This window comes from Canis lupus, chromosome 21 (genome assembly GCF_003254725.2).
Source record: "Canis lupus dingo isolate Sandy chromosome 21, ASM325472v2, whole genome shotgun sequence".
Taxonomy (NCBI): Eukaryota; Metazoa; Chordata; class Mammalia; order Carnivora; family Canidae; genus Canis; species Canis lupus.
Genome location: NC_064263.1, coordinates 25,764,961 through 25,873,214, shown reverse-complemented (window position 1 = coordinate 25,873,214; position 108,254 = coordinate 25,764,961). Strand labels below are relative to the sequence as shown.

Here is a 108,254-nt window from a genome sequence, read left to right as displayed (position 1 = left end):
TGATTTTGAGAAACACTGAGTTAACCCAAGATAAACAGATTTCCTGCCGGCAGGACTTCCCAAAAATAATATGTATTGGTAAGAGTATAGCATGCCCTGTCCCCCAAAAGCATGTGACGATGGAATCCTTGTCCAGGGAGCATCCCGTGGAAGAAACAGATTTGGAGAAACGCTGGTTCAACGCATTCAAAAGCTGGACAAATGAAATTGTTCACAGAACTTAAACTTATCTCTGTCCTAGAGTTTAGTATTAAGATACAAATGCAGGGATCCCTGGGTGGCTCACTGGTTTGGCGCCTCCCTTTGGCCCAGGGCGCGATCCTGGAGTCCCGGGATCGGGTCCCGCGTCGGGCTCCTGGCATGGAGCCTGCTTCTCCCTCCTCCTGTGTCTCTGCATCTCTCTCTCTCTCTCTCTCTCTCTCTCTATGTCTATTATAAATAATAAATAAATAAATATTAAAAAAAAGATACAAATGCCACGATGGAGATGGGCTTAGACCCAGCTCTGCGCCTTTCCAGCCAGGTGCTGTTTTGCATTAGGATGCTTTTGGCCACAGGTGAGAGATATTAGAGGGTATTGTAGTCTACTACTGTCATAGCTAGAACTCCTGAGCTGAGCACTTCCAGAACTGAGGTGTCCTCGAGGACCCAGGTGTTTTCCATCTCTTCATCCTGCTGCTTATCTCCTCTCGTGGTCACAGGGTGGCTACAGCAGCTCCAAGCATAGTACAGAGAAACAAAGACTTCCAGCACAGAAGGGTGTATCCTCCCAGGTATGTCTTCACCATTTATTCTTAGCAAGGAAAAAGTTTTCCAGACGCCCCCCATCCCCATAGAAATCGTCTCCTTGGGTCTCAGTGGCCAGTATGGTGTCCAACCATCCTAATCTACCCAGGACTGACATATTTCCAGGGACTCAACACCACTAGTACTAAAACGGAGACATTCCTGGACTTTGAGGATCATAACTAGGTAGGAATGGATCACATGACTGCCTAAATCAATCATTGGATAGGGGAATGGAATTACCATGATTAGTTTAGACTAATCAGGATTTATGCCCTGAGGCAAGAGAGGGGGGCCAGCTTTCCTGAATATGGAATGATGAACACCCAAACAAATCCTGCTTTCTCACAATGAGGAAGATGGGAAACGCCGTTGGTTAGGCAATTAGCAAGGTTGCCTTATCTGTAAAATGAGACACAATGATAATTCTCTTCTCAAGAGGCTGTGGTAGAGATTAGATAAAATGACGTATGACAGGCTTACCAACACTAGCATCTTTATATTAAGCACTTATTGTGTGCAAAACACAGTGCTAAAGGCACTGGGTTGTATTGTCACTAGAGCCAGAGAACATTATAGGGGACAGGGGTGTAAATCTCATTTTATAGATGTTCCGGAGACACATAGAGATTAAGTGATTTGCCCAAGGTCATACAGCTCGGAAGCTGGAGAGCCAGGTCTCAAAACCAAGTCTGTGGCACACCATGATGCCCATCTTAATCTCACCAGCCTACTGCCTTGCGGAGCTGTGCATCAAATGTTAATTTTCTTCCTTTTCATCTCTAGCACTTGGCACAGGGCTCAGCATATAGCAAGAATTTATTCAATATATTTTTTTTAATGAGTGGGTGGTAACAGCTGATATTCTTGCAACCATAGAGTTTACAAAGAACTTTGCCTCAATTTAGGGTTTTCTCCTCCAAATCTGGTCCTCTTCCAGGGTGCCTTCTCCCAGCAAATGGCACCAACATCTATCAAGCTGTACAAACTAGAAAACTAAGAGTCATCATTGATCCTCTTTCTCCCTCCCAGACATCACCTCCCACCCATCGCCAAGGCTGTCTCTCCAATCCATGCATCTCTCCCTATCCTCTATACCTCGGCCTATGTTCCTGCCACGTGCTCACTTGAACAGTGGCACAAAGCTCCCTAACTGCCCAGGCACCCAGCTGCTCCCCCAGTCTTGCTGTAGCCAGAGTGCTTATCTCAATTTCTGACCAGGTCACCCACCTACTGCAAACCCTTGATATTCATTCCTTTTGGGGTAAAGCTCAAACTCCTTAACACAGCCTGGCTCCCTTGCCCCATCTTACACATTCCCTCTCATAGTCCATAGTCTCCCAACCTCTTGTGCTTCCTCTTGCCTTGACATCTTTGCATCTGCTGTTCTCTCTGCTCTTATTCACCTCAGGCCTTAGCCTGGATGCTTTCCTTCTGCTAAGACCCCCTGACCACCATGACCAGGTCAAATCCACTTATCGGAGGCTCTTATAGCATCTACTTTTCCTTAGTGGCCCAGTTGGCGCAACTGCCATTTTACATTTGCTTGTGAGTCTGTTACTGTGTGTGTGTTCTGTTTTTTTTTAAAATAAGCTCTATTCTGGGCTTGAACTCACAACTCCTGGTGAGGTCAAGAGTCACACACTCTAGCAACTGAGCCAGCCAGGTGCCCTTACCTGTGAGTCTATTTGATTAATGTCTATCCCTCAATTAGCCTATGCGTTTGGAGTCTGTTATTTTTTTTTTTTTAAGATTTTATTTATTTGGGGCACCTGGGTGGCTCGTGGTTGAGCATCTGCCTTTGGTTCAGGTCATGGTCCCAGGGTCCTGGGATGGAGTCCCATATCATGTTTCCCACAGAGAGCCTGCTTCTCCCTCTGCCTCTCTCTGTGTGTCTCTCATGGATAAGTAAAATCTTTTCAAATTTATTTATTTGTTTGTTTGTGTAGAGAGGAAGCAAGTGCAAACACAGGGAGGGGCAGAGGGAGAATCTCAAGTAGATTCCACGCTGAGCACAGAGCCCCACACCGGGTGCAATCTCATGACTCTGAAGAGTCGGACATTTAACTTACTGTGCCAGCCAGGAGCCCCTGGTGCCTGGTTTTGATTTCTGCAGCCTTTCCAATGCCCATCCAGCGACAGCACATAGTGTGTTTTCATAAATGTGTGTTTCACTATTAACTAGTTGATTAATCATATTATTTTACCCAGGTTACTCTGAGCTCCCTCTGGGCAGGGCCCCACCTCACTGCTTCTGTGTCACCACCATCCCTAGCAGCTAGCACAAGGACAGGCCTGGGGAGGTTTGTAATGAACACTCTGAGTGACAGTGACCGCATGGTTGACAGAGATGGGAGTGCTTGTCAGATACAACCTGTAAGGGAGAGAGGGAGGCAGGATAGGAAGGGGGAACCAGCCAAGGATAGATACTGTCTAAGAAAAGCCTAGTCTTGGTTTGATGAGAGAAGGGAGTATGGAGTGTAAATCAAAGATTGCACTGAGGAATTGTTCCATCTCAAGGCAAGGAAGCCAGGAGTTTGTGTACCTTCCAGATGGTCTTCAGTGATTGGGCTGTCCTGCCAATTGGACTCAAGACACAAAAGTTGAAATGTGGTCAGCTGTGTCCTTTTCTCCCTCTAATCCATCTGCACCCAGTGACCTGAAGGTACCCTTCCCCTGCCATACCCCCTGTGTTGTCTTGGGCTGCTGGAACAAAGCACCACAAACTGGATGGCTTCAAACAACAGAAATGTGTTGTCTCGTAGTTCTAGAGGCTAGAAGTCCTAAGTCAGTGCTGGCAAGACCATGCTCTCTCTGAAGGATCTGGAGGAGGAGCTTTCCTTGACTCTCCCCCAGCTTCTGGTGGTGGCCACAATCCTTGGAGTTGCTTGACTTGTGGTGGTACCATCCCATCTCTGGCTCCACCTTCAAATGACCTTCTTTCTCAGGGTCTCCATGTCCAAATTTCCTTCTTAGGATGACCTCAACTTAATCACATCTGCAAAGACCCTCTTTCCAGAGAAGGTCACAGTCACAGGTATCAGGGATTAGGACTTGAACATACATTGTGTGTGTGTGGCGGGGGGCACACATTCAATACACTAACCCAGAATGCCACAGTTAACCTCTTCTAAATTGTTTTGAAGCTGCCCTTTCTGTCTCTGAGGCCAAAGCCCCCTTCCCGGGAGCTGATGATCCCTCAACCTTTGCCAAAGACAAGGTTATGTTACTCATTCCCAGAAACGCACCCTGATGAAATCAGGCTTTGACAGGGGCCAAAGGCTTTGATGCCTTTTCTCGTTTAATCCTCATGATGGCCTTCAGAAGGCTTATTATCCCCACTTTATAGATGAGGAAGTTGAGACCCATGGAAGGTAAGTCTTTACACAAAGTCACACAGCAAGGAATGGCAGGACAGAGATTTGATCCAGGTCTGCCTGATGTGTATTCCACACCCTTAACCCCTGAGCTCTTTTTGCACAAATACTTCCCTTGGTAGGATATCTGCCAGCCCCCAAGAGGGTCCAAGTCAACCCATCTAGCAACTTAGAAGAATGTCATGAAAAAACTACTAAGAGAATAAGAGAGAACAAACAATTGGGGGCCTGTGTTTGGTCACTGGGAGGGCCCAGGAATAAGGAGTCACAGATCACATTAAGAGATGAAAACAGGGATCCCTGGATGGTTCAATGGTTTAGCACCTCCCTTCAGCCCAGGGCATGATCCTGGAGACCCGGGATCGAGTACCATGACGGGCTCCCTGCATGGAGCCTGCTTCTCCCTCTGCCTGTGTCTCTGCCTCTCTCTCTCTCTCTCTCTCTCTTTCTCTCTGTGTCTCTCATGAATAAATAAATAAAATCTTTTTTAAAAAGAGAGAGAGATGAAAACACGTGCTTAGGGAAAGTTTGGGGTGACATTTCTTTAGTGAGGACTTTTCCATTGGTGAAATTTTACAATTTATTTGATGATGATATAGTATAAATTCAATGATTTTTCTCCGTCCTACTCGTACATGCCTCACTCATGGTGAATATCACTTTGTATCCTAGAGCCTGCCAGTGTTCTAGAAGCCAGTTTGTTTTGAATCATGTTCAGCACTGGTCATGCAAGCATGACTCCACTGTGAACATGATTTCCTCCGATGGGAAGCCTGACCATTCGTCATGCACGCATGGTTTTACTGAGCAAACTATTTTCCTTAGTTGAATGAGATAACTCTTGCACGTCCACGATCACTACCGAGATACTCCTCTTGACATGCAGGCCAGCCCTAGATACCTCAATAGATGCAGTTGCTTGGATTGGATTTACAATGACTAATATTTCATTTAAGCAATCAGTACAGTTTTGCTGAGTGCCTACTCTGTCCTATGCTCTGGGTTGGGTACTAAGGATATAGAAATGAGCCAGACTTAGTCTCTCCCTTCAAGGAGCTCATGTTTTATTGGGGGAGACTGGTAATTACAACTAATGGGATCAGTTGAGATTCTTGTTGTATACACCATGATTTACGTAGAGTTAAGTAGAAGGAGAAGAGAATCGGGCTCCGGGCTACATAGCTGAAGGTCAGGGCCAGTCAAAATGCCCAACCCGTTTTCAAGTGGAAACATCACCACCTGGGCAGCCTGGGTGGCTCAGTGGTTTAGCACCGCCTTCAGCCCAGGGCATGATCCTGGAGACCCGGGATTGAGTCCCACATCAGGGTCCCTGCATGGGGCCTGCCTCTCCCTCTGCCTGTGTCTCTGCCTCTCTCTCTCTCTCTCTCTGTCTCTCATGAATAAATAAATAAATAAATAAATAAATAAATAAATAAATAAATAAATATTAAAAAAATAAATAAAGGAAACACCACCTGCCTTCTACCTGTTGCTTGGCTCCTATGTGAAGGGTTGTCATTTAGAAACCCCTCCATGGATGCCTCTATCACAGCTGCTTTTCAGGTGATTCTATTTACCTGCATGCAGTCATCAATCTCCATTATGTACTTCCACCTCCAGGTCTTAGCAAGGACACCTTTTTTTGTTTGCTTGTTTTTTCATTCTTACACATTTATTAGATACCCACTGCATATTACGGAGAACATAATAATCCTCAGGGCAGCTCTGGCTCTCATTCTGTGAGCTCACAGATGAAGAGGTGGGAGCAAACATGGTACCAACAAAGGGACAGAGACAATGGGAGCTGTGATGCCAAGTCACAGCTGGATGGCAGGGCGTACCCTGCAGGTGGAAAGCCAGGGGAGAGTGAGGAAGACCCTAGGGAGAGGAAGAGCAGGCCCGGGTACGGGTTTTTAGTCATTTGTGGGCCAAACAGCAGCTGGGGCATTTGGGGAAAATCCAGGTGGTCAAGGCCAAGTTCAGAGGGTGGGCTGGATTCCAGGTGGCCACCACCGGAGGCTTGGAGCAGAACAATATAGCCAATGGCCCCTGGCCACCATGTAGAGGATGTGCTGATAGAATGGGGGCCTTTGTGGGGGTTGGGCAGACAACATGGCCTTTCCCTTGTCTGGCTCTCTATGTCTTGCTTCCTGATGGTAGAGCCCACCAGTGCAGTGTTCCTCAGAACCCTTTAGACACCTTCTTGCTAGAACTCAGGTCCTATGTGAAATCTAAGCTGTAGTAGAATGTGGGAAATGTTTTCCAGCCTCTACCACAGGAAGGCAATCTAGAAGGGATCAGACAATCAGATGGTTATATTTAGGATTCAGGAAAGACATGTGGACCAGTGAGTTGGGCTATGTTTTTTGGGTTTTGTCTGGATGCAAAGATTGGTGAGGATAATGACCCAGACCAGGTACAAAGGTGCTTCCACTTTGATTCACCACGGAATTCACCACTGAAACAGCAAATGAGCTGCTAGAGATAGAGACACAGTATGACAGGTGCACTTGAAGCCTAATGGTCAAAGCAAAGAGTGAGAATTCCAGCAGGGGAGGGGAACCCTGGCTACCCACTGGCTACCCTTTATTTCACTGAGCTTAGGACCCAGCACTCAGAGATCTACTTGCTGTCACATAGAGAATTCCAAAATCCTATTCTGATACGGAGCAGTTCTAAACAATGAAATACTGAAGTGTCCTGCATTACCATGTAAGTGTTGATGAGAGGCAAACATAAACCAGAAAGACAGTCATTTTTCCTTCTCACCAGCCACTAGGCAGAGGGTAGAAAGCCTTGCTTCTAGGTAGGGATATTGGCTAGGGACAGATCCTTGGTTATAAATCAGGAGCTAAGGACAGAGACCACCACTGGTGACCTTTCTCTCCTGAGGGCAGTGGGAGTATGAACCCCAAGGATAAGAACCCAGTGGTCAATATAAAACAATTTTCCTCATATCTACATCACTATTTTTCTCTTATTATCACAGGATTTCAGCAAATTTTATAGACTACTCTTTCAGCATGCTTTGGGAATTATGGGAAATATACTTATCTATCTATAGTTGATGAAGACTGGATTGAGGGGAGGGAAAGTCACCATGGATTCAAGATGCATTATGCATCTCAAACAGGAGAAAGACAGAGAAAACCATACATAAGCACATTGTGATAAAACTGCTGAAAACCAAAAATGAAGAGAAAATCTTAACAGCAGCCAGAGAAAGAGCTGCATCACAGTACCGTCAAAGGAGTAATAACAAGACCCATGGCTGACTTCTCATCAGAGCCAATGGCACTCAAAAGAGAATCGAATGTGATCTCCAAAGTGCTCAGAGAAAAGACTTCCTAACCTAGAATTCAACAGCTGCAAAAACATCCTAAAAGAATGAAGGAGAAATAGACATTTCAAGTTAGTGCAAACCAGAAGCATTCAGCAGCAGCAGATCTGCACGAAAGGAGACACTAAAAGGCAGAAAGGAATGGCTCCAGATGGAAGCTTGAAGATAGACATCAACAGTAGAAATAGATGAATATATGTATATTCATACAGTGGCGTACTCAAAATCTGTACATACCCAAGAACGTCTCTGGGAACATTGTTCCTAATAGCCAAAATATTAACATCCAAATGGCTGTCAACATTCATAGATGGAGTACTATGCTTCAATAAAAGTTAGTAAAATGGACTCACACTTCCATCCAAGGTGGAATAATAAAGGCTAGATTTACCCACCTTCTTGAAATAACAACAACAAAATGGGCAAAATGTATGAAATAAAGGTTTTCAAGGATTTGGATACCAGACAAGGAATGAGATCCTAAGACAAAGAAAAATTGTGGTAACTCTTACAGTTGCCCAGCTTATAGCCTAGAGAGAGTTTCTGGGGCACAGTGCAGGGAGGGGGATCCCTGGTAAAGCCTAGAAACCTCCATGAGTTGAGAAGATGAGTTGTGAATCTAAAGAGACCCAGTGGCTAGAGTTCACAGGACAGAGTGCCAGAGATGAAAGGGGGGCAAAGAGAGAGAATTCTGGAGATTTTCAGAGGGTCTCCCTCAAGTGTTCAGCTGAGTCGTGATCAATGCATGACTGGAGTCCTGACTGTCACTTTCTATCAATCAACATGCCTCTTTTGAGCACCTACTGTGCACCAAACTCTGAGTAGGGATGTGGGAAATTGGAGCCAAGGCAGATCTTTTCCTGCCCTTGAGGGGCTCCCAGTCTAAAGGAGGAAAACCAGCACGTGCACCTGACTGGCACACACTGCCTGGAGAGTCTAAGCGGAGAGCCAGGTGGATGTTCAGAGGCAGATGTGGAGAGAAAAGAGCACTCACTGCTCTAACTGGCCTCTCCCTTCCCTGACCCCAGGCCTAGGCAGACGCAGGGGCACTGTGATACGGAGGAACAAACCTGTTCACCAGGGCCAGCTCTGCAGGGTGGGGCCCAATGAGGCCTGAGGTTGGTGACTCAAGGAAGCAAAGATTGCCCTTCCCGGGACAGGGCAGAGAGCCTAGGGCCAGGGAAGGGGAGCTGGTACTCGGCTCTGCCTCTGTATATTGTATGCTCTTAGAGGTCCCTGTTCTTTCTCAGCCTCCATTTCCTCATCTGACCCCAGGGATGCTCTCTAAGCAACTTTTGCTCTGAAGGAGGTTGTTGCCAGCTGAGCTTCTGGGCCTTAGTTTCCTTTGTCTCTAAAGGGGATGATAATTCCCACCCATCCTTGGGAGAGCCTCCTGATTAAGAGATTGTTCTTTTCCTCTAGCCACTGCCCAGAGGGGGTAAAGAAGCACCAGGGGTTTGTGCAGAGGTGAGGGGACAGGCAATGGTTGACTGTCCAAGGCAACATTGGGTGAGGCAAGTGCTTTCTTCCAAACCAGCTTCTCACTTTTCTCTCTCCCCAACTCATCCAGAATTGTTAGTTCCCAGAATTTCTCACTCCTTGCCCAGTTCTATGGTTTCTCCAGGGATGACTTAGGAATGGAGAGTGCCGCCATCTTCGCAGTCCAATGGCAACACCTCCCATTCTCACACCTGTCCTGCCAATCTTCAAACTTGACAGTGTACTCTGCTTCCGGTACAGACCCATCCTAGTGAGCCCTCAGAGACCGGTCTGGCCAGGGCATCTATATGCAGATTTCATTTCCATACAACTCCTTGGAAGGAGAGTGGCTTCCTTCCCAGCACACCCTCCTATATCCTGAAGGCCTCCAGAGGGGCCTTGTCATCCCAGTTGGCAGACAGGAAAACAGACCAGCGAGGAAGAATCCGAGTGTTCATCCTGCCAGGAGAGAAAAGAAAGTCCTGGAGGGATTGGGTGTGTGGTGACAATTCTTCCTTTGTGTTTCAGGAGAACCCAGCAGTGTGAATTTCTGTCAGATAGGAGGCCTTCCCTGACATTCTTGATCCTCCCCAAACCAGCCATGCTGCCTCCTCCTCCCTCCCTCATCAACCCACTCTCTCTTCTCTTCCCAGGCACTGTGCAGAGTCTAGCCTTGGATGCATGGCTGCTCTGCTGCCCTGGGGCCCAGCTCCTGCTCAGAGACCCCTTCACTTCCTGCTCAGGATCCTTCCAGGAGACTGCCGTGGAGGCTAGGAAATAGCACTCCCTGCTGTCCTCCAAGGCCCAGAGGCATGCCCCTACCCTGTTGGGCCACCTCATGGCATCTTTGGCTGGCTTGAGTTCCCTACGTCTGGGCCCCACCCACCCCATCTCAAAGAGACACCCCTGGGAGGCTGAGCAGTGAGGGAAGGCTGAGGACTTGGGCACAGCCCCCGACCCTCCCCACTGCCCAGCCTGCTTTCCTGGCCTGTCTGCAATGCCCTCACCTCTTGCCCCAGTCCTTCCATCCAAAGGTCAAGACCCCTGAGCCCAGCCTCCTCCAGAGGCCCCTGCACATTCCAGCTAGTTCCTGCTCTGACTCTGCCGCATCATCAGCATGGGGCAAGGCCTCATAGTGCTGTCTCCTAGTTATTGTATGCCCAGAGGGAGGGTTCCACCCACCCAGGGTTCCTCCCTGGGGGAGGCAGGGATCCCTCTGCAGAGGGAGGCCACTCAGCAGGCAGACACATTTCAGACAAGGGGTCTCACCCAGGTAAGACTGATGGACCTCAGTCCTGTTCAGAGAGCAGCTAAAGGGGCTGGAGGCCCCCAAGAAACATTTCACATTTTCCCTATGGAGTCTGTACAGTGTACCCCATGAAGACCGCATCAAGTCAGCCTGAAGACTGTGTCTGCTGATAGAATGAGTGTGAGTCTCTGGGTGTATGTGTGAACATGTCTGTTTGTGTGAGAGGAGCGTGTAGGGATGGGAGTGAAGTTAGCGACCACCCCCCTCCCCCCCAACACACACACACACCTTAGACCTCTGAGGAGGTGAGGCAAGCAAGGGTTGAGTGCCACCTGGTGGCTCTGAGCTCCACTACAGGCCACCAAACCCTTCACCTCGTTCCTCTTGCCCCTCTGCAACACAGAGGCAAAACCGATCCCAGAACCTTCTCCGGGGCTCCAGCCTCACTTGCTCACCACTCCTCCCCCCGACTCAGTCCTGCGGAGACGAAGACAGAGACTCTGTCCTCCTGAATCTCCTTTCTCCATCCTAGAGAAAGAGCCATTGGAGGGGGGTCATAGAGGCGGGGCTCACATCTCAAGCTGGACAGATTAGTTGACCTCTCTGAACCTCAAGCTGCTTGGCTACAGAAGGAGATAATGGTATCTGCTCCACAGAATCATTGTAAGGTTTCATATAAAACGAAACCATTGGGATCCCTGGGTGGCGCAGCGGTTTGGCGCCTGGCTTTGGCCCAGGGCGCGATCCCGGAGATCCGGGATCGAATCCCACGTCGGGCTCCCGGTGCATGGGGCCTGCTCTCTGCCTCTCTCTCTCTCTCTCTCTCTCTCTCTCTCTCTCTCTCTCTCTCTCTCTCTCTCTCAGGGCTGGGCAGCTACAGGAAGCTGAGATCTAGCGTTCTCAGATCCGCTGAGAGCCGGGGTGAGCGCGCACAGAGGCGCCTCCTCCCCCCGGTCTTCCCAGCTATACTCCCACCCCTTCCCCGCAGCCCCAGCTGCCCGCGCAGCTTCCCCGGAGCTCACCTCCGGCCAGAGGCTCCGCCCTACACCCAGGGCGGTTCTGGAGCCACAGGCACCCCCATTCAAGGCTGACTCCCCGTCCTCCCTCTGCCCTCACCTCCATCCAATTGGTCACCAAGTTCTGCCAATCAAACATGTTTAGAATTCCTGCCTCCCTGGCCAGCCCAGGGCTCAGAGCGCTAGCTCTAGAATGATCCCCGCCCTACATCACCCTGCAGTCCTTTCTCTGCTTCCCAGCAGGATCTAAAATGCCTATCCAAGTCACTCCTCTACCACCCCCAAAGTAAAGCCAAACTTCCCCACTTGGCATTGAAGGCCCTCCCTGGTCATTCCCTCTCTGTCCCGAGTATGAGCAGCACCTTCTACAGGGAGTGCCTGTCCCGTTTTGCCCACAGGAAAGAAATACCCGCTCATCTTCCAAACCTCACTGCGTTTCTTCTCAGCGTTATGATCCTGCCTGGAGCCCCATGGCCAAGAATCCCACAGGGCTGTCATGTCCTGTGACCGTATCTCTCTGGCCAGGCTGTTAGACCTTCCAGACAAGGGACAAGGAGTGTTAGCTCTGGGCCTCAGCACAGGGTCCTGCATGATCCAGGAAATATTTGTGAGTTGTTCACTCAATTGGGCGGCAAGGAGGGATGTGTCACAGCATCACAGCAATGGCCTCCAATGGAATTAAATGTCCTCAAGGGAGGGTGGAGGTGGGGACAGACAACAGATGGTGTGTGTGTGTGTGTGTGTGAGGGGGGAGTGAAGTTCCTGCAGCGTGCACACAGGCTGTGCTTCCCCTTTGCCCAAAAGCTGGTAGAAGAGGGACACATACACACATTCAAGGTTGAAGGGGGTCACTGGCAGAGTCCTGCTGCTGGTGTCAGCTGCCCATCATAAGAATAGCCAACCTGTCAGCCCAGGGCCTATCAGGAGCTGCCCTGCCCCTGCCTGGGGGCCCACTGGTCAGCCTGGGACCTATGCTGTAGGAGAATGGGGACAGACTGGGGGAGCCCAAAGCAGGAACTGGGCAGGGGTGGGGACTGGACCCCAAGTTCCTAAGGGAAGGCAAGATGCCCTGAAACCGTTTAGCCTGGAAGGGCAGGTACCGAACCATGAAAAACAGGGAGGCTCTGTGGTCCCAAAGGCTGGCCCCCGGGGCACCACCAGTGGTCACAGGATGGCCCTAATCATCTCCTCCCAGCCCTCCTTTCCTCCTTCTCCTAGGAAAGGTAATCCCAGTGTTCAGCCCTTAATACATCAAGCTTTACTGATCTGGAAGAGATGAACAGGGAGAGGACGTGGGGCGAGGGGTGAAAGCAAGAGAGTGGGCACAGTCTAGAGATTTCACCTGTCAGGGCCTATGGACAGAGAGGCTGGGATCTGCCTCTCTGTCTGTGCAGGGGCAAACATTCTCACAACCAGACAGGCAGGGATCTAGGTCCACAGACACAACTCAGGGTGCATCTGGTGTACAGTCAGACTCAGGGCTACTCCTTTGGCAGGACTTATGGGCACATGGATGGGGGAGGCCAGGAGGAGGTTCAGAGGCCTAGGCCCTGGCTGTACAGGCCCTCATAACCCAGAGGCCAGCAGAGGATTGAGGAGGAGCTCTAGGCTGCCTCCTCCAGGCAGCCTCCTTGATTGCTTCAGCCCCTCAATTCTTTCTTTCCAGTCCACAATCTCTGCCAGCCAACATGTCTTCTCACTGCTCTATGCCCAGGCCTCCTCATCTGCCATCCACCTCTAAGCCCCTATAGTCTGGCAGAGGACTGGTCCAGGAGTACCCTAACAGGTCTATGACCACCCTAGGAGAGGAGCTAGGCACAAGGGGTGGGGGCTCTGGTAGCCAAGGAGTTCTCAATAGCATTTGCTGACGCCAATTCTGTTTCCCCATCTCCGTGCACAGTGTCTGGAAATAGCCCCACGGGAGAGGATTGGTAGAAAGAAATAGATTTATTCTCATGTACAAAGCGGTCAGCCCACAGGACCATATACAACAGTTGCACAGAATCCTAGAAAAACGCATCTCTCTAAAGGCAACTCAGAATAGGTAAGGCAGGTGGCCCCCCTCCCCCCACCCCACAACACAGAACAACACAGAGAAGGGAGAAGCCAGCGGCCGGGCTGACCCAAGAGGCCCGGCCCTATGGGGGTCTCCCAAGCCCCAGGGCACGGGTAGATATGGCCTTGAAGAAGATAGGAGCCCTGCTGCTAGGGCTGAGGCAGCCCTCTCTGGCTGCAGAAATGGAGAAGGGGCTTGGGCTGAGGTGGGGGGGGGGGACACTCAGGGGGCCACTGTAGGACTTAGGGTTGGCTCTTTGCCCGAGGGTGGCAGGGACATTCCATGGCTTCTCCTGGGACTCCACAGAGCCATGGGGACTTTGATCTAAAAGGGGTCTTAGAAAATGGATTGTCTTACTCTCCTGTCTCACCCAAATAGGAAAGTCATTTGCCCAGGGTCACACAGCCAGGAGAAAGGATTATTGACTCAACTGGAGCCTGTCTTTAGCCTCGGGATCCTTCCTGCCCACCATTCCCGTCCTGCTTTCTTCCTGAGCCTCCTCTGCCCAGAGCACTGAGGGGGGCCTCTGGCAGCTTCCATGTGGGGCCCCTGCAGCTCTTCAGGTTCCAATGCCCCCATACATATAGTGGCAATCCTAAGGGTGCGCCTTCAGCCTCATGGCTAATGACTGTTTCTAAGATCCACTCTCTGCTCACTCAGGTGTCCCACATTCTCCTTACAGGAGGACCCTGGAAGAGGGAGAGGGCCAGATCTGGTAGGGACAGGAATGGGGACCAGGAGAAACCATCCAGGCTGCCTCAGAGGAGGAGTGGCTGGGGAGGACTTGCCAAGACGAGGTCAGAGGCGCAGATCAGGGCCCACTGCTCATCAGTCACCCCTGTGCTCTCAGCGGACAAATGACAAAGTCTTGGCGAGGCTAGAAGTCTTGCTTCCATTATACAGACAGGAAATCTGAGGCCCGGGAAGGTCGGTACTTGCCCAGGGTTGCACAGTAAGTCCTGGATTAGAACCTAGGACCTGTGGCTCTGGGCCCAGGGCACTGGGCCAGGCCAGTGGAGGGCTGTAAGAGAAGGCCTGGGCAGGGAAGGGTCCCGGGCAGGGCTCATTCAGCGTCAAGGCTGCAACAGCCATTAACGGGGGCTCTGGTGCCATCCAGCTCAGGCACCTCGTACTCCTCATCCAGGAAGTCCAGCGAGTTGTTGCTCGGGAGGCCGCGGATGGTGAACTTGTGAGACACCTTGGTCCAGTGCTCACGGTTAGAGGCCACACGTTCATACAGCTCTGCCGCCTTGGGGAACAGGTCCTGGAGCAGCCTGTGGGTGCAAGGGCACAGGGACAGGGTCAGAAGTCGGGCTGTGAGTAGCAAGGAAGATTAGGGCTACAACTATAGGTAGACAAGAGTGTGAGGCATAGGACTGGAGGCTCAAGGAGAGCATGAAATGAAGGCCCCACTTAGGGGCCAGTGGAAGACAGCTGGGCCCAGGGGCAGCGGGGTGGGTCAGCTGGAGCCAGGCAGGCCAGCAGTCCCACAGCAGGTCCCTGGAGCTCTCTTACTTGTAGATGGGCATTGCGATGTGCTCCATAAAGCTGATCTGCAGCTCAGGGATGTAGGCCTTCTCCCGGTCCATCATCTCCATCGGCCTGTTGCCCATGGCCTTCTCCTGCAGGCAGCAAGTTGTCAGGCCTGGGCCCCTTCTCCCTCCAACAGGCACAAGGATGAAACTAACCCAGCCCTTCCAAGCCCCAGACCAGGAACCCTCCCTGCAATCTGGGCACTCAAGATCACTCCCCACATACCAAGTCTCCCTGGGAGAAGAACTCTTTGTAGATCAGCTCCTGAAAGACCAACACTCTTATCATACTCTGTGCATGGGATCTGTCTCCCTGAGCTCCTCTACAGCTCATTCCCAAGATGGCAAACTGAGGCATTCTCAGCTCTGGCTCAGGCACAGTTTGGCAGGGGGATGGCCCCAGATGGGGAGGAGTGGTTGGGTTCTGGCCCACCTTCTGCCAGCCAGTGACTTGCTGTGTGACACCCAGTGAGTCCATGTCCTTCTCTGAATCTCCCCATCTGTTGCACTGAGGTGGCCTAGGTTTCTGTCTCCCCAAAATTTAGTGAGGCTGAACTCAGCACAGAGAGGGTGTTTAGGCTGCAGGAGCCACAGAGAACTGGGCTTGGTGTGCAGCCTCCTTTCTCAGGGAGGAGCAGCACTTACTGCAATCTTCCTCGTTGTCTTCCAGCCCTTGGTCTGGTCAGAGAGGTCACAGGAGGTCATAAGGAGGCAGAGGAGGAGGCTATGGTGCTGCTTGTTGGTACGGTCATAACCCACTGTTGGGGAGAGGGAGGGGTCAAGGCAAGGCCTCCAGGGCGACCCCACATGGTCCAGGAAATCCAGCACCCTGGATGGGAGCCAGAGGCTGATGCTGGATCTGCCTGGGTCTGGTAGCTCGATGCTAGAGGGGGTGGGCCTAAACCCCTGAAGATGCTCTCCAAGCACATCACCCTCTTGGTGATCCTTCCCCAACCATGAGGCCTGAGGTTAAAAGTAGGTACCTTCAGCCATCTTCTGGAGGTCTTTGAAGATGCGGAGGTGATGGGCCAGGTCGGTGGCCAAGATGATGTCCCGCATCAGGTCCAGCATACGCTGATAGTCCTGGGCCAGGGTTGGGGGAGGTGTCAAGGCCTCCTGCCAGACACCCCCACCCGCTCCCTCGGCTCCTTCTCCTGCCTCAGGCCAGCTCTGGACTCCCACTCCCTCACCCCCACCCGTGACCCCAGTCACCTTCCGGGAGAAGTGGTCAAAGATGTTGCAACCGTGGGTGTTGAGGATGGCGATGGCCTGAGCGAAGTGGTGCCTCTGCAGGGGGAGAGGAATGATGGGGGCCCAGTTGGGGTGGGGGGCTCTGCTCACTGCTGACCCCAAGAGAGGGAGCCAGCCTGCTACAGCCCCAGCCCCCAAGGTGAGCAGAACAGGAAGAAACAGGGAGTCAGGGGACCTAGTTTCCTTTCTGGGCTCTGTTTTGGCCCTCTGTGTGACCCTGGGCAAGCCCTTGCAGGCCCTGAGCTTCAGATCCCTCGGCTGTCACATGGAGGCATACAACGATGCAACCTCTGAGAGCCTCTCAAACTAGAATGATTCTGAAATGATCCCTTGGAGTCCTAGACACTAATTCATGCAGCAAACATTTGTTTGCTGACAAAGAAAGGCAGTGATGAGGTAAGGGCAAGGCCCCTGTCTCCAAATGCTGACAGGCTGTCACTCAGAGGAGGAGCAGGCTTAGCCCAGGGCACAGAGGGCGGAGGCAGGGCTGCCATGCGGCCTCCTGGGAGAGAGTGAGCCCCTTGTCTACTGGGGGCATGCAAGCGGGGGCAGACCCCAGAGGGGTGTTATGGGGGGGGGGGCGCAGCATGAGGCAAGGTGACCTTGCAAGTTTGGCTTCTACACTGTGCCAAACTCTGTGCCCAGAACAGGGAATCGAGAGATGTCTCAGATTCTGCCCCTGTCCCAAGAAGCTCACAATTAAAAAACCTAAGGTAAAATGGGGTGTCATGGTGGAGCCATCCGAGACCTGATGGGGTGAGGGTTGCTCAGGGCCTTCCCAGATATGCAAAGAGAGACCTGCTAAATATAAGTCTTCTTTGTGAAAACCTGGGCTCAGGCCAAACCTGCAGGCTGACTCATGCCCCCATCCACACCTGCACCCCTCCAAGCCCAGCCAGCAAAAAGAGCCAGACATGCCCTGTGGGGTGGGTGGCTACAGCCTTCAGGGCCTGTCTGGAGAGTAGGGCTTGGGAACAGGAGGAGCTGGATCACAGTCTAACTACATAAATCATCAGCCTTAAGAGGATGAGGGGTACTGGGATATTGGGTAGAATGGTGGTACCTCCATGACAGAGCCCTCGGAGCTGTAGAGCGCAGCCAGCACAGATTTCTGGAAAAGCCCGGGAAATCTCCATCACTCCTCACATCCACATGTAAGTGCCTGCTATATTAGGCCAGGCGGTGCCCTGTCCTCCCTGCCCCTCACCACCCTCTCATCTCAGAGCCCGTGCAAAGCCTTGGAGAGCCTCCTCCCACCTCTAAACCAGCTCCTGGTCTCACTAGCTCCCACCTCTCCTCAGGCTGGAGGGGTGAGACCCCCAGATGCCCCGAGGAGGGCGCCCACTGTGAGGGGGGCAGAGTCTCACCGAGGCCACCTGGAAGGAGTTGTTTGTGCCTCTGTGGTCCAGGTCATGACACATGCAGGAAATAAACAAGGCAAAGATCTCGATGTCCCTGGTTGGGAGGCAGGGGGGAGAAGGAGATCAGCCCCTTCCTGCACGTCCAGAGGAAGAATGGCGCCTGAGAAGTCCAGGAGCCACCCAGAGCGAGCTCGGGACACCGGGTCCCCTTCCCAGAAAGCAGCCCTGGTTTGGAGTTTGACAGGCTCACTGTTCCAGTGGTATGTGACTGTGAGGAGGTCCCACCTGGAAAGCAGGGCTATGCAACCTTCCTTGTGGGACTATTAAGAGGATCCCAGGAGGTGGTGATGTCAAGTGCCTAGCACACCAGGGGTGCCTCCCTATCCCAAGGAAGCAGACTCCAGCAGCTGCCAGCCTGGGGGAGGGTGGTCAGTCCCCCGACTCACTCGAGGTAGTTGGTGAGCTCCAGATTCTTATAGAGCAGGTAGCAGAAGTGGGAGACGGAAAAGGCGTGCATCCAGTTGTGGTAGGGGGGATCCCGGTAGCCCTTCTTCACCATCAAACAGAACCTGGGGGGGAGGAGAGAGGGCAGCAGAGGGGCCTCAGGCTCTCTTCTTCCAGGAATCACTTCAGGCTCTGCCTTGCCCCACTCCTTTCCCTTACTCGTGGTTCCGGGGGTCTGGGGACTGCCTCTCACCCATGGATCTTCCCCTCTCCCACAGACTGGGCCACTCCTAGTCATCCACAGAGACCCCTTCCCAGAGCGCTGGGGCAATGGAGGTGAGCGTGGAGGACAGAAGGAGGCAAAGCCTGAAGCCGCCTGCATGTGGAGGGGAAGACTGGGGCACACACCGGGCCAGAGTCGGGCAATCGATTTTGTAGTTATTGATGAAATTCATGTCCTGCAGCATGCTCAGGATGGCCTGGAGAGAGCAGAAGGGAAGGGTCAGAGGAACTGCCAATTTCAAAATGGGTCCCCTGACTTGGCCTTTCTTGAAGCCTCTAAAATTTTGGAATCTTAGAACTTGAGATCTAAAACTAGAGAACCATAAAAAACCAAAACCGAAACCTAGAGAACCATAAAATGATAAGGCCAAGCATTCTCAGAGCCATGAACTTTCAGAAACGGGATCTAAGAACTCTTGGAACGAAGCTCACATAATCTTTGAAAACCAGGGGGGAGGTGCCAACCCTGAGGCCACACGCCCTTGTCAATCACCCAGTCCAGCCCCTGAGTCCTGGACAGGCCCTGGGGCCCATGCTGGCAGACCACATGCCAACTCCATTACTGGGGAGGCTCTCTAGCCTTTGGTGATGACTGTCTCACCAGGAAGTTCCTAGCCACATCTAACTTAAGTCTGGCTGCACACCCTCTGCCTCTGCAGTCAAGTCGGGAGGGCCAGCTCACCATGGAAGTGTCATCCTCGGGCAGAGAGCGAGGGGTATAGGTGAAACTGGCAAAGTTGGAGTCAATGGCAGCCACAGGCTGGATTCCATCATGGAGGAGTTTGGTATATTCATCATCAGAGACCTAGAGGGGACCAACCACTGTGTTAAAAGATGGCCTCCACCCCCCACCCAGCATCCTCACCCTCAAAGTCCCACAGCAGGAGGGGCGATTCACTCCGGCATGCATCCCCCTCAGGACATCCACTCCGTGGAGAATCACTGGGCAGGAGGTCACTGTTGTGCAGCCCACCACCTACTGTGCCCTCTTGCCTGTAAGAACCCTCATCTGTAACAGCCTATCCTTAGCAAAGACAGAGAACACCCCTTCATGATACCCCCTGAACAATGCCAGCCTTTCACAGACACTAACTGGAGGTTTCCTTCTTTCAGGTAGAACGTCCCAGAATCTAACCTTAATCCTTCCGACTACAGCTTTGATCATAGCTATCCGCAAAGTCTGTGACCCTTTGATTTGGACACAGGTGAGAAGGAAATGACCACCACACACTCTGAACTAAAGCCCGAGGCAGTTCTTCTGAAACAGAGTCTGGGATTGAGATGGAATAGCAGCAGGTCGCCAAGGACTGCAGGAGCACTGTACCTAGGGAAGCTGTGGAAAGTCACTGAGTGAGCTTCCTAGCCTTCAGTAATTCTCAAGATGGGAGTTATCCCTGGACATGGGGATCACCTGGCTGCACCAGGTACTTCCTTGGGGTGGGTCCTGCTGCCAGCCTTGGGGCTGAACCAGAAACTGCTTGGAAGAGGCTGCCCTAAAGGAGAGCAGGAGAACAGGAGGCCAGGCATTGCTCTGGGTCTATCTTCTTATCTCCAAGAGAAGGCAATCAGAAAACCCAGGCTGGTCCTGGACCTCTGAGGAACCGGAAGGCAGGGAAGAAACAGGTGGGCTGCAGGGGACCCTGGGATCTTGAGGAGGGCAGCAGCTCCGTGCAGGCCTCACCTTCATGTGGTACATCATCATCTCGTTGGCCAGGTGGCTGCGATACTGGGCCTCATTCACTTTCTTGTAGAGGAGGGACTAGAGGAGAAAGGGAATGATAGGGCTCAAGTGAGATGGCTATGAAATCTCAGAATGGCCAAGACTGGGACAAGGGGTCAGATAGAAACCCCCCTTCCCATCCCATGCTAGCCCTAGTCTTTGCCTTCAAGCTCCAGCCCAGAGTAGCAAGCTCCCTCCCACTTTCACCCAGACCTCCCTCCCCTTGCTCTGCCTCCCCAGGTTCTGTTGGCATTTGACATGGCACTTTGCATCCCCTCCTGAGCCTGCCCCAGTCTTCAATCATGGCAGGGAAGGAGAAGCAAGGAGGTGGGAGAGCCTCAGGAACCTAGTGATTGCATTCCCGAGTCAGAGCTGCAACTCTGGACAATGAGACCCAACATTTTTCAAAAAGAAGCTGACTAGGGGCTTGGCTTGAGGTTGCGGTTGAGGTTGCTTTGGGAACGGGGTGGGCAATAATGGTGTTTTCCATGATCCTAGGAGGCTAACCGGACAGGATAGTAAATGGTATCCCCAATTTTTGGATGGGAGACAGGCCAGAGATGACCAGCAGGTGCTGTAGCCTGTGTAGAGACCCAGGAACCGAGCTCTGAGTCATGGACCCGTCGGAACAGTCAACGTGGAGAGGAGAACAAAGGGTCCTGTGCCGCCTGGCCCCTGTCCCCACTCACATGGGCTATGCTGATGCCACAGTAGATAGAGAAGGCGGTCGCCAGGTCCTCGTCGAACTTGCTGAACCATGGTCCGTTAATCTTGTTCACCAGCTCGGCCACACCAATGACCTCTGGGGACCGGAGAGGGGCTAGAACCGGCCGGGGGGTGTCGGGCGGGGTCTGCCCTCCGGGCCAGGGTGAGCCAGGCCTTCCCAGGTGGGGAAGGGTCGCGGATCCTGCTCAGGCCCCGCCCCGCCCCGGCCCCTCCGCGTTCGCCCCACTTCCCGGAGCCGCCCGAGCTCGCACCCTGGCTCTCGTTCTTGATGGGGAAGCAGAGGATGTTGCGCGTGCGGAAGCCGGTGCTGTCGTCCACGCCGCGGTAGAAGAGCGGATGCGCGTACGCGTCCGGGATGTTCAGGATCTGGCCGGTAGTTGCCACGTGGCCCGCAATGCCCTGGTCAGCGGGGATGCGGATCTCGTAGCTCTGCCAGGGAGGGGATGCGGCGGAGGAGTCGGCGACCGGCCTCGGAGCCGAGCCGAGCCGACCAGCGACTGTCCCGCCCGCTCCCGCTCCGGGGGCGCCCAGCACTGGGCCCGGCCGCACTCCTGCGCGCCCGTGCTCACCTCGTCATCCACCACACCCCCGTCGAACACCTTGGCCACCAGCTCGTTCTGATCCAGCAGGAACACGGAGCAGCTGTGGGAGACGGCCTTGGTCCACAGGGCCCTGACACCCCTCTCCGACCACCCCCACTTCTCACGACCCCAGATTTCTGAAGCCTGGAAGGAGTGCTCCATTATACGACCCTCCTGAGAGCTGGCTGGCTCCAGACATTAATTCATCCCAACGCCTTGTTTTCCCTTGTAGTGCCTACTGTGTGCCAGGCACCGTGTTAGGAGCTGGGGACCTATGGCCAGGAAAGCCAGCCCCGCCTCTGCTGTCATTGGACCTTACCAGGGAGGGACACAGGCATGAAATAAAGGATCACACATGATATGACAGGGCCCCACAAGAAGGCAGTGGAGAGGGAAAAAGAGGGAAAAAGGAACAAGGGGACGGGGAGGAGGGCTGGGGCCTGTCTCGCCCCACCCAGAGGTAGATTCGCTTACATCTCAGCGTTGCTGAGGTTTCTGGCCTCTGTAATGATCTCCTGGAGCAGGACAGAGACATCATCTGTGGGGGGGAGAAGCGTGGAGGGCTGTGGTGAGACCCGACTAGAGTGCCCAGCCAAGCCCTCTGACCTCTCCTCCCCAGAACGCTGGTCCTGTGCCCACCCCAGCCCACCCCGCAGCCAGGCAGCCAGGCCTGGAGGAGGGCAGTTCACTCACCCAGGTGAGTGAAGAGGTTCTTTGCCACTTGGAGAAGAGCCTGGAATGGAGACAATGAAGATCACAGGGATTCGCATTGCAGAGGTGTCACCCCCTCCAGCCCCCTGCCTCCAATGGCTCCGGGGGGCTTCTCATCCCTCCTCTAGGGCTCTCTGGTCAGGCTGGGGACCGCCAGAGTCTAATTATGTCATTTGGCTACCAAGTGAAGGAGCGGGAAGTACAGCCCCGCTGGGCAGTAATCTGAGTCTCTCCTTCACCCCCCCACACCCCCACACCCCCCACACCTCCCCCGCCAACTGCCCAGATGTTGCTGTAGTTCCCAAGCTGAACACTAGAGGACGATCCCACACAGTGCCTGCCGCCGCGGCGCTGGCCTGAGGAACCACCCACCTCCCTCTTTAAGAAGCCTCCAGGGCACCAGCGAGGGCTAGGTAACCTTGGTGCCATCAGTCCAGAAAAACAGGGGCTCTTCCCTATGGATGACGCTCTGAGGCTGAGAGCTGGGCAACTCTGTCCCCTCCAAGAGAGGCTCCTAGTAGGTCACTCACCTGGCACTCACACTTGAGCTTTTGCTCTTTCTGGAAGGCCAGGGTGCTGGTGAGCACCGTGCTCGTGTAGTGGAAGCAGTGCTGGATCACTCGCTCATCCTGTTCCGTGAACCTGGGGCAGAGGGCAGGGGTCACTGGAGAGGGAGCAGACAGCAGACTTCTCTTGCTGTTTCTCTTTGCTTCCATTTCTCCAGGAAGCCCACTCAGAGACGCAGCAGCTAACCATCACTCACTCCCCTCTACTGGGGCTGCTTGCTGCACAGGCAGCGTGGACCAGCTCCCCCCTCAGACAGGGGGGCTCCCTAAGGGGAAGGTTCTAATCCTCCTCAGACCAAAATTTCCTCCTTAAACTATTGCTCCTTGAAGCCAGGGCTACATCCCCTTCCACTGACTTCAGATTTATCCCAACTGAGGCTAAGTCTCCTCCCTCAGATTAGAGACTTGCCCGGGGCCAGAGCTGGGTAGTCTCCTGCTCTTCCCCAGGGGCCACCAGCCTCAAGGAGCGGCAGTGGCACTACCCCGTCTTGTCCAGCTCCTGTCACGGTCCTATCTTCACAACTCTGCAGGCCCTGATTTGGTGCCTCCATAAATCCTACTGTGGTTGTGAGGAGGAGCCCATCTTACTCACAGAGCTAGCTCTCATCTGTCAAGACAGCCCCCCCAATCCTGCTGAGGTCATGCAATCTGGCCACCAAATGACTTGTCACCAGGGAGTTTTGTGGGGGCGGGATGGACCAAGCTGCGGCAGGATCTGCACTGGGGACATGGGTTAGCCTCTCCGAGCAGGGGTCTTGGGAGTGAGGGGGAGGAGCCTGCCTCAGAGATATTGACCTTCTCTCTGCCCCCAGATTTCCCTGCCCAGGCTTCTCCCCATTTTCTGGCTGGTCTCAGTGCTCTTCTGCTAGGACATCCCCCACTCCTACTGCTGCCCGATGCTTTGGGCCTAGATCCCTACACCCACCACCCTGTGTCCACCTCCCTCACCTTCCCTAGCATTTGAGGCCCCTTAGTCTGGTCCCACTCACCTCTGTCCCCTCATCTATGGGTGTCTCTCGTACTCGGCCATACTGAGATCCTCATCACTCTAAGAAAACTTCAGGCTCTCTCACACCTTCACATTTCCCCCCACACCGTTCGCTCTGCCTAGAATACCTTTCCCACCCTCCTCCCTCTCGGCCCTGAAAATAAACTTCGTATCTTGCAGGCAGGGACCATGACTGTATCACCCAGTGCAGAGCTGGTGCCAGGGAGATATATGGGAGGTGCTTGCTAAATGTTTTAACTGTACTCTACTTCTTCCCTGGCCACCAAACCCCATCTCACTCCCAGCTCAAGGGACTCTGGAGTCCCAGTTCTCTGGGCTCCAGGTAGCTTGTCTGCATTCACTGCTCTGAGCTGAACCCCACCTTGGCTCACGTACTCATTCCGCACTCACTCCTGAAATATATGGGACCCAGAGATGGCTACAAAGCTGCCACCAAGCCCTGTCTCATTTCCCTTCTGATGCCACCTCTCCTCTGGGTGTGGGGCCATCTCAGAGCCCAGTCCCCCAGCCAGCAGCCAAAAGTCACAGCCCCTGTGAAACTCCTCCCCAGGAGCCTCCTGCACTCCCCTCCCCAAGGGTCTCTCCAAGACCACCTGACCAGTGCAGGGCTGGACACAGTAGGTGCCCAACATGTGCTTACTGAATGGTATAAATGCTCCTCCCACCACTAGGATTCCAAGCACAGATGACACTAATCCCACATCCAACCTGCCTCAGCGGGTTTTGCTTCACCTTGTCTTCATTTCCCCAGGCCTATCCACCTGCCTACAGAGCTCTGTGTGCTGGCAAGTCCTGCTACTCAGGCCTATGACTCCCAGATCTCTGTCCCACCCCCGTAATACTGTCCCTGGGCTTCTGACACCTCTGGAGTCCCAACATCCCCAGTCTTCACTTTCTGCAGGACCTCCAGGGCCTGAAGCCCAGTTCCCTTGCTTGAGCCCCAGGGGTCAAGCATTTTGTCAATATCTCTCTGCATTCCAGAGTCAGGATTCCCCCCTCACCTGCCTGCTCTTCCCTACCTGTACAATTCAGGCACACACGGCTAGGCCAGCTGGACCAAGTGTGGCATCAGGGGTGAGCTGCACCCACGACAGACACGGTTCACCAATCACAGCACTGCTTCTCACTAAACTCATTTCCATTATCAACCCACTGTTTCAGGCAGCTACTACCATGTAATGAGTTGGAATAGGACATGAAATCTATTTATAATACCACTTTGAGACCCCAGATCTGACCTTGGTTCTTGAGAAATGCTTCCTAAGCCCTCTTTACCCAACTCTGTCCAGCCCCACCCCTCTGTGCCCGATGATTCTCAGAGCTGCCCTGTCAGTGTCTCTAAAGTCCTTCAGCTTAGCCAGCACCCGCCCCCCCCTCCCAGCCTCTTCTCTTTAGCCTCTCCACAGTGTCAATGATGCTCTGTGGGTCCCAGAGAGTTCCCCATCCCAGAGCTCACCACCCCTCCATCAGGCAGTTTCCAGCAGAAGTGCCAAACAGGATGATGGCAAGTGGGGGAAAGGCCAGTATTCTAAGAGTAGATAATCCAAACTGGAGGAAGTGAGCAAAGAGAAGGGGAACTCATTTGGACCTCAACATGATTTTTAAATAAGCCAAAATCAGTGATGGAGACTCACCAATTACCTGTGCCTCAGCCAGCAGTAGCTACAAGGGTCTAGCGCCTTCATAATCCTGTAGTCTCTTGCACCAACAAATCATTTGGTCCACCACTGCCAGGACGGGATCCCCTGCCTGGTGCCCTTCCCTCACTGTTACCCTAGTCAATCCCTGCCCAGCCTCTCAGCTCCATCTCCTGATCCACTTCGCCCTAACAAGACTCACAAGTCTCCTCCGAGCTTGTTGAAGGCGCAGGCTAAGGCCACCACCTGGTCTGTAGCCCGGCTGATGACAGGGACGCAGAGCATGGCCTGCAGCTCACAGCCCAACATGTTCTGCAGCTGTTGCACATCCTCCTGCAAAAGGGGAGGTGTGTCGGGGCACCGAAGGAGGGAGGGAGTACGCTTCCTTCCTTCCCCCGGCACTCAACTACATTCTGCAGCAGACAGTTCTAAGGGGCTCCTGTGGGATGCGAAGTACTACACATGGGGGTGGCTTGGGAGAAAGTCCCTGCATCTTGTCTCTCCGATCTCCAGGTTGCCATCTTCCAGACACCCTGTCCCTTTGCCTCCTCCCCCAGTCCAGCCAGGCCATGGCTTACAGAGGTGAGATCTTTCAGCTGGATAGACTTCTTATCTTCCACCACATGGCCCAGGCGTCCTGTGGTCAACTGGGGAGTGAGGAGAGGTTGAGTCAGGGCCTAGCTCCCTCCAAGGAGCTAGGTCAGGCGACCTCGGACTCAACCCTCCCCTCCCAAGTCTGGAAGTTTCAACAACTTCTTCAGTAAGTCCAAATGGTGGATAGAGTCAGCAGAAGGGGGCAGGGGTAGAAGGTGGGGTGGAGGGAAGGATTCTTGATCAGAATCCCCTTTCCATGATATTAGGCTCTTCCCTAATTAGAAGAGAGAAAAGCAAACTCCAAGGATTCTCATTGATTTCAACAGATTCTAAGAGAGTCAAATCCAGAAATACTCCAACAGAATAAACTGGTCGCAAAGAAGCCTTTCTATAGATTGTTTAGAGATCTCTCCTAATGGATTCTATTTATGAGAGGCTGTGATCTCTCATAACATTTCTAAATAGATTCCAAGATCCAGATAATTCCATCAAATTCCAAGAGATTCTAGCAGAGATCTCAGTCTCTCTGGGCAGATCCCTGGAGTGTGGAGCTGGCCCTAACTGCTCCCACAGACTCCAACACTGAGGATGGAGGCAGAACTCACCGGAAAGCTGGTTTCTTCCTCCAGCACTTTGTCTCCGATGACCTGAGGGACAGAGTGGCCGGACGGTTAAAGGACGGGCAAGAATGTTCCCCTCGGAGAACCGGGTCTCTCCAGCTCCCCGTTCTGCCCACAGTGGACCTGGGCCCTCACCTTACAGGAAAGCTGGAGATTGTCCTCGGACACCAGCAGGAGGCAGCATCGAGAGGCCTGGGTCTCCTGCTGCAGCTGAGAGAGGCGGGGACGGAGAGGGGGCTCACCGGGGGCCTGGAGCCGCCCCCACTCCCCACCCTCTCGCCTCTCCCCGGCTCCTCAGGTAGAAGAGAGGGCGGGCCGCCGGAATCTGAACTGAGAGGGGGGTTCACGGGGACCTGGGTCCCTGGAGGGACACGGCGGGGAGAAGCACTGGTACTCACGTATTGGAGGACTTTGAGCTGCAGGGAAGAGGCGTCCAGGTCGTAGAGTTCCCCTGGGGTGGCGAGACGCGGGTTAGGCTCCCACCTGCCGGCCCAGCCGGGGGACCCCGGTCCCCAACCCCGGGCACACGTCCCCGCAGAGGCCCCTCCCCTCCAGGTTAGACCCTGTCCCCCCTCTTCATCCCCGCCCCCCGCAGCACCGGGTCCTCACCGCACAGCTGCAGGATCTTCCGGTCCCGGTCGGTGTAGGCCACCCCGCCCGCCGGGGGGTTCGGGACCGCTCCCGGGGCAGCGCCGGGCCCGCGCTGCTGCAGGGCCTGCACCCTTCGCAGGGCCACCAGGCTCTGGGGCAAGCCGAGCAGGCAGCCAGTCACTCGCCGCGCCCCGCGGGTACCGCGCCCGCCGCCCTCGGGCCCCTCGCCTCCACGCAAACCCTTCCCTGGTCCTGCGGAGCCCCGCGCCCCCACCCGCCCGGTCCCGAACGATTCAGCCCTCAGCGCTCCACCCACCTGTGGGCTCCCACTGCCCCAGCAGCGTCCTTGGGCCCATGAACACTCTCACCCCCACCCCCAGGCTCTTACAAAACTGGGCAGGACCAGATTTCTCCGTGTCTCTAGCACTCACGGGAGTTACAAGTCCTTGTTAAAGTCACAAAATCATAAAATCTCAGGAAAGACCCTCCATTAGGTAGGTACCTAGTACCTCCATTAGGTACCTAGTCCTTCCTAAGTACTGACGGGATATTTGACTTGCCTTATCTCACCGGACCATAAGCTATGGGTCAGTGCTATCCTTATCCCCATTTTCAGATGTGAAACCAAGGCTCAGAGAGGGTAAGTGACTTGCTCAAGGTCACATAGCCCAAAGATGGTGCACTGGAACCCAGGTCTGTCCAGCTCCCTGGCCAGATCATCTTCCCACCAGCTGTGACAAGGGTCTTCAGCAGCCCCAGTTGCACCCCGGCCCTACCCCCACTCACATGCTTCTCAACTGCCTGCAGGCTCCACTCTTCACTGTCATTCAGCTGGCCACAGTGCACCTAAAGGAATATGAGAGGAGGACTGGCTGTGACCTCCCCTAGCCTCCTGTCCCTGCCACAGTGCCCTCCCCACGCCCAGCACCACCTGTCCCCACCAACACATACACACTCCAGTCTGCGGGCCTCAGTGATAAGCCTATCCTTCTGACCAAGCAGATGGCTCCAGGAAAACCCCTTTGTCCAGGAAGCCTTCTAGGGCTAATCCAAAGAAATAGAAGTTTTCTGATCTGTGCCTTTTCAGACACTGTCCCATTAATAGCACAATCCAGGTGTCTAATGAGGGAAGGGTGGTGACCTTGGGCCCCTTTCCCTCTCCTAGCCCATGGAGCCCTTTAGGCCCTGATTATGGAATTGGTGGTATCAGCCTCAGCCTCCAGCTCCATCCTTTCGGAGTTGGGGTTTGAGCTGCCCCTGAGTCTGCAGTAAGAGAAGAGGTTCAACATTTACAATGCATCTGCTGTGCCTAAAGGACTTGGGAGGAAGGATAAGCGAATGAATGAACTGGAGTGATAAAGTGCTTGCCCTACATGTATGTGATTCTCACCAGCCCAGGAGGCAAGCTTCCACTCTGCACATGAACCAAGGCCCAGAGAGGTTGAATTGCCTTGCCCCTGGTCACACAGCAGAAAGTGGCAGAGTCTGGGACAGGATCAACCATCCCCTCCCCTTTTCTGCCCATACCTTCCCCAAGCCAGATCCCCTCCCATCCCTCCCACTCCCCAACCTCCATCACCCTATCCCACTCCAACTTCCCTGTGTCAATCATGAGGAACACCCTTAGCGCATCTTATATATGTTGTAAAAGCTCTTCTCCCAACCCTGCTTGGGCACTTGGTAAGAAAAATGAGGGAGGGAGGGAAGAAGAGAGAGCCCTGCCAGGCTCCCCACCTGCGTCACCAGCTTCCTGTGCCTACTCAGGGCTTCTCACCACCTGCAGGGCTCCCCACAGTGCCTGCACTGGGGTCCCTCCTTCATCCTCCCTCCCCACTTAGCAGCCCCCGCCCGCCTCTGCTCTAGGTCCCCTGCCTGAAGCAGATGGAGAGGAGGAGCCCAGCGGGTTCTCAGAAAGCGCACAGTCTGGCTGGGGCGGAATGGAGTGGGGGATGCAATTGGTGGGGTGCAGAACCTCATACCTGAGGACGTGGGAGAGGGCAGACTGGTGGGAACCTAAGGGTTGTGGGGGATCAGAGGGGGAGGGCATCTGCGAGGCTTCAAGAACTGGTGCTGAAGTATGGGGACGACACAGGGAGCCTGAAGAACTGGTGCTGAAGTATGGGGACGACACAGGGAGCCTGAAGAGACGGTATGGCAGACAGGAGACTGTCCTGGCAGTGCGGCTAGTAGGTGGCATGGGGATATGAGAACCAGGGCAGGGGTAGGACCCATGGTGCCACAGAGGGAAGAACCTTGAGAGCAAGGCTAAGGAACTGGACTTTGGCTTAATTGTACTGGGGATCCATGACAGACTTTAGCATCTATAGACCAAAGATGGTGTCGAAGGTTAAGCTCTGGAAGAAGTGCCACCACCGAAGACCCCCACAGGAAAGGATGTTGAAAGGCGGGGGGCATGGTTCATTTGTGTATGGCTTTCATAAACATGTTGGTATTTTACTGTTAGTGGGTGGAGGAGGTTATCCTTCTTGTTCCTTCCACCTGAACCCATCTCTCAGGAAAAGGGAAGATTCGGACCCCTCTGGGTCTGTGGGGACAATCAGTTGCTGGGTTGGCAATATAGTTTGGTGCCAATACAGAGCTGGGAGACTGAATGAGAGCTTCAGAAGGTTGGAGACAAAGAAATCCTTCTCCACCCACTGGACCCACCCCACCCCAGCACATGCTCCTGGGCTGCCTCAGCCCATCCCCACCCAGCATGTACACATTCTCCTGAAAAACCTCAGCACCCGCCCATACACTCACTTTCCCATGGAGATGCTCAGGCGTGTGTGCACACGCACATACAGAGTATAGTCCCAGACTCAAAGATATCCACACACCCACACAGCATATACACCATCCATATGTGCACATTCGTACCTGTACACAGGATACCTGAGTTCACATACCCATGAACCATGCACACACTTCTCCCCCCCCCCCATATGCAAACATACAGTCCCCAGCACTCACACATGGCTTTTTACTCACCAACAGGAACACCACTGCCACCTACTCTTGCTAATCAGGGAGTGTGTCTGGGGCCCAGTGGAAACACTCAGTAGTGGGCACTGGGGCTATAGAGAGAGTTGAAAGTCCAGCACAGCCCCACACCCCTCACCCTCACCAAGCCCAACATGGCTAATTGCAAGAACACCTCATCCTCATGTAAGGAGCTGGTGAGGCGGCACAGCCGGAGGGAAGAATGGGCACAAATCATGCATCAAATGCCAGAGACCAAGGGCCGCCCACTCCTGGGACTTATTATCCCAGAACTGAAGAATAGAGCTAAAGATTCTTTCCACACAAAGAATCTGCAATCAAGGCACCTGGAGCTGCAAGCCTCAGAGGCCCAGCGCTCCGCCAGGCAGCCCTGCACCTGGCTGGCATATTCCTCCACTGCCCGCATCTGTATCAGGCCCCACTATTCCTTTCAGGCTCCCCGTTTCTTTGCCAGCATTTGCTAACATTCGCAATCCTAGCCTTATTTTGCACTCTTGCTTGATGCCTGTCTCCCAACCCCTCCAGACTGTATGGACTGTGAAAGCGGGGCTCAGTCACTGCTGTTTGCAGCACCTAGCATACAATGCCTGGCCATGCTCAAGAATGGATACCAAGAGCAGAGACTCAGAGAAGGGAATGGGGTTGTTGAGGATGTAGCTGTGAGTCAGCCCTCCCAAAATATCTGCCCTGTGGCAGCCCCTTTACCCTTTGTACCCTCTGCCTCAGGATCTGGTTGCAGCTAGGAGGTAGGGGGCCACCTGTGCTGCCTCTGAAAGGATGTGAGATCCCGCAGGACAGGATCTCTCAGATGCATATGCCTGCATCCGGGAAAGGGTGTCCTGGGGAAGTGCATTTCTACCAGGCTTGGAGGAGAGGCAGACTGTGAATAATTTAAGTACCTTTCGAGAATTCTTTTTTAAAAAAGGAGCTATTCACTGCTCAGGGTCTTTGAGGAGGTGGGCAGATAGTCGTCAGGAACCTCTCCTGGCAACCAGAGCCCCAGATAGCATCTTGCTCAACAGCATGTATCCCATACCTCAGACTCACTGGGATCACTCTTCTTCCAACCACCCTTCTCCCCACCCTGCCTTGGCTCATGCTGTTTACTCCACCTAGAATATCCTTTCCCCTCTTCTCTGCCAGTGGACCTCCTACCTATGCTCCAAAGCCCGACTCAAGTGCTACCTCCACTAGAGGCACCCCTTATTGCTCCAGCCTCTGCCACCAGAGCAGCTGCTAGCAGCATTTATTTCATTTAGCCACTGGTAGTCTGAGGCTGTGCCTGCCTTCCCCCAGATGGAGCTTCTAGAAGGCACTAATGGGTCTCACTTCTCTGGATGCCCAGAGCAGGGTTTTGCTAGGATGCACTAAGTTTAAGTAATGTGACCCACCTCCCCCTCCACAGCACACAAAACCTATACACCCAGGCCTTTCTCCCCCCCAGGAGAAGGCAGAAACCTGGGCTCCCCCCCCAATCTGAGCCCAGGTGAGCAGCAGTCATGGCAGCCATCCTCCTGCCCGCAAGATGAACAAACTCCAAACGTCCCTTTTGCTGCAGTTGCTTGCCTTCTGGCCCAGCCCTCACTGTCCCTCCCAGACTCTGCTCCCTCAGCAGAGGTGGGCGCCCGAGGTACCACCGCCCACCGCCCACCTCCGCCCACTGCCCCGGCCCTGGTCCTCTTCCAAGCCACCAGCTCTGGCCCAGATTGGGACCAAAAGAGGGAGGGAAGCCTCGCTGAGAGCTCGGTGCCAACAGCAGATCCGTCCCCTGCGGGAACAGAAGCTGGGGGTGGGGAGCAGCTTGCGGGAGAAACCAAGGGTGCGGGCGGCTCCCTCCGCGGGCAGATGGGGCGCCGGAGACCCAGCCAAGCACCCCTCCCCGCGGCCGCCCCCCACTCCCACTGCCCTCCCCCGCCAGCAGCTCCGGAAAGGTCAGGCGCCTCGGAAACCTTTAATTCTGGCTTAATGAGCTCGGGAGGAGTCCCACGGGCGCACGAGGACCCACTCTTCATCTGTCCCGCCCCCCGGGCTGCTCCCACCGAGGTGGTGGCGGCCTCGGTGAAGCCTACTCCCAATAATGGCCATTTGGGGCGCCCACCCTCGGTCCCGGGGACGGGACAGTGATTGTGAACGCTCACGCCCCCGCCCCGCCAGGCTCAGCCGAGCCCTGCCCCCGGAGCAGAAAGCCCGAGAGCTGCGCCAGGGGGCAGCAGAGGGCACGGGGGAGCCCCGGCCTGGGGGCCTGGGTTCCGGCCTGACGCCCCCCCTCCCAGGCAGCGCATCTCCCCTTCCCCCATCACCCCCTCCAGGAAGCCCTCTCCGCCCGCCTCTGGCGTGGGGCTGCAAGCTCTCTCAGGCAGCCCCTCCCGTAGCCCCCGCTCCTGCCCCCGGAATCCGACCGGCCGTCCCACGCTCTGTCAGCACCCCCCCCCCCGCCCCCCCACCGCAATCCACCCTTCCTCGGTGTCTCTCCGGCCTTCTGTGGACACAGCCCCCCGCCTCTAACCCGGAGGGGAGGATGCCAAAGAGGGAGCAAGGGTTGCACTTCTAGCTCACAGGGGGCTGAGAGGTGCAAATGGGGCTTGTGCATGTCTCGGAATGTGGCTAACCCGGCCAACGACTTTGTCCTGACCACTCAAGGTAGGCCGGAGCGCTGGGGTGTGGGGAAGCCCAAACTCCTCCCAGGCCCCCATTTCCCCAACTCCCGCCCAGCTTGCTGCTCTACACACACACACACACACACACACACACACACACACACACCAGACAGGCTCCATCCACTGCACTTGCTCTGTCTCCCCCAGCCCACCCCACACCCCACACTGTTCTTACCAGGATGACGGCCGCCACAGCCCCAGCCTCCTTGTCCACCAGCGGCATGACCAGCACTGAGGGGAAGAGGGCAATGAGGTGGTCCTGCGGGGCCAGTGAGGCTCAGAGATACAGAGCCAAGCCCCAGGGAGGGAGACAAAGACACAGACAAAGAGGCTGGGACAGAGACACAGAGAGACCCAGAGACCCAGAGAGACAGGGGGTCCTGAGGCAGCAACAGAACAACCACAGCAATGTCCCCTGCATGGAAGGAAGCCCCCTCACTTCACAATTCTCCTGTGACCACCACCCCCAGCGACCCTGAGAGGGCAGGAGGCAGGAAAGGCTGAGCACCCCTATTTTACAGATTGGGAAAGTGAGGTCCAGAAAGGGGAAGTGACTTGCCCAAGATCACACAGCAAGTCAGGTCTCCTGACTCCCAGTCTTGTGCACTTTCCACATCGAGACAGAGGACAGAGACCTAGAGAGGCTGAGACACGAGGCAGAGAGACATGGCGGACAGGGGGTGTGGAGAGGAAGAGAAAGAAAAACAGAGACAGTGACAGAGAGAGCATGACAACAACGCAGCCCATCTAGCAATAGACACAAGCACACGATCACTGTGGCCACTGGCCACTGAGCCCTCGTATGTGCCAGGCCCTTAACATGCATTATCTCATTTGCTCCTCCTCAAAACACCCCCTCAAGGTAGGTTCTCTCATCCCCATTTTACAGATCAGGAAACGGAGGCTCAGAGAGGTTAGTAGCACAAGAGGGAGAGAATTAGAGGATTTGCTGGAGACACAGGCAAGAGAAAGATGGAGACAGAGATGAAGACAGGGATAGAAGACAGACGTGATCTCGGGAGCAGGAGCACAGTCCCTCCCTGCCCCTGCCCACTTCCCAGTCCTTACCTTGGCTGTCAGGAGCCAGTGGAGCCACCAGCCTGGCCAAGGGCTTCCCTGGCAGATTTGAGGGGCCCAGTCCATTGCAGCCCAGCCGCTTCCGGGAGACCACAGCCTCTCTGAAAAGAGGATGCCATCCCATCTCTCAGTCCCTGGATTACATAGGAGCAGACCCCAGCCTGGGGACGCACAGCAGGCTGGACCCTGCACATCTGCAAGGATCTAGACAATTTAACCTGCTGTAGGGTGGACACAAATAAAAGAGATGGGAACCCTGACCTGACCATGTAGCATCTGGCTCCTGGTACCTCTTGCTGGTGGGTGTGGGCCTAGTGCAGGTCCCCCAGAGCAAATAAAGCAAGGACTCAGAGCTAGGCTGCCTACATTAAATCCTGCTGTGGCTACTACTTGACCTTGGGCAAGTGACCTACCTCTCTAAGCCTCCCAGGGAGACAGAGTGTGGAGGAGAGTAGAATACTAACCATCTCCATCCTCAGAAAGCCATTCTATACACCTGAAACTAGTGTAACGCTGCATATCAACTATACTTCAATTAAAAGAAAAGAGAAAAAGAAAACATTCTAGAGCAACCTGCAGTGCTAAGCACAGGAGGACTCCAGAGATAGCTGTCCTAACTTGAGTTTATCCTTCACTCCCTATGTGCCATGCACAGTCCAAGCAACTCCTATAGATTAACTCAGAATTCCTGACAATCCTATGAATTCAATATTATCATCATTTTCCATTTGCAGGTGGAGAAACTAAGGCACTGAGAGGTTAAGAACCTATCCAAGGTCCCATGGCTAATAAGTGGTGGAGTCAGGATTTGAACCCAGGCAGTCGGCACCAGAGTCCATACTCTTTTTTTTTTTTTTAATGACAGAGAGAGAGAGAGAGAGAGAGAGAGAAGCAGAGGGAGAACCAGGCTCCAAGCAGGGAGCCTGACGTGGGACTGGATCCCGGGTCTCCAGGATCACACCCCAGGCTGAAGGTGGCGCTAAACCGCTGGCCAGGGCTGCCCAGAGTCCATACTCTTAACTAGTGTGCTAGAATCTTTCTAAAGACCTGAGGGGGCATGAGCTTCCAACAGGATTAGTGTGAATGGGGGTAGGTGTGAAGAAGGGGGCAGGGAGGAGAGATGGTGTAGGAAGAATGACTTTCTATCTGCCCTCACCACACATACCACCCTTCCCCTGGCCTCTAGCTCTTCCTGCTTAATTAAGTGCCTGATTTTTCACCAACTGTCACTCCCTGATGATTAATTGTCCTGGGTTCCTCATCCCTCATGCTGCCTCTACTTAATTGTGTTTGTAGGAACTGCCTGGCCTGAAAAGAAGAGAAGCCTGGGGGGCATATGGGGTCACTCAGGGGAGCCAAGCAAAGGCCAGTTGAGAAAAAAGAGAGGGGGCAGCCTACAAGTCTCCTGATCAGGTCACAGCTTCTAGAGAAATTGAGGACAAAGAGGTTGAGCATTTTGGTAGAGATCGTGCAGTATTCTGAACTGGATCCACTCCCTCCCGGTCTCTTGGTCTAGAATCTACAAGAACCGGTGGTACCTCCTACCCTCTAGCCCTGGCACTCTGGACCATTAGGCTCCTAGAGTGCTAGGCTCTGGTTCTGCGCTGTCCAACTATGCCAATCATCCCAGGAAGGAATAGGAATCTAGGGTGGCAGGAGGGCAGTGCAGCCATGCTTCCTGATGACTAAACTGCTAAAGACTGGGGCTTTCTGGGGGCAGGTGCCTTCCTTGGTGACCCCCAGGCAAACCCTCTCTTGCTGAACCCATGCAGCCACTTGGCTTCCTGCAGTCTGGTTTTTGGGTGACCACAAGGTGGCGCTGGTCCCTATGCTGCTGGTCAGTGAACCTGTCACTTCATCCCACTGACCCCTGACTCCCCCATTCCTACCATCCCAACCCCCTGCCCTGACCAGAGTTACCTTGGCCTCATCCCCTTTCTCCTGGGGAACCCGATAAAGGAGTCTGCCCTCAGCCTTTTTTCTTTTCTGCACAAAACTTCTTCCTCTGTGCTCACAGCCCCATGACTCCCCAACCCCCCACTCTCATAAACTCCAGACCCCAGATAGGACCCCAGATACCCCAAGGCCTCCTGGAAGCCTGCCCTAGATGTCCGTGACGTTGACAAAGGCACCTAGTCCCAACCTGAACTTGTTCTCTCCCCCACAGAAAGTGGCACAACCACCCATCAGGTCCCTTGTAGCTTGTCCACAAACTGTCCTTAGCTACCTCCTCTTCCTCACCTCCCCCATTCAATGGGTGAATCACCTCCCATGCATCTCTCATAACTGTCCTGCATGGAATTAGTGTCAGAGAAAGCTTCCTGGAGGAGGCGATGCTGAGTTGGGTCCTAAAGAACATGCAGAGGTTATCGAGGCTGAGGAGAAGGGATGTGCAAGCAGGGGGAACTACCTGTGTAGAGGCTCAGAGGAGAGAAAGACCGTGTGGCTGCTGGATTGCCCTACTTGCAAGGAGGTTAGTGTGGCCGGATGGCAGAGAGCAAGGCTGCAGAGGGCCTGGGGAGCCGGGCGTGATCCTGAGGGCACTGGGAGCCCCAGAACAGACTTGCATAGGGGGAGGTAAGGGGCAGGTTTGCTCTCAGGTTAATCTGTTTAGCTGCTGGGTAAAACTCTCATTAGACAGGGAGGATCTGAGAGGCTGGAAACGTCCTGGCAGTGAGAGCCTGTGGTCTCAGGGGTCCCAGGACAGCAGCAGACGAAAGGCTGGGCTGGGGCAGGTCAGCCTTGACTCTGCCCAGATCATTCATGGAGCCCCGGTGCCTCCAAGGGGACTAAACCCTCTGGAGTCCCCTCACCTTGGCACCTTGCTCTGCAACCTGCCCTACCTGGCCAGGCCACATCCCACAGTCCCAGGCTGGTCTATGCTGGGCCATGCTCATCCCAGCCCATGCCCATGGGAGCCCTTTCCTCGGCTGCACCCTTTCCAGAACTGTAGCCCCTCTGGGGGTTTTAAAGACAGCCACAGACTGGAAGGGCAAGGGAAGGGAAGTGCCCAGGCTGAATCTCCCCAACTGAGATGGGGGTGGGGGCTGTGTCTATACTCCCACCCCAATGGTTCCTGACTCAACTTAGGACCTTGTGCCCTGCCACATCTTCCCTCCTGACTCCTCTATCCTCCTGTCCCAGATGCCAGGCCGATGGTGGAGGGTGAGGGGACTCCACGCCCAGGGGCCAGCTGTCCAGGCTGAAAGCTAATGACTCAGCCCCAGTGCCTGGGTGGTCATGGCTGCCCCAGTGACGATAAAGACAGATGGGCACAGAGTGGGGAGAGGAACGGGCGTGGACTTTATGACAGTTCCGTCCCTTTAACAATTATTTGTTTAGTGGCAAGAGTAGAGAAAAAGGCTTTCTGTAGGTAGGGTCAATGGCCTGGAAAGAGCTGAGTGCCCAGGCCCCCTTCCAATCCTCTGAGCCCCTTCTCTGGTGAGGCCCCATCCCTCTTACAGAGCACCCCACCCCTCACCTCCAGGGGCCTCAACCTCGCTCTGACTTTTCATCTCTCTTAGAGACAAATTATGATCTGGGCCAAGACCTGGACCCTCCTGTCCCCTGTCCTCTCCCAGAACGTGAGACTCCAGGGATGGGAAGAGACTATTCCCTGTGTCCCCTGAGACAAATCAGAGGGACCCACAGATTCTGCAGTGAAAGAGGACCTGGTCAGCTCTGAGGAAGACATTTCTCAAGGTGGGGCACCAGGACCCCCAAATGGTAGCAAAGGGAGACAAGCAGCTGGGCTGCTGTGGGTGATGGTGTCCCTTTGGCAGCTGAAAGGCCCCAGACTTCGCGCTACACCCAGCAGCGGATAGTGAGAGGCTTCAAGATGGCAGGAGACACACTAAGAGGAGGCAGGCGGGCGGGCTGGGGACCGAAATAGGCTGAGGGATTGAGGAGGCACCAAGATGAGGGAGCTGACTTCCAGGAAGGTCCTACCACAGACAGCCTTCCACTTTCCAGGAGGCTCTCCCCTCTGGGCCCTGGAATTCAGAGCTGGCCCTACCCTCACCCAGGGCAGTGTCCCATCTTACTGACTCTCAGGAACGGATGGAGGCCCAGAGTGGACCCTTGGCCTGGTGGTCACAGCCACTCCTTCCTGGATCCCAGGCCCCCCAACTCCCAGCCCATTGTTCTTGTGGAAAGACCCAACCCAGAGGGAGGCCACTGCGGCCCAGACACCTTTTCTGGAAACTGGATCCTTCTCAGTGCTGGGGGAGCTATACGGCAGGCTTCCTAGAGCACTTCCAGCTGGGCCTGGGTCGTGTGAGATAAGGGAAATGTGGCTGGATGAGTGAGATGGAGTCACACAGGGAAGGACTCTGCTCAAGAGAAGAGGTGTGACCAGCATGAGGGGGTAGGGAACCCAAAACACAGTGTGGAAATGAACCTGGGCCCCTGTGAGCCACGGAGGGGATGGGGTGGTGGCAGGAGGGGCCTCCCCATCCCCCTTGGACTATCTCCCCTGCCACTGTCACACCACACCGAGCACATCCTCTGCCCCTTCTTCCTGGGCCTTATCTGTCTTTATGACCCACCTCTATTCACACCTGCCGCTGTTTCCCAGCCCTGACGGCCCTCCAGGGTTTCCTGGAGCGGTGCCCCCTCCACTGGGCACAGCCAGAGGCTGGAGCTGCACCTCAGCCTGAGGCAGCTGCCCAGTCTCCTGCTGGGCCCCAAACCACAGGGGTCACCATTGGAAAGACCCAGCACCCAGCACCCTCACTTTATAGAAAAAGATGGGAGCCATAAGAGAAGGAGTTTTCTCAAGGTCACCCCAATGAGGACATTGGGACCTGGGGTGGAGGGTGACCAGCAACCACTGAGCTCCGACTTGTGCCAGGTCCTGGGCATCCGTCATCTCATTACATCAAAAGACAGGGCCTACTGATATCTCTGTTCTAGAGAGAAGAAAACAGATTTGGAAGCGGATACAGGGAGGCAGGGATGGGCTAGACTCCAGGCCTATCTGACTCCCATTCCAGTGCTCTTCCCTATTCCACATACCTAGCTAGGTCTTAGCCCTGGCCTTGGAGGTAGACTCAGCACCAGACACGGGCAGAGGGGGCAGTGATGGAGCGCAGATTTCAGAAGAGAGGACTGGCCTAAACCTTCACCCTTAATCCTTGCTGGCTGAATAAATTGTTTTTTTTTTTTTTTTTTTTTTTTTTTTTTTTTTTTTTTAATTTTTATTTATTTATGATAGTCACAGAGAGAGAAAGAGAGGCAGAGACACAGGCAGAGGGAGAAGCAGGCTCCATGCACCGGGAGCCCGACGTGGGATTCGATCCCGGGTCTCCAGGATCGCGCCCTGGGCCAAAGGCAGGCGCCAAACCGCTGCGCCACCCAGGGATCCCTGGCTGAATAAATTGTGATCTCTGTGTCCCCTGGGATGTGCGTGCATCCCCTTTTGCCCCTTGTCGGGCTCTTCTACAACTCCTGGGGTTTCTGAGCCCTGTCTCCCAGCAGACACCTCTTCATCTCCACTGAACTCTGGGCTAGTTGCACTGGAACACTCACTTTTAATTGCCTTTTTAATTTTTATTTTTTTAAATAAATTTTATTTATTTATTCATGAGAGACACAGAGAGAGAGAGGCAGAGACACAGGCAAAGGGAGAAACAGGTTCCATGCAGGGAGCCCGACATGGGACTTGATCCCAGGTCTCCAGGATCATGCTGAAGGTGGCGCTAAACCGCTGAGCCACCAGGGCTGCCCCCCCTCCCCTTTTTTTTTAACCCAGTATCTTTTCCAAAAGCTTTACTAGGTCTGGAGTCGGGGAGGGGGCATTGGGGAATACTGAGAGTGCAGAAGATCTGAGACCTCTCCAAGATGCCTGGACCACAGACCCCCCCGCCCACCCCATCTCACAGCAGAAAGCCTCAGGGGAGCATTTGCGGGTTCAGAAGGAACAGAGCAAACCCTGCAGGGTGCTCCCCTCCTGCCTTCTGAGCTTATGGCCCTGCATCCCTCTCCCAGGCACGCCTCCCCAGTCCACTTGAAGGAAACTTCCTGGATGGAGCAAGCTCCTAGGAAGCAAAGTTCTTAGCAGTAGGGGTGCTGGCTCTGAGGAGAAAAGTGGATATGATAGCATTATAGCATTCTTTTTCCTCAAGATTCCAAAGACCTGTCAGCCCTATCCTGCCATCTCACAGATGGGGCAGTAGAAGCCAGAGAGGGGCATGGCTAGCTTGGTTCACACAGTTCTTGAGGGAAGGAGTCATCAGGAGATGCTGAATGGGACAGTATCACCTACCACCCATCCCATAGGGGGACCAAATGGGAAGGCTCTGGGTTGTTGGAGAGGCACCACCCCCTCCCATGAGGAAGGGCTAGAGAGAGATCAGCATCTAGGAATCCAGAACTCCAAGTGCCAGAAGGGGCCTCAAGACCCCTGGCATCCCCAGCACCAGGACCTCGGGCATCCCCAAACAGCAATTTTTTCCCATGGCCTCTAGGAAAAGAGAGTGCCTTACTGGCCTCAGCTACTACCTCAAAAAGCCATTATCTCTGAACCATCTGGCCTGTTGGAAAAGCCCTCCCCCGGGGAGTGGAGTGCTGCCTTCTAGTAACCCCCACTGATGTCCACTCTGCCCTCAGCTCCTGACCTAGTGCTCCCCAGGCCCATGATGGCCCTGCAGTGCTTCGAAGGCAGTGACCATGTCCTCTGTGACCTGACCTCCTCTAGACCAGCACTCCTGCCTGCCAACACTTTCTCATCTGACAAGTTCCACTTCCCCTGACTGTCCCCTAAATGGCCAGGAACCAGGAGACTGTGTCCCAGGCCTCGCTCTGTCTCACACCAGGTATGAGGCCTTGGACATGTCTCAGGATGGAAGATAAGGAGGCTGACTTCAATAGGCTAGGAGGCATCAGGGGACCACAGAGCAGCGAGCCTACCCTACCGAGCCTACCGTCAGGGATTCCGACATTCTATCCTGCCAAAAACAAAACCAGACACTTAGCATTTCTAATGGATGTGGTTTTAAGTGCTTGTGTTAAACATTTAATCCTCGCAGCAACCCTATGAGATGAGTACTGTCATTATCACCACTTACAAACAGGATACCTGGGGCCCAGAGAGGAGGAGCACCTTGCCCTAGATTATACAGGTAGTAAAAGGGAACTGGGACTTGAACCCAGGCAGTGGGGCTCAGAACCCACAGCAGGACACTGTCTCTGATCCCCCTGTGCTCAGACACAGGGTTGACACCACGTGCTCTTGCAGGTCTAACATTCTATGATTCTGTGAGAACCTCCCAGGTGGTTCTCATAGCCTGCTGGGGTTCTAATGATAAACTGTAGCCCCGACCTTCTGAGACTGGGCTCTGAGGAGACTGTGGCACTTTAGAAGAGCTCTCTAGGTTTCTAGAAGAACACCTACCAGTTGGCACTTCCCCTGTGCTGCCCACTGCCCCAACACAACATGAGAAAAGACATTGCTTCTTCCCTCTATGGGGAGTCAGTGACCCAGCCGGCAGGGAAGTAGAGGCCAACTGGATGGGGAGAGTCAGACTGGATGGCTTTGGAAAGTCCCCTCCACCCCCCACTCTCCACCCCCGACCCAGGCCTGAGATACTTGATTGTATGAGAGACAATGGGATACAGAATGGCTCACCGGACTTTCCCTTCCTGGGGCAGCTCGTGGGGGGGGTCCTCACACACCAGCCGGGACTCCCCATCCAGTAGGTAGGTGTAGACGGTCTCCTAGGACAGAAGGCACTGGTGAGATCCTGCGGAGAGCCCTCCCAGCTGCCCTGTCCCAGCCCAGAGAGGGATCTGGGTGATAAGGTCACAGACCCTGTGGCCGTGGGCTCAAGTAACTGTTTTTACTCCCCAGGGAATTCTAACAGGCAGCCAGCATGGAAACACTCCTTTATGAACTCACACTTTACCCCTCCTCTTGGAGGGGCTCTGGGCAGGCAGTGACCCATGACCCTGCTGGCTTTCCTTGTCTATCACCCCAAGTCCAAAGTGTCAGGGAGAGAATCTAAAAGGCTGAAAGTGTAGACAAATCCCATCCACCACCCTGCCCCAAGGTATTTCCCTGCTGTGCCTCCAGCCTCAGCAAACTATAACAGTGGTCCATCCAAGGCTGTATGGCAGGAGGGGGCTCAGAATGCCCTGGAGGCTTCCCTCCTACCTCAGAGACACAAATAATTCTACAAGAAACTGCACACTGTGACTCAAGCCAGAAGGACTTCCTGGAGGAAGTGACCTTAAAGCTGTAATGCAGTGAAAATTAGACACATTTGGGGAATGAGGGGAGGCATAGAAGAACGGCTTCTGGGCTGGGCTGAGTAGCAGATAAGTGTAAAGAGCACAGAGTATTTATGGAACTGACAGTGGAGGCAGGGGACACAGGAAGTGGCCCTGGGGTCAGCAGGGCCCATAAACATAGCTGAGGGGAGGCTGCTGTGAGTGCTGAGAGGTAGGAGCAGGTGCATATTCTGGAATGATCACTCCCTAAAGTGAGATCAAAGCTCTATTCAAAGTTGTCAAGTCTTCTGCTTGTCAATGTGCCTTCCTCAAGGGCCCAGAGCCGTCTTGACATCTTGGCCTTGGTTCTGGGCACACGCTAGCAGAAGTGGTTGCCCTCGCCGACCCGTGGGTAAAAAACCACATTCCCTCCAAGCAGGACTGGCTACCCCAAGGGATCCATAGACAACTCCCATCACCCCATCAGCACAGCCTCAGCGAGCGCCCCACTGCCTTGCATGCTGGGTGCAGAGGGAAACACTGAGGCCAGTGCTGCCCAGCAGAGACCGTGCCCCAGTTCAGGGCACCCACATGCCCAGCTAAGTATCCTGAGGGGCACTGTTTTCTTGGAGGCTGGTGTGTGCGGGCTCTCCTCTCTCCTGATGCTATCAGGGAGAGCTTCTGGAAGAGATGACACTGGAGCTGGGTGTCGAAGACCCACTGCAGTAAGTTTGGCAGTTAAGTGTGGAATCCAGTCGAAGCAATTACTCTTTGGCCACTGTGAGAGCCCACAATCCTGCCAGCCACTCTTGTTATCTTTGGCTGTCCCTACCCTCCAAGTCCCAGGAGTTGTTCCAGTCCCACTTCCAGAGAACTGGAGCCAACTCACTGGTGGTGTGGGCTGGGAGGATAGGGCCTGAGAGGAGTGAGAGGGGCAGGCATAGGCCAGGCCTGGAGGTCTCCTCATCTCTGTCCTACCTCCTTCTGGTCCTCCAGTCTTTGCAGCAGCCTGAGAGGGGCTGGAGGCATCTAGCCCAAAGATGTTAGGAGGACCCCCCCACACTCCCCAGCACCCAGAGTCACAGGGAGAGAGAGCCTGGCCTTGGCAGAGAGAGAGAGAGAGAGAGAGAGAGAGAGAAGTGGCTACACAGGGGGTGGGGAAGCAGGGAGGACAGATCCTCATCACTTCCGGATGTCCCTCTGCCTCCCACCCCCTCACTCTCAGCCCTGTGGGTTAAAATTAGCTGAGTTTATTGGAGAGAAGGAGGGAACCATCGCAGACACATCAGCACCATCTGCATTCAGGGCTGCCTGCCACAATGGGTGCTGATGAGGGAGCCAGGTGCTGGCTCTCCTCAGAGAGGGGGACTATGGAGACCCCTCCCCCACTGCCCCACCCTCCCGTCTTCCCGGGGCAGAGCAGCCGCCTCCATCTCCTCCCTTCTCTGGGGGCAGAGCAGATCCCCCGTCTTCCCTCCTTTCTCTAGGAGGCAGACTGGAACCCTCTCAGTTCCCCTCCAACTCCCTGTGAGCAGAGCAGACACCTCCAGCTCCCCCCACCCCCATTCCCTGGGGGCAGAGCAGAACCTCCCATCCCCCTTCCTTCTCTGGGGGGCAGAGCAGAACCTCCCATCCCCCTCCCTTCTCTGGGGGGCAGAGCAGAACCTCCCATCCCCCTCCCTTCTCTGGGGGGCAGAGCAGATCTCCCATCTCCCCCAACCCCCTGTGGTCAGTAGAGACCTCTCATCTACCCACCCCTCACAAAGGGCAAATCACACTTCCATGTCTCTACCCCTCTTGAGGAGGTGTGGGGGAAGTGGGTGGGGGGAGGGACCCCTTCAGGAGAAGGGGTGTGCCGAGGCCCTCCACCCAATTAAACCACAGCTCCCCAAAGACAGGGCTCCCTTAGCTCGTACAGGTCTCTTGGATGAGCTAAGGGAGACCTGTCCCACTGTTCCTGGACCCTAATTGCCTGGATCACAGCTGTCTTCCAAGCCCCCAGCTCTGGGGGTACAATTAATCTGGTTCAGGGTATCTGTACTGGCAGAGCCACCAGGTACCCTGCCTATGAAGACCTAACTAGTCACCTCCTCCTGACCCCTCCCAGGGCAGCCTCAATGGCCACAGAGGGCCCAGGGCAGCCTTGTAGCTGCTGACCTGCTAACCATCCCCCCACCCCTTCCTTTCCAGATGTTTCTCCATCCCAGGCCAGATGTTGCCTCAGTCCTCGCCTTCTCTGGGAGGATTTATTTTTGGGCGCCAACACACCACCCACTTCCTACCAATTTCACACTCAATAATGCTCACTCATTAGCCCTCCTCCTGGGCTCTGAACTTCTAGAAGGTTTGAGAAGGCAGAGCTGAGGAGAGAGAATGGGGCTTAGGTGCCAAGCCCCATTTGTCCCTGTCATGCTGTGTGACCTTGGGTGAGGCACCCTCCCTCTCTGGGCCTCTGGAGGTTCATTTATCAAGCAGATTCAGATACAGTGGGCTTGCAGGGGTGGGGATGGGGCATGAGGGGTGTCACATTTTGGCAGAGGCTGCCCTTGACTGCTATCTAGAGTAGGGAAGAGAAGATTCCAGGCTATGGTGACCCACGTCAGGCATCTCCGCCTCCGGGAAGTCTTCTCTGCTCCTTCAGCTGGTTCAGATTTCCCCCACCAGGCTGACTGCTGGGACAGGGCAGCTTCGGGTCTCAGGGCCAGTTTGCTCATCTTACTGCCTAAGGGGTGAGCAGTGGCCAACAGAGCCAGGCTGAGGAATGGCCTGGGCAGGTCAAAAGAGGCACAGTCCCCTCACCAAGGCACTCTGGGCCCAGACAACCAAGGAGGCCAGGCTACCATGGGCCCAAACAGCTACCCTCCACCTGCCCCCAATCTCCAATCATCCACGATGTTGGGATAGGTGAGAGAGAAGCCTAAAGGTTTCTAGAGGTCATCTTGTCCAGCCTCCCATCTCCAGGCAGGATACTTCAACTTCACAGAGACTCATTCAATAAAGCTGTGCCTCACTCCAAGCACTGCTGGACTTGACATCAAGAAAGTTCTTCTGCATGTCTACCCTCAACCTCTTCTGCTACATATCCCAAAGCCCACCTGACTCCACTATGTTCTAACTATTATCCTAGGGGAATCCTTTCCATTATCTGAGACATGATCTTTCCAATTAAGCTCTAAGTCCCCTTCTGTCTTTGACAGTTCAGAATTCCTATTTAAGTTCATTCTTTGGGACTCAGCTCCCGCCCTTCTCCTCCAGGACACCCTCTCGGAACACTCACCCAAACCCTTCACTTCCCTAGGAGAGTCCTCTGGGCAGAGACCCTGCCTCCTCCTTCCTTCTCGACTATATGGAAGATACAGCAAGGAGCTGGGCAAAGATTTGGGGGGTGAGGGGATTGCGGGGCCAGGCACTTACCACTTTGGGGAGCACGGCTGAGAGGGCCTCCTTGACAGCCCGCCGGAAGCCTGCAATGTGGATGACAGCACCCAGGCTCAACAAAGCATCCTGGAAGGAAGAGAGGAAAGAGCAGTGAGGGCTTTCTTCAGGCAGACCAGGGCAGCCCCATCTGCCCATGCAGCTAGGAGCACAGACTCTCCCTGTAAACCAGAGCCCAGGGCTCTCAGACACTTGGATCCCAAGGTCTTAAAATCTCGGAACCCAAGAAGTCTTAAGGCCCTAGTATCTCTAAGTCCACTCATCTTACAGATGGACCAAAGGGGGCTCAGAGAAGGACCAGAGACTCTGCAAAGTGCTCACAGTAGGTCAAGAGGTCAAGTGTAGTCTCGCCCCCATCCGCAAGGACAACTCTGGCATAGTAGGGAGAGCACCTCCTTCCATATTAAAACAAAGCAAAATAAGCAAACCCCAAAAAAACAAATTTGAATACTGGGTTGGGAGTAGCGAGAGCCCAAGGGGTACATGAGCTCACAAGGTGGGAGAGACACAGTTGGGCCAGCCTCTGGCAAGATAAAGGAGGAAGGAGAAGTCAGCCTTGACTGCCTCAGAGCTTTCGCATCCCAGGAACAGGCCTTGTCCTTGGACAGCCGGAACAGAGACAAAAAAGGTCCATGTTTCTCACTCTTTTAACTTGGCTGAGCCACAGGGATCAAAAAGAAAGGTAATGGAACAGGGGACCCAGGGCCAAGGCAGGCTCATGACTCATACTGTCCACTCAGCCATGCCCTCCCCGCTAGCCCTTGAAGTTCTCTTCTGTGGATGGCTGGGTCTGTGTTCAAAAAGCAAAATGATTAACCACAGGAGGAAGGAGATATGGTTTGGCCCCCATTTATGTGAAAATGTTATAAGGTTGAGGGTCTTAGTGAACCACAAGCTCAGCATGAGCCCATAGTGTATGTGTGGCTGGAAATAAATTAAAATGCTGAAGCTGCAGGCCATATTAATAAAGATCTGTTAGCCCAAATAGGGAAGATGGCAGTTCCCCCCACTTCTGTAGGCTGATTAGATCATCCCCAGTGCATTGTGTCCCAAGTAAGGACAAGATGAGACTCAGTCACAGGTGATCCATGTAAGGAAGGATCTAGAAACAAGCACTGCGTGTGACTGAGACTGGAGAACCTGGGGGTGCCTAGCTTACAGCAGAGCAGACCCATGGGCTTCCATCTTTAACTCCAATCTCTCAGGCTCTCCTGAGCAGCAGGACAGGACTCTGTGGCCCCAGGGACAGCCTGGAGACCCAGAGCTTTTAAGGAGGCTCGCCTTGGCCCAGTGGGACACAGGCAGAAGCCACCAGAAGAGAGGGAGGAGGTGAGCTGCTTATCCCTAAGGGTGGGCAAGAATAGACTCAGTGGCCGTTTTTCAGAGAGGCCACAGAGAGGCTTCTGGGGCTGGGCTCCAGGAGAAGCCTGGGGCCCAGGCGTCAGCTCCAGCTTTCAGCCATGTGTCTTCGTGGCTGCGGTCTTCCCCCTCATCCCCTCAGCCACGGAGTCCTGTTTCCAGGAGTGGGCGGCAGCCACGGACTTTCTCCCCAAATGCTCACTTGGCATTGGTCTCCCCACACCCAGCCTCCCTCTGATCCTTCCCACTGCTCAAGGATGAAGATGCGTTTTTGCCATGGAGACAGGTCTCTGCCCTCGGACATCAGAAGCTGCTGATTCCAAACATTATAACCTCCCCAATTGGATCAGTTATCCTTTAACCCTAAGGCACGCCTCATCACAGGTCACACACCCTCAGCATGCCACCTATGCTGGGCCACACGGCCACAGAGTCACCTCTCCACAGAAGCACCCAGCATGCCTTCAGACACCCTCTAGGCATGCGCACAGGTTCTCACAGGTGCAGCCATGTCCTTCTGGACTCACAGGGCCAGGGCTCAGCAATCTGTTCTATACCGGAATTGGTGGGTGCCTGTCTGGCCTTTATTCAGATCAGTCAGCTTTCTGTGACTTTTCAGACTAAGGGCAGGACGAAGGTGGTGACAGGGGGACAGCTGCACAGAGGGTATACATGTAGGCTACCGTGCCCTTTGGAGGTCAATTCTGTACTAAAAGAGGGGAGAAAGAGCTCATGTCCCAAATAATCCCCAAATTAAGTCCGCCAACCTGTACTCCTACGGCTGAGGCTTCCAGGTCAGGGCCTCAGAGGGTGGTGCTAGTTTAGGCCTGTTCCGCCTGGAGGTAGGTCGGGGTGGGGTGTCGGGGGGCAGGCGGTAGACAGGCTGAGCCCCGGGGTTCTTGGCCTCTGGTGGAGTGTGATGCGTGTATGCTGTGGAAGTTGGAGAAGAGAGGCCCAGGTGACGGGCTGAGCTCTGCTACGGGGAGAGGCTTGGGACAGCTAAGTCTCCTCGCTTGACAGATGAGGAGACCGAGACTCAAAGAAAAGCAATGTCCCATTTATGGTCAGCCAGCGAGTCGGGCAGAGCCAGTTGGCAGCCCAGATCTCTGCATCTCCAGCCCCAGTCTGGCTCCAGCTCTGCATCGGGCCCCCAGCTGCCCCCGCAAAGGGGGCTTAGAGAGGATGGTCTGTCTTTTGTTCCAATTGGTGGGCCCCTCTGTTCCTCTACCTGCCCTTTACCTGGATTGGGGGATGTCCTGACCTGTCCTTTACCGGAATTGGTGGGTGCCTCTCTGGCCTTTGTTCAGATTGGTCAGCTTTCTGTGACTTTTCAGACTAAGGGCAGGATGAAGGTGGGGACAGGGGGACAGGAGACGAAAGGGGCAGTGGCTGAAAGGGGCTTCCCTGGCCTTGGCCAGAGTGAGCTGCAAGCAGGTATGGCCAGTGAAGCTCGAGGCTCTCTGCCTGGCATCGTTCTGTCTATCCCCCACCTGGCCCGGCCCTGCCCTGCCTGCCCCAAGAATGGGGGTGCAGGGTGCAGGAACTGCAGCTGGGAGGACCACTCTCACACCTGGCTCTCCAAGGGGCCTCCAAGCCTTGCTCAAATGCCACCTCCTCCCTGAATCTTCCCCAGATCTCCAAGCAACTTCACCTCTGCTGCATCAACTCAACGCAGGAAATGGCTCCAATCCCAAAGCCCATGGTGTGGGGGCTCAGTGAGCAGAGGGGCTGCCTCTGGGAAGGGAGGAGAGAATCGGCGGGAGTGGCTAATGCGCATCCTCTGTCCAACGTACACACATACGTGCAGACAAAAACACAACCGTACATACTACGTGCACACACAGATACATACTTAGGCATGAGTGTACACACACACACACATACACACAGCCCAGGCTCAGAGTGGGGTGAAGGAGGTCACATTTCCTGCCCTCTCAGGGTTGGTTTTTTTTTTTTTTTTTTGGAACAAACATCAGTGTAAACATCAGCCTAACAACCAGGCAATTTTCCAGACCCCATGGGAGAATGTGTGGTGTGTAGAAAAGAGCAGCAGCGATTTCCGGGCCTGTCCCAGACTGACTATAGAAGCTCGGTGACCCCAGCAGGCCCCTGCCCTCCTGTGGGTCTCAGTTTCCTCATTCATAAAAATGGGTCCTTCCAGCTCTGCAACAGATAGTTCTACAGTTTTGTGGTTTAACTCACTGAAGCTGGCTGGCTGCTGGCTGGAGACTTCCTGCTTTCGCTGGCTCCCTACCTGCAGCTCTGTGGTTGGGGAGAGGGCCAGTCGGCACCAGGCACCAGGCACCAGGCACCAGGGACCAGCACGGTAGCAGCTGTGCTCTCCCGGCACAAGCCTTTCACTCCAGGTACCAAGAAAGGTACCCCCTGCTAGGAGTCAGGGCTCCTCTAGAGCCAGTGCTGTGGCTGGATCAGCATGTCTGCACTTGTTTGGGGAGGGGCAGGGTCTAGACTACATTACTTCTAACTCCTTCTCAATACCTAGGACTATATGAAGCCGGAGACATCGGCCTTAGTTCTCCTGGTGCTACCTGTGCAGGGATGGATGCCCATCTTGAGGGTCAGGGTCACTGTCACAGCAGCTCTCCTGTCTTGTCTTCATGAGTCTCTATGGCTTTTCCCAGCTCTTAAACCATCCTATTGCTCTCCCCACTCCCTGGAACCTAGAACCCACCTCTCTCTTTCGGGAAAGAAGCCTCATGGTGGCCCCCTTGGTGGCCTAGAAGAAGATAATAACATCAGATCCATTGGTCAAGTCCCCCCAAGATTCAAGCTGCATTACTGGGACTGGCCATACAGAGTTATCCAACTTTGCTCGTGCTAGCTCTCCTGTGGGCTAGGGCAGCGGGGTGGGGGTGGAGGTGTCTCTCTGTGGGACTTGGTGTCCCTTCTCTAAAGCATGAGCATCCTTCAAGATCTCTAGGGTCTTGGAGCCCCTTTCTGCCTCTATTCCTCTTCCCTCCCTTCCTTCCAGGCTGTGTCTCTGTCAGCCCCGTCTCTCCCAATCTCTCCTAGTGGATCTCTCTTCTCGCCATGCCTCCCTTAGTTGACCCCCATCTCTGTCACAGACAGGCAGGCTACTCTCCTGTCACGGCTCCATAAGTCTCAACATCTTTACCCACCCCACATCCCCTCTCCTCTCAGATGGCTTCTCTCCCATCTTTCTCCTGCACATTCCAGCCCCCACCCACTCCTATCTCTCCTGTCCACACCTCCCCCAAGCCTCCAGGCAGTCCCCCTTGAGAACTTGAGGAGAAAGCATCTGACCCAAGATGGGTACTCACAGAATGGGGGAGCCCAAGAGGACAGCCATGATGGGAGAAATTGGGGGTGCCAGGGCAGATGCCATTTACACTCCTCTGCTTCCTGCCCTCTGTTTTGGTAATCAATACACACAATCTCTTATCTTTTTGAAGAATGGGGGCCCTTCTAGGGCCAATGAGAACTTATACCTCTCTATGCCCAGCACTATCAAGCTGAGCTGCTGGGTCAGGGTGACCAACAAAACTCCCTTAAAGGAAGTCTCCTAGGGGCTCAGAGCATGGAAGCCCCTTTGTCTGGGCCTCAGACCCTGGCCTGAGCTCCAACACCCCAACCTTCCTCTGTGGCTCCTCACAGCCCTTGTGCATGGCCGGCCCTGCAGAGTCAAGAGATGGCGAGGAAGCACAAGAGGCAATCCCTCCCCCCTCTCCCACTCCCACCCATGCCTGCCAGCTGCTCCAGGAGCCGCCTCTAACAGACACTTATGCCTTAGATACTCAGAGAAGAGCTGCCAGTGAGAGCTAGATCTTGCACTCCCAGATCTCTCCTCAACAAGGATAAGCTTGAGCAGCAGCAGCAAGAGAGAGGAGAGGAAAGAGGCTGAGTGATCCTTAGGGGGAAACAGGACAGAGACCCAGGCCACAGCTGGACTAACACTAATGTCAGAGCCTAACTTGAGTGGGCCGTCAGGCTTGGGGGAAGGGACCGTATGGTTCTCAAGCACCTACCGTGTATTACAGCTGGCCACCAGTGGCTCTTAAACATCTATGCCCACCAGCATCTCTTGGAGGTTTGCTTAACATAAAATTTGCTGGTTTCGCCCCCAGAATTTTTAAAAATATATTTTATTTAATTATTCATGAAAGACACAAGAGAGAAAGAGGCAGAGACACAGGCAGAGGGAGAAGCAGCTTCTGTGCAGGGAGCTCATGTGGGACTTGATCCCAGGACCCCAGGATCAGGCCCTGAGCGGAGGGCAGACGCCCAACCTCTGAGCCACCCAGGTGTCCCAGAGTTTCTGATATGGTACATCTGGGATGAAGCCAAGAGTTGCCATTTCCAACACATTCAGAGCTGCTGTTGCTGTGGCTGGCCGGGGGACCCCGCTCTGAGACCCAGGGGCATGCGCTCTCTCCAATCCTCCTGCCAGCCCTGGGAGGATGGTTTTGTCCTACTGCTGAGGAGGCGACATACACTATCACATTAGTTTCAGGTGTACAAGACTGCGATTCCGCAATTATACACTTTACAAAATGCCCATCATGATAAGCATAGTCGCCATCTGTCACCTTACTACCTCCGTGCCATATTAGGGGAGGTGCCTGCTTTGATCTTTCCGTTTTCGGGGGTGGGGTGGGGGGTGGGGAGCAAGGGGCGGGGCGTCGCCCAGGTGAGACCCGCCCATCCCCTGAGCGCAGCGGGAGGTGGTTCAGCCGCTTCTGCCGCGGGAGGGGGGCCCCTCCCTGGACGTCCCCAAGGAGGGGAGAAGCGGGGCTGCTGGAAGGAGAGCGCGAACCGGGACAGAGGGGTGACACAGACAAGGGCCACCTGGAGCTCAGGAGCCCGGCCCCAAGGGAAAGGCCTGCCCTCCCTCCGTCCTCCTCCGCAACGCCCCTCTTCCTCGACCTCCCTCCTCTCGCCGTCAAGTCCCCTCCGCCTCCCCCAGGCGCCCCCCTCCTCGCGCCCTCCGCAGACTCCGGCTTCAGTTGTTATTCCAACAGGGCCGCGTCTCCAGCCTCGGAGCCACACTGGAGACACGTGCACTGTAGAATACACCTGAGCCCAGTCCTGGCGCCCGCCGGCACGCAGGGGGCGCCGCCTCCCGGGTGAGCTCGGCCCCCCACCCTTGGCTCTGGCCCCTCCAGCGGGCGCCACCGGATCCCCCTGCGCCCCCCACCCCTTCTGGGCCAGACTCAGCTTCTACTCCAACACACCCTCCGATTGCCCCCAGGCTCCCCTGGATCCCCCGGGGGCTAGGTCTGGGGAGGGATGAAGGATGGGAGGAAGGAAGGAGTTGGGGTGGGAAGGTAGGCTCCTGTGAACAATCAGCTGTCGGGGGCCTGACTCTCTGGAACCTCTCAGTCCTGAGCGCAGGGTCTGGAGTCAGGAAAGGAGGGGATAAGGGACCGGCCAGAGCCGGCAGAGTAGGGAGCCAAGAGCTGAGTGTGTGCGGAGAGGAAGATGGCCCTGGGAGGCAGACATCAGACCAAGCCTGTCCCGGCTTCCCCACCTTCAACCACCTCGTCCACATGGCAGGGTCAGTAGTGACCTCCATCCTCATGGCCCACATTCTCCTCGATGCCTCAGCCTTCTTCCCCAGCACATCACCAGTGTCCCCCTCATCACAGCTGTCCCAGTCCTTCTGATCACCTGGTGCCTCTCCAGCCTCAACTCCTGTCACAGCGAGATAGTCACAAGGAAGCAGATGTAAACTCACTGTGAGTCAGTCAGGTCATAAGAGAGAAAGAAGAGGTGAGCTTCCTGCCCAAGGATGGGGGCAATGGGGAAACGGCTTGGTTAGTCTACAGCTCTGGGTTCCTTGTCCCTGAATGTCTTCAAACCTTCCTCAGCTGCACCCCTCACACGGTCTTCATGGTTGGGAAGCTGGACGAAGCAAATCCAGGGGTCTCTGACAGGCAGACACAGTGGCCTGAGCAGAAGAGGATGGAGAAGAATGACCCGCTGGACCGGTGTCAGAAAAACTTCTGTCTCTCAGGAAATAGTGACCAAAGGAACAGCTGGATGCATGAATGAACAAACAAACCGATGAAGGAATGAATGAGTGACTAACCTTCCTTTTCTGGGTCTCCCTCCAGGAACTTTTCCTTGTTGCTCCCATCCCAGGCAAATCTGACCCTCCTCCCTGGCACTCACAGACCTGTGCTTCCCCCACCAGGGCATGGCATGCGCCGATGCATTGCCACTACTTCCCATCTGCTTCTCCTATCGGACTGGGAGCTCTGAGAGGCCAGAGGTTGTGTCCTGTTCCTCCCCAGGCCCCAGCTTCATCCAACCCATCACAGGTGTCAGGAGGTATCAGCCGAGCTGAAAAATGATCACTTGGACTCCTGAGTGCCCAGAGCTGTTGGGCTGTGAGGGATACATTCCATCACTGAGTAGATGTGTGGACCCCATGACCTCTGGAGGCCACAGACCAGGAAGACAGCTGAGAGCTCTCAAAGTTTCCCAGGCCTGGCACAGTGACTTTCTTAGAGAAGGAGCCTGGGGAATGAGGGTGCCTTGTGTTGAGAGCTTTTGGAAGCCTTTCCAAGGCAACTCCATTGGCCAGAGCGTCCTTCAATGCTTCAGGATCATCTCCCAGGGCAGATGGGGCTCGGGACAGCATGTCAGGACAGAGGGACTCTTCCCTGAGAGGAGAACTGTCACTATCACTTTCTTCCATGACTCATGTCACCTCTTCTAGGCAGCCTTCCAGGGTGGGTTGCCTGTCCTCCTCCCAGGCCTCCTGAGAACTCCTGCAGGACCAGTGTCTAGAGGGTCCTAGGCCTCGCAGAGCCTAAACCCCAGCTTGATGGGAATAGCTTAGGGGAAGGAGAGGTAGGAAAGGACTTGCCCAGGGCCTCATTGGGACTCAAGAGGCCCATGCTCCAGTTCAGGGCACTTCAGGACACACTAGGCTCCCTCCCTTCTGAGCACTGTTTGCCTTTGGAGCCCCTCCAATTCCCTGCTTCAGCCGGGAGATGGCTGAGCCCCTCTCGGGTGTGAGATGGGGCTAGGCCAGGGGCAGGGCTTCTCATCTCTCTGTGCCAGAATGGGAGGTGAATGCGGGATGGCACCCGCCTGGCATAGGGTTAGTGTGGACCTGCAGAGGACAGGAAAGAAGGGCTGACCTGGGAGGTGCCGGTGGGGGTGGAGGGAGGGTGAGCTTGGTAGAGCATCTCCTCTGGGACAAGTCAGAGAACAGGGCACAGAGCAGCCGCCACAGCCATCGAGGCCTGCCTTGGGGCTCTCCCTGACTCTGTCCTGAGCTCTTTCCCTGCCTCTTAGCCTCCCCAGCCTCTCTGTGTCCGTCCCTCTTACTGTCTGCCTGTTCTCTGGTATGTGTTTCTCCCACAGTCTCACTGCTGGTCCCATGACTGTATTTGGCTCAGTCTTCAGGGCCTGGCCCTTCCCAGCTGTTCCCCAGATCCCAAGGCAGGCGGGTGGGGCGGGGGGGTGCAGGGAGGGGGGCAAATAGGGGTATGAGAAAGAGACTGGGACACAGACAAGTTCAGAGGCAGAAGGATGGATGCAAGAGCTCTGGGGACAGTGCTGGCCAGGGTTGCAAAGCCTCCCCAACCACTGAGGGGGGCACCCTGAAGGCAAAGTCAGAGCTGGAGGGAACACTCTCCCCCTGCACGGGTTCTTGGCCCCCCTCTTCTTCTCCCTGCCCCTGCAGGAATGTATGAGCACTTTCATTGTCCCTAAAAATAGTCCATCTTTATTGGGGGTTGGAGTGAGGAATCTTCTGGGCCGGGTTCATCTCAGGCATGCCCCTGCCTCTGGGCTCCCATCTCATCTGTGGGGCCTCTCTGAGTTGCCCCAACCCTTACCTGCAGTACTTTGTTAAAACGGAAACCTGGCTGTATCCCTCCCTTGCATAAGTGACTGCCCTCGCTTCTGGGCCTGTAGGCTCTGAGCTCCCAGGCCTGTTGGGAGCTCTGTGTCAAGTGCTCAGCATCTCACGTTGGGGCCACTGTCCATTCCTGCTGGCTCCCATGCTCCAGCTCCTACCCAGCTCTCCAACCTTACTCCCTCCACTCTCCAGGGGGGGTTCCTTTATTCCTCTATCTCCTCTACCTCCAGGCCTCTCCTCACCCTCCTGCCCTTCTCGGCCCAGCCCTGGTCTGCTCTGCTGGCCTGCCCTGCTCTGCTATTCCTCTACCTGGTCCTATCCTCCAGCGCTTATGACTCTCATCCCCACCGCCTTGCCCCGCTCCCACCAGCAGCTCAGCAAGGGCTGGGCTGCAGGGACCCCCGGCAGATGCAGGCTCTGGGGCCCCATGCCTTGCCCTGAAGCCTGGCCCCTACTGGCCCCTTCCATCTCCTGTCCCCCGCATCTGTTTTTCTTCTGTACCCTAAGCCTGGAATGTCTCTCTCTCTATTTCTGTCTCCACGGTGAGGCCCATCCAGTCTCATCTCCTCCCTGCCTCCAGTTCTTGGATGGGGAAACAGCCCTAGAGAGGGGAGGTGATGGGCCTACAGGCTCATGGAAAGCTGGCCACAGGCCCCAGTCACTCTGTAAGATCTTGCAAGGCACCAGGCAGCTAGGCTCCAGAGGCAGGAGCAGGCACTTTACACAACCCTACCACCTTACCCGCCCCGCCCGGGGCAGGCAGTCTGGCATCCAAAGTTATTTGCCTTTGGAGGGCCCAGGAAGCCAGAGAACAAACATCCGGAGTCTCTGGAACTTCTACTCTCTCTCACATCCCAAGGATCCGGGAACCACCAAATGGGTACACTGGCATGTGCGCATGTGCGCACACATACGCACATACACATACACACACAATCCTGGGCTGGGTAAACATGTGACCCCAAGGAGATCTCTTGGGACTGTTGTGTCTATGAATCTGTGCAAGTCCTTTAGAGACTCAAAACCTGGGTAAAGGGATCCCTGGGTGGCACAGCGGTTTAGCGCCTGCCTTTGGCCCAGGGCGCAATCCTGGAGACCCGGGATCGAATCCCACGTCAGGCTCCCGGTGCATGGGGCCTGCTTCTCCCTCTGCCTGTGTCTCTGCCTCTCTCTCTCTCTCTATGTGACTATCAAAAATAGATTAAAAAATTTAAAAAAAAAAACCTGGGTAAAAAGATGATGAGCCCCCACTCCCAGCTTTATATTAATTTTGTCTTGGAAATGAAAATTAAAATCGCTTTTGTGTGACTTTTTGATTGCAGAATTCTGGATACACTGGACAAAACTGATACAGTCATCAAAACTGATCTTTTCTCTCCCACTAATGGGCAGCTCCCACTTAGCTGGTGACCCAAGCATGTATGTGGCCTGCCCATCTGTCATCCATAATGTGTGTCTCTGCAGGCTGTCACGTAGCCACAGCAGACTATGCCCCATGGGCCATCAGAAGAATGTCTATGTGAAAACACATGGGTCTGTGATTCTGTGAGTGTGTGTGAGTGTGAATCTGTGAGCATCCCTGTGTCCACATCTGGCCTGAGCGCTCTGCATGTGCAGGGGACCTGTGTCCCTGTGTGTGTGCTGTGAGTCTTCCTGTGTGCAATGAGCGTGTGGCTGGTTTTGTCTCTGAATGAGTGAATGAGTGGATGGCTGAGTGAATGAGTGTCTGTACACATGGAGGGGTCTGATTTTCTGCCTCCTGTGTGCCCTCCTCCCCGCTTCCACCACACTGTGCCAGACCAGGGCTCACATGCCTACCCTGCCACATGTCACCTGTGTGGCAGTGGACAAATCTTTTAACGTTCCTGGGCTCAGTTTCCCCATCTGTAAAACAGTGCCTTCTCCATGAGCTGCTGAGAGGACTACCCTGGTACCATAAAGCTCCTGCCTAAGCTCCTGCCTAAGCTGGCTCCCAGCTGGGGGTGAGGCCACTTCTGTGCGAGTTAGAGAGAGGCCACCCCAACTCTCCAGCTAGATGCAGCCCCAAGGGGCCTGGGTTGGTGGAGGAGGGCAGGCTGGGTTTCGGTACCACTCTACCTCTGTTGGAGCATCTGTGCTAGGCACAAGGTGTGCACCAAAAAAGAGCAGCTCCCTTTCCTTGGCCGCTACTCCAGGTGTGTGGCCTGGGACTAAAGGGGCTCTGACTCTGGAACCAGGGTGGCCTTTTACCAGATAAGGCTCTGAGAACACCCCTCCCCTTCCCCTGGGGCCCTATGCATTTGACTCCCCCTCCAAGCCCTCCTTCTCCAAAGCCCAAAAGGCCTTACAGAAGCTGGGAAGCCGGGAGGGGAACTGATTAGACCTGGCACATGCTGACCAGATACACAGACAAACCCCCATCCACGGCCCAAACCCCCTTTATCAGAGAGGGAGACTGGGACATGGAGAGGGTCAGGGACCCTCCCAGGGACACAGTGAACCCAGTCAGCTTTGGACTCTGGATGACTGAATGGAGTCCAAGGGAGTAGTTGGGGGTCCTGAGAGACAGGTACAACTACACCTGTGCCTCTAGCTGTCAGAGTGGACCTCCTACCCATCCCCAGCCTCCCCACCTGGGTCAGATCCCCTACTAGTGTGATTCACCACATTATGAATTTTTTTTTCTGGAGCAAATTGCATCTAATTGAATGAGGCTGAAGCCTGGATCGGAGGCCGATGGTGGGTGAGGACAGCAGGAGCTGGGGAGAGGGCGGTGTGGGTACAGGCTAAGCAGGGTACAGAAGCAGCAAGAGAAGGGGAGAGGAAGGCTGTGGGCACAGGAGGACAGGATGTCATTCCTTCAGCAAGCCATTCTGTACCCCTGCAGGTGCTCCAGCTAAACTAGGGGCCTGGATGCAGGGACATGAGGAGTGGTGCTCCCCTAGAGACCACTGAGCAATAACCTAGTACCAAGTACTGTGTTCACTTAAAAGCACTGTTGCGTGTAATCCTCCCAACAGCTGCATTTTATACTTGAGGGGATTAGGGCTCAAGACATAAAATGACTCGCTAAATGTCAGCTTCAGACAAGACTGTCAGACACCATAGCCCTTGTTCTTACCTGGTACCCGCTTATTCTGCTGAAGTGTCATCATCCTGCCTCCAGGAAGCCTTCCTGGGGAGTTCAGAAAAAGGGGGAAGCCTCACACCAACTCACACTTGGCCCAGACACTGTTTCTGTCCAGGTCGGGCATTTCTCCTTATCTATACTCTGATGTCTGTCCTCTCCCTGATGGCCAGCAGCTGAGGTTGGGGCTGATCCCACATGGATCCCACACACCCTCATTGCCAAGGGCACAACCATGACCCCTCCCACTCCCATGCAGTGTCCTGTTCTGTGTCATACTCATCACCCCTAGATGACACACAGAGACAGGATCACTGTCATTTTCACATGGCATGTCCCACATACTCAGTGACTCACAGCCATTTCACGGTTTCCACAGTGGCACACATCACTGAGTATCACAGGGCCACACACAGTGGTACTATCACTATACTTTTACTCAGGATGGCTCATCCTCAGTGTCATATAGCTATCATGTTCCTAATGCTCCACAAAGTCCCCCTCATGTAGTGTCATGCACACACGTCCAAGCTGGTTCTGCATTGTACTGTCACATTTCACATTTCAGCATCACCCGGGACCTTCTGACATTAAAAAACTCCACCTGACATAAAAAAATGACATCACGTCTGAGATTTGCTTTAAAATACTTCAGCAAAGCAACCTTCACCAAATCAACAGGATGAGAGAAAATATTTGCAAATCGTTCAGCTGATTAGGGGTTAGTATCCAGAATATATAAAGAAGTCCTACAAACTCAACCACAAAATAAACAACTTGGTTTAAAAATGGGCAAAGAACTTGAATGGAAATTTCCCTAAAGAGGATATACAAATGGTCAATAAGCAATGGAAAGATGCTCAATACCACTAATCATTAGGAAAATGCAAATCAAAACCACAGTAAGATACATTTTCCCCCATTAGGATGGCCATGAAAGAAAGAAGGAAAAGAAGGAAGGAAGAAAGGAAGGAAGGAAGGAAGGAAGGGAGGGAGGGAGGGAGGGAGGAAGGAAGGAAGGAAGGAAGGAAGGAAGGAAGGAAGGAAGGAAGGAAGGAAGGAAGGAAGAGAGGTGGTGGGTGAAGGGAAGGATAGGAAAGAAGTATTGGTGAGGAGGTGGAGAAATTGTCACCCTGGTACACTGTTGGTGGGAACATAAAACGGCTCAGCTGCTGTGGAAAACAGTATGGTGGTTCCTCAAAAATTAAAAATAGGGCACCTGAGTGGCTCAATCAGCTAAGCTTCTGACTCTTCTGTTCAGATCATGATCTCAGGGTCATGAGATTGAGGCCCGCATCAGCTCTGTGCTCAGCACAGAGTCTGCTTGGGATTCTCTTTCTCTCTCTCTGTCCCTTCCACTCAATGTTCACATGCTCGCACTCTCTCTCTCTCAAAATAAATAAATCTTTTTTTAAAAAATTAAATTTAATTTAAATTACCATATGATCCAACAATTCCACTTTTGGATATACATATAAGAGAACTGAGAGCAGAATCTTGAAGAAATGCTTGTCCACCTATGTTTATGGTAGCATAATTCACAAGAGTCAAAAGGTGGAAGCAACTCAAGTGTCTATGAATGGATGAATGGATAAACAAAATGTGCTCTATACAAACAATAGAATAGTATTTAGCCTCAAAAAGGAAGGAAATTCTGGGACGCCTGGTTGGCTCAGCGCTTGAGCATTGATTGCCTTGGGCTTGGGTATGATTCTAGGGTCTGGGCATCTAGGATAGAGTCCCACATCTGGTTCCCTGCGAGGAGCCTGCTTCTCCCTCTGCCTATGTCTCTGCTTCTCTCTGTGTGTCTCTCAGAAAAAAAAAAAGAATCTTAGTTAAAAAAAAAAGAGGAAGGACATTCTGACATATGCTATAGCATGGATGGACCTGGAGGACATTAAGCTGAGTGAAATAAGATAGTCACAAAAAGACAAATACTGTATGATTCCATACATATGACAGAAAGCAGACTGGTGGTTGCCAGGGGCTGGGGGCATAGGGAGTTGTTGAAAGGGTATACATTTCAGTTTTGCAAAATGAGAAAGTTCTGGAGAATGGTTGCTCATTGATGTGAACATACTTAATACAACTGAACTATACACTTAGAAATGTTTAAGATGGTAAATTTGGGGTTATGTATATTTTACCACAATTAAAATCTAAAAAAATAAAATACTTCAGGAAAAAAAAAAGAAAAAAAAAAAAAGGTGGGGTAGGGTAGGGTGGGATAGATAAACTAAACGTGCCCAAATCTGGATAACTGTGAAATTTGGGTGATGGGTATATGGCAAGTTTATTGTATTATTCTCTCTACTATTATGTGTATTTCAAATACTCCATAATTTAAAAATTTTACTCTCCCTTGACTTCACACCTCTTCCAGTGACCACATCCCTTCTCCACATCCCTTGGAGCCAAAGAGCTCCGAAGGGTTGACGATGCTCAGGCTGGCTGGTTCAGGCCCCACCCTGTCACTGATGTGGTTCCTGTCAGGGTCATGCCGGGCCCAGTCGAGCACCGTCTCCCCTGTCCACTTACCTGACAGCGCAGCCACCCCCCACCAACCCTCTCTCCTCCCATGGCTCACAGTCTCAGTATCCCCCACCTTCCTGGCCACGCCTCCTGTCTCCTGGCTGCTCCTCCTCACCTCCCAGGCCTCTAGATGATGGAGTCTGTGGACGTGGGGCTGGGACTCGGTCCTCAGTCCTCACCTCTACTCTCACTGCGCTCTCTCCCTAGGTCATCCCAGCCACCCGGGCCACCTCCCAAAGATATCCTCAGCCTGGCCTCTGCTGCCCACTGGGCACCTTCACCTGGATGTATGTCTGACTTGGATCCAAAACAGATCTCTTAACTTCTGCCTCCTTGTCCTCTCTCAACCCCTTAACCTTGGCCTCCCCTCAGTCTTCATCCATCTCAGTAACGTCTCTACCATCCATCACTTGGTCCCTCAAGCCAGAAACCCGAAAGCCATCCTCTGCTTCTCCTTCTGGCTCATCATCTCATTCACCAGCAAGTTCTGTCATTTCAACCTCCCACATATCTCCAAAGTTCATCCATCTTTCTGCAACTCTTCTGTAATCCCCTTAGCCCAGGCGCCACCGTCTCCTACCTGGGTGGCTGCCATGGCTTCCAACCTGTCTGCCCACCTCCTCTCTGCCCCTCCAACTCATCCCCCACAAAGACTTTGCAACCAAAGCAATCTCAAAATCATGCGATTGGACTGTGTTGCTTCCCTGCCTGAACCCCGTGGGGTCTTCCTGTGACAGCATCATACACAGTGTCATGTGGTTACATTTCACATCATCACAGCCATTGCACACAGCATCACACATTCAGCATCGGGCTTAGAGTCACAGCATCACGCACAGGTTTTCATACACTTGGTGTCACTCCATGTCATACCCTTGGCTATACACTCAGCCTCACTATATCACATAGGCTTGGGGCACACACTTGGTTTCACAATTCAGTGTCAGACGCTTGAGCCACAAGGACCACACCTGTTATTGCACGATGTCATCCATCTGTGTTTACATATTTGATCCTCATGGTGTCACACCCTCGATGTCACATACTTGGTATCATTCAGCATCACACAACCAATATCACACAGTATCACCATGGCACATCCACTGTCTCACGGTCTTTGACAAGTGGCATCACACACTTGGTATCACTCAGTGTCACACACTCAGTGTCATGCTCTGACTCACTCACTCCCTACACAGTAGCCCATGACCGAGGTCACATACTTGATAACACACATTATAAGCTCAGTGTCACATATTCAGTAGAATACTCACTGCCCCACAATCTGTGTCGCAGTGTCACCCGGGTCCTATAAGCTGCCGCCCACCCCCACCTCACCGGGCACAATCACTAGAGCTGCTGCCCCATGTCAAGGCTATTTCCTGTTGTTGTGCTCAGAGTCCTTAGCCACTGCTTGTTCCTTCAAGGATTTCCTGTTGTCAGGGCCCCAGTCAGGCCTGGCCCAGCCTGGATACACAGCCCAAAGCCCAAGAGCTGGCCAGCAGGAACCCTAGGCCCTCTGTGCCCCCTCTCCCACTCAATCAACCCGGACTCCCCATGTGCCTGGGTTTGCACTGGTTCCACTGAAAGGTAACCTCTGGGCCCTATTCCGCTCCCAGGGGGCCCAGGAAGGGGACTCTGGGGCAGTCTGAAAGAGGCTGTCTACACCATCCCAACAGCTTGAGATTAAGATCTTAACTGGTCTATGGGGCTCAGTCTGAAGCTGCTGGAAGCCAGAAGAGCAGGACAGAAGGTAGAAGGGGTGGACAAAGGGTTAGAGGAGTAGAGAATCAGGGAAGCCTTCCCAGAGGAAGCCGGCGTAGAGCTGGCAAATAGAGATCGAGGAAGAAAAGGCATCCCAGGTGGGAGCACCAGACAGGAGTAAATGCTTAGAGGTAGGAATCAGGAGGAGATGGAGACAAGAATGTGCGAGAGGGGCCCGGGTGGTGCGGGATTTGGAGAAAACCAGGTCTCTCTCCTCTCCCGTCCCCTCCCCCCATTCCAGCATTCCAGTTCTGGCTCCCAGAGAAGCCTGGGGCACTCCCTTCCTGGCCCTGACATCAGGTCGCAGACGGCCCCCCCACGGCGGCTGCCAAGCCCCCTCACCTCCTGCCCCAGGCCAGCCTGCAGGAAGGCCACAGGGAGGCCAGCACACGCTCCCCACACGGCCTGAGATAAATATTTCCCGGGAAACGGAACTTGTTCTCTCAGTGTTTACAGCCAAGGACCAGGCAGGGTGGTGGGGGAGGGGCCCGCCTGAGCCACCTTGTCCTGGGGCTCCCGGCATCTGCCCCAACACTGCCTCAGCCCCCCCTCCCCGTGCGCCGCTGAGCCAGTCTCTGCCTCTCTCTGAGCCTCCTCAGACCTTGGCCTGCCCAATGCCCGGCCCGGTCTGAGCCTGTGTCTTTCCTGGGGGTAAGTCCCTGGTTCTTGAGGCCTCCTCCTCCAGACTAGGCTTCTCTGATTGCGGGACCTGTGTCTGCGCATCTCCACCTGATCCTTGTTTGGTCAGGGGTGAGGACAGATGGATGGACAGACAGAGAGACAGCCTGGGTGGCTTCTGACACCACCTCCCCGGCCTCAAGTCCCCGCACAGCCCGAGCCTGTGCAGCCCAACAGGTGGGCCCAGGCAGATGGCAGGGCCTCAGGACCCTCACGGAAGCCAGATGCTGTGGCCAACCTGCTGGCAACAGCTCCCCTGGGGCCATGGGGCATCATGGAGCCCACTTAATCCTGATGTGCAGAATCCAGGAGGAGGCTGGCACATCTGCCAGTTAGGAGCACTCACTCAAGAATTTTAAACACAGGCCAGGAAATGCTGCCTGCTGGAAAGCAGCCCTTCCCGCCTCATCCCAAGGGTCCCCGTCTGTGGACATGCTGGGCCTTCTCTCATGGAGACCCAGGACATCCTGCCCACATACCCTTACACACCCTGCTCTTTTCACTTGTGAAAACTTTCTGAGCCCCCGTGTCAAATCTTACCTTACAGGACCACCCCAGCTCCTCCCTACTATCCCACCATGTTGGGCCCACTTATTCCCCATTGGTGGCCTCAGCCTCACCCCAGACTGTGGCACCAAGTGTTACTCAGTCCCGGACCCAGGGACAGAGATGTTTTTGGATGTGGTTTCTCAGCACCGAGCCAGCCTCCTGCAGCCCACTCTGGGCCTCAGTCTTTGTTCCAGCTTCCTCTATCTGCTTGTTCCCAGTCCTGGGCTTGTCCTTGTCATCCTCAGGTAGTTCTTTCAGAGACTGACCACATGGACCTCTCTGACTATCCAGCTGATCTCTGGCCTCATCAGTCCATGGCCTTGGCCCTCCCCATCCTTCAAAGTTCCAAAGCCACCTCCTCCAGGAAGTCTCCAAGACTGCTCCCAATCCAGCAATTGCTCCTTTCTTGGAACTGTTCCAACTTTCACACAGACATTCTCATTTAATCAAGAAACTTTATTGAGCACCTACTATGTACAGGCTTCTGCCAGGTCTCATGTGGGCCCAGGAGAGACAAGGGAGACTCAGCCTTGGTTCCTATCTCCCCCTGTGTTTACAACTATGTGGGAAAGGATATATAACCACATGGGCGAACAAGCTACCCAGCTGTAAGCCCAGGGAAGCTTGAGGGCTGTAAGTGTTCAGGAAAGAAGGGAGAGACTTGACCAGAGCAGAGGGGGCAATCTGAGAGGACTCCACAGAGGAGGTGACATCTAATCTGAGGCTTAAGAAGGAAGTAGGTAGATAAAGAAGGGAAAGGCATTCTAGAGAAAGGGGTCAGTGCAAGCCATGGCAGGGAGGCCAGGATTTGCTGGTGTCCTGGGGAGTAAGCAGCGCCATGTCTGGGAGCAATGGGTGGACATGCGGGGGCCCAGCAGGCAGGGCTGGCAATGCCAAGGCAGGTGCTCTCTACTCATCTCCTGGGCAGCAACGGAGGAGCCAATGCTGGGCAGAGCATCAGTGCGCTTAGTGAGGACACCCATGCCATCGTCCGTGTCTGCCTCTCCCCCAGCCCCTGCTCCAGCCAGGGCTCCCGAGGCCCTGAGAGCTGGCACAGGGAGGGCCCTACCCCAGCATGCTCAGTTCACTACTTGAACTGCCTCCGCCCCGACATCCAGAGAGCGATGGCCCTGGTCCTGAAGCAGGATTCCAGGCTGAACGTGAAGAGCCCTCCCCCAAGCTGGCCGGCTGGCACAGGGGCCGGGGAGCCATCCCAAGAGAGTGTGCTGAACAGATGCCAGCCATGGGGATGGGCGCTGGCAGCCCTGCTCCCCTGGCTGTTGTGCTGCCGATGCCAGGAGAACGTGCCATGCCCACGGAACCTCCATTTACTCAGGCCCAGCCTTGCGCTGCAGCCCATTGGCTTAGGCCTCCCTCCAAGGATCTCAGGCTTTCGAGAAGCGGGGAGGGTGCCAACTCCCTCTAAGTGTCTGCTGTGGGCCAGGCACCTCACACAGACTTTGTAACTTGTTCTAACAGCTCTGCTGTGATTATGGCCAGTAATAGGGATTGTGTCCACTAATGACAGATCTTCTTATCCCCTGTGACAGGTGAAGAAACTGATGCTCAGGCTGGTTAAGGGACTGGCCCACAGTCATACACCTAGAAAGCAGTGAAACTGGGACCTGAACTCATGCCCATCTGACCCCAGTCACGATGAGGCCATCCTGTCTCCCCCAGCCTCCACCCCGACTGGGGAGGCTCCATCCCTCTTCCCTCTTTCCCCCCAGCTGTCCCTATAGTATGAGCAACACCCACAGATCCCTACTCTCTCCAGTCCTGTCCTTTCTATATTGGGGAGTGCCCAGCACTCTCTCCCAGGAGAGCTTAGCTCACCCGCCATCTGGGGGAGGAGGCAGCAGGACCCAGATGAAGGAAATGTGAAGACAGAACAGAAGCAAAGGGATCAAATGGGGATGATCCAGAGAAGCCTCCTGGTGGGGCTTGGTGGGCTGGACAGGAGGGGCAGAACTGGCACTCACAGGGAACTGGGCCTGCGCCAAGCAAAGGGGGCGGGGCACTGAGGTATAAACAAGGAATCTGGGCCTGGTTCCCTCCCTTGGGGCCTCGTTCCCAGCACCAAGGAGGGTCTCAGCTTCTCCAAAGCCCTCTCCCTTCATGGCTTCCTGGGAGGATGACAAATCTAGGCTTTCCTGGCAGGTGGCGGTGGCTGCTGAGACACTGCTGGCTCCCAGGAACACCATCTGTCCCGGCTCTGGTGGGGAGCCCTGCCCCACAGGGAATGCCATGACCATAAATAAATTAATAATGACTTTCTAGCCTGTCCCCCTTTTCCCAGCTCCCAGCTGTAGGGACATTCTCAGGGCTTGACCCCACGTCTGGGCAGAGAGTCCATGCTGAGCCCTGTGTGTACCAGGCCATGCATGGATATCTTCTTTCCCATCTTACCCGAGGGCAGGGAGAGAGCAAGCGTTGGGCATGAGACACATCTGGGCCCACACTCAGATCTGCCCCATATGCTCACTGTGTGACCCCACTGTGGCTCAGCTTCCCCAACCATAAAAGGAGAATAATAACAGTGCCTGCTTCATAGGGAGGTGATGAGGATTGAACAAGGAAGTGTGTCTAAAGTTCCTGGCACAGAGGAGCCTCCCCTTTCTCAGCCAGGCCTGGGCACAAGAGTAGGCTCATGCCAGTCCTGCTGATTGATCCAACGTTAGACACAACCCTCCTCTGTGCCAATCTTCACGGTCCCCAGCCCACCCCATTTCTGCTGCTCAAGACCCCTCTGAGCACGAAGATTCCTAGGAGACACCCCAAAGGCGTGGTCAGGGCTGTGGACGGCATCCCTCATCTCAAAGGAAATGAGCGCACTGAGCCTTCATCAGGCACCCTTTGAAGGGCAGTGGGATACTCATCCTCAGTTGGGAGGATGAAGAAGGCACAGTCCCCAGGCTAAGGAGCTCGAGGTTCAGAGGGGAAGACCTATAGAGTCACATAATGGAGAAAACAGGGTGCCAACAGCTCAGACTAAGGATGCCCCATTTGACTGTCAGGGCAGGAGAGCTCAGAGGAGGGAGTAAGAGAGCCATGGAGGGCTTCCCGGAGGATGGGAGGCTAGAGCTGAGCCCAGAAAGATTTGGGAAGCTGAGGGAAGACAGGCAGGAGTGGTTCTGGGGAGGCAGGATGGATAAAGGGAGGACTGTGGCCTGGCTGGGACTGCAGAGGAAGCAGGAGGATGGGAAGCATGGATTTTTGAGCAGAAAAGTGACAAGTTCAGGTTTGCATGTTAGAAAGCCTTCTGGCAGCCACATGGGGAGTGGGGCAACTGAAGCAGCCAGCCACTGAGCCATCCAGGGGAAAGGTGGCCAGTCCGGAGCGGGGCCAGGGGCAGGGATGGAGAGCAGGAGAGGAATTCAGAAAACACTTAAGGCAGAGGATCAACAAGGAACTGGGTGCCTCACCCTGGGTGAGGGTGGGGAGGCCTAGAGAGGAGTCTGAAATGACTCTCCTCAGTGGGCGGGAATCGGGCAGGGACGTGTTCTCAGTGTGGGGTGACCTTAGGCTGGAGGGGGCAGGGCTGAGAATCGGCTCCAGCCTCCCACTCCTCCCAGGGGTGGGGACAATGCTCAGACTGACCCCCAGCCTGTGTCCCCACCCCTCCAAGCCCACCCGGTCCTCCCTCTCCTGAGTTCTCACCTCCAGTCGGTCGTCTCTATTCCCTGGGGGCACTGGCTCCTGTGCAAGGAGGTCCGGGCTGGCTGCAGAGACAAGAAGGCCAGGGGCTGAGGCCTGCCAGGTCTTTCCCCTTCTCTCCAGCCTCCCCCCACACCCCGCCCACCCCCAGCAGGCCTGGGGCTATCAGGGGGCCTCGCCTGGTTTCACCCTGCCTTCCCCCACACTCCCTTCTCACTCCCTCCTTCAGATGGGCATCTCGGGCTCTGGCGTACCCTCTGCCCTCGGCTCTGAGCACAGAGCTGGCCTGCTTCCTGCGGCCGCGGCCTCCCCAGGAGGGGAAACAACCACCTTTTTACCCCTGCTGAAGCCCCTGCGCTCCCACCTCTCCCCGGGGAACTGCACTACCTCTCTGCAAGCCTCAGTTTCCCCGCCTGTACAATGAGAGGTCTAGCTCACGTAGGCAACCGGGCTGGGCTCCCAGCCAGGGCTGCTGTGATGATCATCTGTGTGAGCCCCCACCCCTGGTCTGGTGCCCGGTCTTCTGGGCTCTAGTTGGCCCCCCAAATCCGGGTGCCACAGCTCCTCGAATGCTGGCAGGCACACGGCCGCCATTCTCCAGCAGCCGGCCACCCCAGCGGCACCCACAAAGCCCAGCCTCTCAAAGGCCCTGCCCAGGGGCTGGCCTCCCCTCCCCGCCCCCACCGACAAGCACACGCAGGCATCGGACAGGCCCAGGCGGCGGGATATTCTGAGCCTGGCTTCGTTCCAGTCAGCTGCTGGCCGCTATGCCAGCCTGGCGCGGGCGCAGGGGCTGATTTGATTTGGCAGCTTTGGAAGCGTGTGGTGGGGACGGGGAGGGGGAGAGGGATGAGACACCCATCCCTGCTAGGAAATAAACAGGCTTGGGCACTCCGCGAACTGGGGGGAGGGCCCAGTCTGGCATGGGCAGGGGGCTCTGCGCTCCCTGCCTTCTGGTGCCCCCTTCTTCTCACCCAGGCCCTGGACAACTGCCCAAGACTGCTGGAATTTCTGGCTCTCCTTGGGTCACCACAGGGGTGACAGTAGCTGCACCTGGCATGTGGATGCTTGTGGTGTGTCTGTGGCAGGGTGTCTGGTGGTCCCACAAGTCCCTGTGTCCTGTGGGGTCTCCCTACTTAGCCATGCCTACAGCCAGGCCCGAGTGTGACACAGGGAGACGGGGTCCGCGTGTGGGGCAGTGGCCTAGATGGGGCCATCTCCCAGGGTGACTGTGGCCGCTTGACTGGGCTCTGACGGGGGGCCGACTGCAGCCCAGGGTGTGACCAGGCCACTCATGTGCCTGAGTCTACTGTAGGGCCTGGTATGCATCGGTCCCGGCCCGTTCCTTCCCTCTGTGCGATGACCCCACTAACCCAGCCATGTCCGGCAGAGGAAATGACGAGGGCCAAGCTGAATACCTAACCCCAAGCCTGTCCTTTTGTCCATGGGCCTCAGCCTTCTTTTCCACCCCTAATTGTCTACCCACTGCACTGCCCTGGGCCAGCCTCCTCCTCCCCTGACAGGAGGCAGTGCTGGTTGTGATTCTCCAAATACCATCGGCCTCTCCACCACTCCCTGGGGAGGCCCCTGCCAGTGCTCTCTGGCTCCCCATCACCAGCTTCCAGCATGGGGAAGGTAGGCAGGATGAAGGGAGTCTCAGCCAGGCATTCACAGCTCCTCCATAATTCTACCCTGTGTCAGTATTTACCACCTTCCTGCTTGCCCCACAGGCAGGGCAGTCCAGCTCACCCCTCCTGGGAATCTGCAGCACACATCAATATGCTGCTGGCATCTTGGGGACCTGCCTTCAGTTAGAGAACCGCTGAGTGCAGCTGTGGCTCTGATCCTCTGACCTCTTCACTGAGAGGTCAAGGTTGCCGGGTCAGACCAGGACCCTAGTCCTAGGGGACACACAAGCCAGGGCTGTCCCCCAGACACCAGCCAGGAGGTTTGGGGTAGGGTGGAGCCTGCTTTGGGGAAGACAAAATGTCTCATCTGTCACTGCCTCCCCATTGTCCCACTATCCTCTGGGGATCTCAGGGCTCTCCCCACCCAGCCACAGGAAGCTGAGTCCCTCCTGGAGACAGCAGGAAGGAACATTGAAGGAAGGGCTTTAGGACTAGGAGACTCACCCATCACCCTGCTGTCACAGAGGAGGAACCTAGGATCACAGAACCCAGCTGTCACAAAGAGGCTAGTGAGATGGAGACAGTCTGCAGAGAGCTCCCGGAGAGCTTCTGAATGGAGGTGTGTGGTGTCTCACAAGAAGAGAACATCAGGTTCCAGGACAGCCTCCTAACTATGAGATATGGCTTTTCACCTGGGACTTGTGTGTCCTCCTGTATGTACAGGTGCCTGTGTCCCTGTGTGCATGGCTGCTCATCCCAGTCACAGAGTCCTGAGCTCTGGTCTGTGCCCCAAGGGCAGGGTCTACCCAAGGTAGGGCTCAGCTAGGCAGCAGGCACAGTGGCAGATAAGAGAGCAATCTGGGCAAAGAAGAGGTTGGACAGCTCAGGGCTGAAAAGAGAAGCCCATCAGGCAGTCAGAACCTCGGGCCTCATCCTAGCCGCCTGACACCAAGGGCAGTGTGCTCCCGCACCTTGGCCCAGCCACAGTCCCCCGTGTCACTGGGGCAGGACCGTCCCCTCTCTGAGCTACTTTCCTCATCTGAAGAATAAAAGCAGGGGACTTAATGATCTCCTAGGGCCTGCCCAAGTCTAATGATCTTCAATCTTCGGAGAGGGACTAACACACACGCAGCCAGCCAGAGCTGGAGACATGCAGGGCAGAGAGAGAGCCTGAGTGGAGGAACTCAGGAGGCTGTGTGGGTCGGGCAACTGGGGACCCTATCCTTGGGGCCAGGACAGGATGTTATAGACAATGGAAGCTTGGGGATGGCAGGGAGCAGCTGTTGCCGCCTTACCTGCCTTCTGGCCTGCTGGAGGAGAAAGATGGAGGAGTGACATAAAAGGGCCCTGCCCCCTTAGAGGAGTCCCAGCTCAGTTCCTGGTTCCCAGGTGGTCCAGGAGAAAAGGAGGAAGGTGTAGGCAAGGGGGAGCACCGAGCGCTGGGAGTCAGGAAGGTGGGTGTCAGGCCCTGCTATGCTTTGTGACCTGGGCCAGCTCCCAGCCTCCCTCACCTGATCTGTGAGCCCACCAGGCTGCGACTCATGCAGTTGGTACCAGGCTTCTGAGGCACTCAGCTGGGGTGAGCTCTCTAGAGGCCACAGATCCTCCTCTCCTGCCTAGAGGTCCCCCTGCCCCCACCGCCACCAACCCTGGCACAGGTGCCTAGGCATGTGCATAACCCAAGAGGCAGCGAGCCCCTGGACAAATAGCTGTGCCAGGTGGCGCCCTGGGCCTGTGCCACAAGGGAGCACCCACTGGTCATCCGTTTTCCAGGTCCCTTAGCCTGGGGCCTCCCTTCCTTAAGCTTTTCTCACAGCCACCTCCAGGACAGAAGCAGGGTCCTCCCTCCTTGGCCGGTGCTCAAGAGATGCTGATGGGTCACAGGCCAATGCCCACACTGCTCCTCTGGCTGCCCTGGCCTCTGCCCTAGTCGGAGGCCCTTTGTACTTGGGGCCCTCGCAAGCAGGGGTTCGTGCATTTCCACGTCCGTGTCCAGGAAGTGTTCATGTCCTGTTTTCCCCCTCAGGCCGGGGCTGGCGGGGAAGGGGGGTCAGTAGTGAGTAGGCCTCTCTTTCCTCCGCTGTCTGTTGACATTTCTGCCCAGAGACTTTAGGAGCTGGGAGGAAAGGGCACTCCTCTCTCTGCCATAATCTGAAAAAGCTGAAGAATGGAGGCAGGGGGATGAAGGAAATGACCCCTTATCCTGTAAGCTCAGGGAGTGGCAGATCTCACACGTGCACAGACACCACTTCTGCTGTGGCAGGAGAATCTGCTCACGTCACCCAGTCACCCCCGGTCACCCAGGCCAAGGGGGTCTCCTTCCCCAACATGGGCTCGGCCCCTCCTCCTCCCTCTCACTACCTGGGGGTGGGGGCCACCCGCCATCCTGAGCTCCCTCCATTGCTTCTTGTTATGTTTTTAATAACCTAACATCGACATTAACAAGGCAGGTGATTGCAGCTTTTCCCAGCAGCCCCATTTAGAATCATTGAATCATCAAATCATCAAATCCTAGAATCCTGGATTCACAGAATGCCCGCCTATTCGGCTCCTGGAGTCTCAGCAACTTCAAGTCACAGAACGTCGGAATCACACAACCACGCTTCCACACAGCTCTGGCTGGGAGCTAAGAGTCGTGGAAGGCTAGAAGCCCACAGACTGACAATGCCGGAATCTCAGAGTCATGCATCCCTAGATCTAGAGCCCATACACCCCTTGGAGTTCTGACCCCACACTTTCTCCTTTTCCAGGTGAGAAAATGCAGCCCAGGAAAGGGCCCAGTGCGAAGCAATGCCCACTCCCAAGACTGCAAGACGGGACCACAACATTCGAGTGTTCCAGAAACTGTCACTTTGACATTAGGAAATAGCCATGTTTGTGCTGGAATGCTGCTTCTCTTTTATTTTTGGTCATTTCTCCTCCTGCACCTCCTCTTGGCCCTCCCCAAGTCTTGCTGTGCCTCCACCCCACTGGGCACTGAAGCCGACACCCCATCTCTCAGCACCCTCACCTTCAATCCCTGCATGACTCTGTCACCTTTCCCTCCTCCGGGTCTGTACAATGGCCCCCTAAATAAAAACAACCACAGGTGGGGGAGCTCAAGGGGCCAACTCCCTCAGGGTGGGGGGCAGGAAAAGCAAAATGCTTGCCACCTGAAGCCACCAGTCAGAGGGCGGGCTCCCCAGAGGAGGGGCCCTGAACTCAAGACTGGAAGGTCCTGGAGCCCTGAGATGGGGGGGTGGGCGTCAGCCACACCTGAGGCAGCAGCTTCAAGGGAGTCAGATCCAAAGTGGACGGAAGCGACTGAGGCTTACAATTGATATTAGAACCATCAGGTATGTTTAGCATTTTCATAAATATACATTTTTACTCGTTTTGGAATGTACTCATACATTTTGGATTTGAATTTTATTAAATATTACGTTTCACAGATTGTTTTAATTTTTGAATTCCGAACACTGCTTGCCCAGGGCAGTTCCCAAGTCTCCCTGCTGCAGAAGAGGATGCTGGAGCCGAGTGGGGTCCAGGTCTCTGCTTGGCCTCAGAGCTCCTGACCTGGGACACCGTCCTAAGATCTCTCAGACCTTTGAGGGCCTTGACACAGTCCTGGGCATCTGCCCTGTCTTCCCTGGAGAGCCACCCCAGACACCCAGGGCTGCATTCCCTCCTCTCTTTACCTCCACTGCTGAGCGGCTCCCTCCACCTTCGAGGGTCCCGTCTCCTCCTCTCCATCCTCTGTACCTTCCTGCCTGGGCTTCATCGCCCTTCTCTGGGCCACAGGGCACCAGCTTCCCACCTTACCCCTTCTGTGTACTCTCCACCCATGGCCCAGGGGCATTCCTAACAAGCAGATCTGAGCAGTCCTCGACCTGCTTTCGACACCCCCCCTCTAGTGTCCAGTTCCTTCTGGAAAAGTCCAAATCCGTTCACTTATAAGTCCTATACAATTTGGCCCCCACCGACCTCGCCAGCCTCGTCACTAGCTTCATAAATACACACATACATACACACAAACACACACACACACACACACACACACACACACGCAGACCTGACCCCACCCTGGGGCTCCACACCCTGGCAGTCCAGGATCTAGCTCCACAGAACTGCAGAACCACACCTCCCTCCGTCTGTCTGTCACCAGCAAGCCTTCACATTTGCCTTCGCTCCTTCTCTATCCAGAACTTTCTTGTAGTTCATCCCTCAGCTCTCAGATTAGGTAAGTTTCCTCCTGGAAGCTCCCCAATTTGCCCTCCCTCCCACTCTGGACTGAATCGGGGGTCGCTGCTCTGCACCCCCACGACCTCCCAGTCTCTCCAGCATTGTCCTCTCCCCGCCACCCACCAGCATTGGTCTTCGTCTGTGCTCCCCGCCTCCACCCCATCACCTGCCTACCATCAGCCCTGCTATCTAGGTCTGCATGGCTGTCACGGGGCAGAAGCATTGTTGCTCAGACATGGGGCAGTGTGTGGCAGGGCTTTAAAGCCCACACTGTGCCCATCTCTACCTCCTCTCTCTGTTGGGCATGTAGTAGGTACTCACTAAATGTTCACCTATGAAGGCCTTGCAGTACACAGTGTGTGGCAGGAACAGGCAGGGTGGGGTGCTTGGAGTAAGTGAGAGTCCCCAGGTTGGGCTGGGGACTTCCTGGAGGAGGCATGTGGGAAGATCCTCCAGGTGTCAGTCCTAAGAAAGCAATTGAGGACAGGCCACAGGAAGTCCCCAGCCCAGACTTAGGGCCAGCAGGGTGGGATCAAAGTCTGCAAAAGGGAGATTTGATGGCTAGGGCCCAGAACAGGGCCACTGATGGGTCTCGCAGCGCATTCCAAAAAGACTTCCCGGAGGAGGGCTACTTCTGGCTGGTCTGGGGCAGGGAAGAAGGTGGAGATGAATCAGATTGGAGAAAGTGGTAAGACAGAGATGTGGAACAGAAAATTTTGTCTCTTCTTGTCCATTAGCCCTGCAAGGAAAAGGCTACGGGGCAACTAGGCAGGAGGAGCAGGGAAGACTGTGGCGGGATGGAGATAACACCGGTGCTGACCCCAGGGCCGGGGTGGGTGTGGAGGGCTAGGGCTGGCCAGGAGCATGTCCCCAGCTGTGGCTGGGAAACGTTTCCTGTCTCCTGGCCACGGGGGTCATTAATAATCATTTACACGCCACAGGCAGCACGGAGGCCAGCCAGGGAGCAGCGTGGTGCTGGGGCTGGAGCCCAGCCTGGTGACCAGTAGAGCTGTTTTCTGGGAAATACGGAATTGCTGTGTCCTGCCACCTAATCATGAAACCTGGATAAGTCACCTGACCTCTCTGGTCTCTGGTAGCACTGGTAAAAGGAGGGTCTAAAAAGGAGGCCGCCTGAAATCCCCTCCCTGCTCTGGGCCTCGGTTTCTCTAGATGGCAGATGGGCCGCCTACCTGGGTTATGGACATCTGAAGATTGATGTGGCCATCTGGACGATGCCGAGCCCAGCTCCAGACACATGGGAGGGGCAGACCCGGCCCACCTTCTGGAGAGCTTGTGTTCTGATTGGGAGCCAGAGCCTACCACTGGAGCTCACACCTGGAGCCTCACAGAAGTGAGGGGAAAGAGACTGGAGGGTCGTGTGTCCAGGGTCTAGGGGTCTGACAGTGTGGCTGGGCTGGGAAGATGGGGTTTCTCCGATACAGGAGGTGGGAGCCCCAGGAAGCCTATTTGGGCACTGCTGTGTCAACCTGTGCCTTCCTGGTGTGTAGCAGGTGCACAATAAATGCTTTTGACAAGTGAATGAGTTGATCTGTTAAATGAGACCTCTGTGAAAGGAGGTTGGAATCTGGAAAGAGCTGACTAAAAGATGATGATGACGATGACAGTCATTCTGGCCAAAGACAAAGAGGGTGGGAAGAGGTGACGTGAAAGCTTGAGGAGAGGTGACATGAAAGCTTGGCCCCAGGGATGGGCCATCCAAAGCCAGACAGTATTGCTTGGGAAGGATCAACTGCCATCAAGATCTTTTTTTCCAGTTGAACCAGAATCTTCCTTAGCCCCAGGCCACATTTCTCTGCCTATTCCATACCGCCTTCTAGGCCTGGCTTAAGCCCACTCCCAGCAGAGAACATTCTGGAAGGTGATGCTGAGGCACTGCTCCTGGTCCCCTCCCCGGATAACTGTTAGTCTATGTCTTCCAACATTCAGGGGTTCTGGTCTTTCTTCCTCCCAAATACCTGTCAGCAGCTTGCCCATTAAGATTTCCTCATTGTTTTCTCTGGAGGCTTTGAGCTGGCTCCTCCTCACTGACTGGCATCTCACCTATCAGACTAGAGGGTCGCTACTTAAGTGTGACCAGGCTTCCTTTTTTGGTCAAGGGTATCTGTGAGGACAGAGACTCTTCCTCCTGTCAGATCTGTGAGGTCAACAAAAGGAGATATATTAAGGCCTTCCTGGTTGACTCCCAGCCCCAGGGATGCTCCCTGAGGGCCACACAGAGAACAGAAGAGGACAGGCTGGCATGCAGAAGGGGATGCCTGGCTGCTCACCCCAGAGATGATGTGAGCCAGAAAAGATAGCAGGCCACCCATGGAACTAAGACCTCACGGTTGGCAAATTCACCCAGCGCCATGCCCAGCCCAAGCTGCTCTTGCACCAAGGAGGCACCACCAGGGATACCACCCAGGCCTCATGGCCTGTGCCTGAACCCTTCCCCGCTGTGGAGCATTGTGAGGTGGTAGTAAACACAGTGACCCTACAACACGTGCATCCTCTCCCCGCCCTCCTCCAAAGCCCAGACCAACACACGACATAGACCAAAAGGAAAAGAACAAAGGTTCCCAGACCACGACATCACCCGCAGCCTGCCTGTCCAACGCCTGCTCAGCCGGAAACCCAAGACAAAGGCCTTGGTCAAAGTGAGGAGGATGAAGGGCAAAGGGTAGAGGCAGCTTAGCTTAGGGTGGGCCATCACAGAACGTCACTAGGCATCTCTGGGGACCTAACTGGGAGGGAAGCAAGGACAAGATGGCAGCCAAGCCCTCCCTGCACACACACATCATTCCACGAACAGCACCTGCTGGATCCCATACACCCCAAACATTATATACCTCGTTCCTCACCCCACACACCTTGTGCACACACTTTCTTGCCCCCTGTGCCACATTCCACAGCCCTCAACACTGCTTCACCCCTCCCCCGTATACACACCACTAGCTCACTGACACCCTTCACACACTCCTCAGCACACACCACACATAAACAGCTCACGGGGAGAAAAGATCACATAATCCATACGTCACACTGAAAAGTCACACAGCTCACATACCCACACTTCACACCACAACCTCCCACCACGCACCTCACACAACCCACACTCACCTCCTCAACCACAGACACACACACATCCAATTACATTCAACACACACACCATCTAGACATAGAGACACACCCTGCATAGATAATGTGCACACCTAATGTCACATGTTTGTGGACACACACAGACCCTCGGCATCGCCAATCCTGCCCGTACATTGCCTCCTCTTTCCCACTTGCATGTGGGCACACACACATATACGCACTTAGTCAACCAGCCCCTTGCCTTGGACCCCTCGGCACTCTTCCCTATTGCACAAACCGCCATCACACAGACACATGACACTCAAACACCAACACGCGGGTCCTAATACATTTCCCAAGCAAGTCCAGGATGTACCACCGTGACCCTAAGCCACCTAGGCTGCAAACACACTCACACAGCTCCCCCACCCCCACTGCCCTCCACCAAGATGTCCAATGAAACCTTTCATCAGGCCCCCACAGTGGCTCTTTCTGGCTACACACAACAGCCAGTAACATGCGCAACCACAGACAACCCCCGCCCCCCATGCAGGCTGGCCCTACAACTCCACCCCATAGAGACAGACACACCACACACACATGTTCCCCCCCCATACAACACTCACACATACAGCTACCACTCCACACTCACAATGCAGCCTTTCTAGCTGCACACAGCATGCAATACCATACACACCATCTTCACACTCACCATAAGTCCCCATGAATCCCCCCAAATAAGTCCACTGGTGATGCCACACACAATACTACATGACACATCACATATGATCACACACAAGGCACACTTAACACATGCAACATGGCCCATCCTACACAAACACCCTAGACTCACCCAGCCCTGGAAACCTCCCACCACAGGTGACTGACACCAGATGGCAGTCTACTCCCCCATTCCCCCAACCCAAGCCCCCACCTGCTCCCAGTCAAGACCAGGCCAGTGGGGACAGGGGGGGGGTTTGTAAGTTATGAACCCCAGTGCTCCACGGCACAATCCCCACCCACCTTAGATCCCCAGGCACCGCCCAAGGGTTCTGCTCTCCATGTTGAGTCCCTTCCACCAATGCCCACACCATGCCATGTCTGACAACATGGGGCAGGTGAAGGTCCTGGGGACACTGGCCCGGCACTCTGAGCCTGCTCTTTCCTCACCCCAAAGCAGAGGCAGATATAAGGGGAAGGGACAATCACAGAGTGAGACCCTAGAACAAAGATAGAGACCTAGAGAAATGGGGGGGGGGGCGTTGGAGTTTTGGACAGACTGAGAGAGGTGAACATGGGCAAAGGGACCAAAAGAGAGAAATGGAGGGGCAGAGAGAGAGGATGCCCAGAAAGACTCAAAGAAGCTAGAGGGGAAAGCAGAGAATAAAGTGGGACCACCACACTGGAGAGAAATAAGAGGTGAGGGTGAGACTCCTAAAAGACTAGAGGATCTCCTACACAGGAGGGAGGGAGGGTAGGAAAGCAGGAACCAGGTGGGAGGGGGTCCTGCAGAGAAGGACACAAGCTATGATAGAAAGAGGCGTTTGGACTCTGGGGTACAGTCCCAGGTGAGGACCGAAGTCCAGATGTTGGGAATCTGGGTGGGGGCACAGATGAGGCTGTGGAGTAGATGTTCAGGGGCTTGGGGTGAGGCTCCAGCTGTGACAGAGGTCCTGGCTGAGAGCTGGGGGCTCAGGTGTTCTAGGTGTACCCGGAGTCCGATATACACCTAGGGTGTTCAGGGGTCTGGGCGGGGGGCCATCCGCTCATCTGGCAGGCAGGGGTTCCAGGTTTGCACAGAGCTCTCAGTGGAGACCCGGGTCCTACTGTGGATTGGGAGTGGAGCGCTTGGAGTGGAGTCCCGGATCCGAAAGCGGTTCAGAGTCTGGGGTGAGGTTTGGACTGTGAGCTGGGGATTCAAGGGCTCCGGGTATGGGCTGCAGTCCCCGCTCAGGAGTGGAATTCAGGGCTCGGGGAGGGCGCCCCACCTTGAGGAGGGTTACAGGGGCAGAGCGGACCTCGGAGCCGGGCCGCACGCTCCCTGGGAGACCGGCCGGGCCGGGCGCTCACCCGACCCCCTCGTCGTGCCCAGCGCGGGGCCCCCCTACCTGCAGGCTGTCGGCGCATGGCTGCGGCGGCGGCGGCGGCGGCGGCGGCGGCTCGTCCGGCTTGAGGAAGACCTGCTGGCCCCGCCTGAGGAATTGGACAACAGCGATGAGGATGTGGTGCAGCACCAGGACCATGCTCGCAGCCGCGCGCCCGCCCGCCCGCCGGCCCGGCCGCTGCGCTCGGTCAGCGCGTCCGCGACAGCTCCGCCGGGTCCGCGCGAGGGTCCGCCCCGGCCCCGCCCCCGCCCCGCCCCGGCCCCGCCCCCGCCCGCGCGGCCCCGCCCGCCCCGCCCCCGGCCCCGCCCGCCTCTCACCCCTGCTCCCTCCGCTCGCGAGCCTCTTCCAGCGGGTCCGCTGTTAGGGTCCCCCACCGGGTAGCCCGCTCTCAGCCTCCGCTCGCTCCTCGGCGCCCCTCGCCCCTCCTGTCGCTACCTCGCCTCTCGGAGCCCCTCTCTCGTCCGACCACGTCCTCTCCCCGCCACCTAGAAAGTCCTGGGGCCCGGCCAGAGCCGCGAGCCGCGAGCCGGAGCCCCGCGCAGGGACGGGAGGGCGGGAGGCGGAGGATGGGGGGAAGGGGCCGCTGAGCCGCTGCGAGCAGCCCCGGGCTGGATCTTCTCCGGGAGAAACGGGGAAGTCGGGGAGAATCTTAGAGGTCGCCGTGCGACGGCCAGGCCTGGGGCAGTAGCCAGGCTGCGAGGGGGACACGTGCGCACAGACCCACGAGAGCACGCACCGACAGGCGCACCGCTCCGGAGCGCGGGGTGGGGGCCCGGGAGCCGCCCTGGGCAGGCAGGTCAGCGCTGGCGTCCCCGGAAGCCGGAGAGGGTGCAGGGCCCAGGGCTGCACAGTCCACAGTTCGCTAGTGGGACCCGCGCGTCCGGAGCGCTCTTCTCCGCAGAGCTGCCTCTGTGCTCTGGCGCCTGCGGCAGCCGTGACGCTTCTGCGCCCCCTGCTGTCCTATCGCGGCAGCGCAGCCCGGCCCTATTTGCCGTCTGCTTGGCGAGGAAAGTCGGGGTCGGCGGCTGTGGGAAGAGGGGTCACGGGGCCAGCTCTCTGCCTGGACCCACCCCATTCCCCGCCTCCACTAGGCCTGAGGTCCGCTGGGGTGCCAGGACGTGTCTGAACTGGAGGGAGCGCTCTGGATCACACCTGGCCTTTGCCCGTGGCGGCGACTTGCATGACCTTGATCAGCTTCCCTTCCATTCTGGGCCTCAGTTTTGCCGTCTCTTTCACAAGACTGCCTGGATAATCCATCCCATAAGGGTGGGAAGGCAGCCAGAGTCCCCTGACAGCCCTCGCTGTGGTCTGACCTGAATCCTTCCCCCTGCACGGCAGGGGGGGCCCCCTCTCTGCAACACCCCATTTCCCCACTTGGAGGGTGACTCAGTGAACCCCTCAGCCTCCCCACCTCACTGGGCTGATTCACTTGGGCCCTCTCTCCCTGGAGAGTGATTTCCTCAACGTTGAGTCACTGAGCCCAGTCCTGGACACAGTCCAGGCACCTGGCACATAGGCTGGGCCGAGCCCTGGCGGTGCCATCAGCTTGGGGGGAGGCCCTCCAAGCCAGGATTTCTCCCATCTCTGATTCTGAGGCCCAGCTCTGAACATGCTTCTTCCTTTGCTCAGATACCTTTAAAGACTCCCTGCCACAAATACAATAAAGCCCAAATCCTCAGTCTGACATAGCAGACCCTCTATAATTTAGCCCTGACTTATCTTCCAGCTTTGAACCTCTTGCCACCGGTCCTTACATTTATACTTCCTCCTCTCTTCAGATGGGTGACTGACTCATTTTCACCTCTAGACTTTTACCCATGCCACCCTACCCCTGATACTCTCCAGATCCTATCAGCCTGCTTATCATTCAGGGGCCAGAGGCCCACCTCCTCCAGGAGGCCTTCCCTTGATGCTACCTTAGTCCTCTGGGTCCCCCTTCTTGTGTTCCTTTCTGGGAATCATGTTGGGGACATAGAGAGGAGTGAGAAGCTCTTCTGTCATTAAGTGATCCAGGCCAAGTCAATGTATTTCACTTCACCTTCAAATTGGGCCAATATGACCTACTTTTTAATACCCTAGAAATTTACTTGGGCTCAGGTGGTGTAAAGGTTTTGGCCCAGAAAAGGACCTCCCTTCCTTTTCTGGCCTTAGTTTCCTGTTCTGTAAAGGGGGTGACCAGTGTAAAGGCTATATAAGGACTGAGTCTGAGCCCAGAACACAAATGGTTCGGCAAAGTCCAAGCACCTGTCAGTTCTGGGCTTTTATAGCCTTGGTTGGGACACAGGTACCCAGGAGGTATCTGTTACTGCCACTGGCCAGAGCTGTTTGTTCTTCAGCGGAAGCCATGTCAGACCCTGCAGTCAAGGGCTGACTCTGGCCTGGCACAGCCACCATCTCTTGGGCTCTCAGCTCTAGGCAAGAGCTCCACAGCACTAACCTCATGATAAATTATTTTTCAAATCTTACTTGGTCATCCTACACTATAGCTCCATGGCTGGAGCCCCAGGTCCATGCTTTATGTCTCCCTCAACTCAGAGAGATTCATTCTGCATCAATCCTTCAGATTCAAGCATTCCTCCAAGGGGTCTGAGCCTTAACTCTGCTGTGTGATTCTGAGCAGGCCACTGAACCTCTCTGGACCTCACTTTCCCCATTTGTGAAATGTTAACACACTAGATTCAATAAACACACTTCTTTATTTTGATGCTTGGCAGGATACCGAGGCTCTTTCAAAAATATCCCCCATGTAATCCTTGAAATTCTCCATCCAGCCCACTCCCAGAAGAGGCAGCCAAGGCTCTTCGAGATGGCAAAGTGACAGGCCATGCCCAAGCCCTCATTACCAGGAAGTGACCCTTCCTCCAAGGCTGGAACTCCTCCATTCCCCTACAGATGCCTGTCTGCTAGCGCTACATTCTGTGATTCTGTGTTGGGTTCTCACCCTGGCTCCTCCCTGGGACTCCCCATCCCAGATATTTTTAAATGTTCTCAGGTGATTCTAATTTGCTGCCAGGTTTGAGAACCCAGGATTAGATGCCTCTCGTTCCTGGCTGACCTCAATCCCATGGAATCAAGGACCAGGGCTGGCCCCTGAGGGCTGAGTGTGTACCTCTGGAGCTGGGGGACTCTCTGTGAGAGGGGCTTTAATATTTACTGAATACTTACTATGCACCTCACAGTTCAGCTTCTCAATAACAGTAGAAGGTCTGTTGTTAGCCATGTTTTACAGATAAGGAAAACGGAGGCACAGAGAGACCAAGTAAATTTTCCATAGTCACACAGCTAATAAGTAATAGAGCCAAAATTCAAACCCGGGCCATCTGGCTCCAATCTGTGCCCCAAATTCATGCTCCACATCTTGAGGAAAGGCATGTGAGAAAAACAGATTTTCCCACCTCTCCTTTTGCCCCCAACAAGGCAGTGACTGAGGATTCCATACTCCCAGTCCCTGAACCCTCTGTCTATCTCTGCCACAAGGAAGCCCAGCCCCAGGAATGCCTGGCCTAGCCTCTCTAGATGCTTCTTTTCATCTCCCCACCTTTCGGACTTCCCAGTGGCCCAGCTACTGAGTATTTTTAGGAAAAAGTGACTCAGCCAGCAGCCTGTCAACCTGGGTACCAGGCCCCCCCGACCTCAGGCCCTATCCAGAAACCAGCTCTTTGTTGTTCCTGATAATAACAACACCCCTGTGGGTCACTGTGCTCACAAAGCACTTCCTCACCTGGGCCAGGAGAGCAGACTTGCCTGCTTGCCATCTCTCTAGCTGACACAGTGACAGCAGTCACCAGCAGGTCCTCCAGTAGGCCGGAAATCTGCTGTCATTCCCCATGCCCATGTGTCCTGCCTCCATAAGCCTGATCTGGTGCCTGACAGGCATCTATCTTGTTGCTGCTAACCATGCTCAGACTCCTGGAAGCCCAGGTTCAAATCTGAACCCTAACATACTGGATGGCCTCGGGCAAGGCTCTGGCCCTCTCTGGCCTCAGACTTCTCAGCAACTGTAAGAGTTGGCCTGGTTCTCATGGAGGCCTCAGGCAGCTCAAGTGGAGGGAGGCAGCATCCAGGTAGGCAGGCCCAGCTGGGCACAAGGCAGCTTTCTTGGGTAGACAGGCCTGCCTTAGCATGCCAGACCCAAGGACTGTGAACAAGGACCGGGTCCCAGTATGGGGGGCTCCTCAGGAGAAAGTGTCCATGACACAAACTTTCCATGACTTGGAGTGTGGAGCCCATGAACTGTGCCATCCTAAGGGCCCTGCAAAAGGACAATCCAAGAAGCGTCCTGGAGGAAGCTGACATCTCTATAGGTTCTGTGCCCATCTACAGCCTGTCCTCAACACTTCAGCCCTGGAGAGAGTATGGGGATAAGCCACACTTAGGTAGCTGTGTGGTGTGTGCAGGTGTATAAGGCCTTGCCCCCAGGACTGCGAGCATGGTGTGGGTGAAGGCGGGAGAGGGTAGGACTACAGGTTTGTAAGTTTTTTTGTGAGGATGCCTGATACTTCTGTGGTATAGCTGAATTTGCATATGTGTGTTTATCTATGAAGTGTGTGTTTATGTATGTGTGTACACACAGGTATATGTGTGTAGGTGTGTGTTGCTCACACGCATGTATATGTGAACAGTTGTAGGTATGCACAAGTGTCCAAGTATCAAATATGTGCATTCATGTGTGGATGTGTATCCAAATGTGTGAGTATGTATACATTCAAAATCACTCCTATCGGAGGTGCTGTCATGGCCATCAGCCCGGGTCAGCTGTGTGTCCCTTGGCTATGACCCTAAAGTGTGGGTAGCCCTCACAGAGAAAGGGTCTGGCCACAGGCAGGTACTGGGGAAATATGGATTTTGGCTCGGGGTGAGCAGGGCCTGCTCCCAGAGCCCCAGAAGCAGCTGAGTGGGGAAGAGCATAGGCCGAGTGAACTCAAGCCCAGGGGATGTGGGGATGGGGGTGGGTCAGCCACAGGTCTCATCCATTTCCATGTTATTTTTATATGCATTTGTCTTGTCTGCAGCAGGCGGCCAGGGTCATGACCCTAGAGGGCAAGGGAATTCATAGGATTCTGGCCCAGACTAGTCCAGGACCTGCAAGCAGGCTTATATCTGGGCTGAGGTCCATGGGACTCAGGCCTTGGCACACGTGAGGCCTTGGCATGTGCTCCCTCTCATCTGCAAACCCCAAAAACCTTCCACCACCACACAAAGCCTCCCTGGGACACCATAGTCCTACACACACTCACCATCTTCCCACAGATACACATACATACTCCTACCCCTCCTACACACACACACACACACACACGCACGCACAAACACATTCCTATAACTATAAACAAGCTTTCACACACAGAGGCACAGGTGGGCATGTCTGCCCCAGGGCTTCCTTCAGGGACCTGTGCCTCCTTCTCCTTGAGGCCCATACCTGCTGGACTAATCTTTTCTGCTGCCTCATCCACACTCACATGGCTCCCAACGCCTGTGGGGTAAAGCAGGAGCCCTTTAAGGCCCTTAAGCCCCACTACCAAACAAACTTCCTTTCAGGCAATACCTACACTGCCTTCTGGCCACACTCCTCACTGTAGGGATCCACCAACCAGCACTTCCCATCCCTCTGCGCTTTGCCAGGTGCTGGCCTTCCCACTGTGCTGTCAACTCCAGGGAATAGGACTCCTGTTTTGTTCATTGCTGTGACCCCAGCACCTAGATCAAGGCTCAACCAGAGGAATTGCTCAAAAGGACATCTGTTGAGTATATACATCACTGGTAGAAACTGCCTTCCAGCCTGGTCTCCTCCTGCCCAACTGTATTTGTTTCCCTGAGTGCCTCCCCAGTCAGACCTGTTGCCCCTCCAGGAAAAGATGGGTCTGATTCAGTTCCATATGTGCACATCCAGCTCAGGGCCAGGCACAGAGAGAAGGAATGGGGGACAGATCCAGGGGCAGAGCCCAAGGAATCATGACCCCCTCAATAAGGCAGAGGGATGTCTGGAAGATTGGGCCATCTGGGCCAATCACACAAAACCTACGTGTCCCAGGGTAGGGGCCTCCCAACTACCTTCCCTCATCTGAGCCCCTTTCTAAAGTCACCCTGACTGGCGATCTAGCCTCCGTTTGCACACTCCCAGGGACAGGGAGCTCACTTTCTTAGCAGCCAACCCCTTCCTATGTGGGATGGCTTTGCCTGATGCTGACTCCTCCCACAGCACCATCCTGTTAAACCCTCATCATCCTGAGCCACGATTCCCATGGAAACCAGGAAGGAAGATGAGCAAAAGAAGAGGCAGATCCCAGCTTTCTCAGCCGCTCTACCAATCTTTCCAGCTTTGGGAAGAGGTGGGAAAAAGAGATCTTGGCTCTCAGCCTACCCCTGGGAAAGGCAAATGGGTTTAAGGTGCTCAGGCTCCCCTAACCCCAACCACCATCCTCGCGAGCCCGGGGTGGTGCAGAGACAGTGCAGCACTAAGAAACTCTTCAGCAACCTCTACTGAGCCCCATCCCCCTCACTGAGCCCCCTCTTCTCATCCCCCAACACCTCTACCCACATCCCGTCTCCTCTTCTCCTCCCCTCACTGGAGCCTCCTGCCCTCCAATCTGTAGGATCATGAGGGGTGCTCTGACTCCAGCCTTAGCAGTGCCACAAGGAGATGCTTCCTCCTGAGCCCTGACTTGCAGGCTGGGTGGATGAAGGAGGGCAGGCTGGTCCTTAGCCAAGGGTGGCTGCCCAAACTCACCCAGCCCTGCCTGGACAGCTGCAGCCTACGAGCCACTCTGCTTTCCTCTGCCGGCTATTCCTGGGCTGGCCCTGCTCCAGAGGGGCCTCAGGCTGCAGTTGGTCCCTGACCCCAGGCCCCTCCCTATACACACACACACACACACATATATACACACACCAGGGTTGCTCAGAGCTGAGCCCATGAGAGATCCCGAGGCACAAGGAAGTCTAAGCAACAGGGCCTCAAGGCCCCATGCTCTGAAAACTCCCTGCCAACTCAGAAACCATCATAGAGGGAGGCCCCTATTCGTGGCTTTGAGGTTCCAAGAACTCCCAGAGCTTTGTGTTCTAAGAAAATCAAGCCTCTATTATAAGGTCCCTTTATTTCAAGAGTCTGTGCTTCTTCTATTCTATAAATGCAAGAGCCTGGAGTCCTGAGAGTGTAGGAGTCCAGGATTCCATTATTCTAACCGCCTGGCAAGCTAGAACTCCACCAGGGTCTCCATGCCCCCCAGATCCTGATGGTCTGGGGGCTTGAGCCTCTGTGGGTACCAGGTAAGAAGAGAGAGGGTCCCAGCAAACCCCTGCACATGTAAGGTGCATTCCAGCCTCCACCTTTCTGCTAACACCACCGTCCATCACCCTCCTCTCTGCTAATGAAATCTCAGACTACTTTAAAGGGGGAGGGGGCACTGCCATCAGGGACCACCTGCCAGGTGCCAGGCCCACCCAGTTGATTCTCTCATCTAATCCTTATGGTATTATTAGCCTGACTTTACAGGTGGTAAAACTGAGGTCCTGGGGCGGGAGGTCATTTGTGTAAAGCCACGTAGCTAGAAATAGTAGAACAGTAATCCAGACTGGGCCCATGGCAAACCCATGGCTCCTGGTAGTGGGCTGACTCCTGAGAAGAGCCCAGGGAGCCTCCTTCCACCCCGCCTTCCTGGCCCAGGGCCTTGCTGGGGCAGCTTCTCCTGCCTCCAGAAGGCAGAAGGCAGAGACTGGCTCCCTCTTCTCTCTGTCCTCCCGGGCTGGAGGCAGCCTAGAGCCAGCCACATTTCCTGTCCTGATTGTCCTGATTGATCGAGAGGCGCTCGATCCGATCCGCAAAGACTCGCAAAGACTCCGTGGTGGGACCGGGAGATGTGGCGTTTCGTTTCTAAGCAGCCGTCGCTATGGAAGCCAGGTGCTGCCTGCCCGAGGCCTAGCAACGAGGCCGGCGCAGGGCGCGGGGCGGGCGGAGGGCACCGTCGGGGGCTTCCCAGGCTTCCCAGGCAGCGGCGGGAGAGGGGGGTAGGCTGGGCCTGCTGCCCTGGCTGGGCATGCGGGGGGAGGACGGAGGCAAAAGGGCAGGACCAGGCAGGCTCCAAAGGACGGAAACCCAGAGGGAAGGGCAGAGAGACACTTGCAGAGATAGACACAGAGAGTCCAGAGACAGCGAGAGGCACCATCAGGGAAAGGAAGCTGCGGGAAGGTGGAAGCCACCGGAGCTGGTCAGAGTCGCAGAGACCACTTACTTAGACAGCTGGCAGCGAAGGACTGACTCCCAGACTGGCCTGCCTCCCAGGGAAGGGAGAGGGTGTGCCAGAGAGTGGGAGGAAGTCGCAGGGAATGACAGAGATGGATGGATGTGTGACAGGAGGAGATAAGCCTGAGGCAGGAGGCAGTAGAGTCAGATAATAAAGGGAAAGAGGACTAGGGGTGGAGGGGCAGAGAGGCAGGACTTCGGCCCTATGAGGACCAGGGCACCAAAGTCACAGGAGTCCTGAGCCGGCCCCTCCTCCTGCGTCTGCCCATCTGTGGCAGGGCCGTCACCAGCTTTGTACCACCATCCCATCACCTGGCCTTTCCCCCAGAACACAGAATCATCTAGGTCCTCAGAAAAGAGCCTGGTTAGTAGCCCCATGTTTCTCTCTCCCCTCAGGAACAGGTCTCGCCCAACATCAGACAGCAAGGCCCTCTCTGAAACAGTAGGAAGGCAAGCGGTGGGAATCCCGGTCCAGAGCTCTTTCCATCCTCACCAGAGTCAGACTACTCCTTGGTTACCCGTCGTGAACGTACAGCTGGACAGACAGTCGTGTCCCCCTGCCAGAGTGAAGAAGATGACAGAAACTAAGATGGGACTTTTTAAATTTCCTTCTTCCTCAACAACCCTGTGTGGGGACACTGGGAACTCAAAGATGGAGCAGACAGCATCTGGTGAAGAGATGACCCACGCCTGTCCCTCTCAGGGGTGTGACTAGGAAAGGCAGACTCAGGGGAACCCAGAGTGGCCTGGCTCCTTGGGGACAGGGAAGTGGCAGGCACTTAGCAGATGACATCTCATTTGATCTTCACAGTAATCTGTTGCAGATGAGAAGACTGAGGCCTCCACCAGAAGAGTGACTCACACTAACCAACCACCACCAGCCAGAAAGTGCCTGAATGAGGACCTGAACCTAGGTCTCTGGGGGCCAGTGCAAGTTGGGGAGGCTGGTGGAAGCAGCGGAGACAGCTGCTCCAGGAAGGGGATGACCCAGACCTGTTGGGGGGCCTTTCCCAGAGGGAGGTGGGGTGAGGGGGGAGGTCTCCAGCCCCGCTCTGGCCACCACTCCTTCCAGCACAGGATGCGGTCCCCCCATGTCAGAGTGGGTAACAGCACCAGGCTAGCCTCTGTCAGGTGTCAGGTACTAATCTCTCTCCCCCTCTCTCACTGCTAATTGTTCCAGGGATTGTTAACACTGTCAGCTGCACCTGACAGCCGCTCTGGGAGCTCATGTGCCTCCAGAGGTGCCCCATCCGCCCCCGTCAGCATCAGCCTTGCTCTTTCCACACTCCCGAGGGAGGAAGAAGACGCAGCCTAATTAAGCACCTACTATGTGCCCCTGATGGTGTGAAGCACCTTACATTCATTATCTCCTCAAACTGTCTCCTAGGGCTCTGAAGGCTTGCCCCTGCCTCTTGCAGCTCCTGGCCCCGGCCTTTCTTCTCACCCTCCCTGCACCTCACAGCACCACCCTGGATGCAGCTTCTGGGACAGAGCGTCTCCATAGCCCTAGATGCATATAGGTGCCCAGAAACTGGCAGTATGATTCTCAGCTGCAGGGCCGATAATGGGGAGCAGAAAGGGGAGTGGGGGAGGTGTAGGGACAACGGGAGGAAGGGGAGAGAAAAGGAGAAGGAGACCAGGTGGAGCTGGGGACACAGGGGAGCAGGCTGCTGCACACCAGCCACACTCCACATACACATGCACACACGCCCGGCCTGGGCTGCAGCCCAGATGATCGACCCATGGCACCACACTCCCTTGAGCCCCAGTTCCTGGAAGGAACTCACTGCTAATGAAATCTCAGACAACTTTAAAGGGGGAAGGGGGGACTGCCATCAGGGACCACCTGCCAGGTGCCAGGTGCCAGGCGCCAGGCCCACCCAGTTGATTCTCTCATCTAATCCTTATGGTATTATTAGCCTGACTACAGGTGGTAAAACTGAGGTCCTGGGGCAGGATGTCATTTGTGTAAAGCCACATAGCTAGAAATAGTAGAACAGTAATCCAGACTGGGCCCGTGGCAAACCCATGGCTCCTGGTAGTGGGCTGACTCCTGAGAAGAGCCCAGGAAGCCTCCTTCCACCCCGCCTTCCTGGCCCAGAGCCATGCTGGGGCAGCTTCTCCTGCCTTCAGAAGGCAGAAGGCAGAGACTGTGGCTCCCTCTTCTCTCTCTCCCCTCCGGGCGCTGCAGGCATTATTGATCAACTGTCTCCCAGCCTCTTCTTCCTGATGCCTGGAGGCTGCCTCCTCCATGTAGCCCTCCAGCTGATCAGTGTCACTGCCAGAGTGATTCTGGGGGCGGCCTAGGGACAATGAGAAGGGACTCCTCATCTCTTCCTCAGCCCAGCACTCTCCCTCCTCCTCAGGAACTGGCCCAGGTGGATGGTTGGTGCAAAGGGCAAGGTGGAGGTTCGTGTTCATACATGGATGGACATGTGTGCACACGTACATGTGTTCATGTGTGCATGTGTTCATGCATAAGTAAGTCAGTATAGCAAAGGAGTTGCACACACAAGATGTAAGCCATATGACTTGGGTTTAAACCCCAGCTTCTCCATTTCCTGGATATGTGAACCTGTGCAAGTCACTTAATCCCTCTGAGCTTCAGTTTCCTTATCCCTACAGTGTGGTTACCAATAGTACACAGCCAATAGGATAAATGAGAGGATACATGCAGAACTCTGGCACAATGCTTGGCATACAGTATTTTTTGATGATACATGAAAGTTTTTATTACTGTTCCTGTGAGCATGTGTGCACATCTGCACGTGTAAGTGCCCTTGGAAGGATGGCATTCTGGTACTCCAGCAAGGAGCTGTAGGTTGCTCCCTAACCCACGGCTTCCCTTGAGTAGTGGCTGCAGCCACACTCTCAGCCCAATCTCAGAGAAGGGGGAATTGCTGCACTGCTTCCCCCCGCTCAGATAAAAACCCCCATGTGTGCTGGGTGAAGCTGTAGTCGGGGAGATGGATGGCTTGGCGGCCACCAGGCAGAACTGGTGATTAGAAGGCTAACGGCCCAGCATCCGGAAGGGAACGGGAGGGAGGCTGAGCTGTGGGGCCATCCATCAAAGCTGGCAGGCCCAGCTATGCTACATAGAGGGGTGGAAGAGAGGCAAGGGGACAGCTACAAAGGGGGGAGAGTAGAGATAGGCTAAGGGCCAGGCAGCCAGGCCAGCCCAGCACTGACCTGTTCAGTAACCCTGAGTGAGTCACTGTTGCCCTGAGACCTCAGTTTCTCCATCAGGATAACGGGGCTAAATGTCTCTGCCTTGATCAGTTCCAGCCACAGCAGACCCAGTATCAGGCCCCAGGGCCAGGAAGAGCCTGGGGAGAGTATAAGGGCCTCAGAGATGCCGTCACCATCTAGGGGTGCCCGATTCAGCCAGAGATCCCTGGGAGTGCAAAGTAAGGGGTTGGGCATAGTGCCTGGCCTGGGAGCCCAAAGGCCCGAGTTTCTGACCTTCATCAACTTCTGACCATAATCTCGTGCTGACCTCAGCCAAGCCCCTGGTTTCCCAGGCCCTTCCTTGAATGCTGTCCCCCACTACCACCACCACACAGGAGGCAGGGAGGGCCATAAGCATAGCCCTTGCCTATGCAAATTTCATTCACGCTAGGGGCAAAATCACCTATGGGCCCTCCTCACCTTTTGGAGGTAGCAGTTACCTGGATAAATCCTGGCCAGCAAGTCTGAGGCAAGAGATCCTAGCTGGGTTCTAGGGGTTCCTGACAGAGCTCATAGCCTCAGCCGGTCTTTAGTGACCTCAGTAAGCTTGAGCAAATCACATTCTTTCTCTCTCTGCCTCACTTTTTCCATCCCTAAAATCAAACAGGCGACAATAAAAATTCTTCAGTGGCTCCTCTTTCCCTGTGGGGTACACTGCAAACTCCTCCTTGCAACCACTGCCTCCCAGTCCTTCCCCAGACTCCAGTCCTCCTCTGCTCCCTGCTACACCTCCTACAAGTAGGCTGCTCTGGATTTCTGTCAACCCCCCATCCCTCTCTATGTTTCACCTCTGAACTCATGGTTCAACCATTCACTTCTGATCCTCTTCATTTCTACGGAAAATCTCATTCAACAGGACCAGAAGTATCACTCTCTCTGCAAAGCTGTTTGCACAGCCTCTGGCAGAGCAAAGCCAGCCCCCCTTGCAGAGCCACCAGTGGCTCCCACACACACTCTCTGAAGCCCAGACCAAGATGTGTCTATGTCCCCATCTCACCCTGGGCTCTTAAGGGAGAGGGCTGGGCTGGGCCTGATTCCCAGGATAGGGAGAAGAGGTGGGCAGCTCAGGGCGTTGCACAGCGATGAGGCTTAGAGAACGTGGAAGGAAAGAAAGGAGGAGGAAGGGAACGAGGACTGAAAAGAAAAAGAAAGCAGGAAAGAAGGAAATCATTGTCGCCGAGGTTCCTTTGGATCCAGCAATCTGAAGGAATGCTAGTCTAGTCCAGATGGAGCCCCCGTGCCCTGGTCCCTGCTCCATCCCATCTCCCTCCCCCTTGCTTTCCCCTTTAGGCTCAGCCCCTGTCAAACACACCAGTACAAAGGCCCGGAGCCAAAGGGGTCTCTGGCCTCTGCCGCTGCACCCTGACTGGAGGCTAAGAACATGCCTGGTCGTCATAGTGATGGTGCAAAGCTGTCATCACTAATTCATCGCTGGAGCCCTGGGAGGCCAGCGAGGTGTGAGGAGAGCTCGTCAGAACTGATCAGAGCCACCACTAGGGGCAGGAGTCTTGGAGCTGTGGGCCTGGGGGAGGACCAGAGATTAAACTCCATCACCCCCATCCTGCTGTGTCCTTCCCTCAGATTGCCAATGCCCTGATAGGAAGGAGGGTCACAGACCTTCCCTCGGTCTGTCCTGTGCACCTACTGTGCGTCCAGCTCAGTCCAACCTCAGAGCTGGGAGTCCGTGAAGGCCGGAATAGTAAGTCCTGTACCCCAGCATCTCAGAGCAATTATCCATGTCCTGCACTCTCCAATAGGGCAGGGAGTTGTCTGTCCCTCCTCTTTGAGGAGTCACAAGGGCTGAGAAGGTGTGGAGGGAAGCGGGAGAAGTGAGCCCATATGTTGTGCCCTCTCCAAGCAGGCAAATGTGCCAGGCATTCCTAAAAAGTAACTCATTCAATCCACCTAGAAAGCCTATAGGGTCAGAATTATTACTTGGTTTTACAGATTCCAGGATAGTCTCTCTGCCTAAATCTTTTCAGCCGATCGATCCCATCCCCTCCTCTGGGAAGCTTTATCAGGATGCCCCATCCCGCACTCATCCTTCCTCCCGTGAACTCACTCCCAGTGATGGTGAGTGAAGGTCCCGATCTCTCCGGTCAGACTGGACTGCTGGCTCCTCCTTCTCCCACCTGGAGCTGCGGAGCAGAGTCCGGGCGAGCCCTCCCATCCCAGCAGGGAAGCCAGCGACCAGAAGACCACGCCCACTCCCGGGGGGGGGGCTGTCCGTGGTCCTGAACTCTCCCAGGCCTGTCTCTGGAAGTCGCTTTTTTTTTCTGTTTTAAGTCATCTCTTCCTCAATTTGGGGGAGAAAGTCCAGTCTCCACCTGTGAGGCACCCCTACCCTCTTCTCACTTAGGTCTTTCACCCACAAACCTCGAAACAAGGAAACTATTTGGAGTAGGAGAAGGGAAATGAAACTAATACGCATTCACTCAACATTTATTGAGCACCTACTATGTGTGGCCCTGTGAATAGAGCTTGGGATAAAGCAGTGAAAAACAGACTTACTTATGCCTTTTTGGAGATTTTTGTCCTGTTAGGTCAGCACTGGAGTTTTCTTTATGCACATTAACCCACTTGATCCTTACAATATGTGTTAAGGTGGATATTATTATGCCCATTTAATGGTGAAGGAAACTGAAGCTTGGAGTGACAAAGGAACCTGCCCAAGGCCAGGCAGCCATAACCAGTAAAGGTAGGAATGCAGGTCACAGACCTAGTCCCTGCCCTCAAAGAGTTCATCATCTAGTTTACCTGTCCCAGTTCTCCAATAAGCATCTCTGGAAAGTGTTCCTTGAGTCTGATCTGAATCTCTCCTGCCACAGCTCTGACTTGGCCTCTCTTTGTTGAGACTTCAGTAGGGTGTAAGATCAGCTTTCATCTCTTTGCAGACACCTGGGGTGCTTCCATGAGCTCCCAGCCCTTTCTCCACCCCCACCTTGCACAGAGGCCTCCCCTCCCCAGGAGGGAGTGAGGTGTGTGCTCTAAAAATACCTTAATCCCTCCCTGCTCTCGCTCTAATTAAGCTGAGTGAGTCACTACTTTAAGTAATTTATTGCTAGTTACATAATTGCTTTAATATTTGGTTCTAGAACTGGGGAACAAAAGTGCCCCCTTCTTTTCAGGGAATTGCTAATCCACAGAGGGGTTTAAGGCCCCTTGAAGGGGGAGATAGGGAGGGATATGGAATCATCTTGGGCAGGCCTTTGCTCCAGTCTGGATCAACACATAGCCATTCCCATCAGGCCCACAGGACTCACCTGATCCAAGGAAGGGCAGGTTTGTGAGAGCACCAACTGTCTACTCTCTGTCATCCACTCTGTGGATTTCTGAGGCCACCACTTCCAACTGACCCAGCCATCAGACCCAGTGTACCCTCAGAAAATTGTGGCCTGAGCATCCCTTCCCCTCCCTGGCCTCTGTCAGGAGGTACAAAGGCCACAGGAACAAAGGCCCAGAAACAGTGAGCTTTTCCTGGGCATCTCCCAGCATATATATTTTTTAAGATTTTATTTATTTATTCATGAGAGACACACAGAGGGAGGCAGAGACATAGCCAGAGAGAGAAGCAGGCTCCTCACAGGGAGCCTGACGTGGGACTCGATCCTGGACCCCGGGATCACACCCTGAGTCAAAAGCAGATGCTCAACCACTGAACCACCCAGGCGTCCCTTTCCCAGCATATTAAAAGCAGCTCTAGTCTATGTGCCCAGGTTGTCAGTTCAAGGAAAACCCAGCACCTCTCATAGCCCTGTAAAAAGTCACACACACACACACACACACACACACACACACACACACACAGCCCCGGGGAGGGGGGGGACTGACTGCAAAGGGCACAGAGAAATTTGGAGAAATAGTACTCCTTTCTTGATTGAAATGGCAGTTATATGACTGTATACATTTACTAAAACTCATTGAATCATACACTTTGAATTGGTGATTTTATTGTATGTAAATTATAATACTTCAATAAAATGGATGTAAAAAATTAAAAAAAAAAGAAGTTACAGCCCCACCTTCTAAGGCCCCCGCCCCAGCATAAGAGCTGTGCAGAATCAGCAGCCATGCAGAAACCGAGGAGAGGAGGTACAAAAACCATGGAGGCACCTAGTAGGTACCCACACACATGTTTGTTTCACTCAGTTCCAATTAGCAAGGACTCACTAGGCACCTCCTGGGTGCACTTGCACATCCTTGATCTCATTAGCTCTCCCTCAGCTCTCACACGGCCCAGAGTGGGAGCCAAACGGCATGCCAAGTACACCACACACTTGTCTCATTTAATCCTTGCAGCAGCCCTAATGAGGTGGGCTCTATTAACGTCCCCCTTTCACAGATGAGGGAGCAAAGGCGGCAGAACTCACACAGGTCCTGCTGCCAAGAAGTGGAGGAGCTGAGATTTGAACCAGAAGACAGTCCTCAAAGCTTATGCTCATCACCACTGCACTCTATTACCACTGCACCCTTTACCAAACATGGCATGGGTTAGGAGACCATGTATGGGAAATGTGCCTCTGACCTTAGGCATTGAACCACGAGGTTTCCCCTAGGCTTAGCTGTAGAGGCAGGGTACGCTCAAGTGAAGAGGGCAAGAGAGCATGTGTGAGCTCAGAGAGGTGGCAAGAGGCAGGACCGGCTTTGGAAAGGAGAGAACTGGGTTGGGTAGCAAGCCTAAAAGAAACATAAAAGAAGTCAGGCAGAGCCTGAGAAGAAATGAGGCAGAGGACATCTGGCTATGGCCAGCCTGTGCATTAAATGCCTGCTCAGGCCCTGAGCAGCCAGGGCTCCTCATTGTTATTCCTGACTCCGTCTCCCCCTCCCAAAATTCCTCTCTGCTCAGTTTCTCAGCCCTAACAGCCCACTCACAATCACAGCCACCACCTCACCAGGCACAGGCAAAAGTTTCATCCCAAGACTTATCAAAGACTGACTGGAAGATAATGATGCATGTAGCAGGGGGGACCTCTAAGGTTGAGGAGTATGGAAGGGATGCCAAGACGTACAGAAAGATAGGAATTAACTCACGAAGGGAGGGGGCCTCCAGGAAGAGTATGCGGGGGGGGGGGGGGGGGGGGGGAGGGGGGAGAAGGGAACAGCATAGGCCATAGCCCAGAGGTGAGAGAGGCTGCACAGGTAGGGAACCAAAGCTAGCCTGGTCTGTATCTATGCTAAGTGTGAGTGTTTCTGTGTGCTGAATGTGTATCTGTGTTGCATGTGTGTGTACTTGGGTTGTGTGCACAGGTGTTTCAGTTCATTCCATTACTAGGTCAGTTTTTTAGGTTTATCCTGCCTCTGTTTCTCAGTAGACACTGATGTCTGTGTTATGTGTGTGTGTGTTGTAGGTCCCTCCGTGTCTTTGTAGCGTGGTCTGCTTCTTTGTGTGTGGGCTTCTGTGTCTGCTGCATTTTTCTCGTGTTTATTTCTGTTTGTTTCTCCATGCTTGGAGCTATATGTTTGTGGGTGGGACACTTGGTCCCTTGGCTCAGGCAGCTGGACCCAGGAGAAGCCTGGGGCAGGAGGGTACTACAGTTGGAATCCCGTTGCACACAATAGCACCTAATGATTGTCAGGCACTTAGTGGGGTGGAAGGCTGTACCAGAGATGCCAATTAACACTGATAATGAGTCAGCGACCTGAGGCCCAGCAGAGGCTGAAAGTGGGTCCCCACTGGCACACAGGCACATGGATGAGCTGGCTGGGCCAAAGCCCAAAATTGCCCCCCAGCACCAGGGGGGAGCCATCTCACTGACTCATCTCCCAGGGAGACCAAAGCCCAGGCTCTGGATAGCAAGAAGGATTGAGATCAAACTCCAGGATGAAAATCTTAAAAGGAAGGACTTTTATTGACTTGGCAATGAACAAGTCATAAGTGTTATCAAGAGAAGAGACAACAGTGACACAGCTTTGCTCTTGGGGGCTACAGTCCGAAGGGGTGACTTATGGGTGCCAGGGCAGGTACTCCAGAGTGTGGAACCCACAGGCAGGATGAGGCAGGGAGGGGTGCTCCTGGAGAAGAGTCTAGAGTTGCCACCCATCCCTGCATTGGTGGGTGGACACCGAAGAACTAGGGCCATAGCTCCAATGGGTGAGCTGGGCTGGGGTATGTCATTCCTCCTCTGACCTGTCTACATGGCTCACTTGTCCCCAGCCACCTCCAACACAGCCATCTTGCCTCTCACCTGGGCCAGCTTCCTCACTGGCCCCTCTAATTCAAAACCCAAAGCTAACCATTACCCTGCTTACACCCTTCCTGGCTTCCCTGTGTGAACTGGGCTTCCGCTACTGGGCCCTTCCTCCAGCCCATCATGACTTCCTGCTGTTTTTCATACTTTTGCTTGTGCTGGCTTTTTGCCTAGAATCCCCTTCCTCTCCTCCCTCACCTGGAAAACTCCTATTTATTTTTCAGGGCTAAGACCCAGCATCACCTCCTCAGGGAAGTCTCCTTCTGGTCAGCAGCCCCAGCAGGGGCTTTCCTCCTTCCCTGCACTCACCCCATAAGGCCCATTGCCTTCCTCTAACAAAGGGGAGGGCAAGGACTGTCCAGTCCACCTCCTCGGCCAGGGTGACAAGCACAGAGCAGGGCACCTGAGGGCATCATCAAGGAGGGGTGGGATCAGTGAGATGGCTCAGTGGGGGCCCAGGGCACACCAAGTCCTGAGAATGACATTCTTCGGCAGCCCCAGCACTACTCAGGTGGGGCAAGGCAGTCACGGCAGAAGTAGCTCCAGCCTGATAGCAGACCAATGGGTGCCTGTGGGTGCACCCAGAAAGCACTGGTCGTACCTGGGTCCAACCAAACATCAGAGAACATGACAAAATGCATGTGCAGAAGCAGGGCCTGGCTTCTGGTCCCAGCCGTGAGACCTGCCAACTGTGTGACCTTGGGCAAATTGGCACCCTCTCTGGACTTTGGGTTCCCATCACCCGTTTGTTCCCCCAGACCTCCGTTCTTTTTTTTCTTTGACAGCGTCTGTGGGGCAGCCCTTTATTCGTGGCTCTGGCTCTCAGATCTACAGCACTCTCCTAGCCCCCTGGGCTTCACAGATGCTAGTCCAGAGTACCTCAACATGCCCTGTCTTTTCCCCTTCATCCTGCCCCATCTCCACAATGGTCCCTTCATCAAACTGCCTTCAACGAAACTGCATAAATGTGTCATCTGTTTCCCCTCTACAAAACAGTGTGAGCTCCTTGAAGGATTGTTGAGGTGATTAAAAGAGATAATTTGAAAAATATAAGGGACACTCTGTAATTATTAGTTCTCTCCATCTAGCCCCCAGACTCCACCCTACTTGGAGTTTTAAGATGACTGAATTCTCTGGCGTGGGAAAGATGCCTGCTTCTCTCCTCTTCTACCCAATCCCTGCCCAGCCCACAGCACCAGGGAGCCTCAGCCCCTGTGCCACCCAGAGCCCAGTTCTGAGCCTCTCGTGCCCCTCCAACCCAAGAGCCCGCCATAGCTCAGCCCAAAGGAAGCTAGCTGCCCATCTATCTCCCTGTCTGCTCCCTCCATGCCATGGCCAGTGAGGCCGTTGTCTCCTACCCATCACACTCTCAGCTCCACTGGTGTCTTCAAATCCAGCCCCCTGCCTCCAATCCCAAACTTCCAGGAGGACAATGTCTCTTCTTTCCCAGGGAAGGGAATCTTCCTGCCTCCAGCTTCCCACTGCCCAGGCCACCAGGAAAAGTGCGCTGGGGCTCAAACTTGCCCACGCTGAGTGGGCTGAGGCGTGTCCTTCTTTGGCTCCTCCATGACAGCTATAGCTTAAAGAGACTTCAGGGAGTTTACATCTAACTTTTCTGCTAGGGAAGTCTCATCTGCAGTTTCCCTAACCAGGCTGCCCAGCCCCTCTGTTCACACCTCCCTGCACCATGGACAATGGGACTGCCCTGCCCCCTCTCATTGAGCCAAGCTGGGCTTCCAGGATTCCTCCACTGCCCCAGCACTGTTTCAGTACTAAGAGCCCAAGGAGGGAATAGAGGAAAAGCCTTGAATGTTAGAAAAGTAAAAACCTAAAAATGCATCTGATGCAAAGCTGAGGCCCCTCCTCCCTGGTCCCACTCCACTGCTGGACTCCTCTCCATGGAACTTCCATTGCTTAGGGAATAACAGACTTCACAAGTTCTCAGGAGGAGTCTCACAGCAGGCAGATGCTCTGGTACAAACTTCAAAGGCAGCATCTGAGGCCTAGGAGGAGTAGAAATGCCCAGGTGCAGGAGGATGGCTTCATGCCACAGAACTGGATCTCTACTTTGAGCTCTCCATCTGCTCCAGAGGCTGGACAGAGAGAGCCCTTTTAGGCCAGACACACCCCTCTCTGTGCTCCAAGACTTGCCATCTCACTCTGGATCCTGCTATGTGATGCTGAGTCAATCATTACCCCTCTCTGGGCTTCAGGATTTGTATCTATAGAAAAGGACTGGGCTGGGAGTCCCTGAAACTCTCCTAGTGGGGTGCAGGAATGGCCATGTCCAGCATCTCCATGTGACAGCCTGGATCCTGGTTAGTCCGATCTGAGCCTGAATACAAAGACACCATGTTCCTCTAGGGCCCTCACTGACTAGAAGGGGGTCCTAGAGTCTCCTGAGGGAAGCCCAGCCTCACATGTGACAGCCTCTCCAGCCCTTGTCTCTATCGTCAGACAGATGGGACTCAGGAGAGAAAGCGTTGAGTATCCAGACCTTGGGCGTGGCTTTGCTGGGTCAGCAGAGCAGGGGCATGCGCCTTCCCACACATTCACTCACCCAGGCCTTTACACTGAAACACAGATACCCCTATACATGGAGATACACACCCACATACAGTTTTATTAGAACATATGTACCTAATACTGTACACAGAGGTGCCCACACTCACTTACACATAACCATTTACCAATAATCAGCTATAAAAATGGACACTCATATATTCACACATGTGAATATGTCCACACTTTTATACACTGACCCACACACTCTTATACTTTCACACCCATATACATACATGTACAGCTGGAAGCTCATATTCCTGTTCACACACACACACACACACACACACACACACACACACAGAAACACAAATAAACCAATCGGTCTTATCCCTCATCTCAGGATCAAGCAAATCACAATCCAGTAGAAACCCAGACTCCAACTGCAATGTCAGTCTAGATCTGTTTCCAAATCTAAACTTGTTCTCGAACTGTGAGGAGAAAATACCTGTCTGTCTTTGCTATGTGGGGTCCAGTCCCTCCTCAGTCCTCCTTCCTCCCTATGCCATGTCAGCAGTGCCCTCTCATCCCGGCCTCAGTGGGAGTGGCGAACGATGGGCTACTCTTCCTCTGCCCTTCATCCCTGCTCCTTGCCGAGCCCCTTCCTCCCTCTGGCCTTTCAAACACAAGGATGATCTGGGCTGCCACCCCGCTGTGACAGCAACCCCTGTTGGAGACAGGTGGTGTTACAGCACAGCTCTATGGTACACAGTCTTCACTCCCCAGGCTGGGGTAGAGGGGAGCAGAGTAGAGGGAGGAGGAAAAAGAGGAAAAGGAAGAGGAGGAGCAAAGTACTGGAAGTACCACGGATGAACTTGAGAAGTCTCAGGCTGTTTTGTTTCTCCAACCCTAACCATTCAGCCCAGACAGCAAGATCAATCTTCCCAAAGTCAAGCTCTAATCAGGCCCTACCCCTGCTCCAAACTCTTGGGAAGATCCTGGTGGGTCATGATAAGAAGTCCAAATTCTCAGGGTGCCTGGATGGCTCAGTGGTTGAGCATCTGCCTTTGGCTCAGGGTGTAATTCTTGGGTCCTGGGGTTGAATTCCATATCAGGCTCCCTGCGTGGAGCCTTCTTCTCTCTTTGCCTCTCTCTGTTCTCTCGTGAATAAATAAATAAAATCCTAAAAAAAAAAAAAGGTCCAAATTCTCAGCCTGGAATTGGTTGTCTGGGGTCCGCCTAGTTCACTTCTTAGGCTCATACCCCAAGGGACTCAGTCTTTGCCTTCTGTCCCTGAGTCAGGTCTTTTTTTTTTTTTTAATATATGTATTTTTTAATTAATGAATTTATTTATGATAGACATAGAGAGAGAGAGAGGCAGAGACACAGGAAGAGAGAGGAGCAGGCTCCATGCCGGAAGCCCGTTGTGGGACTCGATCCCGGGACTCCAGGATCGCGCCCTGGGCCAAAGGCAGGGGCTAAACTGCTGAGCCACCCAGGGATCCCGAGTCAGGTCTTTTTAACTCTGTTCCTCTGCTGAGATGTCTAGTTGTATCTTGCCTGTCCTTCAATACCTGGCTTTTGCCATTCATGGAAAGAGCAGAAACTTTGGGAGTGGGCAGACATATGCTCCAAAAGTCACCGGCTGAATGCCTCTGGGCAAGTTATTTCCCCTCTCTGATCCTCTGTTTCTTCACCAGAAAACAGCAATCTCTTGGGTTTGTGGTGAGGATTAAATGAGATCATAGATGTGAAAACAGTGCTCTGGAAGCTGTAAACTTCTGTGTGAATGTGTGAAGAGTCCTAATTATGGCTTAATCCCTTTATCCCTACCCCCACCTGCCTTGCCCAACACACAGCAGCCTGAGTGGTCCCTGAGAGAGGGATCGACACTTCTCCACCTTTGGGCCCTGCATCCCCCAGACCCCTCCCGGGCCTGTTCCCAGCCCACCTCGGCAGCAGGGTGCGCATTTGGACGCAAGGAGGCCAGACTAAGTATGCTTACTGCAAATTCATGCCAGACTACAACTCCCAGAATGACTCACAGATTGTTCTGGGTGTGGCCACTGGCTTAACCCCTTCCTCTTTGAGCCCTTTCCTTCATTGTGTCCTCTGGGGGTTAGTCCCTGGCCAGTCAGGGCAGCTTAGGGAGGTGGTCACATGTCTCTGAAGGCCCTCAGCCCCTCCCACAGAGCAAACACTTCTCACCATTCCCACCACAACTCCATTTCAGACCTCTTTGTGTCTCCCACACGATGACAGCTTCTGGGCTCTTAGCTCTGGTCTCTCCTTCTCCAGGCCCCCACCAAATCTTTCTAAAAGTGTAGGTGAGTGTGGGTGGTTTATAATGGCAACAGCTAACCTTTATGAGCACCTGCTGCATGCCTGCCACTAAGCTCTCCACTTCCAGATTCTTCGCAGCCATCCTGCCAGGAAACTATTAATATTCCCACTCCACTATTCACACGGGGTTCAGAGAAGTTAAATAGCTTGCCCAGAACTACATAGCTACAGCATAGTGGTGCTGATATTTGAAGCTCCACCCATCTACCACCTTTTCTATTCTATTCTCAAAGCCTGGGGTGGCTCAGTTGGTTAAGTGTCTGCCTTTGGCTCAGGTCATGATCTGGGAGTCTGGAGCCCTGGAATGAAGCTGACATTGCCATCGCCATCAACATCAGGCTCCCTGCTCAGCGGGAGTCTGCTTCACACTCTCCCTCTGCTCCTCCCCCACTTGTGCACTCTTGCTCTCTCTCAAATAAATAAATTTTTTAAATCTTAAAAAAAAAGAGTCAGAACCCAGAAACCTCAAGGTCCACGTATTTCAGCAACTACACTGTTGGGAAGTCCTCCCAGATGCCTGACTTAAATCCCTTCTGCTGCACCAGGCCCCAACTGCCTCCTGTTTTTCGGGGAGGGCAGTGAGAAGGGTGACTTCAGGGAATCCGAGAAGTGGGTCACGTCACTGGGGACCTGGCCTTTCCCAGGGAGCGGGCGGCCGAACAATGGGAGATAAATGTGTTGAAAACATCCGTTACTAAATATATCAACTTCCCGAGAAGATGGGGGTGCTGACAGGGAGCCTGTGGCCCCTAACCTTGAGGCCACAATCTTGTGGCTCAGAGAAGCTGGGGCACTCAAAGCAGCAGACAAGGCTGTTCTGGCTGTCCTGGGGGCTGGGGCAGAGGGGGTGGGAGGCAAGCATGGAAGGGGGCGATGTCTCATCCTCTCAGACAAAGCTGCCAAGCCCAGGCTGGCTCATTTGCATATTATTTTGCATTCATTTGCATGCCACTTTCTGGAAGGGGTTCACATTCAACTGCTGCCTTTCCCCCATTTTCAGGGTCTCTGTTCACTGAAAACGCCATTCTTAAGCAAGGAGGAGCCCTTCAGCAGCCCTGATGGGGTGCTGGGAGAGCAAGAAGTTGCAAATTCCTAACAATGCCTACATGTTAAAGCTGCGGGGGCGGGGGGGGGGGGGGGGGGGGGGCACCTAGGCTATGGAAAGTGCTTCTTGTAGTCTAAGTCTAGCCCCAATCTTCTCACTTCTCTGTCTCTGTCCAGGCCTCCTCTTACCCTTGCACTTTACGCTTAGGCCACTCTGAACTCCTCCAGTCCTCACATAAACAAAACCATACTTGCTCTCAAGACCTTGCACAAGGCTTTGGCTCTTCCTGGAGCTGTCAGTTCTGTCTGAAGAAGTGACTCTTCCTTCTAAGGCCAGCCCCAATAGCCTCTCCTCTTAAAGACCTTCCCCAAACACTGGCAGAGGTTGGGGGGGGGGGGACACTGGGCCTTCCTCCATGTGACCATTGCTCTGTCCTGCTCCCCACAAAGCTGGTATGTTTGGTTGGGTAGCATGGCAGTAAATATCTGCTGAATGAATGAACGGATCGTGATCTCCCTTCTGTCTCTCTCAGCCCCTGCCATCCCCCTCTCCCTGGATGACATCACTCACCTGCAGGAGGGGCAGAGCTGGAGAGGGCCTGTCTCTAATTCCCCTTTCTGTCCTGGAAGACTTCCCCCTCATGCCCACAGCCCACTCTCAGAAAGCCAGGAGATTCCACACTCCTCTGTGCTGGTAGGAAGTTCTTCCTATTGTCTATCCTCACTCCCTTTCTTAGCTATTATTTTTGGAGAGGGGTCAGGGACCACTCCATCTCAGTTTTACCATATGTGTGGGAATAAAGGCCCACTCTCTGCCCAGGATGTGTTCATACCACTCCTGAACCATTATGCCCCAGCTTGGCCCTACTTTTAGTGACCCAGGATGGAGAAGGGACACAAGGCCAAGTAGCCAGGCCCTATAGAGGAGTCCAGGACAAACATAACACTCCAAGGGAAAGGTTGCTCAATAGGAAGGGGATGAGCAGCCCCTCCTAGGGGGTATGTAAGCAGAACTGGATAGATCCTAGGCAAGTTGCAGAGAGGAGTAAAGCTACTGCTAGAACGTGGCTCAGATGCTCTACATGTTCTCTCCCGCTGGGAGGCTGCACTGAGCCCAGGTGTCCAGCCCTGTGCTGGGAAGCACGAGGAGATGGCTCCTGCCTTAGAGGAGCTCCTTGGCTAGCTGGGTAAGGACCTCGCACACAGAGGCATCATGGGGGAAGGCCGAGTCTGGGCCACAAGCTTGATGCCATACTATCAGGGAGACTCCTGGGTGGGTCACAGAGTCAGAAGGAGGGGAAACTGAGGAGGGCTTTCTAGGGGAGGCTTCCTATTCAAAAGCTTTTCCTTAGCAAACTAGTCCTATGAAGAGAAGGCCAAGCCCCTTCACTTGGCATTTGAGAGTCTACAGAATCTGGCCCTTCCTGTCTTCTCTTCCTCCTCTCCACTCCCTTCTTGCTCCCACCAACCCAAACTCTTTCTGTCCCTTGATCACATAGCACTTTCTCACATCTACCCACCTTCATGTACTGTCCCCTCTGCCCCTCCCCACACAGGCTATTCCCATCTATCCTTCAAGGTGCAGCTCAACTGTCTCCTCCTTTGAAGCCCTGGCTTGGTGCGGGCTCCACAGTTCATGGGGCTTCCCTCTGCACAGCACTGTTCCCACTGCAAGGTTGTATGTTTCCACTCCTGCCTCTCTCATCAGACCAGCAGTCTCCGAGAGCAGGGTCTGGGGCTGTGTCCATTCTGGTCCCCCAGTGACCAGGCCAGCAGGCATTGAGCACGCATTGCAAAGTTGCTGTTGAGTGAATAAATGAACGAATAAGCACAAAAATCCAGGACGGGAGCATGCTGAGTGGGTAGGTTGTATAGGCCGGAGCAGCAGGAGCCAGGGAGTGCAGGCCTGACTTGACAGCAGGCCGGCTCAGGGTGAGACTCCCAGGCCATTAAGACTGAAGGCGGGTACTGCTGGGCGCTCTGCCTCCCCTATTTGGCTAGATCCCAGCCAAGCCATCAGCAGTCTCTGCGGACCCGAGGCTAGAGTGGGAAGCAGAAAGAGAGGCAGGAGCTGTTTGGTGGGCTGGGGCAACTGGGGGCCGCAGAGAGGATAAAGGCGATTAACCCTCACTGAGCCGACCCAGCTCAGGCAACCAACAGGTCCCCTGCGGGGCCTGAGGAAGGAGACTGAGGCTTGCATCTGATGAAGAGCTTCAGCCCTGGCCTTGTAGCCAGAAGAGGTTGACAAAGCCACAGCTTCAGTTTCCCTGTCTGGGAAAAGGCGACTCCATAATTTCTAACCCTCTGCACCTTGGCTGGAAACCCTGTGGGGTCCTCTTCTGCTACCTTGTTGGCCTGAGCTTTCCAAGAGCTTTTCCCTCCAACATCCTGACACTCCGAAGTCCTGCCACTGAGTCCAAGCCCAAGTCACCTTGATATTCCCCATCTCATTGTCTTTCCCAATTTCTTCCTTCATCTGCTCCCTTGGTCCACCAGGTTCCAGACTTCCCTGATGCCCACACTGGCCTGGCCTCCACCTTGTCTCCTTGCCCCATCTTTCTCTTCCAGTTCAACCTTGACGGTACCACTGAGGCAGCTTTCTAAAACCCAAACCTGATTCTGTCCCCACCACAGAGAATCTTCTCAGGCTCCCTAGAGCCCTCAGGATAAAGCCCAAGAGGTCTGGAGTTCAAAGTCCTATAGGATGTGGCTGCTGCTTACCGCTTCAGCCTCTTCACTGCTCCAGGAACATGCCCCATCCCCACCCAGGGCCTTTGCTTGTGGTGCACCCACTCCACCCCCACCTGTTAGCTTGATCTTGATCTTTATACTTAATTATTCTCAAGCTATTTTATGTCTAGGAAGCTTAGGAGGCCCCAGAGGGCAGAGCCATTATTGCCTATTTCTTTTCTTCATCTCCCCACAGGGTGCAGAATGAATTGTCCTGGGCTCACAGAGGTGGTCGCACATTCAGCCACCCCCGCCCTGCCTCAGTGGGCCACAGTGTCCCAGCTGTGTCTTCAACCACCAGGGGAAGGAAACATCCACCTACGCACAGTTGGATGAATACACACACAGATACACACATACACATACACCAGCCACACAAGCACCAATATACACTCATGTCCACCAGCACCATGATCACACGCCCACACCCACTTATACTAACAGACATCCACATCTACACACACACGTACACACACAGCTCAACACTAATATACACACACTAGCAAGAACACAAACATGAGTGTACATGGAATCAAACAATACATTCAAGATTGAGTCACTCTTTTGCAGATGTAGGCACACATATTAACATGCATGCCAACATACAAACTCAAACTAACACACATACACACCTATACACAATGTAACCTGCACTCACACGTATAGAGATGAACACTTTCAGTCACACAGGATTACTCACACATCCTGACAGGCTGCTGCACATCCAACCACCAAGGACTCCACAGACCCCTGCCCACCCCACATGCCACCTCGCACATCACACATGTACACACATACACATACCTTCCTGTGCAGGCACAGATTTGCACCTCCACTCACTTGGAGACACACATGTCACTTGTCCCTGACGTTGGCAGCTCTCGGATGGTAGAGGGGCACTTCCACGGAACCCCCCATTCCACTCACCTGCACAAGTACCCCCCAAGTGTGGACACACATGAGGCTGGTGCACAGAGGCCTCATTCAACCAGCCATGGCTCTCTCTGGGACAGGTGTTTTGGGGGTAAAGTTGCCTAAACTGGTGGCTATGAATCCCAATCCCATGAAAGGCAATGCCCCAGACCCTCTTCTGTTTCAGTGCCACTTACTCGTTCATATTCATGTTTGTTTTCTCCCTCCCTCATTCTCTCTCTTTCACACGTGGGAGTGCGGGCACATGGACAACACACCACACACAACACACACACACACACACAACACACAACACACACACACACACACACACACACGCACACACGCACACACGTGGTCCCAGACGTCTCATCCTTCTCCAGGGTTCTGAATCAGTTTATCTCAGCCCCCCAGAGCTCCTTGGAACTCCCTGCAGACCTCCCCTACCCCCAGCCCTTGAAAGGATAATTAGGTTCATTACCAACCCCTCCCCCAGCCCCTTCTATGGGACCCTAGCCCCATCACCCTCTAGGTTGATGCCAGACACCCCCAACGCTGTGCAGAGGCCCCCAGGCTATAGTCCAGCAACCAGCACCCAGGAACAGGATCGATCCTCCCACGTGGCTCAGCTCCACGCCAACCCCGGCTCCTCACAGGCACTCCCAGGACCCTGGTTCATGGTGCTTCTTGCAGCCGCTCACCCAAGCCTCCAGCCCCTCAATAGTACTCACGGCTCAGCCGGTCGCGCTGCCGGGTACTGCTGGCTCCTGCAGAGGATGGAGTGGCCGCATGCCTGCCCCATCGCTCCTCATCGTCTGCCTCCCCAGCCAGACTAAGGTGGCACCTCGCCCTGTCCACCCTGCCCGGGGTTCCAGGCAGGGTGCCTGGCCCAGTAGGCACGGGAACCAGGAGCGGTAGCCTGTCCCCAACTCAGCCTGGACTCAATACCCCAATCTCGTGCTGCTGCTGCCCCAGTTGCTTCCACCTCTCCTGCTGCCACTGCCTCTGCCGCTAGGCTGGCTCTGGGAGGAGGTTGGAGCAGGTCTGATAATGCAGAAGGGGGAGGGAGGAGGGAGGAGGAACAGAGAGGCCCAGACAGAGAGGGAGAGAGGGAGGGAGGGGTAGGGAGAGACTCTGGCTGGGAGAGGAAAAGAAAGACTCTCACACAGAGGAACGGACAGAGACCGAGAGAAACAGACAGGAAAGAGAGAAATACATGAAGGAGAGAAGAGAGAGATCAGAGCCTCAGAGAGATCAAGATGGAAATATAGAGAGATCAGAGAGGCATAGGGAAAACACACACAGAGGAACAAAGACAGAAAAGAAAAGGGGGGGAAGCAGAGATGAGAGATAGAGGAAGAGAGAGAGAGAGAGAAGCAGAGGATGCCAGGGAGGTATGAGGATGGATTTACACAATGCAGAGTACAATGGGAGCTGGGGATGAGGGGCAAATGGATGAGACCCAGACCCTGCGGTACCCCATTATAGAGGCCCTCAGGATCAAGGGACACTTCTGCATCCTTCTGAAGTATGGCAGGGCCAGGCCTCCAGGCAGAACCAGCTCCTCTGGGCTCCCTTACAGAGTTTGTATTATGTCCTGGGGTGCATGGAGCTGTGTACACAGGGGCTCTGGGTACTTTTGCTAATGGCCTTTGGACTCAGCCTTGTCACAGAGTCCACTTTTTAGTGGCTCTGTTTAGCTGGGGCACTGTGGGACCTGATGCTGAAGCATGCACTTTTTTTTAAATTTTATTTTTAACTAATCTCTATAACCAACATGGGCTCGAACTCACAGCCCCAAGATCAAGAGTTACATCCTCGGGGTACCTGGGTGGCTCAGTGGTTGAGCATCTACCTTTGGCTCAGGGCATGATCCTGGGGTCCGGACCAAGTCCCACATCAGGCTCCCCACACGGAGCCTGCCCCTCCCTCTGCCTATGTCTCTGTCACTCTCTCTGTCTCTCTCATGAATAAATAAAATCTTTAAAACAAACAAGAGTCACATGCTCTATGGAATGAACCAGCCAGGTGCCCAGAAGCATGCACTTCTACTAGGAGTTGTGGGCACCCAGGCCACAGCCTGCCCACTTGGTTTTCACTGTGCACAGACTATCTGCATGAGAGAAAGCCTGCTGGACCTCTGCTCTGTTGCCAGAGAAGACTCCTCAGGAGGGAGCATTAAGCCAATGGAATGGGCTCATTTTAGCAATGGGACAAGTAGGGAGCTGTCTCACTAGAGTCTTTGGACAGAAAAGAAAAAGCTCCACACTTCGAGGCAGGAAATAGGGGTTCAATGCTGGCTCCTCCACCAACTTATTCATTCATTCACAAACACCTACCATTAGCCAACTTCATTAGATGTGACTCAGACTGTTCTTTGCCTTGGAGCAGCACCCAGTCAAGGTGTGTGTGTGGGGGGGGTACAACTTGTAGTATGATGGAAGCACAGTCTGTAGTGCCCAAAAAGGGCCCCTGACTTAGTCGGGGGTTGGTGAGCATTTCTGTAGGAGATGATACCACTGGGTCTTAAAGGGAGGGAACCCAGGAGAAGGGGGTGTACTCTAGCCGACAGGGACTAGGTGTAGCCCTCACCAATAACCTCACCTCTGACCTGTGGCTTTGGAAGTTTCAGGAAAGAAAATATGAGGGAGCTTTTGCTTCCCACTGTGGCTCCAGAAGGTAGAATTTCAGACCTCTGAAAGCTCTGGCCACACTGTTTTCTCAGCCTGACTCATACCTGGGACCTTCCTACTTCATGCCTGCCAGCTAGGAAGGCATTTTTCAGGTCCAGAAAGCCCCTACCCTGGACCATGTCCAGGCTTGGCCTCTCACAGTTCCCCTTCACGCCCCGAAGAGCCTGGCAGTAAGAAGCTGAGTCCGAGGTGTTTTTTAAAGACACTGGTTTAAAGGAGGGCACCTCCGGGCACAGGGGAAGCAGGTGCGTTGAGGCCTCACCTACCCCTTAGCCTCCTCTCTGCCCTCCCACTCTGGAAACGATGGTGAAGGCCTCATCTTCAGAAATCTCCTGGGAATAAACTCAAGCAAGTCAGGTAGGAGGGAAGGTCTCCTCTCATCCTACTGCCACACCAGACTCCACAGCTGACCCAGGAGTAAGGAGTGTGCAGGAACGAGGCACAATATCCAGGACTCCTGGGTACTCAGGTACTCCAGGACTTAGAGCCCAGGCAGGTGGAAGTTCAAATCCCAGCTCTGCCATGCACCCTGGGCAAG

At 54.5% G+C, this 108,254-nt stretch overlaps 1 protein-coding gene across 7 annotated transcripts; it reads right to left on the bottom strand.

Moving 5' to 3' along the window:
* Positions 1-13,175: 13,175 nt before the first annotated feature.
* PDE2A (phosphodiesterase 2A) lies at positions 13,176-106,054 on the bottom strand. 7 transcript variants are annotated; one of them, XM_035703742.2, is made up of 32 exons: positions 105,755-106,054; positions 77,844-77,928; positions 66,812-66,873; positions 45,288-45,377; positions 41,293-41,381; positions 33,657-33,766; positions 32,764-32,819; positions 27,715-27,774; positions 26,947-27,079; positions 26,736-26,788; positions 26,473-26,547; positions 26,323-26,364; positions 25,702-25,770; positions 25,326-25,456; positions 22,442-22,553; positions 21,894-21,933; positions 21,675-21,738; positions 21,189-21,261; positions 20,871-21,048; positions 20,583-20,695; positions 19,855-19,932; positions 18,856-18,978; positions 18,300-18,370; positions 17,894-18,016; positions 17,454-17,541; positions 17,150-17,197; positions 16,048-16,122; positions 15,819-15,918; positions 15,481-15,593; positions 15,062-15,100; positions 14,819-14,925; positions 13,176-14,577 (listed from the first exon to the last, which is right to left on the bottom strand). In XM_035703742.2, the coding sequence occupies exons 2-32, from the start codon at positions 77,860-77,862 to the stop codon at positions 14,367-14,369; spliced, it is 2,745 nt and encodes a 914-aa protein (XP_035559635.2). In that variant the 5' UTR covers positions 77,863-77,928; positions 105,755-106,054; the 3' UTR covers positions 13,176-14,366. The 7 variants fall into 7 exon arrangements, with proteins under 7 accessions (XP_035559635.2, XP_035559636.2, XP_035559632.1 ...); XM_035703743.2 differs by lacking the exon at positions 105,755-106,054 and adding an exon at positions 78,158-78,260; XM_035703739.2 differs by lacking the exon at positions 66,812-66,873.
* Positions 106,055-108,254: the final 2,200 nt, after the last annotated feature.

Coding starts and splice junctions, on each gene's coding strand:
- PDE2A (XM_035703739.2), bottom strand. CDS start 105,825: ATGGGGCAGGCATGCGGCCACTCCATCCTCTGCAGGAGCCAGCAGTAC. Junction 26,548..26,735: donor AGCTCAAAGTCCTCCAATAC/GTGAGTACCAGT, acceptor CGCCTCTCTCAG/CTGCAGCAGGAGACCCAGGC. Junction 18,371..18,855: donor CCGAGGATGACACTTCCATG/GTGAGCTGGCCC, acceptor TGCTCTCTCCAG/GCCATCCTGAGCATGCTGCA.